At 39.9% G+C, this 144,179-nt stretch overlaps 1 protein-coding gene across 2 annotated transcripts; it reads left to right on the forward strand.

Annotated features, from left to right (window-relative positions):
* Positions 1-16,885: 16,885 nt before the first annotated feature.
* Positions 16,886-118,773, forward strand: RNF182 (ring finger protein 182). Of its 2 annotated transcripts, none has more exons than XM_066372246.1 (2): positions 16,886-16,951; positions 116,113-118,773. In XM_066372246.1, the coding sequence occupies exon 2, from the start codon at positions 116,322-116,324 to the stop codon at positions 117,060-117,062; it is 741 nt and encodes a 246-aa protein (XP_066228343.1). In that variant the 5' UTR covers positions 16,886-16,951; positions 116,113-116,321; the 3' UTR covers positions 117,063-118,773. The 2 variants fall into 2 exon arrangements, with proteins under 2 accessions (XP_066228343.1, XP_066228345.1); XM_066372248.1 differs by lacking the exon at positions 16,886-16,951 and adding an exon at positions 17,378-17,422.
* Positions 118,774-144,179: the final 25,406 nt, after the last annotated feature.

The raw sequence follows: 144,179 nt of genomic DNA on the forward strand, positions 1-144,179 counted from the left end.
TTTTTTGTTCAACTGGCAGTGTGCCCAGGTCCAGGGAATGACTTGACTGGCCTCTGCCCTCATGGTTTTTGAGTTTCCCTTTGACAAGGATTGGTCCAGAGATGAGACTCAATTCATTTCACTAAGACCTAAGCTGCTGAAGAATTCTAGGAAAAATGATCCTCTCTAATTAAAGAGAGTAGCTGGTGAGAAAAGCCTTTTGTTACATCTCATTTCTTCCTGTTTGGATGTAGTTATGTGAAGGCACAATATTTAGAGTCATGCCAGCCATTTTGTGATTATAAGAGGGACTGCTGCTGACTTTCTGGGAGAGGAAAAGAGAGCAGAGACGTAGCAGGAGCCCATCCCTGACTGATAGGAGCTGCAGAATGTCTTTTTTTTTATTTTTATTTTTATAGAGACAGAGAGAGAGTCAGAGAGAGGGATAGACAGGGACAGACAGACAGGAACAGAGAGATGAGAAGCATTAATCATTACATTAGTTTTGTGTTGCGCGTTGCAACACCTTAATTGTTCATTGATTGCTTTCTCATATGTGCCTTGACCGCGGGCCTTCAGCAGATCGAGTAACCCCTTGCTCAAGCCAATGACCATGGGCTCAAGCTGGTGAGCTTTTGCTCAAACAAGATGAGCCCTCGCTCAAGCTGGCGACCTCGGGATCTCAAACCTGGGTCTTCCACATCCCTGTCCGACGCTCTATCCACGGCGCCATTGCCCGGTTAGGCCAGAATGTCTTGTTTTGTGAAATAAACCCTTATTATTTGAAATACTTTTAGTCAGTTATTTCCTTTCTTGCAGTTGAAAGCATCCTACCTGATATATGTTGCTACAATCTGAGTGTTTGTAGTCCTCCCAAAATTCCTGTATTGAAATCGAAAGCTCAGTGTGATGGTATTAGGAGAAGGGGCTTTGGGGAAGTACTGAGGTCAGGAGGATAAAACTCTGATAAGTGGGAATAATGCCCTTATAAAAGAGACCCCAAAGGGATCACTTCCCCTTCTGCCATGTGCGGTTATAGAAAAAGATGAACTATGAACAGGGAACTGGGCCCTTGCCAATATGGATCTACAGCACCTTTATCTTGAACTTCCCACCCCCAGAGCTATGAGAAATCAATGCTTATTGTTTAAACCACCCAGTACATGGTGTGCATATATATATAATATATATATATAAATATATTATATATATATTATATATATATATATATATTATAGCAACCCGAATGGACTAAGACACAGGTACTTTAACAGCTTAACATTTTGCTGTTATAAACATGTAAACACTCAAGACACTCTGGGATGTATGCCATTAGTTTGTCCCCATGCCCCCGAGACTGAATTATCTTTCTTCTCTCTTGCATTTCATCCACTTTAATCATCTTATTTTGTGCACACACTCCAGTGTTACAAATAAAATCCCCAAATAGAAAATAAAACCAAAATAAAAGTTTGCTTAAGAAAATTGATCCTGTTAAACCCTTTCAGAGTAAAAGCTGATGAAACAAACATGTCTGTAGTGGTGGGGTTTTCAGGCTGTTAAGCAGGACGAAAGTCCCAAGCTGGAAAATCCTCCAACAAAAGAAGCCCCAATAAGCAATCAGGGACACAAGAAAGGGAGCTCAGATTGCAACTTCAGAGTGGTGCTTTTGTACCACTAAGAGCAAAGGGATGAGTTACTTTCCAGGCCACAATTTACAAACTGGCACCTCTTCAGCTTGCCTTCATGTAAAACCCCAAATGACCAACGACCAAAACAGAAAGACAAAACAAATCTTTGATGTGCACTCTCATTTGACAGCTAAACAAAATGCTACAGTAATGACCTTGATGGAAGTTACAGCAGGGCTACAAGTTCTATGTGGAACAAAATACTTAATGAATTAATTCAACAAAAGAAATGCCAATGGAGGGGAAAGCACCGTGTTAGGAGGAAAGATGCCATGCTAGGAATGATGTGGAATTCAAATATAGGATCTCAAACTTTTGGATTAGGAGTTTTTATTCCTGACATGTGCAATACCAATCAGCACAAAATGTAAGGTAGTAAATTCTACAAGAGAGATACAAGGTCACGTGTTGTGGGAGAGACCAGGTGGGAGAGATTCGATCTCACCAACGGGATGAGAGATCTTTTCATGGAAGTATGGGTGTTTAGAGTGAGTGGTGAAGGGGGAGGTAATATTTGAACATGAGGTTCTGAACATTAGAGAAAAGGGCATTGCAAGCAGAACAAACCCAGCACTATAGAAGGACACTATGTTTTAGTCTAGCTGTAGCATGAAGACAATGTAGTAGGCATTACAGTGGGAACAGTGAGTTAGTGCCAAATCATAGAGAGCAGAAGATTTGGGAACGGTTGTCATGCCAGAGGCAATAAAGAGTTACAGAATGCTCAGGAGCAGGGCATGGCATGTGCAAAGCTATGTTTTAGCAAGATGGGGTCAGCAACAATGAGTGAGATGACTACAAAGGTAGGGGGAGACTACATGACCAGTTTAAAAAGCTGTTATACCAGATAAAATATAGTAAAGCTATTTTATCAGATAAAATATAGTAATCCTTAGGAGGGTTATGTGAGCAGGAGGATGGGTTTAAAATTTAAATAGAAAGGTAGAGTTGTTAGAAAGTGGCAAATGGCCAGAACGCAGAGGGAAAGTTTCACCCAGGCTTTTGCCTAATGTGAATTTCTGAAAGGACAGAGTACCCTCCTAGCCTACAGGTTTAGTTTTCATTAAAATCAAATGGTTCTAATGAATGTCTTTCCTGTTAAATGAGTTAACTAAAGCCCCTTGTGATTCCATGATCTCAATCAGCCTACACAACAGGCAGCTTTGGAGGATTCCTGGCTCACTGCCTTTCTCCAGCAAGCTGCTGTCATTGATGAAGCTGACAATGGCACTGGTCTTGGCGACACTGGATATCCGTCCATGGGAACCTGGACTGGGACCAGCAGACCTCTTAACGTCCAATACTCTTTATTATTAATCCTTTTCAGCTTTAATATTTGCTAAGCTCTTTCGAAGGCAGTCTTATAGAGAATGTCAAAGAGCACTCAAGAAAGGATGTGTGAAGTCCCCACTACTCAGCTGCAAGGGACCCCTGAAGCTTTAGCATTGAGAGTTGCCAGTGGCTGGGAAAACCTAGGAGGGAACAGAGTCAGGCTCTGTGAGGTCTTGCTCATCAGGAAAGCACCTTTCCAGGGCTAGAGTTTACTATCCTGGGCTTTAAAGTAAATGCATTTCCTTACACTGGTTCATACAATTTGGTCCTTGCTACTGTACCAATACAATTTCCTGCCACTATCCAATAAAAACCCTGAATTCTGGCCACACCGAATGGAGCCCTCAGAACTTGATATGCTAGCTCAGCATCTCAGCATCTCAGCACCTCGCATCTCTTGTTTCCTCTACCTGGAATGACCTCCTTTCCTTTGTTGCCTCCAGAATCAGTGGGAAAATTACCTCCTCGGTGGCCATCAGGGCCCAAAGCATGAACTGCAGACTGCCACAGAGCTTACCACCTGTTCAGCCATCGAGTGTCACCCTCATGTCTTCTTTGCAGACAGCCTCCACTCATGGAGGCTGCCCCTTCTTCATCTCTACATCTCTGGCTTAACCCAGGGATTGCACAGAAAAGGAAGGCAATGCAAACAAATAAAATCTTGATATATCTGTTCTAATTTTTAAAAAGTTGTGGATCTTTCCCTTGTTAAGGGTTGATATATCCCCTAGCTATTGTCCAGACCTCTGTTGATTTATATTCCTATGAGTGTTCTGGGATGACCCTTTGCTGGTTAGGAAAAAGAGGCATTTGAAGGAGGTAAAAGAAAAGGAAAGGTTATTATAAGGGCATGACTATGTTATAGTAGTCAAAGGCAGAAAACAAGCTAGAGTCACTTCCTGTGAACTAGAACCTGAAACTGGGACACCATCCACAAGAAGCCCATTCACTAGGCGTTTACTGAACACCACTGCACCAGGTGCTGTTCTAGTGAAAGAGACAGGCAAATCCCTGCAATCTGGGAGCTCGCTTGCTAGAAGGTGGGGTGGTGGACTCGTAAACGAATGACAATTTTGGAAGATGGTGTTTTGAAAACAATAAAAGAGCATAATGTGATAATGAGAAACTGGGTGTTATTTTAGATTGGGTGATCAGAATGTTCTCTTTGAATCAATGACATTTAAGTGGGTAGCTGAAAGACACAAAGGAGGTAAAGTGGGAGGGGGCAGCGTTCCAAGTTAGGAAACAGAGGAGCAAGGAACTCAGAAACACACTCAATGGGGTCCAAGGACAGAAGGAAAGCCCATGAGGCCACCCTTTAGATCAGGGGTCAGGAACCTATGGCTCGTGAGCCAGATGTGGCTCTTTTGATGGCTGCAGACAAATCTTTAATAAAAAGAATAATAACGTTAAAAGTATAAAACATACTCATGTATTATAATCCATTCATTTCCTATCGCTCATGTTCATGGTTATGGGTGGCTGGAGCCAACACAGCTGTCCTCTGGGACAACACCAAATTCTTTTTTTTTTTTTTTTTTTTTTTTTTTTAGGGGTGGAGAAGCAGATGGGCGCTTCTCCTGTGTGCCCTGACGGGAATTGAACCTGGGATTCCTGCACGGCAGGCCGACACTCTACCACTGAGCCAACCGGCCAGGGCCACCAAATTCTTATTGGATTATGTGTAACGTACACGGTCGTTGTGAGGTCAGGAAGTAAACTTCCCTCCTGTTAATCAAGTAGTCAGCTAGCTAATTGCAGAAACCCTTTTGAAGAAGAAGATGGCTAAAAGAAAAAAAGATGAGGTGTATCATACTTTTCAGCAGGAATGGACAGAGGAATTCGCCTTTGTGGAGAGAGCAGGTTCTGCAGTGTGTCTAATATGCAATGATAAAATTGCATCAATGAAATGGTCAAATATAAAGCGGCACTTTGACACACACCATACTACATTTGCATCGAAATATCCAGCAGGGACAGCAGTAAGAAAGCATGTCAAGAGCTACTGTGCATTCTCCCAGGAAGAAATACAAATGGCCAACAGATATATGAAAAGATGCTCATCTTTGTTAGTTATTAGAGAAATGCAAATCAAAACTGCAATGAGATACCACCTCACACCTGTTAGATTAGCTATTATTAACAAGACAGGTAATAACAAATGTTGGAGAGGCTGTGGAGAAAAAGGAACCCTCATTCACTGTTGGTGGGAATGTAAAGTATTGATAGTACAACCATTATGGAAGAAAGTATGGTGGTTCCTCAAAAAAACTGAAAATAGAATTACCTTATGACCCAGCAATCCCTCTACTGGGTATATACCCCAAAAACTCAGAAACACTGATATGTAAAGACACATGCAGCCCCATGTTCATTGCAGCATTGTTCACAGTGGCCAGGACATGGAAACAACCAAAAAGCCCTTCAATAGATGACTGGATAAAGAAGATGTGGCACATATACACTATGGAATACTACTCAGCCATAAGAAATGATGACATCAGATCATTTACAGCAAAATGGGATCTTGATAACATTATACAAAGTGAAATAAGTAAATCAGAAAAAACCAGGAACTGCATTATTCCATACGTAGGTGGGACATAAAAGTGAAACTAAGAGACATTGATAAGAGTGTGGTGGTTACGGGGGGAGGGGGGAGAGGGAAAGGGAAAGGGGGGGAGGGGCACAAAGAAAACTAGATAGAAGGTGACAGAGGACAATCTGACTTTGGGTGATGGGTATGCAACATAAGTGAACGACAAGATAACCTGGAGTTGTTATCTTTGAAAATATGTATCCTGATTTATTGATGTCGCCCCATTAAAAATAAAATTATTAAAAAAAACCAAACAAAAAAAATCAATAAAGAAAAAAAAAAAGAGCTACTGTGCAGAGTGCAAGCTAGTCAGCAGCAACTTCGTATTTGGACCCAACAAGGTGACTGGAATTTGGCTAGCTTTGCTGGTGCTTTAGCAATTGTGAGAAACGGAAAGCCATTCACAGATGGAGAGTATGCCAAAACATTCGTGCCTGATGTTGCCAATGAACTCTTTGACGACTTTTCAGATAAAGACAAGATAATCAAATGAATAAAAGACATGACTCTGTCGGCAAGAACTGTTCACAATCGTACCATCATGGTGGCAAATCAGACTGAGGCAACACAAGTGAAGGACATAAATGCAGCACCATTCTTTTCTTTCATTATAGATGAGTCAACAGACATAAGCCATTTATCCCAGTTCAGCATGATTGCAATGTATGGTGTCGGTGACACACTATGTGAGGAAAGTCTTGCTGTTTTGCCTATGAAAGATACAACAAAAGGGGAGGATTTATTCAAGTCTTTCATTGAGTTCACTAAGGAAAAAATCTACTGATGGATAAACTTATTTCGGTGTGTACTGATGGTGCTCTATGCATGGTGGGGAAAAACAGAAGATTTGTAGAGCTTCTTCATGAACATGAAAAGAGACCCATCCTAAGTTTTTAATGCATCCTACATCAGGAGCACTTTGTGCTCAGATGTCTGGCGAGTGTTACATCCTAGGAGACAGGCTACAGCAGACACAAAGTGAATTTTATAAGTTTTATTGCAGACCTGCACAGGGACTGCAGGCAACCCATGCAAGGGAGCACTGCAGCCCCCCAAACCTGCACAGGGATGCAGGTAACCCACGCCTCCGAAGAGACTGGAGCACTGCAGCCAACCAAACCTGCGCAGCCAACAAACTGCGCAGGGACTGCAGCCCCCCAAACCTGCACAGGGACTGCAGCTCCGAGCTTCTAAAATGGCTCCTTTTTATAGGGTGGCTGTCTAGGATGAGCAAGCATCATACAGAAGCTGATGTGGCTGTTAGTCATTGGCTAGGGAGGTCATGCGCAGTTACGGGGGGGGGTATTACTCAGTGGAGAATTTCAAACATAAACTTCTGATAAGGGTCTCTGACTCAATGCAGGACGTTGCTGAACTCTTTGTTCTCAGTGTCACAGGGACCTTGTACACTCTTGGCAGCCCCAGCATGTCAGTACTCCCTGAATCTAACAGCGAGCAGCTTGGTGAGGTGATGTCGCTGGTCATTCGGGTGGTCAACTTTATAGTTACCCGAGCTTTAAATGATCACCAGTTTAAAACACTGCTGGATGAAGTTGGGAATAATTATCCTGGTCTGCTTCTGCATAGCAATGTGCGTTGGTTGTCAAGTGGGAAGGTGCTCAGCCATTTCACGGCTTGTCTGAGTGAAATCCAGACTTTTCTTGAAATGAAAAATGTTGAGCATCCTGAGTTAGCTAACACTGAGTGGCTCCTGAAGTTCTACTATGTCGTGAACATGACTGAACATCTGAACCTGCTCAATGTGAAAATGCAAGGCATTAGAAATACAGTCTTATCCCTTCAACAAGCAGTGTTTGCATTTGGAAACAAGCTGGAACTCTTCATCACTGACATTGAAACAGGTCATTTACTACACTTTGAAAAACTGGGAGAATTTAAAGATGCATGCACAGCAAGTGACCCTGCTCAACATCTTGATCTCCAGCAGCTAGCAGGCTTCACATCTAATCTCCTGCAGTCATTCAAAGCACGCTTTGGAGAATTTCATGAGTGCACTTATCTTTTTACGTTCATCACCCATCCACACGAGTGTGCAGTGGACAGCGCCGACATGAGTTACATCCCCAGTGTCTCCATCAGAATTTTGAGCTACAAGCTCTGACCTGAAGGCCTCAGACATGTGGGTGAATAAGTTCAAGTCACTGAATGAAGATTTGGAAAGACTTGCACGACAGCAAGCAGAGTTGGCGAGCAAACACAAGTGAGGAGAAATGAAAAACTTCAATCTGTGGACCAGCTGATTGTCAATACTTGGAACGCACTTCCCGTCACATACCACACACTGCAGCCTCTGAGCATTGCTGTACTGACAATGTTTGGCTTTATGTGTGCATGTGAGCAGTCTTTCTCACATCTAAAGAACGTTAAGACCAACCTACGATTACGTTTAATGGTTGGAAGTCTCAACGCCTGCATGAAGCTTAACCTCACTACCTATCAACCAGACTACAAAGCCATCAGCAAAACCATGCAACACCAGAAGTCGCATTAATGGTAAGAAGTACTTTATTCATCATTGGTTAGCAACAGCATAACAACGTTATTAAAAAGAATTCAGAGACTTATTGTACTTTAAAAATGTTGGTCTTACATAAAATGCACACATTTACTTGTATTTAGTGTTAAACATATTGTATGGCTCTCACAGAATTACATTTTAAAATATGTGGCATGCATGGCTCTCTCAGCCAAAAAGGTTCCCAACCCCTGCTTTAGGTCTTCTAGGGGCCACAATATTCTTCTCTCTGTTTTCTCTTTGCTGTTGATTATCTTCCTTCTGCCCTGAAATCTCCATGGTAGTGAGCTCTATCTGTGCATTATGACATCTCACTATATCCACTTCCACCATCTGGTCTTAGTTTCTTCTTTCAGGAGAGATAACCTAATTGGCTTAGCTCCTCTCCCCTGACAGAGTTCTTTATGGTTGCCCAGAAACCTAGGAGGCATTCTAGGCACTCTCCTCTCCCTTTTTGTCCTAGAGGAAAACCCTTACTAAGACTTCTTCATTCTTTCTCCAAAATATTTATCCTTTTTAACTTCTCTTCATCTCCACTGCCATCACCCACCCTGCTCAACACTAAATCATCTGTCACCTGATCTAATGAATTATCATACTCATGAATCGCTTTGTTTTCATCTTGCTCACCATTCTTTGTAAAAAATGAGCGATCTTCAAATATTGCCAATTGGGAGATAGACTCATTTGTGGTGGTAATACATATTAGAAACTTTGGGATGGATTTTTCAGACCCTATTTCCTTGTTGGAAAATTTGAAATGCCTCTGGGGGGAGTATGAAGTGAGGTATTACTGATTGGAAGGTTTGGTTTCATGAATGGTATGGAGGCAGAAACACTGAGAACCACCCCTCTATCCTGGTGTTTTGGGACTCAGCATCAGTTTACACTTGTTAGTGTGGCCTGGATCTTGTGACCAGTTCTAATTACTGTGCTCTTCTTCTCCTCAAGCTTCCCCACATCTACCCACACTCACTTTATTGACCATGTACCTGCACTACCATGATTAGCCATTGACTAAGATCATGATAACTACAGATATTGCTCTGTGCACTAGAACAGGTTCTTCCTCAGAACTACACCTGCACCTGTTGAGATCTTCCCTGTGCTCTCTGCCTAGGGTTGACTGAGTTAGCAAATAAATAGAGAGGATACCCAGTTAAATTTGAAGTCTAAATAAACAACAAAAAAAAGTTTGAATATCTGTAATTCCCAAATACTGCACATCCTATGTTTTATCTGACAATTTTACCTGCCTTTTACCCTGACCCACTGAGCAGACCTTGTTTCAGATCCCTATTCCTGCCTAAATCTGACACATCTGGCTACAGTTAACAAGCCAATCTCTGGGCATTTCCTGTGATCTGAGCCTATCTAGCAAAGCAAGGTATGCTCTTGAAGTGATGGTGAGGCATCAGTGAACATGCTGTCATGCATATTTCCTTTGACACATTGTGACCTCATCCATGAAGAGCCTGCGTGATCACAACACCCTTGGCTTGCCTTTGATGTTGTGGAATACTTCATGCATGATGTTCAAAAGATCTAGTCACAAAGAGGAACTTCAAAATAGTTTCACTATTATAATTAAGTGTGGAGCACAGTTTCCCTTGAATGCCTCTTCTAGTCTCTCAGTCCAGTAGTATTACAGCATTAGAGTCACATGGGACCTTTGCTCAATGAGCTTTATTGAACAATCTAATTAAAACTTATGAAATTCTCTCCTGGGGATAAGGGCAGGCTTCAATACCCTCATTTTAGAGATGAGAAAACTAGAAACAAATTATTTCCATTCTGCTAAGAGGTCATTTGCAGCTGTGTTAGGAATCAATAAGTAAATACACTATGAATTTAAAGCAGACAATAATGGAAATAGTTCATATTCTGACACATTTTTTTTTCTTTTTTTTTTGCCATTGAAATAAGCTAAGCTGTGAGTGTGGAGAAGGTCTGATGCCAGGGAGCTCTAGAAAAAGATGTGAACCTCTGATTAATGACCCCAGGAAAGGCAGCGACATCTTTACAGTCACTCTTTGAACACAACCAAAAGTTAGTTTATTTAAAATAAAACTTATTTAAACCAGATTAAAGCACATCAAAAGTTCAATGTGATCTGATCAATATCAAATTATGCTTTTGGCTGAGATATCATGTTGCTTTCTCCATAGGGAGCTTTTGCAAAGAACTGTGATGTGTTTGTTTCTTTAATTCTGTTTCCCTGCCACTTTCTTCATGGGCAAATAATATGTGTATATTTTAAAATAGGGTGAATGATAAATACAAGGAGATAAAAAATGATGAGTAAGACAGTCCTTCTCAATCCCATCTACTTTTGGCTGCATTCTCCACGAGTCATAGAAGATTCATTTCTCTAATTAACATAGCTTTTCTCACATTAATATTTACTGATATGTCAGGTAGCTAAATGATATGGCCACTATCAATTATTGACAACATTTTTCTCAATACTTGGTTAAGTAGCAAGGTAATTTCAACAGTAATCTTATCTTTGCAGAATGGATTGCAGTGAGAACTTCATTTCCTTCAGTTCTATAAACAATTATGGGACTGTTTGGCATTGATAAGAAAGATGGATTTCTTTTTGTTTTTTTACTGCTAAAGCTAATAGGGTGCTCCATAGTCTATTGTCAACCAACACATTATACACAGAGCTCATTTCAAGTTAGGTGACAAATAGCATCAGTGATCTTGAGAAAGAACAAAGTTGGAGGAACCATGCACCTGATATCAAATCATACAACAAAGCAATAGTAATCAAAACAGGATAGTACTGGCATAAAATCAGACATAATAGAGAGCCCATAAACAAAGCTATGACTTTATAATCAATTAATATTTCACAAAGGAGGCAAAAACATACAATGGGGTAAAGATAGCCTATTCAATAAATGGTGTTGGAAATATTGGACAGATGTGCAAAAAAAAAAAAATGAAACTAGACCACCTTTTTACACCATATACAAGAATAAACTCAAAATGGATTAAAGACTTGAAACCATAGAAATCCTAGAAGAAAACAATATCAGTAAAATCTCCAACATTTCTTATAGCAATATTTTTTCTGATATATCTCCTCGGACAAGGGAAACAAATGAAAAAATAAAGAAATGGGACTACCTCAAGTTAGGTGAAATTCTTGTCATTTGACTGGGTCTTTTATTTCTCTAAGAGATTATGATGAAGAAATTGATTATGTTAACTGGGCATCTCTTGGATATTTTGAAACAAATATGATTTTTTTCCTTAAAGCAAGAGACAGGGAGTCAGAGAGAGGGACAGATAGGGACAGACAGACAGGAAGGGAGAGAGATGAGAAGCATCAATTCTTTGTTGCAGCACCTTAGTTGTTCATTGATTGGTTTCTCATATGTACCTTGACCTGGGGCATGGGGGGCAGGGGCTACAGCAGAGCAAGTGATCTCTTGCTCAAACCAGTGACCTTGGGCTTCAAGCCAGCCATCATGTGGTCATGTCTATGATCCCATGCTCAAGCCAGCGACCCCATGGTCAAGCTGGTGAGCCCACGCTCAAGCTGGTGACCTTGGGGTTCTGAACCTAGGTCCTGTGAGTCCCAGTCTGATGCTTTATCTACTGTGTCACCGCCTGGTCAGGGGGAACAAATATGATTTAAATGCTCCTGTATGACCACAGGTTTTTGTAGTCCAAGGGACCAATATACTTTCTTGGTGCCAGGATAGCCATGCTGCTTTGAAGCAGCGTATAAAGAAGTGCATTTTTCTCTACTTGCAGGACTATGGTAGTCAATATTTGCCTTCGAGGGCAGCTTTGCTTAGTGTCCTAGGGAGCTTTTGGGAGGAGAGGAGTCTGTGAGTTCTGAATTTTCAGCTTCTATAGACTTAGCAGAGTCTTTGATTTTCTTTTTCAAGTGTTCTGAATGGCCAGAGCTCTGTTTTCCCAATCAAATTGTAAAACTATCCATAAAGAAAACTCTTTTAAGACATAGACAACAGAAGTATTTTTTTTCGTGTGTTTTGAGTCTGTTGATATCACCTCATTAAACAATGTCGGAACTTGACTAGAAGGCAAGAGTTGAAGGAATTGTTGTTTAATGAGGTTGTAATGAGAGAACATTGAAGTTTGCTTTTTTTCTTTGCCTGTTTCAAAACTCATGGCTTAATGTGATACAAAATATTTGAACTCAAGCTCTCAAATAAGATATTTCTTAGTGTGTAGTGGTTAAGAGTTTAGTAATTCTGCTACTAAATAACTGTGTGACCTTGGGCACAATGTGTAATAAGTATTAGTTATCATGATTTATAATCAAGTAAAAAATAAGGGTTTGGGTAGACAAATTCAAATTATAGAACAAGAACTTTTATTTTTAAGTGAGAGAGAAACAGAGAGTTAGGGAGAGAGATGAGAAGCATCAATTCTTTGTTGAGGCTCCTTAGTCTCCTTAGTTGTTCATTGATTGCTTTCTCATATATGTCTTGACTGGGATACTTGAGGAAAGCAAGAGACCCCTTGGTCAAATCAGCGACCTTGGACTCAAACCAGCGACCTTGGGCTTCAAGCCAGCAACTTTTGGGTTCAAGCAAGAGACCTCAGGGTTTCGAACTTGGGTCTTCAGCATCCCAGGCCCATGCTCTATCCACTGTGCCACCACCTAGTCAGGTAAGAACAAGAACATTTTTATACAAATACTTCAGTAGGGTAGGGATAACTTCTTTATTTTACAAATTAGGGATTTAATGATAATAAACAATGTAAACCACTTTAGACATTTGTTGTATTTTGTTAAACCTGGAAATTTTAATATTTATCAAAATGAAATTATTATGAAGGCAGATCCAGTGATTGGAATTTTCATTTATTTTGCTAACTTAAAATGGATCAAAATATCTCTTTGATTTTGATAGCTGTTTTATAATCAGTTTAAGGATGAGGAGAATGAAATTTTGATGGCTCAGTCACAGTTACAATAAGCTTATTTAAAGGAATATGAAAGAATTATTATAAATATAGACTAACCTAAATTGAAGGTTAATAGAATGTGACAGACCTGACAAAATGTAATAATAATAGTAGTGAATAATAATAGCTAAAATTGCCTGACCTGTGGTGGTGAAGTGGATGGAGGGTCGACCTGGAATGCTGAAGTCACTGGTCAAAACCCTGGGCTTTCCCTGTCAAGGCACATACGAGAGTTGGTCAAGGCATATACGAGAAGTAACTACCAGAAGTTGATGCTTCCCTCTCCTTGTCCCTTTTTTCTCTCTCTCTTCTCTCTAAAATAAAAAAATTAGCTAACATTTATTCAGCATTGAATATAATCAGGTATTGTAATTAGAGTTTTTTATGCATTCATTGATCTCATTCTCACAACTCAATGAGGTAAGCACCATTATGATCACCATTTTATAGATGAGGAAATTGAGTACCAGATGTAGTAAACTGCTTGCCTAGGTCATATAGCTGATAAGTAGTAGAGCTGGGACTCAGTATCAGGTAATATATCTTTAGAATCTGTAATAAAATTTTCCTAAAATATAATCAAATGTCTCTATATAGCATTTTTCTAAGTTTAAATTATTTAACATAAATTTACTATATTAGGGCACATCTATACATTGGGAAGTATTAGTGAAATAATTATTCTGTTTCAACTAAAAGTGAAGTAGAATAACTCACTTTCAATTTTTTTTTAATTTTTATTTTTTTTTATTTTTTATTTATTTATTTATTTATTTTTCTTCATTTTTCTGAAGCTGGAAACAGGGAGAGACAGTCAGACAGACTCCCGCATGTGCCCGACCGGGATCCACCCGGCACGCCCACCATGGGGCGACGCTCTGCCCACCAGGGGGCGATGCTCTGCCCATCCTGGGCGTCGCCATGTTGCGACCAGAGCCACTCTAGCGCCTGGGGCAGAGGCCACAGAGCCATCCCCAGCGCCCGGGCCATCCTCGCTCCAATGGAGCCTTGGCTGCGGGAGGGGAAGAGAGAGACAGAGAGGAAAGCGCGGCGGAGGGGTGGAGAAGCAAATGGGCGCTTCTCCTGTGTGCCCTGGCCGGGAATCGAACCCGGGTCCTCCGCACGCTAGGCCGACGCTCTACCGCTGAGCCAACCGGCCAGGGCTGCTTTTTTTTTTTTTTACAGAGACAGAGAGAGTCAGAGAGAGGGATAGATAGGGACAGACAGACAGGTACGGAGAAAGATGAGAAGCATCAATCATCAGTTTTTCGTGGCGACACCTTAGTTGTTCATTGATTGCTTTCTCATATGTGCCTTGACCGTGGGGCTACAGCAGACCGAGTAACCCCTTGCTCAAGCCAGCGACCTTGGGTCCAAGCTGGTGAGTTTTGCTCAAACCAGATAAACCTGCGCTCAAGCTGGCGACCTTGGGGTCTCAAACCTGGGTCCTCTGCATCCCAGTCTGATGTTCTATCCACTGCGCCACCGCCTGGTCAGGCCACTTTAAATTTCTTAATGATATTTTACCATAAATACCAATTCTAAATTAAAGCTGTCCAATATGCAATTTAGGAACCATGTTAAAATGAAACAAATGTAATAATTTTAATGATATATTTTATTTAACCCATTATATTAAAATATTATTTCAACATGTAATCAGTATAAATATTACTAATGAGATATTATCTTTTTTGGGAGCTATTGTTACAAGTCTTCAAAATCTGGCGTGTATTGTTCACATATGGAACATGTCACTTTGGCCCTGTTTTAAGTTCTCAATAGTCACATTGGCTAGTGGCACTGAATTGGATAGTGCAGCTATAGAGGATCTTTTTAGGAAAGTAAATTCATTAGTTTACATGTTTCAAAAATGGTGAGAATAAGAAAGGCCAGTGTGCATCCATACAATAATTTCTCAGCTCCAGCACCTTCATTTCCAAATTCACTAATTGGATTAATGCCTGCCACTTAACCTGTTTAAATGCTATATACCCTGGCAGGTAAGGTGACATGTTTTAGAAGTATGGTTTCCTTGCAATCTTGTAATTTTGTCTAAGAGCTAGGCTGGAGCTGACCTCAAGTTAAAACTAAATCTCCTTGGGAGAAGTGAATGTCTGCAAGAATATCTACCTCACAGAACAAGCAGAACCAGTTCACTAAGGAATTCACTAAGTGTGGACCCAATGTGGACTTTCTAGCCTTTAGCATCTGAGGGCTGGACTGGCCAATTCAATAGCTTTTCACTGTTCTGTATTCATTTCTCAACCAAGCAGTTGACAAACACTTGTTAAGAATCTTTGTTTCTGATTCTTCATTGAAAAAATTACTAATACATGCTCATTGAAAAGGAAAATCAAACAAACCAAATAATACTGGATTGTTTATAGTAACAAGTAATATTTCCTTCAATTCTCACTTTAGTTTCAGATATAACCACTGTGAATGACTAGGTATATATTCTCCCATACTTTTATCTATATGTCTATGTCTGTGTTTCTATCTTACCTAGAACATTTTTTTGGTATGATAATGGACATACCCCATAAATATTGTACTGCAGCCTCTCTTTTTTATTTAGATGAAATCAATCTCTTCCTATGTATTTTATACATTTTATTCTTATTAATGGTATTATATGGTACGAATGTACCAAATTTATATAGCCACCTCACTATAGATGAACAAACAAGTTGTTTTAAATTTTTGCTATTGCAAAACTGCTGCAATGCACATCCTTGTACATCTGTCACTGCACATTTGTGTATTTTTGCTTGAAAGATTTCTAGGAACTGAGATATCTGGGTGAAAAGCATGTCCATTTAAAATTTTAACGAATACTACCAAACTGCTTAGCAGCCTGTGGGAAAGGACCTTGTCTCTTGACTTCACCTGGAAATACCAATGCTCCCATTACAGGAAAGTGGCCAACCCTTCTGAGAAACCAACTGTTTCTATTCTCCACTCTAAACAGGATCTTATATAGTATTTTCATTAATTAATATGGGTGGCTTCAATTGGTAATAACAGTGTTCTGCTTTATAACTTCTCAGATAGATAGCAAACACAGAAAGAAATCAGCTACCCTGGAGTTTTATTATAAGTTTTAGACATTCCTTTGGTGATTTACAAATGCCAGAAAATAAATGCCATGTTCCCCGGGGTCTAAATGAAGACATTGTGGGTTTTGAATTCAGTAACTGAACTTTCAAGAAGACATAGTATGGGGTGATGACTCATTCACCTGATGGTATCTGTCCTCTAGCTCTGTCCTTTAGAGGTAGCATTATTGTGGATCTACTAGTACTTTTCCCTCCCTCTCCAAGAATTTCTTTAGGCGAGGATGACTAGCAGGTGCCAAGGTTAGCCCTGTCCCTCTCTTTTCCGGAGCGGAGCGCCGTGGCCTCCGTACACAGCCCCTCCTTGGCACACAGTCAGCCAGAGCTCATGATAGATGCTTAGCAGTCACAGCCAGTAGCTGAGCACTGGCAGCAGCGTAGACTCCCAATGCAGCTGGAAAGTTGTGTTTTAGCCTGTGAGGTTACAAGGTGTATCCTGTGTTTACAATAAAATAAGTAAATAAATAACAACAAAGCCCCCTCCCCACTCTGTCCTACTGGAGACCTCAACAAGGCAGATGCAGGATTTCGATGGAGAGAGACCAGACCCAGCTGAGGCAAGCTTGATGAGGGAGGGAGGCGGAGGAGGAGGTACGGTGTCCCTTGGCAGCTCAGTGCAGGCTGCGGCAGAGGCAACAGAAGCGCCAAGTACCAGTTGCTCAACACTTTATCAGTTTGCACTGCTTTCTTTTCTCATCAGTGAATTTCCATTTTGAGGGTTCAGATCCATAGAAGAAAGGTGTGTTGGGGCGTGGGGGGAGGTTTGGAATGTCCCGTGTGGGAAATCAAAGGGGGTGCCTGCTAGGATGGCAATAGGAATTGGTTCGGACTGCTCCTCCGTCTCCCCTTCCCGTCCCGCTGGGGCGAAACAGCGATTCGGCCAGGGAAACTGACAGGGGTGTGTTTGTGGTGGCGGCGGCTGGTTCCCCTCGGAGCACTCAGACTACTGAGGAGAGGAGCGGGGGCTCTGCCCGCTGCGGCCCGGAGGGTCCCGGACCCTGGACGTCCAAGGGTCCCCACTGGGTCCCGGCCCCCGGCAGTTGCCATGGTGACGTAGGGTCGGCAGCTCCACGCAGTGGAAACAAAGCCGCCCGCCGGCCCGCCTGCTCCTCGCCGGAGCTCCTCCTCCGCGGCCGCCTCCCTCACTCCCAGGCGCCGCGACCGCCGGAGTGGCTCCGGGCCCTTGCCCCAGGCGGCCGCCGTGGGCCAGGTAAGGCGGGCGTGCTCGCGGCAGGGGCGGGGGCGGGCGCCCTGGGCGTGCGGGTCCGCCCGCCTGAGGGCAAAGGCGCCGGGCCCGCTGCACCCGAGTCCCCGCCGGGCGCGTCCCCGCAGGGAGATGGCCTCCCTGCACCGGGGAGCCCTCCGCCCGGCCGCCGGCGCGCTGAGGCCGGGGGACCGCGGCGGCTGCCCCGCGGCAAACTTCGCGGCCAGCGGCGGGCGGGCGGGCTGAGCCTCTTCCCGGCTCGACGGTCCGCGCCGCACGGGGCTTGAGCCCAGGCCGGCTGCATGTTGGCTGTGATTTTGCAGAGAGGCGGCGGGTGGTACCTTACCTATATTCATTCTCAGCCTCTCTCTCTCCCTCTCTCGCTCTCGTTATGGAGGCCTTTAGAAAAAACACATGGAAATATTTACCTTTGGGCTTTTGTGTTTCATAGTTTCTTCTCTTTGAGAATTGGATGGGAGGGTTTTCAAGGGGAATATATCATACAAGACGTCTTTTACAATCTCTGGAAAGTGCGCTCATATTTCTATGCCGGGGACAGAAGCTTTTGGAAGTGCTTATGAAGTTCGTGTGGGTTTAGAACGTACCAACCCTATCTCTGAAAGTTGTAGTTGCACCTGTAACTAAATGGGAAAGGTAGCCTGGGTTTCCCATCCAGCAATACTAGAGCTCATAGCAAGACGGGTACTTTGTGGATTAACTGCATACTTGACACCTATGTCATTGGTATTGTTTCTGGAAGGTATTGTACTCCTGCTTTAAGAAACTGGAAAATGCCTGCGTTTTTATATGTAAGGAAGCAATGTTAAGTACCTCTGAAAGCAGGTAGCTGGGCGGTATTTGCATGTGTTAATGAGTGTGATGAGGGTTACCATGCCGTTGTCAAGGGCGTACGGGTATTGGATGATGAATTGCTCAAGTTATGGATGCCCCCTCCTTTCTTAACGGCCCAAGTTCTGCCTTTATTTCATTATATTTAGTTTGTTGCAGACACAAAGAATGTATTAAAAATATTGCGAAGACTGTTTTGTGGCTACTGACATATCTTACGTGCAATAATGTGAAAGACAGGAAACTATTCATATTCAGAAATATAGCTGATTAATTTGAAAGGAAGTAATATATTTGTTAATATTTGTTTTAGTGAGAGATGTCACATGGATAACAGGAAATTGAATCAACTAAATTGTAGATACAATTTAGTAAAATAATTTATAAGTTGGAATTGGTCAATTAGCACACTATATGGAATACAAGAGATTTTATCTTTGCTAAAAGGTAGTTAATGAAAAGAAACCAGTGGCATGGGTCATTTTGAATTGCATTTAAGTTGATTAGAATTATGAGTATTAAAGCTACATGAAGTGTCAGGCATAACGTGATTATCTAATATCCCTCTTCTCTCTTTCGAGATTCAACACCTGTTAGCCTGCTGATTACTAGGTTTCTAAATCTGTTCATATTTGCTAGCAATTTTAAGTAATGTCACTTTATTAGAAGATTGTATTGGAAACTAAATGAATAAATTGCAACAACAGTTTGCAGATTTTTTCACAATTGGGTTTTTAACTGAATTTTACTTGTAGAGTGATTCACAGATGCTCTGCTAAATACTCTTTGATGATGGTAATGAAATGGTACATTGATTAAAATGAAGTAGACCTTCAGAATATTGAAGTGTAGGCATATTACATAGACATTGAGTGTAGTTTCATATTTTGTACTAAAACATGTTTTATGTTCTTTCTGAGGTGCCAAGAGTACAGCTTTATTCAGATCTTTGTTAGCAAATCCAACATTCAGGTGAAAGAACTATGGACCTGCTTTTTAGCCAGACAGAACTCTCCCTATGAGTTTTAGCCTGCACATTTATATTGTGGCTAAAGAATGTATTTTGAAGAATGGAGATATCCAGTGTTAATTCAGCACAATAAAGACTTACATCTTGCCTTTTCTGTGAGCTCACACAAGCTGTATATTCAATATAGTTTGGCATTTTAAAGCTGTATTACTTTCTGCCAAAAGATAAAGTCAGTAAACATCAGAAACAAACAGTCATGTATTGCAAGCACTGTTTTGTTGTAGTGGCTTTTTTACCCGAGCTCTGAGGCATGAAATGAAGCTTTTGTCAGTGCAGCACAAAACAATCATCTGGCATGTTGATGTATGTTACTAACATTCTGAGGTATGTGTATAACCATTTAATGAAAGAAAAAAAAATTCTGTGATATCTAGAGTGTCTTCTTCAGAAGTACAAATGGAAAAGTGTGCTTTATGTCCATGGTTATTTTAGCCACCTGGCGGAGGTAGGGAACAGCACAGCACATCTTCAGGTATAAAACAATGTTTATCATTTTCTCCGATTCATGGCAGTATGAGACTTCTGCATGTCTATGCTTAAGAATCTTAATTTTATGAAGTAAAACTGGTCCCCACTTTTTGGTATAAGTTAAAAAATAAGGTCTATAATTGTAATCACAACCATTACTCTACCTGAAGAATTCTGTAACTTACCAAGTATGTCCAAAGATATAAAATGAGCCAAGAAATGTTCTTGTTTAAGTTAGGGTGAATATTATACTTCTTCCATTGAAAGTCAGTTGTTTGTAACTGTATGAGCCTGCATGGGCAGCATAAGGCCACTGAAACCTTTATTAGCTGTTTCTGGGTCAACATTCTCTTGCAATTTCTAGTTGCACTGTGATAGCATGGTGACTGGTTGGTAATTTATCAATAGTATCTAGTACAATGTGTTGTAGCATTTATAAGGGCACATTTGGGAAAGATGATAGCTTTTTTTTTTTTCCTGAAGTTGGAAACGGGGAGGCAGTCAGATAGACTCCCACATGCGCCCTACTGGGATCCACTGGGCACTCCCACCAGGGGGCTATGCTCTGCCCATCTGGGGTGTCACTCTGTTGCAACCAGAGCCATTGTAGCGCCTGAGGCAGAGGCCACAGAGCCATCCTCAGTGCCCGGGCCAACTTTGCTCCAATGGAGCCTTGGCCATGGGAGGGGAAGAGAGAGACAGAGAGGAAGGAGAGGGGGAGGGGTGGAGAAGCAGATGGGCGCTTCTTCTGTGTGCCCTGGCCGGGAATCAAACCCAGGACTCCTGCACGCCAGGCTGATGCTCTACCATTGAGCCAACCAGCCAGGGCCAAAGATGATAGCTTTTAATGATTTCTTTATTATCAGAACACTTAGGTTTGGATTTATGGCTGGGGAGAATAATGTAGCCCTGAGACCAGGCAGAAAATGTGTTATAAAGTATTGTTAACTGACCTGCTGTGCATGGTAGGTATTGACTATAATTACCATGTTGAGAAAAAGCATGGAAGACACATTGTGGTGGTGACAAGAAGTGTTGTTTTGTGATATGGACTTTTTTTTTTTTTTTTTTTTTTTACGTGGAGAAAGAGAGAGAAGGATAGATAGGGACAGACAGACAAAAACGGAGAGAGATGAGAAGCATCCATCATCAGTTTTTCATTGCGACACCTTAGTTGTTCATTGGTTGCTTTCTCATATATGCCTTGACCACAGGCCTTCAGCTGACCGAATAACCCCTTGCTCGGGCCAGTGACCTTGGGTCCAAGTTGGTGAGCTTTTTGCTCAAGCTAGATGAGCCTGCGCTCAAGCTGGCGACCTTGGAGTCTCGAACCTGGGTCCTTCCGCATTCCAGTCTGATGCTCTATCCACTGCGCCACTGCCTGGTCAGGCTGTGATATGGACTATTAATAAGTGATTAATGGAGGTTGAAAAACTTTTGTTGGCATGTGTTTCATTTTTTTTGTGTTCCCAATTAAAATAAAAATAAGATGTCATAAGTCATTTTGTAAACCACAAGTGCTTGGGGTAAATGCATACGTTTATGCTGTCTGGCACATAATTAGAGTGTTATAAATATAGTTTGAGATGAAAGATTGATTTCCTTATAAGCCAGTTATTTGTAGTGATTATATACTATAGTTTTGGACATCAATCAACAAATACTTACTTGATGTTTCCTTCTCTATAATACATATTGCTTGGTACAAGTTATCTGAGCTCTTATGGATGAGGAATTACTTGTTTTCCAACTATTATGATTATTTATCTTATTTTATGTATGACACCCAAATAGTCTCTTTTGGCCTAGTTTTCAGCCTCCTTTTCATATGGGGAAAAGTTACCAGTTAATTCCTTAGTACTTTTAAAATAATTTTATATTCCTAGGACTTTAAAAAATATGATTCGGTTAAGTTGTTATTCAACCAGCAGAATATTGGAAACTTAGTTTATAATGATGTGCATTAAAAACACACACATGAAAACACAATACATGTTATAAACCTTAATTTCACATTTTGGACATTTACAGAGTTTGTGTGGTGGACAGGAAAATGTGGGATCTTGTTAGGTGAGTGACTGTTCATTGCCCTGAGTGTCTTGAACTAGGTCCTTGCTTTTTTATCTTATAATCAGTAAAAGTGAATGCTAAAGGACCTCAAGGTGGAAGTTTTAGTAACTTAAAAAATGTTAGTTAGCCTGACCAGGTGGTGGCGCAGTGGATAGAGCGTCGGACTGGGATGCAGAAGGACCCAGGTTCGAGACCCCGAGGTCGCCAGCTTGAGCGCGGGCTCATCTGGCTTGAGCAAAGAGCTCACCAGCTTGGACCCAAGGTCGCTGGCTCCAGCAGGGGGGTTACTCGGTCTGCTGAAGGCCCACGGTCAAGGCACATGTGAGAAAGCAATCAATGAACAACTAAGAAGTCGCAACGCGGAACGAGAAACTGATGATTGATGCTTCTCATCTCTCTCCGTTCCTGTCTGTCTGTCCCTGTCTATCTCTGCCTCTGTAAAAAAAAAAAAAAAAATGTTAACGAAAAAGAAGAAAGATAAAAAAAAAGAAAAAAAAAAAAGAAAAAAAATGTTAGTTAAAAAGGAAGATTAATATATACTTAGAGCCTGCCGTACTTGGTGGTGAAGGGGAAGAGAGGAAAAAATACTCCGATGGCACTAATAATCTCTTCTACACCTTACGAAGAATCCTGAAGCTATTACCCAAGGGCTTTTATGTAGTTTTTAGAGGTTGGCCAGTTCTACAACAGATGCTGGTTCTGGTTGCTTACCCCTACCTTTTCTCCTCACTAATGAAAAAGTGACTCCCTTAAAAAAAAAGTGACTCCCTTGAGTTGTGGTGTAAATACTCTTTGAATATTATAAACTACAAATTAGGACATAAAAGCAAAGGTTTTCCATATGGGGATATTATGTAAACTAATCTGTGGGTGGAGCGCAGAGCGCATTCCTAGCAAAGCTGTAGCTGATACAATGCTGTGAGAATACTCCAGCTCCCAAAAGCCTCCTGGGCATACCCAGGAAGGAAGCTCGCATGCTATAAGGAAGTGACTTAGCGCCAACCATGCAGCTCCCTGATCTTTTCAGCCATTGGCTATGAAGGACGCGCTGTAACATTCTATTGTTGAACCCATGTATATAAACTAGCTTACTTCCTGAATAAATTGGATCTGCATCACTGAACCTGGTCCCCGGAGTCGGGTCTTTGCGTCTCCGTCATCCTCATCCCCGGCAGGACTTGTCCACAACTGGCGTCCAATGTCGGGCAGGGACCTAACTGGCATCCAGGGGACGGGTGAGTGACCCTCTGCAATGGGAAACCTTCTCCCCCACTCTCGAGCCCCATAGGCTTGAGCCCTGCACGCCCTATTGCAGAGTAGGCGAGTTGAAGTTTGTGAAAAGGATCTCTGTACTTACTGGGAGATTCTCTCTGGTCTCATTCCCTGGATTGAGGATGCGCCCCTCTGGGACCCATATACTTGGGCCCAGGCTTTCCGGCACATTTGTTTGGCTGAAGTACATGGGGGACAAACTTTCCCTCTCGGCCTCATTCCTACCCTGCTAGCGATACATGCCTGCCTGACCAGTGCTCCTGCTGAGGACCCTCCGCTGGTCCCGAAGGTCCTACAGCCTACTCCTCTTTTAGAGGAACCTCTACCTCCATATTTGCCTCCCCCTGTAGAGGAAGAAAAGAGTTGGGCCACCGAGTTTGATGGATTTGCAGCCGAGCGTGCAGAAATGCAACTAGATACATTAGAAACCATGCTATCAGCTCTGCCACCCGAAGAGGCGGAAGTCGCTACTTCCACATTCCCTGCCGGGGCTCGATGCCCCACCCCAGCCTCTCAGATGCCATTTTCTCCAACACATGTTCCTGCTGCAGAACCATGGGCCAGCCTATACGCCTCTATGTGTCTTTTTTCTTTCTGTCTGTCTATCTTGTCTATTTTTCTGTATCTCTTGCTCTCTCCCCCGCCTCTCTCTCTGAAATGATGCTGGAAGGACCCAGCCACGGCACAGTGGCAGGGATCACACCCTCTTCTAATGCAAGGGAGAGGTTATGCTTGTGTTTTTCAGCCAATTTGGATCCCAGGAACCCCCCAACCTGCTTGACAGGGTTTCTTGGGCACCCACTAGGTGGTTCAGTCTTCACCTGTCCAAAGCCACAGACCTGGCCTTCTCCACACCGACTACGCCTGAGGGGAAGAGATCCTCAACGCTCCAGAAGAAGACCTCATGGCCGGCATGCACGCCCCATCACCTGGGGGGATGTGGAGGTTTGGTGGGGCAGGCCCAGAGAATTGCTCCTGATGGACCCCCAGGCCCTAGTGCTCTGATCTTGCTTATGTGTGCTATAGTAACCGCTGACTCCCAGATGCAGGTGGTGGCAGCCCAGGGCTCAAACCTGGCAGCACAAGCTGCTGTATTCAGTTCATCCTTGGAGGATGAGAACTGGGCCGGAGTTGTGAGTCGCAGACTCCAGAAGGTAAACAGCGGCAGCTGCGGCAGGAGGATGAATGGAGGCCAGGCTTGCATCGTCGAGTGGCCGCTGGAACGGCAGGGAGTGCCTGCTAAGCCGCTGGTGGGTTTGCTGACATTTTGGGACATAGGGGCGGATGCCATTATGCTCTCTGGAGCAGAGATGAAAATGTTGACTGCCATTGCCACGTTTTCTTCCTTGGGACAGTGTAAGACCTGCCAGGACGGCAGGGATGAGGGAGTGGCTGAAGCCTCATGTGCATGGACTGATTCCCTAGACTATGACCGGAGTGAGCATTGGCTCATACTCACTAAACAAATTTTTATGACCCTGATGGGGGTGGGGTGCGGCTTTGCTAGAGGCCCTTCCCCTGCCCTGGGAAGCTTTTCCCATGGCTAGAAAGAAAGCCGAGGACATTTTGTGCTTTTGGCAAAGTACTCAGAGACTGGTGAAACATACCTTTGTAATTGTTGAAATTGCATGATTTGTCATGTTGTTGTAATTTGTGTAATGTACCTTGCCACCATATGTAGTACACAGCCCATGGCAAGCCATCCGTTACGTGTTTGGATGCTGGGACCTTTGTGGGAAGGGGGCATGCATGGACCTACGTCCATTTTTTACAATCAAAATGGAACTGTGTTTAATGGCACCTAGAAGGTCTCTGTAACACAATGGGAGGGAAATGACATCCTGACCCCTAGGAGGAATCCCCTGTTTAAGACCCCCGTTCTATTTCCTAACTAGTCAAACATTACAGAAGCTTGCCTCATTGTTTAATCCAGCTAATCTATTAGCATATAGTGTAATAGGTAAGATAGTTGTTTTAGTTCTACTAGGGTTCCATTGCATAATGTGTAGCATTCAGAAGCTACAAGAACAGCAAGCTGTCATTCATCAAGTCCAATTGGCCTTAATTAAAAGAGAAGGGGGAGATGTGGGTGGAGCACAGAGCGCATTCCTAGCAGCTGCGGCTGATGCAATGCTGTGAGAATACTCCAGCTCCCAGAACCCTCCTGGGCATACCCAGGAAGGAAGCTCGCCCACTATAAGGAAGTGACTTAGTGCCAACCACAGAGCTCCCTGATCTTTTCAGCCATTGGCTATGAAGGACACGCTGTAACACCCTATTGGCTGAACCCATGTATATAAGCTAGTTTACTTCCTGAATAAAGTGGATCTGCATCACTGAACCTGGTCCCCAGAGTCGGGTCTTTGCGTCTCCGTCATCCTCACTCCTGGCAGGACTTGTCCACACTAATCGGTCAGGTAGACCAGTTAGATAATTGATATAGTAATGGAACTGTAAAATAAAAATTATGTATTTGATGTATGTAAATGAAAAATTGTGTATCTGAGTATCAGTCCATTATAAATCATCTTCCCTGCTCTATAACCATAGTCATTCAAGGGAGACATGGCATTTTACATAGTTTTATCATGACAGGTATAGTTATAGAGGAGAACAGATGCTCACTCAATCTCTTGAATTGTAAATCTTTAATAAAAGGTTTTTGTGTGGTCTTATCTGCCATTTCTTCTTCGTATAAATGTTTTCCTCAGATCCTGTGTAGTTTGATTGCAACTCAATCTTTTTTCTACCAGTAAGTCGAACTCTTACTAATGCTTCCTATGGGCCAGGCATTTGTTCTGAGCACTTCACAAATATTAACTTATTTAACCCTCATAAGAACACTATGAATTAGGTACTGTTATGATCCCCGAATTTAAGAAGGAGGAAACAGATGTGATTGATCTCTCTCTGTTATATTAACCTAAAGGTACATATACTATACCAGGATTCTGTTTTTTTATGTCAAGGAATGCTGCAAGCTTTACTTTTCAATTTGCTGATATATTTTAAGTGTAGAAGTAAAGGCAGTAATTGTTATGGCAGTTGGGCTTTTTTTACTTATTTTAATAAAAAGAAGCAAAACCTAAAGTCATAAAGTAAGAAGCATTTCTTCATAGCATATTGTGACATGTACCAGTATTTTCCATACAGAGAAACAACAGGGGAGATGGTTCTCAGGAGGTAACAAGACAGAAATTTTTGTTGGCGCTTGTTGCTGCAGACTCCAGGTAGGATGTGGGGGTTGGAGGAGGGGGAGAACTCTCCCTTCAAATTTATTTTTAGAATTAAAAACAAAATCAAATGAAGTTATCTTCTCGCTCCAGAACTTATTTTAATTTTACACTCTTCCTGGATTGGGAGCTCACTCAGAAAAGGGCCACAGAGCTGACAGAGGATAAAAAGAAATGAAATGAAAAGTAATTCATCAAATGTCATAGACTCAGGCTGGACTTCTCTGAGGGTCTTTGTTACTGTAGGGGAGTCCCTGGTCTTAGGATGCTACACGTCCAGAGTATTGGGCCAGGATGAAGTTAGAAGCCTTGAAAATGGTTCTCTTTTGGGTCATTCCCTTGTACACCATAGTTTTTCTTGGAATTCTTAGTGCAAACATTTTTTTTTTTTTTTTTTTTAGTGCAAACATTTTTTAATAGCTACTGGGAAAAAAGAGGAAAAAGAAACTTTTAGTTAAAATCTTAACAGCATGTAAAAGCTCACTTTTATGAACTACTTACTATTTTTATCATAGTGAGCTCTTTTTCACATTCAAGGGCAATATGAAAGTCAGGAAAGCACTGTGGTTAAGGGCATGAATTTTGAAAGCCAGACAGCCTGCAGTTGAATCCTGGCTCTGTCACCTTCTGGCTGTATGACCTTGTGGCAGCTGCTTTCTCGTGCTGTGCCTTCATTTCATTACCTGTGAAATGGGGAGACTAGCAGTACATCTCTGCATTGTTGTGAAGATTAAACGAATTAGTATTTGTAAACTACTTAATTAGTAGTTATTAAGAGTAGTTTTATAAAAGACACAATCCAGAAGTCACAAGAAAAAAAATGGACATATTTGACTACATTAAAGAAATATAAACTTCTAAAAAAGCAAGACATTTTAAAAAGTTAAAAAGACATAGGACAGGGCCCTGGCTAGTTGGCTCACTGGTAGAGCGTTGGCCCGGCGTTTGGAAGTCCTGGGTTCAATTCCCGGCCAGGGCACACAGGAGAGGCACCCACCTGCTTCTCCACCCTTTCCCCTCTTCTTTCTATCTCTCTCTTCCCCTCCCACAGCCAAAACTCCATAGGAGCAAAGTTGGCCTGGGTGCTGAGGATTGCTCCATGGCCTCTGCCTCAGGTGCTAGAATGACTCCAATAGCAGCAGAGCAACACCCCAGAGGGGCTGAGCATCACCCCCCATGGGCATGCCAGGTGGATCCCGGTCTGCACATGCTGGAGTCTGTCTGTCTGCCTCTCCCCTGCTTCTCACTTAGGAAAAATACAAAAAAAAAAAAAAAAAAAAAAAGGAGTTTTGTGTACAGAAAGGACAATTAATTTATATTATATGTAAATTACAGGTGAAAATAAAAATCTAGATTTATATAGGCCTTTAAATTCAACTTATCTTATTCTGTTTATAAATCTGGCAAATGTGAGCAGTCACCTTTACTTTTTCTTTGATGAAACTTTAGTTCAATTGAACAGATTCAGTCCCTTTAACTATCAGCCTCATTTGCAAACTTAGCTAAATTTCAACCCTTAAATATTTTCAATTGCACATGTAAACAATGTATTTGATTTTCTATTTAAACAAATCAGATGCTTATTGGGCAAATTTATGACCCAAATGAGTAAAACCTTTCCAAATAATTAGCTCATGTTCTTTTGATTGTTCTATCACTTATAACATTTTATTTTAGAATTTATTTTATATCACATTTTACAGACATAGCCAAATCTTCTTAAACATTTCAAATCTAAATAAATCATGTCTAAATTTATCACATATTTAAAACTAGACTTATAAGGCTCATCTGTCAGTTTATGTCAGTTTCATTTAAACATTAAAAACATAATTATTCACAAACTTCCGATTGCTATAAAACATATTTTTAAGCTTTTCTAAAAGGTATTAATATGAGTCTGATTTTCTTCATCATCTCTGTGTTTAATCCTAAGCCTTCTCTAGATCAGGAAGTCACTAACCCACTAGAAGGAACTTTCTTGTCCCAGGTAAGCTGGCTGTACAATTCCAGATGAGGGTTAGTTATCACACCACACCATGTTGATTTCAGGTTACTGCTTGACTATTTTACATTAAAATATGGCTCCTTATTGATGACAGATTTAAGGCTTAAATACTGCACCTAGGCTGCATACATCCTGGATAATTCTTCTTGTAACATTGATGGATAAGTTTGGACTTCTTTTATAGTCACCATGACAATAGGTGACTCCAAACTGTACTTTTCAGATAGTATTGGTATTTTAATCCTTAGACCGGTGCTGTCCAGTATGTAATTTTGTTTTGGGTAGCCATATTAAAAAAGCAAAAAATTTTTAATTTTAATAGATTTTATTTAACCCAACATATCCAAAATATCACCATAGTTTCAACAGGTGGTAAGTAGAACAATTATTAACAAGATATTTTACATTTTTGAAAAAAATTTTGAAAAGTTTTTTTATTGAGAGGCGGAGAGGCAGGGAGGCAGAGAGACAGACTCCTGCATGCGTCCTGACTGGGATCCACCCAGCAAGCCCACTAAGGGGCGATGCTCTGCCCATCTGGGCTCCCTTGCTCTGAATCTGAATGGAGCTATTTCAGTGCCTGAGGCGAGGCCAGAGAGCCATCCTCAGCTCCTGGGGCCAAATTGCTTGAGCCATTCAAGCCCTGGCTGTGATAAGGGGAGAGAGAGAGAGAGAGAAGAGAGAGAAGGACTGGTGGATTGTGAAGCAGATGGTCGCTTCTCCCGTGTGCCTGACCGGGATTCGAACCCTGGACTTCCAGACACTGGGCTGATGCTCTACAGCTGAGTCAACCAGCCAGGGATGAAAAATTTTAAATGAAGCTTTTGAACCCTGGTATGTATTTTACATTGAAAGAATATCTCAATTTGGATGCTAACTTTTTAGCAGTTACAATGAAATGCAGCCCTGCCAAAATAGTCAAGTTGTATTTGATGGAAAAACACTTGACATTGCTTCAGTTTCTAAGTTAAAATTTTAGTTCCTTAGTTGCACTAGCCACATTTCAAGTGCTCAGTAGCCGAGCCTGGCTAGTGGCTCCCATACTGAAGAGCATAGCCCTAGCTCTGGGTTCAGACTTACTTCTCACTTAATTCTTTGATCAGCTTTAGGTTGTGTCCCCTACTGTTTCAGGGAGCTCCTGTCACTCAGTGGGGTTCTTCATTTCTGTAGATCACAGGAATTTAAATGATACCTGATTGGCTTGACAGGAATTTTAATATCTTATTAAATACAAATATTCCAACTTTTGTCTGTTTTTCTGAGTAGTTCTCAGACAACTTAAAAAAATTTGTTTGTTTAAAACAGCAGTAGTGGTTTCAAAGGAGGTACAGTGGGGTAAACTGATGCTGTCTCTGTTACATCATAAGCAGTTTGCCTTTCAGATGGTAATGTTAAGACAACGTACTCCTGCGGTGCACATAACCCACATGTGACTGGCAGCCCTCCCTTTCCTGCTTGTTATCCTGCTCTCCTAGACAGTCATTTCTTCTTTTCTCTCCTCAAACCTGTGTTCCTTTCTCTTTCCTTACCCTCTGCAGATGCCCTTGCTTCAAGGAAACTTCCACCATTGGGTCTTCGGCCTAACCTGCTTCTCAACCCCACTCACTACCATTTCCTGTGGGACCCAAAGCGACCGAACTCCTCCCTGCAGTCCTCCTTCCCTTAGCGTTCTTTCTCTCTTGCCCACTCATGGATGATGGTTTCTCTACCATCAGTTTCCTTGTTGTTGGATCATTTCCATCAGTTTATATATAGTAATTGTAAGGTATTTTTCCCCACCGAGAAGGAAGGAAGTGGGCCGGAGCCACAAAGTGTGGAATAAGTAAACGGCTTTATTGAGTACAGAGTGCACACCCTGCCCGGCAAGGTTCCCTGGCCCCGAGGAAAGAAAGAGAGATGGAGGTGCAAGATGGAGGCTAGGGAAGTTGCACAGATTAAACCGCATGGCAGATATTTAAAGGGTCCCTCTAGGGAAGTGTAGCTACTATGACGTGGTGAAATTTCACTGGCTGGCAGACGATCACTTCTTTCCAAATGGTTCCTGGGAAGCTTCCTTTGGTGGGCTTGATTGTGGGCGGTCCTAGCCAAAGTGGGCGGGTCTGAGTTCCTACATGACCATCCCTCCATCCACCGACCTTACATTCTGACCTTTTGTGTTAAATAGAAAAAGGGCGCCATTTATTCATCTGGCTACTTCCTGCTGAATAGGGGCGTCGTGGGGAGGGGGAGATCAGAAGGTGGTGGCTTTGAGGGGTGTTAAGAGGAACATCTGTGTGGCTGTGACTGGAGAAACTTCGCAGATGCGGTCCCGTAAGGATTTAAAAAAAAGAGAGGAGTAATAGGGGATTTTGCAGGGTCCAGCCTTTTGGTGAGCTGGAGATGGATGGAGTCCAGTGGTTCCGACTGCCAGAGGTCCTATAAGGAGGCAAGCTTGAGGCAAAACTGCATGTCAGGAGTGGCGTAAAAAGGGGAAAGGAAGAGGGTCCCATCCATTCCCATAACCGAAACCTGTGAGGGAACTAGAGGTTCAGAGTATGAAGGCAAAAACAGAGAAGGCAGCCCCCAGGTCCACAAGAAATGAGATGGACTGACTTACCCACTTGTTGCAGAACCCTGGGTTCTCTGAGTCCAGGCCGTGTCCTAGGAGTTTGAGCGATACACCCACCTGGCTGGATTGGCCTTCCATTTGGGCGGCTTGTCCTCCACATAGAGGCGCTGAGGAAAAAACCTGTTGCCCAAAGGGGTAATCACTCCGCCAGTGACTGGGCTGCTTGCAGTCAGGGCAGGGCTCAGTGGGCAGCCACCAGCAGGGGCCCTGCCGGGGCCAGTGGTCCTGCTTGCCACACTTAAAGCAAGCTGCTGGTGGCTCTGCTGGTCTCAGGGTTTCCACAAGAGTTGGGGTTTGGAGCGTTATCTTCTGCTGCATGGGGGCCTGGCGAACAGGCCTGTTTTTACTAGTTGGGACGGTTAAAAACTTTAAATGCCGTGTTCACAGGTTCCGAATAGGGGTTTGGGGGTTTGGGAATAAGAGGAGGGAGGGCTCGTGCAGAGCCCGGCACCCAGATCCTGCAGGAAAAATGCTGGAGCCAGAGGCAGGACAGGGCAGGAACTTCCTGTAAGAAAATTGGGGTTGGACATCCTGAAAACCGGTGTAAGAGCCAATGGCAGGCTGAGAAAGGCCTGACGGAGGCGGGACTAGAGAACACAGTGAAGGGCGGGGCCCCTGGCCAGCAGGGGAGGAGAAAGAGAAGGTAGTAGATGGCGAATAAGAAACAGGTTTTTGCGAAGGGAGGGGAGAGAGAGTTTGGAGTCCGCGGAGAAGGAAAGATTAGGAATAGAGGTTTCAGGTGAGGTTTCTCTGGCCAGAAAAAGGCCTATGCGGTGGAACAGGCAGCACAGAGATTAAGGACGGTTGCGCAAATAATTAGAGGCCGTGAATGTAAGAGATCTCCAATCAGTTCCCAACTTTTTTGGCGATAGTTAAATTGGTGAGGGTGTTAACACCGAAAGTCCCTTCAGGAGGCTAATTGAGTGGGTTCTGTGGCCTGGCCACAGCAGAGAAGAACAGTTTCTTCTTCCTTAGGGAGGGAAATTCCTGTGCCCTCACAGCTCCCCTCAGTTCTCAGAGTGGTCAGACCTGAGCATTAGCGTCCTAAAAACTCAAGTTCCAGCCACGGATGAAAGTGGATGTGCTTGGGGAGGTCTCCACAAGCACATGCTCACTCGGACGAATGGAAAAGAGTTCCCTGACGTAGGTACGGTTTCGGACAGGGCGTCTCGGAGGAAAGAACTGAGAGGAAAGCTGGAGGCAGGGGACTTACTGCACCGTGCGCCGAAGTGGGTTGGAGATTGGAGATCCTGGTTCTTTCTCCTGGTTCTTTCTCGGAGGGGAGGAGAAAGGAGTGGTCCTTGCAGACTTCTAACTCCTTCTGGGTTTTCAGCACCAAAAATGTAAGGTATTTTTCCCCGCCGAGAAGGAAGGAAGAGGGCCGGAGCCGCAAAGTGTGGAATAAGTAAACGGCTTTATTGAGTACAGAGCGCACACCCCGCCCGGCAAGGTTCCCTGGCCCCGAGGAAAAATGGAGGCCAGAGAAGTTGCATGGATTAAACCGCGTGGGAGATATTTAAAGGGTCCCTCTAGGGAAGTGGAGCTACTATGACGTGGTGAAATTTCACTGACTGGCAGACAATCACTTCTTTCCAAATGGTTCCTGGGAAGCTTCCTTTGGTGGGCTTGATTGTGGGTGGTCCTAGCCAAAGTGGGCGGGTCTGAATTCCTACATGACCATCCCTCCATCCACCGACCTTACAGTAATATTACAAACTGTTCATTTAAACTAATCTTAAATAAACAAACACAATACTTCCTTAATGCCTAAGATTTGGACGTTGCCAAATCCAGAATCAGGTGATCTCCCTCTTACCAACCTATCAATAATATTTGATAGTTAACCATGCCTTCTTGAGAGACTCTGCTCACTTGGTGTAGACATTAGCTGTTGCTTTAGTAACATTGCATTTCAGAGCACACTAAAATTCAGTGGCTCACATGTAGTCTTTTGTTCCTGGGTTTCCTAGGTTGACTGTGATCTAGGATGGGCTGAGTTGAGTGGCCCTGCTCCAGGTTGTGGATTGATTTAGATCTGCTTCTCATGTATTTTCTCTGGGAGTTAGGCTGAAGGGACTCCTAAGGTATGCTCTTATTGTGGCAGATTTTTGGGGTCCAAGAGTAAAGTCAAGCCATATAAGCACATGAAGGCTTTTTATTTCATCTTGCCCACTATCATTCCCATTGGCCAAAAAAATTCACGTAGCCAGCATCCATGGGTAGAGAGTATCATCCATCCATGATTGTGAAGGGAATGGGAGTGAATATTTGCTGAACTCTAATCCAGCTCATCAATCACATGTGGCCTCTAGCACACCTTTCTTTGTTGATTCTCTGCCCATCTCACTGGTTTTCCTGCTCAGTGTCCTTTGATGGTTTCTGCAGATCTCTAAACATTGCAGCACCTGCAAATTCAGATTCTGGATTCTTTCCTTTTCTTTCTTTCTTTTTTTTTTTGCCCATCCCCATTTCCTAGGTAGCTCATCTTGTCTCATGGCTTAAATAGCATTTACCTGCTGATGAGTCTCAAATTCAAATCTTCAGTAGAAAATTCTTCCCTTAATCCCCTACCCATTTATCCACTTGACATTTCTACTTGGATGTCTAAATAGGCACCTCAAACTCAACATATCCAAAAAAGGAACTCTGATTCCCTGTACCAGTACCTTCCTGACCTGCTGCCTCAGGTTTTCCAAATTTACTAGATGTCATCGTCATTCTTTTACGTTCCTTGTTCATTACTTTGGACTTGACTTCTTCGTAACTTGATTTTTCCCTTCATACTCTAAATTGAGCCCATTAGCTGATTTGTTGACTCTGCCTTCAAGTTCGGTAATTTCTCCCACTGTAGTAAAATCAACCGCCAATTCCCTTTTGTTTTATTGCAGGTACCTTCCAGCTGGTCTCCCAGCTCTTTCTTTATAGGGCAGAACACAGCCTGTTTCCCTAGGCAGCAGTGAGGACAATCCTTTTGAACTTAAAAGCAGATCCTGGCCGAGGCCGGTTGGCTCAGTGGTAGAGCGTCGGCCTGGCGTGCAGGAGTCCCGGGTTCAATTCCCGGCCAGGGCACACAGGAGAAGCGCCCATCTGCTTCTCCACTCCTCCCCCTCTCCTTCCTCTCTGTCTCTCTCTTCCCCTCCCGCAGCCAAGGCTCCACCGGAGCAAAGTTTGCCCAGGCGCTGGGGATGGCTCTGTGGCCTCTGCCTCAGGTGCTGGAGTGGCTCTGGATGCAACAGAGTGATGCCCCAGAGGGGCACAGCATCGCCCCCTGGTGGGCGTGCCGGTTGGATCCTGGTCGGGTGCATGCGGGAGTCTGTCTGACTGCCTCCCCCTTTCCAGCTTAGGAAAAATGCAAAAAAAAAAAAAAAAAAAAAAAAAGGCAGATCCTATCACTTCCCTGGTTCAAAAGACTCTGATGCCTGAAGAAAACAAAATAACCCAGCTGCCCTGGTTCCCCCCTCACTCAGTGTAAATGGCAGAGCCAGTTCAGGGGCCATGAGGCTTGCCTGCTCTTGCACTCCAGCCTTACTGTTCTCTGAACACACCAAGACTGCTCTGGCCTCCAGACTTTCGCACTGCTGTCCCCTTTGCTGGGACTGCTCTTTCTTGAAATATTTGCAAGCTCACTTCCTCGTTTATTTTAGGGTTAGTACTTTAATGTTATCAGACAGAGTGGCCTTCTATAAAAAAGCACCCTATAAAATCTTGTAATCTTTGTCTCCTGTACTCTCTGTCCTCTTGCCTGTTCTTTTTGTAGCACTATTACCACCTGGCACAACAAGTAAATAAACAAAAGGTATACATCGGTTTGTCTTCCTTTTCTATTGTGTAAAGTCTATGAATACAGTGACTGTTTTGTATTCTTAGCTTCTAGAACAATGCCAGAAATATAGTAAGTGCTCAATAAATATTTCTTGAATGAATAGAAGAATTTTAGATGTTGCCTGTTTATAGCACAGGGTGATTAGTCTTAAGAAAACTCCAGAATATTATAGAAAAGTTTTAGACTTTTGTAATGAAGCCTCTGTGCTTGGTGTTGTGAAGTGTTTTTTTCTATAGCTTTTTCAATGGCTCCAGAAAATAACTCAGAAAATGCCATCCTCTGTTCTGGTAAACAGATCAGAATTATTTATTTGGTGAAATTGGAGACATCTGTAATCACTGTGACACAAGCATTACCATGGCAGAAACTTTATATTTTAACTGTTTTCTTGAAGTCTTAAAAAAGAAATGATAGTTTCCCTCTCTTCTCAAGGCTTTGTAAAAATGGACATGAACATTTTTGGGCCCTTGCTAATGTTGATATGAATTAGAATTGCTTGTGTGCAGTGTTAGGACTAAGAAAAACACCTAACACCCACTTCTCTGTAAGCTTGAATTAGCAGTTTGCTTGCAGATATTCAAGTACTAATGGTCATAACAAGCACTTTAAAGAAACATGGTGTCTTTGGGTCAAGGAAGGTAAGAGAGGGCATGGGGGGGGGGGCAAATGCTGAGGGAAGAAGACCTGACCGGGGGTGGTGAACACACCGTGCAGTGTACAGGTGATGCATTATAGAATTGTGCAGCTGAAACCTGTATGATTTTATTAACCAGTGTCAACCCCCAAATTCAGTAAGTTAAAAAAAAAAGGTGTCTCAAGAGCTAGAGGCTGAAAAATCAAGTAAGTCTCATAGTTATTTGATTCAGTTCTTGAAACTGAACAAAAATGTGTCTGGGGCGGGGGTTGAAAAGTGCTTTAGCAAAGCTTTTCTTAGTCATTGAATATGAACAGACTATAGAAAATACAAAATAGATCCTCACTCTCAGCCTGTGAATTAAAAAGAAAATCTATTTGTTGTTATCTGATGTGTATGTATCATTTCTGAACTTTCTCTTTTTGAGCTTATGCCCATGTTTCCTGAGAAGTGAAGGTTATTAAATCAGTTCTTAGGTACTGAAAGATGGGAATGAATCAGCTGGTATTCATTGGCGCCTGGTCTGCCTTGCTGATTCACTCTGCCCACATTGCATGGATGGGAGGAGTGTGGACTTCCTAGTCGTCAGATCTGAGTTGGAGCCCTGCCTTTGGTGTTTATTTAGTAAATTGTGTGACCAGCACGTTCCCTAACTTCCCTTGCAAGCTTCCCATACCTCAGTACAAAGTGGAGTACTAATGGTGCCTACCATGGCGAAAGGTCTAGACCAGTGGTCCCCAACCTTTTTTGGGCCACGGACCGGTTTAATGTCAGAAAATATTTTCATGGACTGGCCTTTAGGGTGGGATGGATAAATGTATCATGTGACCGGGACAAGCGTCAAGAGTGAGTCTTGGACGGATGTAACAGAGGGAATCTGGTCATTAAAAAAAAAATAAAACATCATTCAGACTTAAATATAAATAAAACGGAACTAATATGTTATTTATTCTTTCACTGTGGACTGGTACCAAATGGCCCATGGACCGGTTCCAGTCCATGGCCTGGGGGTTGGGGACCACTGGTCTAGAGGGTTAAAGGGTTCAGTGAGGTAATACGTATTATTATTTATTATCAGCTGATTTCTCGTTTGTTATGAGGTATATGATATTAGCTTGGAGAGATTATGATAGAAGTGGATAGTAGTACTGTACTGCATTTTTATAGGAAAGGATGGTATAACCACCTTAGACATAAACATTTCTAGTAGTGGGAATTGATTTGTGTTGATTTAAAGGTGTTTTTGTCATTTAGCTCCCTCTGACAGCAGATGCACCTGAATTAGAGTACATGTTCTTGCAACTGATATCAATCTGTATGTGGGTGGGAGGTAATTAGATTTAGCTCAACCTCTGAGCAGAGGGTTGAGATAGAAAATTTTGGAGACTGTTGGGAAGAAATAAATTTGTTAGGATAAAGTAGGAAGTTCTTCCTACTAACAAATGATGGTAGTATGAAGTTTTAAAGAGCAGGGTTAACAACTTTCCTGTTAAAACTCTTATATGGGTAGTTCTGAAGGTGTCAGTCCTGTACTTAGCTCATCATTTCTGGTTTTATGAGAATATATTCATTTACAGAGTACATTTATGCAGGAAAAACAAATGGCACATGGATAGGCAGAGACCAGGAGTCAATGGATACTGAACTGTAACAATGCCACCTGGTAGGGTTGCCGTGAGGATGAATGGTGGATGGATGCATGTATAGTGTTCAACACATGTGATGGATAAAATGCACTTAATAGAAGGTAGCTCTCTGCTATTTGGCATCTTTTTCCTTCATTGCATGACTTCTCAGTTATGCCTTTTCCCCTAGGAGATGAAGATGCACTTAAAGATCATTTTTAATCATTACTTAAAAAAATAATTCTGGCATTTTACTTTTTTTTTTTCAAGGTCTCTGTTTATTTTTAGTCACAAAGTTCTTTACACATTTTTTTCAAATGCAGAATCCTATATAATTTAAAAACTGTATTGTGAGTCTATTTAAAAAAAAATTAAGTGTGGTATATTAAAATGTCAGACATAATTAGTATAGCATTAATAATATCTCAATGAATAAAAACAGGGTTTCGCCTGACCAGGCGGTGGTGCTGTGGATAGAGCATCAGACTGGGATGCAGAGGACCCAGGTTCGAGACCCCGAGGTTGCCAGCTTGAGCACGGACTCATCTGGCTTGAGCAAAAAGCTCACCAGCTTGGACCCAAGGTCACAGGCTCGAGCGGGAGTTGCTTGGTCTGCTGAAAGCCCGTGGTCAAGGCACATGTGAGAGAGCAATCAATGAATAACTAAGGTATCGCAACGAAAAACTGATGATTGATGCTTCTCATCTCTCTCTGTTCCTGTTTGTCCCTATCTATCCCTCTCTCTGACTCTCTCTTGGTCCCTGTAAAAAAAAAAGACAAAAAAAAAAAAAAAACAACAACCAGGGTTTCTTAGTAGACCAAATCTACAAATAAATTTCCATTAATTAACATTTCCATTGATTGAAAGAGAGAGGGAGAGAGAGAGAGGAAGGGGGAAAGAGTGAGAGAGAAGGGAAGGGTGAGAGAAAAAGAGGAGTGTTAACTTATTGTTCCACTTAGTTGTTCCATTTAGTTGTGCACTCATTGATTGCTTCTCCTATGTGCCCTGACTGGGGATCCAACCTGTGACCTTGGTGCACCAGGATGATGTGTTGTTATTCACTGTGCCACTTGGCTAGGGCTGTGTTTTATAAAACATTTTCCATGTAGCCCTATTTTTTTTAAGAGAGTAATCTATTGAAATCAGGCCAGAAAAATAAGAATAGATATGATTAAATTGTAGAATTTAGGTTAAATATGTTGTAGTAGCTCCTTTTCTAAAAGCATAACTAATTCAATTCATTTTTATCTTGTTATTTATGCCTGCTTTGGTTTTATTATGGTTTTATTTTTAGAAATCACTTTTGTAGTGATTTCTAAAGCGTATTTGCTCAGAACTGACAAGTGTATTAATTTCATTGAATAATACTTGCCTTTGTAGCCTTCAAACAGCTAACAGATCTCTCCTAACATTTTTCTCAGCTTTACATGTTTGTTTGTATTCTGAATTCTTCTCGTGGATCTTATTCCAATTCCTTGTTTGTGCAATGCTTCTTCCTGCCCCTGGGCCTTTGAACTAGCTATTCCTTCTGTGTGATGTTCTTCCCTTCTCTTTTCACTCAATAACTCCTGCTTGTTTTTTTTGGATCACAACTTAAGTTATTTCCTTAGGAAAATCTTCCCTTCCATTCCTAATCAGGTCAAACACCCCTATTCATTCGACAGATTTTGAGTGGCTACCCTAGGCCAGGCAGAGTTCTGAGTTCTGAGAATATAAACAGATAAGATTCCTTTTTGTGGTGCTTGCATTCTATTGAGGAGATACTTGCACTCATGCATACACACACGCACGCACACACATAATCCAAATAAAAAAGAAAATTAACAGAGAAAAATAACATGTAGATAATTAAACTAAGCTGAGTTTTGGATGCTACCTTAGATTAGGAGAGGGAAGGTAACATTTAAGCTGAGATCTGAGTGACAAGTGGAGTCCTTGATCAGGAGCAGAGCATTTAAGGTAGAATAAATGCAAAGACCCTGAGGCAGTGAAAAGGCAGGAGAGTGATATTAAATGAGGTTAGAGAGGGAAGGAATGACCAGATTACTCAAGGCTTTACAATTCGGGGTAAGGGCTTGTGTTTTACTCTATGTGCAATAGGAAACCATTGGAGGGGCTTTTGCAGAGGTGGAGTTTGGGAGAAATGGGAATAATTTGGTTTACATTTTAGAAATACTCTTCCCTGTAGAGACCGGATCATGAAGGAGCAGGAGTATAGCAGGGAGAACTGTTAGGAGCCTATTGCAGTAGTCCAGGTGGAAGATGGCATACTTGTTACAATTATAATTTTGCATTTATTTATATGATTATTTGATTGGTATTGTCCTCATTGTACTGTGAGCTCTCTGAGGGCAGAGACAGTATCTTTTTTTGCTTAAAGTTGAATTCCCAGTCCAGAGCCTGGCACGATGTGGACACTCCTTGTCTACTATTTACTTGAGTGACTAGATAAGGATTTTGAGCAACAATGAATAAGATATAGTTCATCTATGTTGGTATAACTATCAATTCAGTGTGTTTTTCTTTTATCACACATAAAAAGACGTATGTATCATGCCCAAAGAAATTATTATAGCTAGCATGAAAAAATTTATAAAGTCATAATATCAAGGTCCTTATTCACTTATCAGATTAGATTGCAAGTCCGTCATGGCTATTCTGACAGTGGAACTGCTACAAGCCAGTTATTAATTTTGAGGGAAATCTGTGAGAATGTTTGATAGTCAGAAAGGGATAGCATGTCAGTTTATAACCCTATGATGTCACTGAAACTGTTGAGATTGTTAGGATATTTTAATCATGTAATATATGGGAAGTAAAGTTAGTCAGTGTATCTTACATTGACTATATATAAAATGTGTTTTAAAACATTTAATTTTTTAAAATAAGACATCTGACTGTGATTCTTTTAGACCTCACTATAGTAGGGCATTTGAAATTGACCGTGATACTGATTTATACTGTTTGATACGGAACTAGCAACAGAAACTTAAATGTTTTTCCTTTCCTATCTTTATATACAATGATGGAAGAGTTTGAAACCTTTAAACAATTTACTCCATTAGTGGGACACATAATTTGGAGGAGCTTAAAGCATTTTACAACTCAAAATTATGTCTAGACTGAGATTCAATTATTCTTTGGTCTGAAGTAAATTTAAGTGACTTGATTATTAACCTTTTGGTCATGGTTGATTGGTCTATAAAAGATAGATGTTTTTGCCAGAGAAAGTCAGCATAAAAAAAAAAAAAGGAAATTTAGACAGCCCATGTAAAAATCTTACATTGTAGAAAGGAGGACATTTTTTAGGTAAACGTGTTTAAGGATTATGCTTTCTCTATTACCTCATTTATTCAGAAAGTATTTATTGAATACTCACTGTGTTCAAGGCACTGATGACCCAAAGATGAACACCCTCTTGGGGCCAACAGTAGTGACTGGTCACATCACTGGAGAGTGATGTGAGGATTTGTGATGTCTGCGGAAGCATGTAGAAGAAATGTTCAAACCAGATTTGAGTGTGATTAATGTCTGTGCTGAATGAAGGTTGTCCCAGGCAAAGGGGCAAGTATGGGATTGGTTAGAGTGGTGAGAGTAAATAAAAAATCTGGGGAGAGGGAATTTTGCACACTAAAAGCCCAGAATCTGTTCTGGAGATAATGTAGCTTCTTTTGGAGAGTTACTAGACTTGAGGAGGGGGTGCAATGAAGTGGGGGAGGAGGAGGGAGGGCTAAGAGATGTGGCTGGTGAGGAAGGCAGAAGCCAGATGATGAGGAAGATACTGGGTTCTAAAAAAATCTCTGGGTGCTCTGTGTAGACTTTAAAAAAATCACAACAGTCTTCTATCTGTTTTGTGTTCTGTGTCTCATGTATAGACATATGGAGGCATTATTTTTATATTTGTTAACTTTTTTATTGAAGGTTAAATTGCACAGAGAAAAGTACACATTTTCATAAAGTAAGCCACCTGTGAAACTACTATCCACATCAAAAAATAAAATATGATCACCCCAGAATCCGTCTATTGCTTTTGTTTAGTCATGTCCTGTGCTAGAAATGTGACCACCAGTTGGAATATATCATGATTGATTAGCTTTGTCAATTTAAAAATTTTAAACAAATGAAACCATACATTATGTACATTTTGGGTCACTATTATTCCTTTGTGATATTCATCCATGCTGCTGGGTGTAGTAATTGTTTTTTCTTCCTTCACATCTTGATATTTCATTGTTGTGTATACTACATTAAAAAAAATTCATTTACAGTTATAAGCATTTGGGTCATTTCCAGTTTTTCTCTATTACAAATAGTGCTGCCATGAACATTCTTATACGTGTTTATGGGGGCAATTTTGTTTAGTGCAGGGGTCTCAAACTCGCGGCCCGCCCACCAATTTTGTGCGGCCCGCAGACTAATCCACGAAGTTTGATTAGTCTGCGGTCCGCACAAAATTGGTGGGCGGGCCGCATGCGGCCCGGGGGCCGCTAGTTTGAGATCCCTGGTTTAGTGTATACCTCAGAATGGGAGGGGTTGGAGGTCATGTGCATGATTTACCTTTGGCATTGCCAAACAGTTGCCCAAAGTGGTTGTACCAGTTTAGTTAACATTCCCAGCATCAGTGTATGAAAGTTCTAGTTGCTTCTCATTCTTGTTCATATTTGGTATTGGTAGTCATAGTGGTGGATGAAATGTGATATCTCATTGTGGTTCTTATTTATACTATCCTAAAAATATACTGTTGAGCACTTTTGATGTTTTATTAGCTGTTTGAATAGCCTCTTCTGTGAGATGCTTGTTCAAGTTTTTTGCTCATTAAAAAAAAGATTGTCTTTTTCTTATTGATATTTATGGAGTTCTTTATATTTTTTAGATACATGTCTTTTGTGAGATAAATGTGCTCCAGATATCTTCTTCTACACTATTGTTGGCTTTTTAATTTTATAATGTTGTTTCTTTGATGAACAGAATTCTTTTTTCTTTTTTTCTTTTTGTGAGAGGAAGGGAGATAGACTCCCGCATGAGCCTGACTGGGATCCACCCTTCAACCCCCATCTGTGGCTGATGCTCAAATCAGCTGAGCTATCCTTAGCACCTGGAGCCTGTGCTCCAACCAATCGAGCCACTGGCTGCAGGAGGGGATGAGAGAGAAAAGGGAGAGAGGGAGGGGGAGAGAAGCATATGGTCACTTCTCCTGTGTGGCCTCCCTGGGAATCAAACCTTGGATGTCCATATGCCAGGCTAACACTCTGTCCACTGAGCCACCAGCCAGGGCCAGATACTACGTTTTGTGGTCCAGTCTCTCCTTTTCTCCCGAAGGAACAATTTTACATATTTGTTAGACCTTTTCACTATGTCCTATTTGACTCTTAAACTCTTTTCTGTGTTTTCCATTGTCTTTTTTTTTCTTTGCTTTACTTTAAAAATTTTCTAATGATCTATCTTCCGGTGCACTAATACTCTCTTCTTAGTGTTTAATCTGCTTTTAAAAGCATGTATTGAGTTTTTATTTTGTTACAGCTTTATTGAGGTATAATTTACATGCCATAAGATTCATCCATTAAAGTATACAATCCAATGATGTTAAATTTATAGAGTTCTGTAACCATTACTACAATCCAGTTTTAGAACATTTATCCACCCTCAAAATTCTCTTGAGCCCATTTGCAATCTCTGCATCCATCCCTAATGTCAGACAACCACTGTTTATATATTTGTCTTTTCTATTTATTTAATATAAATTGAATTGTACAATATTTAGTCTTACATATCTCTCTTCTTTAACCGAGCATAATGTTTTTAAAAAAGTTTAAAAGGCTTGTCCATATCACAGCATACATTAGTATTTTATTCCTTCTTAGTGCTGAATAGTATTATGTTGTATGGATATACTATAGTCTGTTTTATCTGTTCATCAGTTAAAGGAAATTTGTGTTCTTTCTAGTTATTGAAGATTATGAATAATGCCGCCATGGCAATTCATGTAAGTCTTGGTGTAAACATGTATTTTCATTTCTTTTAGGTAGTGGAGTAGAATCTTTGGCTCATGTTGTATATGTATGTTTAAGAAATTACCAAACTTTTCTCAAGTGGCTATAACATTTTTTATTCCTACCAGCAATGTATGAAGATTTTAGTTTCTTCATTTCCTGCTCAACAGTTATTGATTACAGCCATTCTAGTGGGTGTGTAGAGGTTACTTTGAGATTTAGTTTGTATTTTCCTAATGCTTAATGATGTTGAGCACCTTTTTATAGGCTTATTAGTCACTAGTATGTTTTGCTTGGTGAGAAATCTATTTGGTTCTCTTGCCCTTTTTTTAAATTGGATTGTCGTCTTACTAATTTGTAAGAGTATTTTATTTATTGTGGATACAGACTCTTTGACAGATATATGATATACAATATTTTTCCCAAACCTGTGACTAGTGTTTTCATTTTTAATACTACCTTCTTTTGACATACAAAAGTTTTAAATTTTTTTTTCTTTTCTTTCTTTTTTTTTTTTTTTTTTAACAGAGGCAGAGATAGACAGAGACAGACAGACAGGAACGAAGAGAGATGAGAAGCATTAATCATCAGTTTCTCCTTGCGCGTTGCGACTTCTTAGTTGTTCATTGATTGCTTTCTCACATGTGCCTTGACCGTGGGCCTTCAGCAGACCGAGTAACCCCCTGCTGGAGCCAGCGACCTTGGGTCCAAGCTGGTGAGCTCTTTGCTCAAGCCAGATGAGCCCGCGCTCAAGCTGGCAACCTCGGGGTCTCGAACCTGGGTCCTTCCGCATCCCAGTCCGATGCTCTATCCACTGCGCCACCACCTGGTCAGGCAAAAGTTTTAAATTTTGATGAAGTCCAACTTATTAATGTTGTCTTATATGACATACTTTTGTTATTGTACCTAAGAACTTCTCTAATCTGAGCTTTCCTATATTTACATGAAAATAGTGCCTGACCTGTGGTGGCACAGTGGATAAAGCGTCGACCTGGAAATGCTGAGGTCGCTGGTTCGAAACCCTGGGCTTGCCTGGTCAAGGCACATATGGGAGTTGATGCTTCCAGCTCCTCCCCCCCCCCCTTCTCTCTCTCTGTCTCTCCCTCTCCTCTCTAAAATGAATAAATAAAAAAAAATGTTTAAAAAATGTTCTGCACTTCATATTTAAAAAAAAAAAAAAAAAAAGACCTGTGGTGGCGCAGTGGATAAAGCGTCAACCTGGAAACGCTGAGGTTGCCGGTTCAAAACCCTGGGCTTGCCTGGTCAAAGGCACATTTGGGAGTTGATGCTTTCTCCTCCTTCCCCCTTCTCTCTCTCTCCTCTTTATAATGAATAAATAATATCTTAAAAAAAAAAAGAAAATAGTAATTTTTTTTTTTTTTTTGTGACAGAGACAAAGAGAGAGAGACAGAGAGAGAGGGACAGTTAGGACAGACAGGAGGGGAGAGAGATGAGAAGCATCAATTCTTGGTTGCGGCTCCTTTGTCTCCTTAGTTGTTTAATGATTGCTTTTTCATATGTGTCTTGACTGGGGAGCTCTAGCAGAGTGAGTGATCCCTTGGGCTCAAGCCAGCGACCATGGGGTCGTGTCTATAATCCCATACTCAAGCTGTTGAGTCTGCAATCAAGCCAGATGAGCCTGCTAAAGCTGGCAACCTCAGAGTTTTGAACCTGGGTCCTCTCCTTCCCTGTCCAATGCTCTATCCATTGTGCCAGCACCTGGACAGGCAAAATAGTGATTTTCTATATTTTGTTCTAGACGATTTATAATTTTCACTATTACAATTAGATCCATGATCGATTTTGAATTAATTTTTACATATGATGTGATGTAAAGATCTATTTGTTAATTTACCTATCTGTTTATTTGCATATGGATACCCAATCACTTACCAGCACCATTTGCTGGTAAGATTATGACTTTCTCACTAAGTTAGCATCTTTGTCAAAAATCAATCAATAAATGTAAGACTTTATATCTGAACTTTCAAATCTGTTTGATCTGTCTGTCCATCCATTCATCCATCCATCCTTCCATTATGTGGTAGCCTTTTATTAAATCTTGAAATCAAATAGTATAAATCTTCCAGCTTTGATCTGGTTTTACAAAATTATTTTGGTTATTCTTTTTTTTTTTGTGTGACAGAGACAGAAAGAAGGACAGATAGGGACAGACAGGTAGGGAGAGAGATGAGAAGCATCAATTCTTTGTTGTGCTCCTTAGTCTCTTTAGTTGTTCATTGATTGCTCTCTCATATGTGCTGTAACCTGGGGTGCAGGAGGGCCTGCAGCAGAGCGAGTGACCCCTTGCTCAAACCAGCGACCTTGGGCTCCAAGCCAGCAACCATGAGGTCATGTTTATGATACCATGCTCAGCCAGTGACCCCGCGTTCAAGCTGGTGATCCTGTGCTTAAGCCAGATGAGCCCACACTCAAGCCAGCGATCTTGGGGTTTCGAACCTGGGTCCTCTGCATCCCAGTCTGATGTTCTATCTACTGTGTCACTGCCTGGTCAGGCTGTTTTGGTTATTCTTAAGTCCTACACATCCCCATATAAATTTTAATATAATTTTGCCAATTTGTCTGAAGAAAACCCAAACCAAATTAAAATGGAAAAACAACTACTGGGATTTTGATAGAGACTGTGTTGAATCTATAGGTTTGTTTGGGGAGAATTACCATTTTAGTAACATTGAGTCTTCTAATTCATGAATATGGTGGAATGTCTCCATTTATTTAAATCTTTAACTTCCTTTAGTAATATTTTGTGGGTTTTGGTATGTAAATTTTCAATTTCTTAAAATTTTTTTTTTTTTAATTTATTGATTTTATGGAGAGGAGAGAGAGAATAAAGGGTGACAGGAGAGGGAAGTATCAACTTGTAGTAGTTGCTTCTCATATGTGCCTTGACCTGGCAAGCCTGGGATTTTGAACCAGCAACCTCAGCATTCTAGATCAGTGCTTTATCCACTGTGCCACCACAGGTCAGGCTTGAATTTCTTCTGTTAAACTTATTTTTAAGTATTTTTTAAATTGAGGTATAGTTGACATACAACATTATTTTAATTTCAGGTGTACATAATGATTTGATATTTGTATACATTCTGAAATGATTTGTCATCATATAAAGTTACAGAAAATATTTTCTTGTGATAAGAACTTTTAAGCTCTACTCTTTTTTTTTTAATCTCAGGTTTTTTTAAATGAGTTAAATGTGAGATGTGTAATAAAAGAGGTAAATCCATTGGCCCTCCCCCTCCAAAATTCTTTTTTCTTCATCCCCACTTCTGCTCACCAGCTCCCCTCCCTGCGAGCCCTTCTCTCAGGGCCCCTCCCGCTCCTCAGGGTTTCTCTGCTTTCTTCCCCTCGTGCTCCTTTCCCCAGTTACTATCACTCTCCCCGTCAAGGTCCTGTCCGCCCCCACCCCCCACGTGGCTTGTCTCTTTATGGCCTCTCTCTGACCTCTCCTACCCGTCCTGTGTCCCACTCTGTCCCCTGACCCCTCCCAGCCCCTCTCTGCATGTCCCCAGGGCCCCTTCACTGTCGCCGCTCCCACACAGCCCTCCCCACGAGGGCCGGGGGCTCTTCTGGGGACCCTGTGTTCTCCCCCAGTCCCCACCCCGTGGAGAGTGTGCTCTTCCTGGATCGGGCCCTCTTATTAAATGGGGTGTCTCAGGAGTGGGGTCCGCAGATCCCCAAGCTGGGGGTGGGGGTTGGGGGAGGCTGGAGGAGTGGGGGGTGGGGGAGGCTGCCCCCTCGGGACCGAGGCAGGAAACCCCTCACTCAACGCTGGGGGCTCGGGAGCAGGGCTCTCGGTGTCTGCAGGAACCCTCAGGCTCCCCACGTGCAGGAATGAGGGCGGGGAGGGTCAGGTTTAAACCGGGGAAGTAAGCTCTACTCTTTTAGTGACTTTCAAATATGTAACACAGTCAACTGTAGTGGCCATGCTGTACATCATAGCCCCATGACATTTATTTTATAACTGGAAGTTTGTACCTTTGACTCTCTTTATCTATTTTTTTCCCCATCCTCCATTATTCTTTTGATGCTATTGTGAATGGACTTTCTTTGTTCATTTCATTTTAAGATTGTTGCTGGTAGGTAGAATATTACCTAGTTGTTACAAAGCTAGCTGATAAGAAGGAATACAGTTGATTCTTAGGTTCATTTCTGTGTCTTGCGACCTTCTTAAAATGTTTAATAGTCTAGGAATTGCTTATGGATTCCATATTCTACATATAGTATGCAATAATCTGCCATTAGAAAGTTGTTTCTTCCTTCAAATCTGAATACCTTTCTTTTCTCTTTCTCTTCTTCCTACCTCTTCTTTATTTTTCCCTCCCTCCCTCCTTCCCTCCCTCCTCCCCTTCCTTCTTTCTCTTCTTTTTTCTTTTTATAGTAGCCAGAATTTTCACTATAATATTGAATAAAAGTGGCAAAAGCAGACATCCTTGCTTTGTTCTTAAACTTAGGTGTAAAAGCATTCAGTCTTTAAACATTATATATAAGGTCTACCGGAAAGTTCTGTCCATTTTGGGAATAAAACAAAATACAAATTTTTTTTTTACCGTAAATAAACTTTATTAAATGATATAATTGCCATGATTAATGATTTCTTGCCAGTGTGAGGGTAATTTGTATATCCCATTTTTGAAAAATGTTTTATCTTTCGATGCGAAAAATTGAACCAGTGCTTGTTTGATATCTTCTTCATTTTTGAATTTTTTGCCCTTCAAAAAATTTTGTAAGTACAAAAACAAGTGGTAGTCGGAGGGTGCTAAGTCTAGGGAATATGGTGGGTGCAACAGACATGCTTCTGTAGCATTTCTTCCTTGTTGAAATTTGTAACAATTACAGTGGTGTAAATGAACTTTATCAGTAGCCATGGGTACACTATCGCAGTGTTTTTCAACCAGTGCGCCTTGGCACAATAGTGTGCCGTGAGACATGGTCAGGTGTGCGGTGGGGAAATTAAACATGGGTTCCCCAAACTACAGCCTGCATGCCGGATACAGCCCGCCACCAGCCGCCTCCATCCGAACATAAACATTCCCCTCACAATCCCTCCAGCTATCAGCGACAGGAAGAGTGGAGGCACAGGGAACGCTCACTGACCAATCACCTTCTAGGATTCATCCCGACCACTAGCGATGAACCAATAGTAGGCCGCCTCTCATCCACACCCAGGAAGGTTCCCTGCTCGGACTGCCGTGCACTTGTCATTGTGTGGCCACGGTGAATAGTTGAAGCTGCTACTCCTCTCCATGGTCCCGATTTCTAATCCTGGTCAGGACTGGAAGTAAATGTTGCCACCCCTAGATGAAGCCTCAGCCTCAGCTGGTTTTGTCTATCCTGATGGTGTATATAGATATTTGACCTTTTTCTTTTTAAAAGACGCCCCCACAGAGGATGATATACAATGCATCACAATGTTATCTATATTGTATATGGCCTCCTGAAGGGTCATCTTCTTAAAGAGCTCAAATCTCTATATACACCATCAAAACAGACAGAACCAAGGCCCCTGCACCCAGCTGACCATGGGATTTGAACCCACAACCTCAGGGAGAACTCTAGTATTTATCAGAATCCTTACCTAGAAAGCAAACTTCTTTTTTTTTTTTTTTGTATTTTTCTGAAGCTGGAAATGGGGAGAGACAGTCAGACAGACTCCCACATGTGCCCGACCGGGATCCACATGGCACGCCCACCAGGGGGCGACGCTCTGCCCACAAGGGAGTGATGCTCTGCCCCTCCAGGGTGTCGTTTTGCTGCGACCAGAGCCACTCTAGCACCTGGGGCAGAGGTCAAGGAGCCATCCCCAGCGCCCCGGCCATCTTTGCTCCAATGGAGCCTCGCTGCGGGAGGGGAAGAGAGAGACAGAGAGGAAGGAGAGGGGGAGGGGTGGAGAAGCAGATGGGTGCTTTTCCTGTGTGCCCTGGCCGGGAATCGAACCCCGGACCTCTGCACGCCAGGCCAACGCTCTACCACTGAGCCAACCGGCCAGGGCGAAAGCAAACTTCTTAATCTGACAGTAGAGATGCTCTGAGGACTTATGATGTTACACAAGTACCCAACATTTTCTAAAATTGATTTTGTCCAGTCTCTATATAGAGAGAGTATTTGCCAAATTGATTTGAACCCACAACCTTGATGAAAGCTCCAGTATCTATTAGCACAGTGGTTTTCAACCTTTCTAATGCCGTGACCCTGCAATACAGTTCCTCATGTTGCAGTGACCCCCAAACCAAAAAATAATTTTGGTGGCTATTTCATAACTGTAATTTTGCTATAGTTATGATTCGGAATGTAAATACCTGATATGAATTATGTATTTTCTGATGGCTTTAGGCGACTCTGCTGGGGTTGTGACCCACAGGTTGAGAACCGCTGTATTAGCAGGACTGTATATATGAGGGGTTACATGGGACTGTATATATGAGGTTACATGGGACTGTATATAAGGGGATGTTACGTAGGACTGTATTTATAAGGGGATGTTACGTGGGACTGTATATATGAGGGGGTTATTCTTTTTTATTTAACTTTTTTTAAATAAATGTAATTTATTTAAACTTTAAATAAATTCTAACAGTTAGAGTGTCATTTTCTGTCATTTTGGTAGGTGGTGTGCCCCAGGATTTTGTAAAAGTAAAAAATTGCCACGGCTCAAAAAAGGTTGAAAGTCACTGCACTATCGCTTCACACATAAAACTAATGTGAATCAACTTTGTTTTAGTTAATTTGGTACGTCAGTATGTATACATTAAGTGATAAAAATAGAGAGGCACACATGTGCCAAATAAACATGTGCTTATGTGTCGAAACTTGTTGTGATAGAAACGGACAGAACTTTCCGGTAGACCTTATATAATGTTAGCTGTAGTTTTTTTTGTAGATGTACTTTTCTTAGATTAGAAAAGACACTTTCTATACATAGTTTGTGAGTTTTTAAAAATAATCACTGGAACCTGACCAGGCAGTAGTGGAGTGGATAGAGTGTCGGCCTGGGGTGCTGAGGACCCAGGTTTGAAATCCTGAGGTCACCAGCTAAAGTGTAGTGTCTCTGGCTTGAGCATGGGATCATAGACATGACCCCATGGTCACTGTCTTGAAGCCCAAGGTTACTGGCTTGAGCAAGGGGTCACTGGCTCAGCTGGAGCCTTCCTCCATCCCCTGTCAAGGCACATATGAGAAGCAATCAATGAATGACTAAAGTACTGCAACTACAAGTTGATACTTCTCATCTCTTTCCCTTATTTTTTTATTTTTTATTTTTCTTGTGATGGTCAAAAATTTTTATTTATTTATTTTTTTAATTAATTTATTTTTTTAATGGGGTGACATCAATAAATCAGGATACATATATTCAAAGATAACAAGTCCAGGTTATCTTGTGGTTCAATTATCTTGCATACCCATCACCCAAAGTCAGATTGTCCTCTGTCACCTTCTATCTTGTTTTCTTTGTGCCCCTCCCCACCCCCTTTTCCTCTCCCATTCCCCCCTCCCCCCCGTAACCACCACACTCTTATCAATGTCTCTTAGTTTCACTTTTATGTCCCACCTACGTATGGAATAATGCAGTTCCTGTTTTTTTCTGATTTACTTATTTCGCTTCGTATCATGTTATCAAGATCCCACCATTTTGCTGTAAATGTTCCGATGTCATCATTTCTTATGGCTGAGTAGTATTCCATAGTGTATATGTGCCACATCTTCTTTATCCAGTCATCTATTGACGGGCTTTTTGGTTGTTTCCATGTCCTGGCCACTGTGAACAATGCTGCAATAAACATGGGGCTGCATGTGTCTTTACTTATCAATGTTTCTGAGTTTTTGGGATATATACCCAGTAGAGGGATTGCTGGGTCATAAGGTAGTTCCATTTTCAGTTTTTTGAGGAACCACCATACTTTCTTCCATAATGGTTGTACTACTTTACATTCCCACCAACAGTGTATGAGGGTTCCTTTTTCTCCACAGCATCTCCAACATTTGCTATTACCTACCTGTCTTGCTAATAATAGCTAATCGAACAGGTGTGAGGTGGTATCTCATTGCCGTTTTGATTTGCATTTCTCTAATAGCTAAAGAAGATGAGCATCTTTTCATATATCTGTTGGCCATTTGTATTTCTTCCTGGGAGAAGTGTCTGTTCATATCCTCTTCCCATTTTTTTATTGGATTGTTTGTTTGTTTGTTGTTGAGTTTTATGAGTTCTTTGTATATTTTGGATATTAGGCCCTTATCTGAGCTGTTGTTTGAAAATATCATTTCCCATTTAGTTGGCTTTCTGTTTATTTTGTTATTAGTTTCTCTTGCTGAGCAAAAACTTAATAGTCTGATGTAGTCCCATTCATTAATTTTTGCCTTCACTTCTCTTGCCTGTGGAGTCAAATTCATAAAATGCTCTTTAAAACCCAGGTCCATGAGTTGAGTACCTATGTCTTCTTCTATGTACTTAATTGTTTCAGGTCTTATGTTTAGATCTTTGATCCATTTTGAGTTAATTTTTGTACAGGGGGAGAGACTGTAGTCCAGTTTCATTCTTTTGCATGTGGATTTCCAGTTTTCCCAGCACCATTTATTGAAGAGGGTTTCTTTTCTCCATTGTGTGTTGTTGACCCCTTTATCAAAAATTATTTGACTATATATATGTGGTTTTATTTTTGGACTTTCTATTCTGTTCCATTGGTCTGAGTGTCTATTTTTCTGCCAATACCATGCTGTTTTGATTGTCGTGGCCCTATAATATAGTTTGAAGTCAGGTATTGTAATGCCCCCAGCTTCATTCTTTTTCTTTAGGATTGCTTTGGCTATTCGGGGTTTTTTATAGTTCCATATAAATCTGATGATTTTTTGCTCTATTTTTTTTAAAAAACGTCATTGGAAGTTTGATGGGAATTGCATTAAATTTGTATATTGCTTTGGGTAATATAGCCATCTTGATTATATTTATTCTTTCTAGCCAAGAACAAGGTATATTCTTCCATCTCATTATATCTTTTTTGATTTCCCTTAACAATGGTTTATAGTTTTCATTATATAAGTCCTTTACATTCTTTGTTATGTTTATTCCTAAGTATTTTATTTTTTTTGTTGCAATCGTGAAGGGGATTATTCTTATTATTCTTTTGAGTTCATTCTCAATTGTTTCATTGTTGGCATATAGAAAGGCTATTGACTTCTGTATGTTAATTTTGTATCCTGCGACCTTACTGTATTGGCTTATTGTTTCTAGTAGTCTTTTTGTGGATTCTTTGGGGTTTTCGATATATAGGATCATATCATCTGCAAAAAGTGATACCTTTACTTCTTCTTTTCTGATATGGATGCCTTTTATTTCTTTGTCTTGTCTGATTGCTCTGGCTAGAACCTCTAGTACCACATTAAATAAGAGTGGAGAGAGTGGACAACCTTGTCTTGTTCCTGATTTAAGGGGGAAAGCCTTCAGTTTTGTGCCATTTAATATGATGTTAGCTGATGGTTTATCATATATGGCCTTTATCATGTTGAGATATTTTCCTTCTATACCCATTTTGTTGAGAGTCTTAAACATAAAATTGTGTTGTATTTTATCGAAAGCCTTTTCTGCATCTATTGATAAGATCATGTGGTTTTTGTTCTTTGTTTTGTTGATATGGTGTATTACGTTAACCGTTTTACGTATGTTGAACCATCCTTGAGATTCTGGGATGAATCCCACTTGATCATGATGTATTATTTTTTTAATATGTTGTTGTATTCGATTTGCTAGTATTTTGTTTAGTATTTTAGCATCTGTATTCATTAGAGATATTGGTCTGTAGTTTTCTTTTTTTGTGCCATCCTTGCCTGGTTTTGGTGTGAGGGTCATGTTGACCTCATAAAATGTGTTTGGAAGTATTGCTTCTTCTTCAATTTTTTGGAAGACTTTGAGTAGAATAGGAACCAAGTCTTCTTTGAATGTTTGATAAAATTCGCTGGTATAGCCATCAGGGCCTGGACTTTTATTTTTGGGGTGGTTTTTAATGGTTTTTTCTATTTCTTCTCTACTGATAGGTCTGTTTAGGCTTTCTGCTTCTTCTTGACTCAGTCTAGGAAGGTTGTATTGTTTTAGGAATTTATCCATTTCTTCTAGGTTGTTGAATTTAGTGGCATAAAGGTTTTCATAGTATTCTACAATAATTCTTTGTATATCTACGGTGTCCGTGGTGATTTCTCCTCTTTCATTTTGGATTTTGTTTATATGAGTTCTTTCTCTTTTTTCCTTGGTAAGTCTTGCCAAGGGTTTGTCAATTTTGTTGATCTTTTCAAAGAACCAGCTCCTTGTTCTATTAATTTTTTCTATAGTTTTTCTGTTCTCTAATTCATTTATTTCTGCTCTGATTTTTATTATCTCCTTTCTTCGGCTGGTTTTGGGTTGTTTTTGTTCTTCTTTTTCTAGTTCCTTAAGGTGGGAAGTTAAGTGGTTCACTTGGGCTCTCTCTTGTTGGTTCATATATGCCTGAAGTGATATGAACTTGCCTCTTATCACTGCTTTTGCTGCATCCCATAGATTCTGATATGTCGTGTTGTCATTTTCATTAGTCTGTATATATCTTTTGATCTCTGCACTTATTTCTTCTTTGACCCATTCATTTTTTAAAAGTATGTTGTTTAGTTTCCACATTTTTGTGGGATTGTTTTCCTCTTTTTTGGATTTGAATTCTAGTTTCAAGGCTTTATGATCAGAAAATATGCTTGGTACAACTTCAGTTTTTCTGAATTTGCTGATGTTTTTGTGGCCCAACATATATATGGTCAATTCTTGAGAATGATCCATGTACACTGGAGAAAAATGTATACTCAGTCACTTTGGGATGAAATGTCCTGTAGATGTCTATCATATCCAGGTGCTCTAGTGTTTTGTTTAAGGCCACTATGTCTTTGTTGATTCTCTGTTTGGATGACCGATCTAGAGCCGTCCGCGGTGTATTGAGGTCTCCAAGTATAATTGTATTTTTGTCAGTTTTTGTTTTAAGATCAATAAGTAGCTCTCTTATATATTTTGGTGCTCCTTGGTTTGGTGCATATATATTAAGAATTGTTATGTCTTCTTGATTCAGTGTCCCCTTAGCCATTATGAAATGGCCATTTTTGTCTCTGAGTACTTTTCCTGTCTTGTAGTCAGCATTATCCGATATGAGTATTGCTACACCTGCTTTTTTTTGGATGTTATTTGCTTGGAGTATTGTTTTCCAGCCTTTCACTTTGAATTTGTTTTTATCCTTGTTGCTTAGATGAGTTTCCTGTAGGCAGCATACAGTTGGACTTTCTTTTTTAATCCATTCTGCTACCCTGTGCCTTTTTATTGGTGAGTTTAATCCGTTTACATTTAGTGTAATTATTGATACTTGTGAGTTCCCTATTGCCATTTTATATCTTGCTTTCTGTTAGTTTTGTGTCTTGTTTGATCCTTCTCTTTCGTTTTTCTATCTTTTGTTTTTATATGGTTGTATTCCATACATCTTTCCTCTGTTGCTACCTTTTTTATCTCATGTGCTTCTGTGGTGGTTTTTTCAATGGTGGTTACCTTTGAGTAATGAAAAGGGTCCCTACCCTGTTCATTGTAGCGAACTATTTTGTGAGTACTTTTGCACTCCATCGTCCTTTGCTACTGTTAATCTTCATCTTCTCCCCCTCTTTCTTTTTGTTGTTGTCACAGTTTAAATTTGGTTTTATTGTGTTCTTCTTGGAGCTTTTATTAGTGGCTTTGTTTTCTTTTTGTTCTTCATATCTGTTTAGTAATTCCTGGAGTGGGGGTTTTCTGATGATAAATTCCCTCATGTTTTCTGTATCTGTGAATGTTTTTATTTCTCCTTCATATTTAAAGGATAGCTTTGATGGGTATAGTATTTGTGGCTGAAAGTTCCTCTCTTTCAGGACTTTAAATATTGGGGTCCACTCTCTTCTAGCTTGTAGAGTTTCTGCTGAGAAATCTGATGATAATCTAATGGGCCTTCCTTTATATGTTGTATTCTTCTTTTCCCTGCCTGCCTTGAGAATTTTTTCTTTGCTGTTGGTTTGTGTCAATTTCATTATGATATGCCTTGGAGTAGGTTTGTTGGGGTTAAGAAAACTCGGAGTTCTGTTTGCTTCTTGAACTTGAGGCTTTAGTTCTTTCCACAGGCTTGGGAAGTTCTCATCTATTATTTGTTTGAGTATGTTCTCCATTCCATTTTCTCTCTCTTCTCCCTCTGATATACCTATTATTCTTATGTTATTCTTTTTGATGGAGTCAGACAATTCCTGTAGGGCTTTCTCATTTTTTAAAAAATTTTTGAGTCTCTCTCTTCTTCTCTCTGTTGTGCCTCAAATTGCTTGTCTTCTATTTCACTAATCCTCTCTTCTATCTGACCTGTTCTATTAGCTAAGCTTGTTACTTCGTTTTTCAGCTCATGAATTGAGTTTTTCATCTCTGTTTGATTTGTTTTTATAGTTTCAATTTCCTTGGACATATATTCTTTGTGTTCATTGAGTTGTTTTCTGAGCTCCCTAAATTGCCTTTCTGTGTTTTCTTGTATATCTCGGAGGATTTTTAGGATTTCTATCTTGAATTCTCTGTCATTTAGCTCCAAGGTGTCCAATATATTAAATTTTTTCTCCATAGATTTTTCCTCATCTATCTGTGTTACCTCTCTTTCTTTTGTATCCATGATATTCGATTTTCTCTTCCTTAATGGCATCTGAGGGTGGTTTTGTTGATAGTATTAATGAGATTTAATAAAGAATAAAAAGTTAAAAATAAAATAAAAAATCGAAAAGAGTTGTTTTTTTTAAAAAAATTAATGATGAAATAAAGAAAAATAAAATAAAATAAAAATTTAAAAAAAGGAAATTATTGCCCCCCTCCTTTTTTCCTCTCCTCTCCTGTCCCCTCTTTCTTGAGAAAATCTTGTGGTGAACTGTGAATTATAACAAACAATGACTGTGATGGAGGGCCTGAATTGGGGAAAAGTAATAAAGGGGCAAAAAATAAAATAAAAAAAAATAAAAGAGCGTATGGAACCACAAAAAGCAAATAAGGAAAAAATTTGGGTCAAGAATAAAATGATTTGCTTTTAGGTGTTGGTTGTCTAAGAGTTATGATGAGAGGTATAAGAGGAAAACAGAAAAATGGGGGGACAAATTAAAAAATTACTATTGTATTTAGTGGAACAAGAACTAGATAAAATGGAGAACCAGGGATGGGAGCACTGCTAGTGAGTTTAAAAGGTGAAGTAAAAAACCCCCAAAATGCCACAAACATAAGTTTGAGTCCCAGATAAGATACTTTGTTTGTTATTGAGGTTTGAATGAGAGGAGATGTAAAAGAGAAAGGAAGAAACTAATATAGAGGGAGAAAAGAAAGCGAGAGAGAGAAAAAAAGAGGGAACCACTAAAAGAAGAAAAAAGAAAGGAGAGAGAGAGGGAGAGAGTTAAGGGTTTTGGAGTGCAACCCTCATAGAGAGAAAGGAAGAGGAGAGAAAAGATAATGGGAGATGTAACACTTATGGGTAGTGTAGTTCAAGGAGAGGAGAGAGTAAGACCGGCAGAGTTAATCGGCCTAATTGGAGGAGGAAAAAAAGTATCAAGAATGAAGATAAGAGAAACAAATGAACAAATATAATAAAATGGGATAGGTTATAAAGTCTGCAGATTATTCTTGATTTTGAGAGGTTATCTTCTTGCTTTTTTTTTTCTCTCCCTCTTCCTTGTCGGTGACTCTGTACCCCGGGTTCTGCCCCTTTGGCACGCTCAGGTAGAGGTTTTCAGTTGATAAGTCTCTACGGCAATGTCATGTATTGTGCTTTAGTCTCGTTGGCAGTCGAGGCTCATTAGCATTTATAGGCTCCGACAGTGAGAGAGTCCGTGTTCCTGGAGCCTTTCTCCCAGTCTTTCCTTCCTCAATTAGTAGCCTGATAATCCAGCTATGGGGTTGCTGCTGCCTCTGCCTGGATAGTAAGAGGCTCAAAGAGCTGGCAACTCCCCACTCTATTTCCACGCAGCACAGGGCTCTGGGTAAGGCTCAGTCAGTCAGAGCTGCTAGCATAATCAGGCGGGCTTTCCGCCCACTCAAAGACCACTGGCTCTGCCACTCTGTCTGGTAACACAGGCGGGCGCCCACTTCCGGGGCGCTTGGAGGAAACTCTCCTCACTATTTGCGTGCGCAGACCAGGATATCTGGCCAGCAGTCTCACGCTCTGAGTGAAACCCCCAACCGCATGGAAAAGTTGCAGCGTTGGAATTGGCTCTCACTCCGTCCCCGTGCGTGGCTTTTGCAAGGCGCTGGGGTGGCCCAAGATTCCCCTTTGGCCCACACAAAGGCCCCTGACTCTGCCCCTCTGTGCGATAACACGGGCGCGCACTGCCGAGGCACTCGGAGGAATCTCTCACTATCTGCGCGCGCAGACCAGGATATGAGGCCGGCTGCGTTTCCCTCTGAGTGAAACCCCCACCAACACGGAAAATTTCCACCGTTGGAATTAGTTCTCGCTCCCTCCCGTGCGCGGCTTTCCCAGGGCGCTGGGGCTGCCCAGAGATTCTGCTTTCGGCCCACAGAAAGGCCTCTGACTCTGCCTCTCTGTGGGGTAACACGGGCACCCACTCCCGGGGCTTAGGAAGAAATCTCTCGCCCACTAACTGCTCACCGACCAGGAGATCGGGTAAAATGGCTGCCCCGCTTGTCTTTCTTTGTTTGGGTTTGGCGCGAGTGTTAGCTTGTATTGCCCGGGTTGCCACAGGATCAGTTTTTCCTCAGCTTGGATCTCCGTGCCACAGCCTGGTTTGGCCGTTCGTGCCGCAGCCTGGATCTATTCACCCCCTTTGCCTGCCTCAGTTTCTATATTCACAGTTACCAGAGAAAGCCGCCCTGTTTAGGTTAGTGAGGAAGGCGGAGCATTTCTTACTCCCTATTTCTTTCGGGGTTTGGTTATATATTTAGCCAATTTTTCACTCGACCATACCTTTGAGTGTATTGCGAAGCATCTGGAGGCTCCAAGTATAGGTTTTTCTGTTTCTGGTTGAAGATCTTGTTGAGTTTTGGGGGAGATTTATCGGTATCGCTTCCTACCCCGCCATTACTCTGACGTCATCTCTCCTCTTTCCCTTATTGTCTGTCTGTTTCTCTCTCTCTTAAAAAGAAATTATCACTGGATGTTGGATTTTGTTATATATTGTTTGGCTCTGGCTGGTTGGCTCAGTGGATAGAGCATTAACCCAGTGTGTGGACATCCTAGGTTCTATCCCCAGTCACATGAGAAGCAACAATCTACTTCTCTTCTCCTCCCTTTCCCCCTTCTCTCCCTCTTCCCTGCTCACAGCCAGTGCCTCAAATGCTCTGAGTGTTGGCTTAGGGTGCTGAGGATAGCTTGGTTGATTTCAGCATTGGCTTCAGATGAGGGTTGCTGGGTGGATCCTGGTCAGGGTGCATGTAGGAGTCTATCTTCCTGCCTCTCACTTAAAAAGAAAAAAAAGTAAAGTTAGTAAATTTTAAGGGAAATGGCTGGTAACTGTAATTTACTAAAGCTCACTAATACCACAGAAATCCATTATTTCAGAAAAGTATAAATATTATTTTTTAAAGCTATCTGAACTACCTATTTGAGTACTTTGTAATTTTAAAAATTATAGTATTATGTTATCAATAAAATGAAGTATCCATTTTCTTACATACTAATGTCCTAGTATCATGAAAATTACTAATACATTATGCCAGCCTCCTCTACCATTCCAGTAACAAGGTAATTGACCAAGACCATTTTTTTTAAGTGAGGGGGGACAGAGAGGGAAAAGGAGAGGGACAGACAGACAGGAAGGGAGAGAGATGAGAAGCATCAACTCATAGTTGTGGCACCTTAGTTATTAATTGCTTTCTTATATATACCTTGATGGAGTGGGGGGTTCCAGCCAAGCCAGTGCCAAGCCAGTGACCTTGGGCTCAAGCCAATGACCATGGGGCCATGTCTGTGATTCCATGCTCAAGCCATTGGCCTTATACTCAAGCTGGTGAGCCTGTGTTTAAGCTGGATCAAACTGGTGACCTTGGAGTTTCGAACCTGGGTCTTCAGCGTCCCAGACTGACACTCCATCCACTGTGGCACTGCCTGGTCAGGAAAGACCATTTTTTTTTTTTTTTTTTTTTTTTTTTTTTTTTTTTTTTTTTTTTACCATTTATAGGTTATGGAAAAAAGAAAAAGCAATCCAAATGAAACTATGTAAGCGTTTTAATATTTTGCTAGGGAAATATAGATGTACCTTGTAATTCTAATTCATTTGAAATTATGTTAAACAAATTAATTACTTTCTCTAACTCATATTTCATATTTTTACCTTAATATACAGTTTACAATGGCATAACAGATTTAAGGTATGTACAGTAAGTTTCTTTCAAAATACATAATGTTATTTTGGAAACAACTAAAAACAATCTGTACATATACACACAAAAAATAAGGGAATCACAATGCCCCCCACCACCACAACAAATTAAACACAAAGAAAGAACAAAGTTGGAGGATTTACACTTCTTGATTCAAAACTTAATACACTGTTACAGTAATCAAAAAGTATGGTAATAGCATAAGGCTAGACATAGAACAATGAAACAGAATTTAGAATCCAGAAATTAACCCATTTATCTATGTCCAGCTATCCTTTGACACGGGTGCCAAGACAGTCTCATCAACAAATGATATTGAAACAACTGATCTCCATGTGCAAAAGAATGAAGCCAGATCCTTACCTCACACCATTACATTAACTCAGAATGAATCAATGACCTGAATATAAAAACCTCTTAGAAAAAAGCATCAGAGTAAATCTTCATGACCTCAGATTTGGTAGTGGACACTCTGATGTGACACTCAAATTTAAAGCACTGAGAGTTACACTGAGGGTTGAGGGACTTGAGATGCACATCTGTTTTAAAGATGGTAATGCCACATTTTACATACACAAAGGCATCAGTCAGGTCACTAGTTCAGTCCAACACTGGCAAATGGTACCCGGCAGTGATTTTCACCTTCAGCTTTGCAGGCATGGTCTAGGCTTCGGCTCTCCTTAGGCTTCTGCAGAAACAAACAAGTGAGTTGGCACTGAGCGCAAAGCCTGGCAGGGGGGTGGGAAAGTGTGGGAAAACTCCAGTTCAAGATATTTTTATTAAAAAAAATTTAAAGCTATTTATTATTCATTTCTTGGTAGGATAAGTGTTGGAGAGTATAATACAATTCAAATAAAGTAGCTACTTGGCTTGACAAAAAAAAAATACTTGTAAAGTTAGAAAATTATTATAAACATTGAAAACAAATGGGCACAACATCTTGTAAGTTTTATAGATTTTGCAATTTAAAATTATATTTCATCAGAAACTGCTTTTTTTCTACATTGATACAAAAGTAATTGTATTTTGGCTTAAATTGCAATTGGTAATAATTTATCCCTTTGTATATAAACATAATATTCTTTCTATGTTTTACATGAAAAATTGTACAATATTTATAAAGCTTATAAAGTAAATTGCCAACAATAATGTAAAGTCATATATACATTTCTGACATTAGGGAGTTATTGCAATTACTATGCTATAAAATGTCAAACATAGGCATTGTATCCAAGTTATAGCATAGTTATGAAATAATAAAAGAAAGTATATTTTCAAATTAATAATTTAGTAAATTTGTTTATTTGAATAAAATTAACTATTATGAGAATGGGGTTCTGACTATGTGGATCTAGCTGCTTGCTGTGCTATTTTTTTGAAATAGGTGACCAATCCAAACCCCCCTATGTTTCTGGATACATTACAGTGAGATAAAATTTTAGGGAGTAAAACATTTTTATTGAAAGAGAAGCTCTGTGAACATATTCTTAATAGAAAAATGTGAGTATTGGCCATTATGAAATTTGTTCTGTTGCAATGCTAGACTTTTCTAGAGTAAGTTTTACACATGTGCGAATATGTTAAGGCTAGGAAAAAGATTTGCTTAGGTAGGGTGCTGGATTCAGCATAGGCTAAACAGATTATACCTTGTTTCAGTTACTCCTTTTCAGCATGCCTTGTGTCATACATTTGAACTACAGTATGTATTAGACATACGCAGTAGAGAGGTTTTGGCAGATTGGAAACCTCCCAGAATCTCTTGATGGTGGCTGGGAGCTGGTAATTTTGAGGTAACTGATTTCCTGAATGTGCTGCTATTGTAGGGTTCTCCAAGTCTCAGTGATGCCAAGAAGGAGCCCACCAGGCTAGTTTAGCTGTGCTTTATTTCTCTTTTCATACACTCATCTAATAAGCAATATGTCAATCTGATTCTATCAGAAAAATCAACAGGTTGCCTGAAAAAATATCTTACTTGCTGATCACTTTACTTGGTTAGAGTTTTAGGCATTAAAGGCTAGAAAGTACTGAAAAAAACCAACAATGACTTGTCTGTATTAGGATCTTGTGATATTAGGTGCTTCAAAAAGAAATTGATATATAAATGGGTATTTGCCAGAATTACAAACTAAGTAACTTCTGCTATCTAAATGAACCAAAGGAGAAGAAATAAGCTAAAACCTGTAATACTTACTTATTATTGTGCATAATATCACTTTAAGTTGGTGAGACAAGATCAAATACAGGCAGAGTATTTATTTGCAGTATACCTGTATTCCTGAAAACCCGTCAGTTAGTCACTAGTCACACGGGTTCTGCCACATCTAAACTATGATCTTTGCAACAACATATCTGACTGGATGAGGTGATTTATATACCCCTCAGTGACCTCTCTGCACTGGCCAGCTTTATCCCTTTTAAATTCTGTAATTGAGGGATGTTTACACTAAGTGTTTATCTTTAGTAATACTGTAGTTGCTAATAAATGGCTATAGATTGATAGAAAACTCCTTAATTAAACTACCATTAAACAGGAGATAGGCTGGCAAAGAAGAATTTGGATAACTTGTTACCTTACTTACAAAGTGAAATGTCCATATATCAAAAATGAATAATTCCAAAATGTTAAATAAAGCAAATTATCTTCTTAAGTCCATTTAGTCTTGAAAAATTTATATAGTCATTAAATAAAATGTCTTATCTTTTTCCAAAGGGGGATACTGCTATGTACCTTTACCTAAATATTATGATGACTAATGGAAACTGCTGTCATGAATGCATTTGTCTGAATGTGAAAAGTCTGCATTCTTATTTTTTTCTTAAGTGAAAAGTGGGAGGCAGAGAGACAGACTCTTGTATGTGCTCCAACCTGGATCCACCTGGTAAGCCCCCTATGGGGCGGTGCTCTGTCCATCTGGGACTGTTGCTCTGTTGCTCAGCAGCTGAACTATTTTAATAGTACGTGAGGCAGGCCGTGGAGCCATCCTCAGCACCCAGGGTCAACTTGCTCCAACTGAGCCATGGTTGTGGGAAGAGATGAGAGAGAGAGAAAAGGTAGAGAGAGAAAGGAGGGTGAGAAGCAGATGGGCGCTTCTCCTGTGTGCCCTGACTAGGAATTGAACCCAGGACATCCACACACCAGGCCGACACTCTATCACTGAGCCAACCCATCAGGGCCGAAAAGTCTGCATTCTTAATGTTTACCACAAATCCAGTGCAGCTGATGATCAGTCTGAAGGTCTGTCTGTTCTTCAGTAATTGTCCAGCTACACTGGCAGGTCTCCTTTTTTCTTTACCAACTTTGTTTTTAACTGTGGAATCCTGACATGTTGTTAAGCTGTAAAGTAGCTGCTCTAGTACTGCACGGAGCAGCTTTTACCAAAGCCTTGAATGAAAATTTGGACAGATGTATCACCTGAAGATTTAGATTTTAATAAAAAAAATATTTTAAAATCAATATTGGGTTCTTTAAATATTTCATTAATAAGACTGTTTATTGAGGTTCTCTATTTGTTGGGTCATTGTTATCATCCTTTCCTTTAAGTCTTTCAACTTATTTTCCCTGCAAATGTATTTGTAATAGCAGCATGAAGTATTTGCTGAATCTAACATATGGGGTCACTCAAAGACACTTTTTTTTGAATTGTTTTTTAAAGTAAATGCTTCAAGAAAAAAGAACGTCAGTGGCTTATAGTCAGGTTTTGGTTGGAACAAACAGTAAATTCTTTGGGCAGCATTGAGCTTTCTCAGGCAGGCCTTTTAGGGAACTGAGCCATCTTTCTAGGAACATGACCTTGAACTAATAGAAACTATGCTAGTGTTTAAGTCTCTTAGTGTGGGAGGTGGATGAAATAGATTGTGCTGAAAGATGCGGTTCTTTTAGGCCAATGTTGAGGCCTAGTTAAGTAGACGACTCAGAGGAGCCTGACTAAAGTTTGGTCAAAGAGAGAGTCTTTGTCAATAACACAGGGCAAGTAAGAGTGTTTAATGAATGGAAACCCAGATGAAACGAGAAATGGGCTGTCAGGGATACCTTGAAGAATGTAATGTCCAGACTGTTGAGGGGAGAAGGAATTAATATTTGTTTAATCAGGCACATTTTATCTGTTATTTTTACTTAATCCTTCTAAACACCTTGTGAGGTCAGTACTAACTCTATTAAATCAGGAGACAGAGGCTCAGATATCTGTCTGTCTATCATCTATCTATCTATCTATCTAGATATCTATATCTATATATATCTTTTTTTTATTTAAATTTTTTTTTATTTTTCCAAAGTGAGAGCAGGGGGGAGACAGACAGACAGACTCCTACATGCGCCTGATTGGGATCCACCCTGCATGCCCACCAGGGGGTGATGCTCAGCCCCTCTGGGGCATTGCTCCGCTGCAATTGGAGCCATTCTAATGCCTGAGGCAGAGGCCATGGAGCCATCCTCAGCGCCTGGCTCAACTTTGCTCTAATAGAGCCTTGGCTGTGGGAAGGGAAGAGAGAGATAGAGAGAAAGAAGAGGGAGAAGGGTGAAGAAGCAGATGGGCGCTTCTCCTGTGTACCCTGGCATGGAATCGAACCTGGGACTTCCACACGCCGGGGCCGATGCTCTACTGCTGAGTCAACTGGCCAGGGTGGCTCAGATATTTTAAATAACACAATCAAAGTCATGCAGTTAGTGATGGGTGGAATTGGGATTCAAACCTATGTTTTTTTTTTACTTCAAAGTGCCATCCTCTGATGATCAGCAATTTGTGTTAATATTGTTATAGAGCAATTTTTTTCTTGGAAGTAATTACATTTATAACAATTAATGCAGATAAGTTGCTTACTCTGTGTCAGATCCAAAGAAGAAAATTAACAAGGCTTTATCTACATGGAGCAATGAGAAAGCGAGTGTTACTAGTATTTGCTTTGTCAGAATATAAATGCTCTCAGTTGTCATTTGTATTATGGCTAACAACATTCCAGTGCATATGGAAAGCCTGCTCCTAATCACAGGTCCTTGTAATGTTGAAACAGGAAGGTGTTTAGCCATCAAGCCTAGAATCCTAATTTCTTAGATGAAAAAGCCATGACCAAGAAAGGCTGTGATTTCCCCAAGTGTTCTTTACTCAATATCCTAGAGCCTGCTCATCAGAGAAAGCTGGGATTTGTTTTACCAAGAATGATGTGGTCCAGTTTGGGCATTTACCCTCAGCTGTTGTGACTACAGTATATATTCACCAAAGGTCAAACTGCCACTGTGTTGCCATTGTCTATTTTTAGAAAATCTCATTAAAAGGTGAAATTGCCCAGAGGCAGCATTGACAGTGATTCAACGGTGTCCCCAATGGCCCCATCAGGTAATTTAGCAGAACTCTGTTGTCAGACACTTCTGTCTGAATCTGCCAAATCTCTTTTGAGTTACTTTCACACTGTAGTTTAAGCAAAAATAAACAGTAATATGACTACAATAACAAAGTAGCCAACACAGATCTAAAAAATAAGTAAACTTTAAAAATTTTTTGAATCACTGTGACCACTACACTGTTTTAAAAATTACAGATATTGAAGTATACCACTCTTTTCCTTATGTCAGAGCCTATTTACTTGTGATGTTTTGAGTATTAGTAAGTTGGGCTTTGTTCCCCTTGTTGTTTTCTATTATTGTTGTGCCTGGATTTCGTGTTGACAGTTTTTCTCTGCTTTTTTTTGTAATAAAATCACCCATTAAAAAATTGTAGTAAGAACACTTAATATGAGAGTTATCCTCTTGTTTTACATGTGTTGACTGTATTGTTGACTATAGGTTCAATCTTGTTAAGCATATCTCTAGAACTTCTTCATCTTGCTTAACTGAAACTTGATGCCTATTGAGTAGTCACTCCTCTTTCCCCCTCCAGTCTCCCCCTGGCAACCACCATTCCACCCTGATTCTATGAATTTGACTACTTCAGATACTTCGTGTGAATGGAATTATGCAGTATGTATTTTTCTGTGACTGGATTATTTCACTTAGCATTATGTCCTCAGGGTTTATCCATATTGTTGAAAATGACAGGGTTTCCTTTTTATGGCTGAATAATGTCCCATTGTATATATATACCATGTTTTCTTTATCCATTCATCCACTGAAGGATATTTAGGTAGTTTCCACATCTTGGCTATTGTGAATGGTGCTGTAGTGAACACAGGGGTGCTAATATCACTTTGAGATCTTGATTTCAATTCTTTTGGATAAATATCCAGAAGTAGGATTGCTGGGTCAAATGGTAATTCTATTCATAATTCTCTGAGGAACCTATTCCATAGTGCTGCACCATTTTGCACTCCTACCATTAGTGTGTAGCGGTTCCAGTTTCTCCATATCCTCGCCAAAACTTGATATTTTCTGATATTTTTGCTAATAGCCATTCTGACAGGTATAAAGTGATACCTCATTGTGATTTTGATTTGCATATTTAGGGCCTTAGGCTAGTTTTAATGAAATTATTAATTTTCTGCTCTTGAGTCGTAGATTGAGGCAGTCAGTGAGTCACAGAAGTGAAGGACCATGAAGAGTGGAGTAAAGGCAGAATCCAATGTTGTACTTTCATCAAGTCATGGATAAGCAGTAGGAAACCTCTGGGTTGTAAGATGGGGTAAGTTAGAGCCACTTAGATAAGAGAGAGCTATTGTTTAGGAGAGAAAAAGCAGAATATCAGGATAGAGCAGTGGTAGTCAACCTGGTCCCTACCGCCCACTAGTGGGCGTTCCAGCTTTCATGGTGGGCGGTAGCGGAGCAACCAAAGTATAAATAAAAAGATAGATTTAACTATACTAAGTTGTTTTATAAAGATTTATTCTGCCAAACTTAGCGAAAATCCGACATAAAGTACTTGGTAAGTAATTATTGTTATATACTTTAATTTGCTGTAACTCTGCTTTATAAATTTTATAAAGTAAAGTTACTTCCCTACTTTATAAATCACCATTACTGTGGAACCAGTGGGTGGTTAGAAAATTTTACTACTAACTGAGATACAAAAGTGGGCGGTAGGTATAAAAAGGTTGACTACCCCTGGGATAGATCAATATACTATAAAAATATTAAGGGGTAGGAATGAGGAACACAGGACAGGGTAGCCCCCCTTCTCTGCACTCCCTTAGCATACTTGTCCTACAGCATTTATCTTCAAGTACTGTAATAGCTGAGTTACTGGGCTCTCCCTCTAGACCAGGGGTCCCCAAACTTTTTACACAGGGGGCCAGTTCACTGTCCCTCAGACCATTGGAGGGCTGCCACATACAGTGCTCCTCTCACTGACCACCAATGAAAAAGGTGCCACTTCCAGAAGTGCGGTGGGGGGCCGGATAAATGGTCTCAGGGGGCCGCATGCGGCCTGCAGGCGATAGTTTGGGACGCCTGCTCTAGACTGTACATTCCTTGAAGGTAAGATTATTGCCAGCACCTAGCAATTTTCAATAAATACTCAATTTAGCTAATGAACAGATAAACATGGTGGATGGGCAGGGGAAGAAACGAAACATTCATGAACACAATTGTTGGAAAGTAGAGACAGAAAGCTTTGCTAATGGTTTTTATTTTTATATTTTTATTGTGGAAAAACTTTAAACATATTCAAAAGTAGAGAAAATGGTAGACTGAATCCCTTTTTACTAATCACTCAGCCTTAACAATGGTCCACATATGTCTAATTTTGCTCCATTTATCTGCCCACTTCCCCATTGGTTTGTTTTAAACAAAACCCAGATGTTGCATTCTTTCATCTGTGAATACATCAGTATGTATGTTTAAAACAATACATACTTAAAAAAAATATAACCACACACTATTAGCACACCAGAAAACTGCGCAGTAATTCCTCACTGTCATTCAGTATCTGATTAGTATTCAAATTTCCATGATTGTTTTGTAATTCTTTTGTCTACTTAATGTGCCTGAATCAGAATCCAAACAAGGACTACACATACATTTAGTTGATAAATTTCTTAGGCCTCTTTTACTCTATAGGTTTACCTTTTCCCCCGTTGCAATTTATTTGTTGAAGAAACCAGATTCCTTGCCTGTAGAATTTCCCAGTGTGATTTTTTTACCAATTGTGTCCTCTTGGTGTAATTTTTTTTTTTTTCTGTCCCCTATATTTCCTGGAAACTGTAATTAGAGTCAGAACTTTGATCAGATTTTCATTTTTTGGCAAGAAGACTTTAGAGCAGGGGTCCCCAAACTATGGCCCGCGGGCCACATGCGGCCCCCTGAGGCCATTTATCCGGCCCCCGCCGCACTTCTGGAAGGGGTACCTCTTTCATTGGTGGTCAGTGAGAGACGCAAAGCATGGCATCACTCACATACAGTACTACTTCCAGTGACGTGGAATGCACGCCTCACGGCTCCGGAAGCACGTCACATCACTTGTTACATCTAGCAGTGACAAATATGGAACCGGACATTGACCATCTCATTAGCCAAAAGGAGGCCCGTAGTTCCCATTGAAATACTGGTCAGTTTATTGATTTAAATTTACTTGTTCTTTACTTTAAATATTGTATTTGTTCCTGTTTTGTTTTTTTACTTTAAAATAAGATATGTTCAGTGTGCATAGGGATTTGTTCATAGTTTTTTTTATAGTCTGGCCCTCCAATGGTCTGAGGGACAGTGAACTGGCCCCCTGTGTAAAAAGTTTGGGGACCCCTGTTTTAGAGGTATGTACTTCCTATATTGCAGGGCATAAGGGGACACGTAATACCTGCTCCTCTCCGTATGAGGTTGTTTGACCAGAAAGCACAGGTGTTGTCATCCTGGTTCATCCATTATAAACTTCCCCATTTGCTTTTTGCTTAATGGTTTTAGCAACCATTGATAACTATTGTCTCGACCAGGGGTTGGCAGATGTTTTCTGTAAAAGGCCAGATAGGCCCTGGCCGGTTGGCTCAGCGGTAGAGCGTCGGCCTAGCGTGCGGAGGACCCGGGTTCGATTCCCGGCCAGGGCACATAGGAGAAGTGCCCATTTGCTTCTCCACCCCTCCGCCGCGCCTTCCTCTCTGTCTCTCTCTTCCCCTCCCGCAGCCGAGGCTCCATTGGAGCAAAGATGGCCCGGGCGCTGGGGATGGCTCTGTGGCCTCTGCCTCAGGCGCTAGAGTGGCTCTGGTCGCAATATGGCGACGCCCAGGATGGGCAGAGCATCGCCCCCTGGTGGGCAGAGCGTCGCCCCATGGTGGGCGTGCCGGGTGGATCCCGGTCGGGCGCATGCGGGAGTCTGTCTGACTGTCTCTCCCTGTTTCCAGCTTCAGAAAAATGAAAAAAAAAAAAAAAAAAAAAAGGCCAGATAGTGAATATGTTTCAGTTTTGCAGACCATATTGTTTCTGTTATTGTAGTGCAGGACTTGGGAACCTATGACTCGTGAGCCAGATGTGGCTCTTTTGATGGCTGCATCTGGCTTGCAGACAAATCTTTAATAAAAAAAAATAATGTTAAAAATATAAAACATTCTCATGTATTACAATCCATTCATTTCTTACCACTCATGTTCATGGTTGTGGGTGGCTGGAGCCAATCACAGCTGTCCTCCGGGACAACACCAAATTTTTACTGGATAATGTGTAATGTACACGGGTCGTTATATGGCTCTCACAGAATTACATTTTAAAATACGTGACGTTCATGGCTCTCTCAGCCAAAAAGGTTCCCGACCCCTGCTGTAGTGTGACAGCAGCGGTAGGTAGTGTGTAATGAATAGGCAATATGTAAATAAATAGGCATGGCTATGTTCCTATAAAACTTTATTTACCAGATCAGATTTGACCCGCTAGCCATTATTTGCCAACTCCTGACTACATCAATTATTTCATTAGGATATGTAAAATAAAAATAATATAATTCCATCATCCCTTTTTTGTCTATTAATTGAAATGTGTCTATAAAGCCTTATTTGGTTACTCTAAGGAACTTTTTGTAAAGGAAAGACAGGATAAATGTTTCAGCCTTCCCTTTATTTATTATAATCCATTTTCAGAATGAGTTGGTTTCCTAGCATCTTCCAAAGGTGTAAGTTTGTTTTTAAAGAATCATCACAACATTATGGATTTTTAGCATATTTGATGTTTCAGTGTCCCTAGACTTAGGCCCCATACCTGTGCTGATGTCTGTCAGCAGTTACCCTGAAGCCATGTGGCAGAGACATTGTTAGCTCCATGGCAGATACCTCGGTTGTAGTTATAAAATAAATCGGGGGTCTCTGTCTAGCTCTAAAATCCATGATGCTACAGTTTTCATTTTATTAGGTAAGAAAAACACTTAATGTTTTTCAAATTGAGAAATCAGATTCTTTCTTGGAATTTTAAATAATTTTTTATCTATGTTAACATCTTTTTATTATGACTAGATTGCTGTTGTTTAGCAAAATTGACAGTAAATGTTCATAGTGCAGTATTAATTTTTGTTAGCCTACAACCTGAAATTTGATTTAATACCCTTTGATTTTTCATTAGTGCCAAGTTGGAAAAATAAATGGACATATTTAAAGAGCTCAAACTTATTAACATATCAAAATATTCTCTTCTGATTTATCACCCATGTTTGATTTAACCAGTTGACTATTCTAATTTTCCTCCTTGCTTCTTTTTCTATCATCTTAACTGATCAAATTCATCATCTGCATTTTCTCTCTGACATGGCCAAACTTGCACCATAAACCCACTGTGATCTGCCTTCCCCTTAGAAATTTGTGGTTACATGTGTTCTCCTCTAAGCGTTTCTTCCTTTTTTTTTCTTTTTTTATTTTTCTGAAGTGAGAAGCGGGGTGGCAGAGAGACAGACTCCCGTATGCGCCTGACTGGGATCCACCCAGCATGCCCACCAGGGGGTGATGCTCTGCCCACCTGGGGCATTGCTGCGTTGCAATGGAGCCATTCTAGCGCCTGAGGCAGAGGCCATGGAGCCATCCTCAGTACCCGGGCCAACTTTGCTCCAATGGAGTCTTGGCTGTGGGAGAAGAAGAGAGAGATAGAGAAGAAGGAGAGGGAGAAGGATGGAGAAGCAGACAGGCCCTGGCTGGGAATCAAACCCAGGACTTCCACACGCTGGACTGCCACTCTACCACTGAGCGAACTGGCCAGAGCCATGTTTCTTCCTTTTTTTAAAAAAAAATGACATTTATTGGAGTGACATTGGTTAATAGGATTATATAGATTTCAAGTATACATTTCTGTGATACATGATCTGTATGTTGCATTGTGTGCCTATCACCCAAAGTCAAGTCATCTTTCATTGCCAGGTATTTGTCCCCTTTGCCCTTTATTACCCTACCCTACCCCCTTTTCCTCTGGAAACCACAGTACTGCTGTCTGTGTCTTTGAGTTTCAGTCTTCTAATCCCACATATGAGTGAAATCATATAGTTGTTAGCTTTTTCTGACTGATTTACTTTGCTTAGCCTGAAAGTTTCAAGGTTCATCTATGTTATCACAAATGGCATTATTTCATCTTTTCTTATGGCTGAGTAGTATTCCATTGAATATATATACCACATCCTCTTTATCCAATCATCTATCGAAGGACAATTCGGTTGTTCCATATATTGGCCACCATGAATAATGTTGCAATGAACACAGGGGTTCATACATCTTTGTGAATAAATGCTTTCAAATTTTTGGGGTAGTACCCAAAAGAGTGGTTGTTGGTGGAAATGGAGCTCTTACAAGGAGTCGCAGAAAAGCATTTTAGGGAGGATGAGGTGTGTGGTAAGATATATTGGAGTTGGAGCAAACACAAAGGACTGTCCCTAGGTGTCGGTGTCTCATTGATAACCAGATAGCTTAGCTCCATTCCATTGTGGAATAAGTCCAGCCTTATCTTTAGCAAGCCCAGAAGTAGGGCTGGGGTTCAGAGATTCTGTGCTATTGGTCTGGCAGCAGCAGGGCATTTGAAGCTTTCGTAGTTCATTTTAGTCCATGCCAAAGTTTAGTCCAGCTTAGTCTCTGCCCTGTCTGACTAGCGTAGTCTTTGTTCCTGGCCGTGCACCAGCTAGTGCTGGGCTGCTATACCCAAGCCCACACTTGGGCCTGTGCTTTTAGCTCATGCTTGGGCCTTCCAGGCCCATATGGATGCAGTGGAGAGAGAATGTGTGAATAAATGGGCGAGAATATGGACGAACACATGATACCAAGAGGGACCTTTGTTAAGTTTTGATTATATTATCTTGGGGGTGGGAAAGGCTAACTTTCTTTCAAACTAACCAATCTCTTTTCCAGTCCTTCATGGGCTTGGGCTGGGTCCTCCTTCTATCCAATTTCTTTCCTAGATCTTCCAGGGTTGCCTGCCCTCATCCAGTCTGATCCTTTTCCCAGGCTAGATACTCCCCTTTATGGTCACTTTTTGGTTTCTATGTACATATGCCCAGCAGAGGAATAGGGGAATTTCCCCTTCACTGGTTCTTTCTCCGCTTACCACCCTAATCTCTGGGAAACAGGCCAATTGTTCCCTCAGGAGACTGGAAAGCTGCTCTTTCCTCTCTGTGGGGTGGGGGTGGGGGTACAGAGTTATAATTTCCAGACTCAACAGGCCCAGCTAATCTAGCTCCCTTCTCTTTTGTTAACTCCTAGTTGTCTATACTAACATTGTGGTAACTTGATTCTTAATTTTTTGAGGAACCTTCATATTGTTCTTCATAGTGGCTGTACGAGTTTACCTTCTCACCAGCAGTGCAGGAGTGTTCCTTTTTCTCTACAACCTCTCCAATACTTGTTAGTACTTCTCTTGTTGATAATAGAAGAAGACATAGGTACTAAACTTATGGAACTTAGTCTTAGGAGAAGATTTTATGATTTGATCCCAAAGGCAACAGAATTAAAGGCAAAAGAAATGAATGAGACTGTATCAAACTAAAAAGCTTCTGCAAAGCAAAAGAAAATGCCAGCAAAACAAAAAGGCAACCAACCGAATGGGAGATGATATTTGCAAACAATAGCTCTGACAAGGGGTTAATATCCAAAATATATAAAACACTCATACAACTCAAAACCAAACAAACAATTCAATTAAAAAGTGGGCGGAGGACCTGAACAGACACCTCTCCCAACAGGTATGTGAAAAGATGCTCAACCTTAGGGAAATACAATCAAAACTACAATGAGATACCATCTCACACCTGTTAGAATGGCTGTTATCCTCTAAGTATTTCTGTCATTGACCTACTTGTTGCTTTAGACCTCCTTGTCACCTCTTTCTTTCCGTGGATTTAGGGATAATTTTTCTTCTTATCCTGATTCCTTTTCTCTTTTCCCAACTCATGAATGATGTTCCTGGTTTTGTTTTATATATCCTCAGCATTTTGCACTTTCTTTCTAAGTTTCTCTAACTTCCTTGGGAAACTCATAGTTTGCCAGTCTTATTTTCATGATTTCAGTTAGAACTCTGTCTCTAATTCTGAGCTATGGTGTTTCTATATTTTGAAGTATAAGATGTTTAAACTTTGACTTCTTTTCTAACAACTGAAAATAAAAACCTAAGAGAAGAGAGTACATCATGTTCTCGAGGTACCTTTTAAATGTATTCATGTCATTCATTGAGCCCTTGGTTGCTGGCTGAATATGAAAAGATTTTAAGAGGGGTTTAAAGCCTTTGAAAAGTTGTCTTCTATTTTTATCTTTTGCTGCACCCTGTCTATGCTTTAGCCCAGTATCTGCTGACTGTCCTTTCTGTTCTGTGACATTCTTTGTCTATTTAATATATCTTGTCCCACTGCAAGTTTCTCTTCTTCACAGGCAGATTTTTTTCCAGATTAATTTTGACCGTCTTCTGGAGTATTGGCAGTAGAGCTCTTTTTCTCTCAACCATAAAATGAGGAGGATTTTTTTCTTGACTTGAAAGCTTCCCAACCCCATTATTTTCTGGGCTGATAAGAAAGGAAGTGGTGCTCCTCAGGCTTTGCCTCCAGAGTGTGGGATTGTTTAGTATGTCTGCCATACAACCGTCACTTAACCTTCATGTGTAACAAATGTAAAGTTACCTTTCTTAACATCTGTATCTTTTCTTATACAGATATCATTTTTATCTCATTGGAAATATATTGTGGCTTTTTACTTTCCCTTGGTCTTCAGAGTTGAGTATATATCAATCAGTAGTGCCACAATATGTGGCTGTGTTGCAAAGTGACATGTTAAGATGGAGTCTGACAGGCCTTTTGAGAAAAGCTATTCAGGGCAAATAAATTCAATGAAATTTAATTTATATTTCTGTTTCTCCTTGCCATGCTTGGATTAGGGCAGTGGTAGTCAACCTGCTCCCTACCGCCCACTAGTGGGCATTTCAGCTTTCATGGTGGGCTATAGCGGAGCAACCAAAGTATAAATAAAAAGATAGATTTAACTATAGTAAGTTGTTTTATAAAGACTTATTCTGCCAAACTTAGTGAAAATCTGACATAAAGTACTTTGCAAGTAATTATTATTATATGCTTTAACTTGCTGTAACTCTGCTTTATAAATTTTATAAAGGTACTTCCCTACTTTATAAATCACCATTACTGTGGAACCAGTGGGTGGTTAGAAAATTTTACTACTAACAGAGATACAAAGTGGGCGGTAGGTATAAAAAGGTTGACTACCCCTGGATTAGGGCATATAGTAAATGAGGTAGAGGATAGAAAGTTTTTTCTTTTTTCCTTTTGCCCATTGTTAATTGAAATAGTTCATTAACTGGAGTGGTAATGTTTTGCTGAGTCAAAGTACAGTTGGTGGTGAATATAAAGACACTGCATTTCAGGAGGTGTTATAGCCATTTTTATTAATGTGTGAGAACAGATGATATGTTTTTTTTAAATCTTATTTTTATTAATTTTAATGCAGTGACATTGATAAATCAGGGTACATATGTTCCAAGAAAACATCTCCAGATTATTTTGACCTTTGATTATGCTGCATACCCCTCACTCAAAGTCAAATCGTCCTCCGTCACCTTCTATCTGAGCTTTCTTTGTGCCCCTCCCCTCTCCCCACCCCCTCCCACTCCTTCCTTGCCCTCTCCCCACCCCTCCACCCCACTCCCTGTTACCATCACATTCTTGTCATGTCTCTCATTTTTATGTCCCATCTATGCATGGGTTCATATAGTTCTTAGTTTTTTCTGACTTACTTATTTCACTTTGTATAATTTATCAAGGTCCATCCATGTTATTGTAAATGATCCGATGTCATCATTTCTTATGGCTGAGTAGTATTCCATAGTATATATGTACCAAAGCTTTTTAATCCACTCGTCCTCTGACAGACACTTGGGCTGTTTCCAGATGTTCGCTATTGTGAACAATGCTGCTATAAACATGGGGGTGCATTTCTCCTTCTGGAACCGTTCTATGGTGTCCTTGGGGTATATTCCTAAAAGTGGGATGGCTGGGTCAAAAGGCAGTTTGATTTTCAGTTTTTTGAGGAATCTCCATACTGTTTTCCACAGTGGCTGCACCAGTCTGAATTCCCACCAGCAGTGTAGGAGGGTTCTCTTTTCTCCACATCCTTGCCAGCACTTATTCTGTGTTGTTTTGTTGATGAGCGCCATTCTGACCAGTGTGAGGTGATATCGCATTGTGGTTTTAATTTGCATTTCTCTAATGATTAGTGATGTTGAGCATTTTTTCATATGCCTATTGGCCATCTGTATATCCTCTTTGGAGAAGTGTCTATTCATTTCTTTTGCCCATTTTTGGATTGGATTGTTTGTTTTCCTGGTGTTGAGATTTACAAGTTCTTTATAAATTTTGGTTATTAACCCCTTATCAGACATACTGTCAAATATGTTTTCCCATTGTGTAGTTTGTCTTTTTATTCTGTTATTATTGTCTTTGGCTGTGCAAAAGCTTTTTAGTTTGATATAGTCCCATTTGTTTATTCTTTTATTTCCCTTGCCCGTGGAGATAAATCAGCAACTATATCGCTGCGAGCGATGTCAGAGAGTTACTGCCTATGTTTTCTTCTAAGATGCTTATGGTTTTACGGCTTACATTTAAGTCTTTTATTCATTTTGAGTTTATTTTTGTGAATGGTGTAAATTGGTGGTCTAGTTTCATTTTTTTGCAGGTTGCTGTCCAATTTTCCCAACACCATTTGTCAAAGAGGCTGTCTTTACTCCATTGTATGCCCTTACCTCCTTTGTCAAATATCAGTTGTCCATAGAGCTATGGGTTTATTTCTGGGTTCTCTGTTCTGTTCCATTGATCTATATGCCTGTTGTTATGCCAGTACCAGGCTGTTTTGAGTACAATGGCCTTGTAGTATAGCTTGATATCAGGAAGTGTGATACCTCCTCCTTTATTCTTCTTTTTTAAGATTGCTGAGGCTATTCGTGTTCTCTTTTGGTTCCATATAAATTTTTGTAATATGTGATCTATATCTTTAAAGTATGTCATTGGTATTTTAATTGGTGTTACATTCAATTTATAAATTTCTTTGGGTAATATAGACATTTTAATGATGTTTATTCTTCCTAACAATGAGCATGGTATATGATTCCACTTGTTTGTATCTTCCTTGATTTCTTTTATCAATGTTTTATCATTTCCCAAGTACAAGTCTTTAGTCTCCTTGGTTAAATGTACTCCTAGGTACTTTATTTTTTTGGTTGTAATAGTGAAGGGGATTGTTTCCTTAATTTCTTTTTCTGACTGTTCATTGTTGGTGTATAAAAATGCCTCTGATTTCTGAGTATTAATTTTATATCCGCGGAGCCAACCGGCCAGGGCCATAGGATTTTCTATATACAATATCATATCATCTGCAAATAATGATAGCTTTACTTCTTTTTTTCCAACTTGAATGCCTTTTATTTCTTCTTCTTGTCTGATTGCTGTGGCTAGGACTTCCAGGACTATGTTGAATAAGAGTGGTGAAAGGGGGCACCCCTGCCTTGTTCCTGATCTTAAGGGGATTGCTTTTAATTTTTGCCCATTGAGTATGATGTTGGCTGTGGGTTTGTCATAGATTGCTTTTATCATGTTGAGGTATGTTCCCTGTATTCCCACTTTGCTGAGAGTTTTGATCATGAATGGGTGCTGGATTTTATCAAATGCTTTTTCTGCATCTATTGAAATTACCATGTGGTTTTTCTCCTTCCTTTTGTTTATGTGATGAATAACTGATAGATTTGAGAATATTGTACCAGCCTTGCCTCCTCAGAATAAATCCCACTTGATCATGGTGTATGATTTTTTCCATATATTGTTGGATCCGGTTTGCTAATATTTTGTTGAGGATTTTAGCATCTATATTCATCAGGGATATTGGCCTATAATTTTCTGTCTTTGTGTTGTCTTTGCCTGGTTTTGGAATCAGAATTATGCTCACCTCATAAAAGGAGCTTGGAAGTCTTCCTTCCTCTTGAATTTTTTGAAATAGCTTGAGAATGATAGGAGTTAGATCTTCTTTGAATATTTGGTAGAATTCACTTGTGAAGTCATCTGGCCCTGGACTTTTCATTGTTGGGAGTTTTTTGATAACTGTTTTGATCTCAGTTGGTGTAGTCGGTCTGTTTAGGTTTTCTGATTCTTCCAGATTGATTTTTGGAAGATTGTATGTTTCAAAGAATTTGTCCATTTCATCTAGGTTGTCTCGTTTTTTGGCATACAGTTCTTCAGAGTATTTTCTTACAATCCTTTGTATTTCTGTTGTGTCAGTTGTTATTTCTCCCCTCTCATTTCTAATTTTATTTATTTGAGTCCTCTCTCTCTTTTTCTTGGTGAGTCTAGTTAAAGGTTCATCAATCTTGTTTACCTTTTCAAAAAACCAGCTCCTAGTTTCATTGATCCTCTGTATTGTTTCTTTAGTCTCTATGTCATTTATTTCTGCTCTGATCTTTATTATTTTCTTCCTTCTACTACATTTAGGCTTTACTTGCTGTTCTTTTTCTAGTTCTTTTAAATGCAGGGTTAAGTTGTTTATTTGAGCTTTTCCTAGCTTCTGAAAGTGTGCCTGTAGTGCTATGAACTTCCCTCTCAGTACTGCTTTTGCTGTGTCTCATAAATTTTGAATTGTTGTATGCTCATTATCATTCGTTTCTAGGAATTTTTTTATTTCTTCTTTGATCTCATTCTTAATCCATTCGTTATTTAACAACCTGCTATTTAGTTTCCATGTGTTTGAGAATTTTTGAGCTTTTCTGTTGTGATTGATTTCTAGTTTCATGCCATTATGATCAGAGAAATTGCTTGATATGATTTCAATCTTCTTAAATTTGTTGAGACCACTTTTGTGCCCTAACATGTGGTCTATTCTAGAGAATGTACTATGAGCACTTGAAAAGAATGTATATTCTGCTGCTTTAGGGTGAAAGGTTCTGTAGATATCTATTAAATCAAGTTGTTCTAGTGTCTCCTTTAAGTCTGCTGTTTCTTTGTTAATTTTCTTTCTTGAGGATCTATCTAGTGATGTTAGTGGGGTATTAAAATCCCCTACTATTATAATGTTGCTGTTGATTTCGCTCTTTATATTCATCAAAGTCTGATTTATATATTAAGGTGCTCCTATATTAGGTGCATAGATATTTATAATAGTTATATCTTCCTGTTGGATTGCTCCCTTTATCATTATGTAGTGGCCTTCTTTATCACTTACTATATTCTGTGTTTTAAAGTCCATTTTGTCTGATGTAAGTATTGCTACCCCAGCTTTTTTTCATTTCCATTTGCATGAAATGTTTTTTTCCATCCTTTTACCTTCAACCTATGTGCATCTTTTGTTTTAAGGTGTGTCTCTTGTAGACAGCATATGTACGGGTCCTGCTTTTTTATCCAGGCAGCTACGCTATGTCTATTAATTGGATCATTTAATCCATTTACATTTAAGGTTATTATTGATATGTAATTGTTTATTGCCATTTTATTTTTTAAAGCTGTATTCCTCTTTTGCTATATTCTTTTCCCACTTTGATCTGTTTGAAACAGGCCCCTTAACATTTCCTGCAGCATTGGTTTGGTTGTAATGAATTTCTTGAGGTTTTTTTTTTTTTTTTGTCTGTGAAGCTTTTTATTTCTCTTTCAATTTTATATAGCCTTGCTGGATAAAGTAGTCTTGGTTGTAGGTTCTTGTTCTGCATTACTTTGAATATTTCTTGCCATTCCCTTCTGGCTTCAAGTGTTTCTGTTGAGAAGTCTGATGTCATCCTTATGGGGGCTCCTTTGTAGGTGATAGCCTTTTTTTCTCTCACAGGTTTTAATATTTTCTCTTTATCACTTAGCTTTGGTATTTCAATTATGATGTGTCTTGGTGTAGGTTTATTTGGGTTTCTTTTTAGAGGTGTTCTCTTTGCTTCTTGAATTTGTGAGGGTTTCTCCTGTGTTAATTTTGGGAAGTTTTCAGCTCTGATATGATTGAACAAAGCCTCTATCCCTTGTTCTTTCTCTTCTTCTTCAGGAACCCCTATGATGCGGATGTTATTTCTTTTTATGTTGTCACAGAGCTCTCTTAGAGTTTCCTCAGACTTTTTGAGTCTCTTTTCTTTTTTCTTCTCTGCTTTCATGCCTTCATTCCAGTTGTCCTCCAACTCACTGATTCAATTGTCAGCTCCATCCATCCTGTTTTTAATTCCTTGCATTGTGGTCTTCATTTCTGATATTGTATTTGTCATATCTGACTGATTCTTTTTTTAATATTTCAATATCCTTTTTTATACTTGCTATTTCTTTATTTAGGTGTTCATGATGACCATCCATTGTTGTTCTAAGATCCCTAAGCATCCTTTCAATCATTATTTAAACTCCGCATCCAGAAGTTTGATTATTTCCATATCACTCAGTTCATCTCCTGAAGGTTTCTCTTGGGGTTTCATTTGGATTGCACTTCTTTGTCTTCTCATTGTGTCTGGGTGTTTGGGTATTTTCTTTGTAGAGCTGGTTGAGTCTAGGCTTGGTATTGTCTGCCTCCAGTTTTTACTTGTGTTGTTTCTAGGTTCTTAGGTTGGCATCAGCTATTATTTGTAATCCACCTTAGGTTTGGGCCACTTTGAAGTCTTGATTTGTTTGTTTTCTTAACAGGTGATTGTCTTGTTTGCTGATCTCAGCAGGGGGCTTATTTGAAACTGTATCCAGGAATGCGGTAGGTGTGACCTGAGGCTCTGAAGTCCTCTTCTGGCAGTTAATCTCTCTGGAGGCGGGTTGCTTTCTCAGCTTTAGTAAGGGGAGGTGTATCTCAGATCTCCATGGAGACCTGAGTTACTGCCCCTCCTCCCCACTTCTTGTTTTCAGCTGTGTCTTGTTGCGCTGATTGGAGCTGGAGAGATGTCTGTATCTCTGTGACCTGGAAGTACTTTTGTATTTTGCTTTGTGGAAGGAAGGATCAGACCCTCCCCCAGTTATGGCCGCCTCTAGCAATGAATACGTCACCTTTCATGTCATCACCAATATTCCTCTCCCCCTCACTATCCGTCTCTCTCTCTCTCCTTTCTTTTTGGAAGACAAGCGGGCCCTTTCAATACACCTCATTCCGTGGTTTCCACGCAAGTGGCTGTGAGCAATATTTACTGCTCTTTTCCTTGGAGTGAGAGCCCAGCCTCCCCTCTCCCCCCCCCCCCCCGTCTGTTCCTGTAAGCAGGGGAGATTCAGGCTCTCCCTCCCAGGTTTGTTGGGGCTTCTTCTTTGCTCCTTGATTTTTCAAAGCTGTTCTTGTAGTCCAGATTTGGTATTTCATGCTGATTGTTCATAAATTAGTTTATAATCCAGTTTGGTGGTGTGAGCTGGGAGTCTCTGCCTCACTTTTTTGGCCCATGCGATCTTAACCCCAGCGCAAAAGTGATATTTATCCAGATGATATGTTTTTTAGAATTATGGGATGTGAGCAAAACACTTTGGGAGAGATGAAAAGGAAAAATATTTTTGTAATTTTGTTTTTATTTTAGCATAATATTGGAAAAATAACATCTTTGTAGCTCTTGCTACATTTATAATTTTTCAAAAGCTGTGAATGTTAAGATATAGTAGTGGTGGGGAGGGGGAGGGGCACAAAGAAAACTAGGTAGAAGGTGACAGAGGACAATCTGACTTTGGGTGATGGGTATGCAACATAATTGAACGACAAGATAACCTGGACTTGTTATCTTTGAATATATGTATCCTGATTTATTGATGTTGCCCCATTAAAAAAATAAAATTATTAAATAAAAGAAAAGATATAGTAGTGGTGACTATTTTGCTTAGTATATAAGGGAATACTCACTCAGAGAAAATTTAAAAGCCTTACATACAAAACACACCTCCTCAGATTGCTATCTAGACATTTACAGAGAAACTGTTGTTAGGTGCCAAAAGCTACAGAATTAATATTAATATTTTAGGAAGTTTAAATAACATTTTATTAATTTGGGCTAGGTGTGCAGAAAGATTTTGTGTGATTTCTATGCTTGTGTAATTAGCAGCAAAACTAAGATGGCCGATGGCATTGTGTTGTAAATGCAGAAAAGGAAGGAGACTTGGATTCTGGATTCTCTGACCTTCCCCCATACCTATGGGGAAAGGGGTAAATAGCTAGCCAGGTACAGGAAGAAAAAGATTAAATTAAAATCTTTTCTTATACTGATGAACCATTTACAGGCATTTTTCCCTATGGAAACTACCCCTCCCTTCCTGAAAGCATGTAGTTAATGTATGTATCTCTAAACAAAAGGTATAAACTTATATTGTGATGTCAGATTTTCTCTCCTTCCATGTAAAATTGGGAGTATATAAACAGCCCCTGAACTATTTTTGGGGTCTGCACAATTTGGGTCTGATGCCCTGTGTCAGCCATATGTGGCCAGCATATTTAATAAATTTCCTCCTTTAATAAAACTTTTCAAAAACTTATTTGGACTACGTGCCTCTACGAACACCCATGGAATTGTGGATTGGGTACTTTACAACATTTCACGCCCACTCGGGGCCTACGGTGTTTTGCGTCACTGGATAGAGGCACCCCAAATTGGACGGAGTCTCTGGGGAGCTGCCCGGGGCCCGTCTGAAAGCTGAGGAGAGACACCACCTGAGACTTCCAGGGCTCCTGGTCTTCCTGCGGGTTCTGGACAGTTCCCTGGTAGACACGTCTCGGTTCCAAAATTTGACAATTTGCATAATTCAGCAGAGAAATCAAGGAGGTAAGCAAGGCAACTTTTTGCTTTATATTCTAGCTTTCCTCTGAACACTTGCTTTCGCTTTTCTGTTTAGAACTGGTACTGGTCTGGGACTAGGTGTAGGTAAAGTAGACTTGTGACTTACTAATTTGTAACTCCAGTGAGTAGATAAGGCAGATCTCCTGTTTTGCTGATTTGAAACACTGGTAACTTGTAGATCTAGATCTGTAGCCAATCTAGTTTTTTTGGTTTCACTAATTCATAACTCCAACGTGTAGGTGAAGTAAATATTCTGTTTTTCTGATTTGAAACTCTGGCAGCCTGTAGGTAAAACTAACCCTTTGTTTTTACTAATTTGAAACTCCAGAGGCATAAGTGGAACAGATCTTTTATTTTACTGATTTGAAACTTCAGTGTGTAGGTAGAACCAGCTGCTTTACTGATTCAAAATTTGTCTCTACGTTTGGTGATGTTCTCGGGAGGAAACCTGAGTCGGGACTGAGTCGATGCTGAGCTAATCAGTCCCGTCTCAGGACTTTTTCAGGGACACTTTTGTATTTATTGAGATCTCATTCTTCTTTGTTCTCCTTACTTTTAAAGTCTAAAATACCTGGGTTTAAAGTCTAAAGTCCTTGCAGGGATGCGGCCTGCGTACACCTGAGAGGCCACGAGGGAAGCCCTTCCCTCGGCTATGAAAGTGCACTCATGTGTATATGTGTGTTTTTGTATAAGTCCTTTGCTTAATGTCTAAATGTGTGTTTTAAAGCCTGGCTTTGGTCTTTTGTGTTAAAACTGGAGCTACTGACTAAAAAGCAATCTCAAATGGTGACTTGTATATACTGCAGACTCTCTGTTTCTTCAAGAGACCTCTCATGACATTTCATGGTTTGGACCCCTCTACCCTGCTCCACTGCATATCTTCTCTTGGATTCAGAATCTCTGGCTTCCAGGGGACTTAATAGACTTCTCCCCTGAAGAGATCATTCTCTTCAATTGGCTTCTTCCCCTTGTCTTGTGTAATAATTAATATCTCTATAGTGAAGCACCTTTGTTTCAGGTGCTAGTTAATTATTTGTCTTTTTGTTTTTATTGGTGCACTAATTTCTGGATTTTTCTGAAGTAGTTTTAATTTTGTAATTAGTAACCTTGGCTATTAAATATGGGAGGAGGGGCCAGTTCACAGAAGACCCCATTAGGTTGTCTTTTAAAGCACTTCCAAGAAGCTTATGGAGACAATCGTGGGTATGGCATTAAATGGTCTAAGAGAAGGCTTTGCACTCTCTGTGAATCAGAATGGCTATCTTTCTGGGTTAAATGGCTGAAAGTTGGGACTTTTAATCCCCAGATAGTAAAAGCAGTCTGGAATATCGTAACTGAGGATCCAGGCTAGCCTGATCAGTTTCCATACATTGATCAATGGCTAAATTTAACATTAAATCCGCCACAATGGCTAAAAGCTTGCTCGATACAGAAAGGGCGATACGTCTTCCTAGTCTGGCCAGACTTATATCTGAGACAGAAATGAGATTCAAAAGAAAAAATTAGAACTCAGGAAGAAATCAGTTTGCTTACTGCAATAGGGAATATGGCTGGGAAAGTATATATTTCTCCAGCCTCTAGGAGAAAAGGCTGGCCAGTGAGCGATTTAGGTGAGAAAAGAGAAAAAAGCCGAGTGGCAACGTGCAGTGTGCGGAACGATAGAGTGGGGGTGCGGTCTAGAGTGGGGGTGCGGCCACGGAGAGGCGACGTGGACATGCCTCCTCCCCCTCCTAGCTACGTTCCTGCCCTCATCACCACAGTGCACCCAAGCAGAAGGTAAACATCAGGCAGAAGGCAGAGCACCAAAAGGCAAGCCCCAGCGCCACCTCTAGATGCATGGCTAGACTAGGGTCAGCTTGCTGTGTGTATGGCAGGGGAAAAAGAGCAATAGAGAAAGGATGAAATAACTAAAATATAAAATAGAAATTGATTTCAAATGTCCACCTCCAGACCAAAGGAGGTTTTGCCCATTTGGAAAATGCAGGGTAGGAATAGTATTAAAAAATTACAACTTTATTTTTAAAGAAAATCTTAAAGGAGGAAAAAAGAATTTAGAAATTAACAAACCATAGGTGTGGACCTTGCTAGTTAATTGGTGGTTTCTTAAATTAAAATGCAACCCCAGAAGAAGTGATAAAGGCATGAGTAATAGAATTATAGGGAATAAAATTTAAAAATTAAGCTCTCCATGGGTTGGGGATGATGGCTTGTTGCCTCCACTGGTGTAAAAATGAGGGAAAAGGTTCCAACACTCTCTCGCGTGCTGAGGGGGTGGTAGAATCTCCTCCAAGTCTCTCAGTTATGTAGAAGGCATGGAGTTCATAAGGAAGACCCACAGCATTTACCATAATGGTAAAAACTGTAAGAAGAATTTTCAGGAAATTGCAGGGAAGATTAGAAACCTCATATAGGCCAAACCAACTCACTGTTAAGAAGGTAAATTTGTAAAATTTATATTTTAATTTGCTGCCTTTGTTGTAAGAAGTAAAGCTAAACAGCTGCTGGGGGTGGGTGTGAAAGTCAGCTTAGTTCTTGGAAATACCGGGTTGTGCAAGAAGAGACAGGCCCGCTGGATGCCTCTGCCTCTCCCCCCTTCCCTAAGAACCCTGGTCAGCAAACTGCCATTTGCAAACAGCTTGCGGGCCACCAAAGGCCTTTTTGCCCTCTTAGGTATAGCTCGCCAACAAAGTGCTAAGTGTGGGCGCTGCCTCAGTAGGAAAGGTGCCTACATCTATGGTTTAAATTTAAAATTTGGCTCTTAAAAGAAAATTTAGTTATTGTACTGTTAGTAATTGGCTCTATTAACTAATAGGTTTTCCAATCACTGGGTTAGGAGTGGTTATTTATTGTCTCTCCTCATTATTGTGTAAAAAATGTATTTTTCACTTTAAAATGTATGTGTTATTTTAAAGACCTTTTGTTAATTCTTGATATGCCATTTTATAGCCCTATAATATTAGAATCTTAGTTTAAATATTAGGAATTTTTAATAATGTCTTTTTATGTAATGTTTAGTTTATTGTCATTTTAAAACAATATTAGATAATATAAAAGAAAGAAGTCATATCCTGGAACTTTGCAAATCTATTTTATCATGCTTTTGTTGAAATTTATTTTGAATACTAATGTACTGAATTATTCAGCAGCAAAGAGACTCTGGAATTCTAAAGGAGGCACCAAAAACCTGTTTTTCTTAATTTGATCCGTCTGCTAATGCTGTTTTGTCCTTTTCCAAGAGTTTATATAGACAGAAAAGGGCTCGCTCTCAAGCCCCTCAGCAAGATCTTCTGAGCATGGCTTTTAAGGTCTATAATGACCAAAATAGTAACAGAAAAGGCAAATGAGGCCCAAAAGAGATCAGGAAAATACCAGCTTTTGGCATATACTCTTAAAGGCTCCAATGTCCCAAAGGGCTTTATAGGATTCCATCAGGGCCCTGCTTCAAGAGTGGAAAGAAAGGTCATTGAGCTGAGGCCTGCCAGACTTTCCAGCCCCACCGGGGGACATGTCTTTGCTGTAGAAAAGGGACACGAGAAGGTAAGCTGCCCCCTTGCTCCATGGAGGGAGGGTTCAGTCTCTTCTAGCCCTTTCCAGTTACCTGTGATCTGACCTTGCCCAGCCTGTTGGGACCTGTCACTGAAGGCCACTTATGAGCCTAAGGGAATTTCTTCCAAGAAGCAGGTAGAACTGATCTCATTTCTTGTAAATACGAGAGACATTTACTATGGCTTGCCTGAATATTTAAGTTTTATTTATCCCTCAAAGATCTTTACTGGGGGTAATGACAGTCTGATTTTTGTTGCTTTATTTAATGTATAGTGTCTCCTTTATTCCTCTTGTCTCAATGCCCCATGCCTATTGTAGGCTGGGACCTGATCCTAATTCCAATTAAAAGCAATAATCATGAGGGCTTTAAATTCTAGCTGCAAAATGTAGAAATATGACCATGGTTCCAGTGCCTTGTAGACTTTTCCTAAATGTGTATAACTCCTGCTCTTTAGGTCATTTCTCAAACTGAAATATAAATCAGGTTACATTTGTGAATAAAAAGCTGCAATAGTGTCAACATAAATTTAGTGAAATTATGTTAATATGTTAAGGACATTTGTGACTGTAAGAATTTTATTTTGAATCCTGTTATATTGGTTAGAACTTCATTTAATAATCTAGTAGGCTTTAGTCACTTTATTGTATTAAGATGCTTGTTATAGTATTTGTTAACATTAGCTATTTGAATTTTATTGTTAATTGTATATTCTTCCAGTCTGCCTCAATATTGGAACATAGTAATTCAAATGAATAGATGCTACGCAGAATCAGTGGGATTTTGGGACCCTTATTGCCAAAGATTTATTCAAAACCAATTAGAAAAGATTAAAAAACAAGGAAGAAAGGAATTTTCTCAGGTAAACATTTAGAAATAGACTTTAATAAATTAATTGACAGTTGTTAGGAAATTGCTATATGTGGTTCTTTCCAGGTTTAGCTTGCCCATTCTAGTATTGGACCTTCATTCGTGTCCACAGTCTCAAAGCTAGTAGAAAAGGAACTCAATATTAGAAGCTAATTTAAAGTTACATTGTACCCACAGGTACCCAAAGGATCAGGGCAAGTAAATTATATGAATCAAATAATAAAAGAAACATAACCACTGTTTCCTAAGTACTTGCAGGACTTACAGGCTATTCAGCAAACTGTTCAAAAGACTGTCCAAAGGCGCTTCCAGCAGATCCAGTACATCACCCAAGGACTGACTCCCACTACTGCCAAAATAGAAGGCATCAACCACAAACAGGAAGCTGGTTGGTCTACATATGGCGAATATATGAAGAAACTAAGGACTCTTTTTAATCAGACTTTGGGGAAAAGGGAAACTAGGGTAAAACAAAAGCCAACTTAATTGTCACTAAAAGTTAAAAATTTTAAATTAGGAAGACAAGATGGCGCTGGAGTAGGCGGACGTACCAACAACCACCTCCCAGAACCAAAGTGAATTACAAACTAATTTTAAGAACTATCATTTGGAAAAACCAACTTTGGACTAAACTAAGAGGACTCTTCAACCAAGGAACACTGAAGAAGCCACACTGAGACTGGTAGGAAAAGCAGAAACGTAGAGAGGGCTGCCCAGCTCCCCAGAGCGAACGGCAGCTGAGAGAGACTCACGTGGTGGGAAGTGAGTTTAGCAGAGAGGGGAGGGTCCTGAGTCCCAGGAACAAAGCCCCAGCCTGCAGCCCCAGAGCCTAGAAGAGGTGTATGGACAGTATTTAGCTGGAAACAAGTCAGGATACTGTTTGTGAGAAAGAGTCTCATTTCTCAGACCCAAGATTCTTCTTAAAGGGACCATGCAGAACATCTCTCTCTCACAACCATTCACTTGGGGCTCCAGGGGACAGGGAGAGAGGAGAGGACCGGAGTGGCAGGAAGACAGTATAATCTAGGAGGCACAGGGAGAATCATTTTGGGAGACAGCCACCCTAACCCCTGGGACGAGTCACTCCCCAAATCTGAAGTGAATATTTTCCCTGGAAACAGCAATACCAGCAAAGGGAAGCAGGACACCAGCCAAACAAGCTCTCCCGTGGCACTCAGAGCAGAGTTGCTTAGAAAGAAGGAGCTTTCGGGACTCCAGTAGTGAGTGTTAGGGTCTGAGCTGCAGCACCCGCACCCTACACGGTTGAGGGCTCGCCCAAGGGCGGGCAGCAGGGACGGAAGCTGGCTGGCTGCCACTGGGCTCAGGTGTGAGCTCAGTCTTGCCTGGCTGGGGAGGAGTAGTGGTGCAAAAGCAGTCAAGCCCAGCTGCCTGCAGCGTGCAATCCACCCTGCGGGAGAAGGGCGGGAACCCCGGAAGGGGTGGAGACTGGCCCTTGAGCAAGGACGCAGGAGCACAGCCTTGCCCTGCCCGTGGAACTGAGGCTTGTGGCCTGACATGGGAGCCGGCTCCTCCCGGGGGGGCGGGGTGGAGCCAAAACCCAGAACAGGCAGAGTCCCACTACTGAGTGTGGGCACGCAGTCCCACCTGGCCTGTGGAGCCAAGGCTAGCAGTCATTCCATGAGCGGGCTCCTCCTGCAAGGGTGGGGTGAAAGCCCGGAAACAGGCGGAGACCCGCAGCTGAGCAAAGGTGCTTGCCACTGTCCTCAGGGCCGAGCATAACGCCACCCATGGGGGCGGGGCAAAGGCCAAGGCCACCAAGGCTTGTGCATCCCAGCACATGATCACAGCCACTCCCCGTGAAGGAGAGGTGGAAACCACAGCAAAAACCCCAGTAGGCAGGCACCAGCAATCCCCAAACCCAAAAGTCCTAGGCAGCAACAGAAGAGGGGGTGGCGAGCCTGCAGACAGACCATACCTAGGGAACAGAGGCCATACCCAGTGGACTCCAGAGGCCAAAACCTTCCTTTACACAGAGAAAATACGAAGGCAGAGAAATGCAACACAAATGAACCAAGAGAAATCCCCAGAAAAGGACCTGAATAAATCAGATATAACCAAATTACCAGATGCAGAGTTTAAAATAACGATTGTTAGGATGCTCAAAGATATTAGAACAACAATAGATGGTCATTACGAACACCTAAATAAAGAAATAGCAAATATAAAAAAGGACATTGAAATAATAAAAAAGAATCAGAAATGACAAATACAATATCTGAAATAAAGAACACAATGGAAAGAATTAAAAGCAGAATGGATGAAGCAGAGAATCGAATCAGCGAGTTAGAGGACATGATAAATAAAGGCACGGAAGCAGAGCAGAAAAAAGAAGAGACTCAAAAAGTCTGAGGAAACTCTAAGAGAGCTCTGTGACAACATAAAGAGAAATAACATTCGCATCATAGGGGTTCCTGAAGAAGAAGAGAAAGAACAAGGGATAGAGACTTTGTTCAAGCATATCATAGCTGAAAACTTCCCTCAATTAAGGCAGGAAAACATCTCACATGTTCAAGAAGCACAGAGAACTCCATTAAAGAGAAACCCAAAAAACCAACACCAAGACACATCATAATTAAAATACCAAAGCTCAATGATAAAGAGAAAATATTAAAAGCTGCTAGAGAAAAAAAGTATCACCTACAAAGGAGCCCCCATAAGGATGACTTCAGACTTCTCAACAGAAATACTTGAGGCCAGAAGGGAATGGCAAGAAATATTCAAAGTAATGCAGAACAAGAGCCTACAACCAAGACTACTTTATCCAGCAAGGCTATCATTTAAAATTGAAGGAGAAATAAAAAGCTTTCCAGACAAAAAAAAAAAAAAACTCAAGGAATTCACTACAACCAAACCAAGGCTGCAAGAAATACTAAGGGACCTGTTGTAAACAGATCAAAGGAGAAAAAGAATATAGCAAAAGAGGAATACAATTTTAAAGAATAAAATGGCAATAAACAATTACATATTAATAATAACCTTGAATGTAAATGGATTAAATGATCTGATCAAAAGACATAGGGTAGCTGCGTAGATAAGAAAATAGGACCCATACATATGCTGTCTACAAGAGACACACCTTAAATCAAATGATGCACATAGACTGAAGATAAAAGGATGGAAAAAAAATATTTCATGCAAATGGAAATGAAAAAAAAGCTGGGATAGCAATACTTATATCAGACAAAATGGACTTCAAAACAAAGACTATAGTTAGAGATAAAGTAGGTCACTACATAATGGTAAAGGAAGCAATCCAACAGGAAGATATAACCATTATAAATATCTACGCACCTAATATAGGAGCACCTAAATATATAAAGCAGACTTTGATGGATTTAAAGGACGAGATCAACAGCAATACTATAATAGTAGGGGATTTCAATACCCCACTAACATCACTAGATAGATCCTCAAGAAAGAAAATTAACAAAGAAACAGCAGACTTAAAGGACATACTAGATCAACCCGATTTAATAGATAACTTCAGAACCTTTCACCCTAAAGCAGCAGAATATACATTATTTTCAAGCACTCACGGTACATTCTCTAGAATAGACCACATGTTAGGGCACAAAAGTGGTCTCAACAAATTTAAGAAGATTGAAATCATATCGAGCACTTTCTCTGATCACAATGGCATTGAACTAGAAATCAACCACAACAAAAAACTGAAAAATACTCAAACAGTTGGGAACTAAATAGCATGTTATTAAATAACTAATGGATAAACAATGAAATCAAAGAAGAAATAAAAAAATTCCTAGAAACGAACGATAATGAGCATACATCAACTGAAAATTTATGGGACATAGCAAAAGCAGTTCTGAGAGGGAAGTTCATAGCATTACAGGCACACTTCAAGAAGCTAGAAAAAGCTAAAATAAACAATTTGACCCTACATCTAAAAGAACTAGAAAAAGAACAGCAAGTAAAGCCCAGAGCTAGTAGAAGGAAGGACATAATAAAGATCAGAGTAGAAATAAATGACATAGAGGCTAAAGAAACAATACAGAGGATCAATGAAACTAGGAGCTGGTTCTTTGAAAAGGTAAAAAAGATCCATGAACCTTTAAGCAGACTCACCAAGAAAAAAAGAGAGAGGACTCAAATAAATAAAATTAGAAATGAGAGTAGAGAAGTAACAACTGACACAGCAGAAATACAAAGGATTGTAAGAAAATACTATGAAGAACTGTATGCCAAAAAACTAGACAACCTAGATGAAATGAAGAAATTCCTTGAAACATATAATTTTCCAAAAATTAATCTGGAAGAACCAGAAAACCTAAACAGACCAATTACAACAAATGAGACTGAAACAGTCATCAAAAAACTCCCAATAAAGAAAAGTCCTGGGGCCCTGGCAGGTTGGCTGAGTGGTAGAGCATTGGCCTGGCATGCAGGACTCCTGGGTTTGATTCCTGGCCAGGGCATACAGGAGAAGTGCCCATCTGTTTCTCCACTCCTCCCCCTCTCCTTCCTCTCTGTCTCTCTCTTCCCTTCCCACAGCTGAGGCTCCATTGGAGCAAAGATGGCCCGGGCACCGAGGATGGCTCTGTGGCCTCTGCCTCAGGCACTAGAGTAGCTCTGGATGCAGCAGAGCGATGCCCCAGAGGGGCAGAGCAATTCCCCTTGGTGGGCGCATGCGGGAGTCTGACTGCCTCCCCGTTTCTAGCTTTGGAAAAATGCAAGAAAAAAAAGAAAGAAAAAAGTCCCGGGCCTGATGGCTTCACAAGTGAATTCTACCAAATATTCAAAGAAGAACTAACTCCTATTCTTCTCAAGCTATTTCAAAAAATTCAAGAGGAAGGAAGACTTCCAAGTTCCTTTTATGAGGCGAGAATAATTCTGATTCCAAAACCAGGCAAAGACAACACAAAAAAAGAAAACTATAGGCCAATATCCCTGATGGATATAGATGCTAAAATCCTCAACAAAATATTAGCAAACCAGATCCAACAATATATGAAAAAAAATCATACACCATGATCAAGTGGGATTTATTCTTTGGAGGCAAGGCTGGTACAATATTCATAAATCAATCAATGTGATTCATCACATAAAAAAAAAGGAAGGAGAAAAACCACATGATAATTTCAATAGATGCAGAAAAAGCATTTGATAAAATCCAGCACCCATTCATGATCAAAACTCTCAGCAAAGTGGGAATACAGGGGACATACCTCAACATGATAAAGGCCATCTATGACAAACCCACAGCCAACATCATTCTCAATGGACAAAAATTAAAAGCAATCCCCTTAAGATCAGGAACAAGGCAGGGGTGCCCCCTTTCACCACTCTTATTCAACATAGTCCTGGATGTCCTAGCCACAGCAGTCAGACAAGAAAAAGAAATAAAAACATCCAAATTGGAAAAGAAGAAGTAAAACTATCATTATTTGCAGGTGATATGATATTGTATATAGAAAACCCTAAATTCTCAGTCAGAAAACTATTAGACCTGATAAATAAATTCAGCAAGGTGGCAGGATATAAAATCAATACGCAGAAATCAGAGGCATTTTTATATACCAACAATGAACTGTCAGAAAGAGAAATTAAGGAATCAATCTCCTTTACCTTTGCAACTAAAAAAATAAAGTACTTAGGAATAAATTTAACCAGGGAGGTTAAAGACTTGTTCTCGGAAAATTATAAAACATTGATAAATGAAATCAGGGAAGATACAAACAAGTGGAGGCATATACCATGCTCATGGTTAGGAAGAATAAACATCATTAAAATGTCTATATTACCCAAAGAAATTTATAAATTCAATGCAATACCGATTAAAATACCGATGACTTACTTCAAAGATATAGAACACATATTCCAAAACTTTATATGGAACCAAAAGAGAACATGAATAGCCTCAGCAATCTTGAAAAGGAAGAATAAAATGGGAGTATCACACTATATTATAAGCCCATTGTACTCAAAACATCCTGTTACTGGCATTAGAACAGGCATATAGATCAATGGAACAGAACTGAGAACCGAGAAATAAACCCACACTTTTATGGACAACTGATATTTGACAAAGGAGGTAAAAGCATACATTGGAGTAAAGACAGCCTCTTTAACAAATGGTGTTGGGAAATTTGGACAGCTACCTGCAAAAAAATGAAGGTAGACCACCAACTTACACCATTCACAAAAATAAACTCAAAATGGAATAAAGACTTAAATGTAAGCCATAAAACCATAAGCATCTTAGAAGAAAACATAGGCAGTAAGCTCTCTGACATCTTTTGCAGCAATATATTTGCCGATTTGTCTCCACAAGCAAGTGAAATAAAAGACAGGATAAACAAGTGGGACTTTATCAAAACTAGAAAGCTTCTGCACAGCTAAAGACAGTAAGAACAGAATGAAAAGATAAACTACACAATGGGAGAATATATTTGACAATGCGTCTGATAAGGGGTTAATAACCAAAATTTATAAAGAACTTGTAAAACTTAATACCAGGAAGATAAACAATCCAATCCAAAAATGGGCAAAAGAAATGAATAGACACTTCTCCAAAGAAGACATACAGATGGCCAATAGGCCTATTAAAAAATGCTCAATATCACTAATCATTAGAGAAATGCAAATTAAAACCACAATGAGGTATCAACTTACACCAGTTAGAACGGCGCTCATCAACAAAACAACACAGAATAAGTGCTGGCGAGGATGTGGAGAAAAGGGGACCCTCCTGCACTGCTGGTGGGAATGCAGACTGATGCAACCACTGTGGAGAACAGTATGGAGATTCCTCAAAAAATTAAAAATCGAACTGCCTTTTGACCCAGCTATACCACTGTTAGGAATATACCCCAAGAACACCATAGCACTGTTTGAAAAGAAGAAATTCACCCCCGTGTTTATGGCAGCATTGTTCACAATAAGAAAGATCTGGAAACAGCCCAAGTGTCCATCAGAGGACGAGTGGACTAAAAAGCTTTGGTACATATATACTATGGAATACTACTCAGCCATAAGAAATGATGACATCGGATCTTTTACAACAACATGTATGGACCTTAATAACATTATACTGAGCGAAATAAGTAAATCATAAAAAACTAAGAGCTATATAATTCCATACATAGGTGGGACAAAAAAATGAGACTCAGAGACATGGACAACAGTGTTGGGGTTACAGGGTGGGGGGAGGAGAGGGAAGGGGTTCGTCGAGTGGAGGGGCACAAAGAAAACCAGTTAGAAGGTGACAATTTTATCAATGTCACCCCATTAGAATAAATAATAAAAAAAAGAACATACAAAAAAATTTTAAATTAAGAATTCTGACTAAAAGTAAATTGTTATAAATGCCAGTTAGTTTTATGTAAGTTGCAAAAGGTTTGTGCAGTGTATAAGAAATTAATCAATATCATTTGTTTCTTTAGTGAACTGTATTGCATGTTATAAGTTAATATTTCTACACAACAGTCTTATACTCATCAGTAAATTAAGTCAAAGATTTGACTTAGGAAATAGAATTAGTAGGGAATGTTGTAAGGTGCCAAAAACTACAGAATTAATAATATTTTAGGAAGTATAAATAACATTTTATTAATTTGGGCTAGGCATGCAGAAAGATTTTGTAAGTGTGATTTCTATGCTTGTGTAATTAGCAGCAAAACTAAGATGGCCGATGGCATTGTGTTGTAAATGCAGAAAAGGAAGGAGACTTGGATTCTCTGACTTTCCCCCATACCTATGGGGAAAGGGGTGAATAGCTAGCCAGGTACAGGAAGAAAAAGATTAAATTAAAATCTTTTCTTATACTGACAAACCATTTACAGGCATTTTTTCCTATGGAAACTACCCCTCCCCTGCTGAAAGCATGTAGTTAATGTATGTATCTCTAAACAAAAGGTATAAACTTATGTCGTGATGTCAGGTTTTTTCCCCTCCCATGTATAATTAGGCATATATAAATAGCCCCTGAACTGTTTTTGGGGTCCGCACAATTTGGGGTTGTTGCCCTGTGTCAGCCATATGTGGCCGGCATATTTAATAAATTTCCTCCTTTAATAAAACTTTTCAAAAACTTATTTGGACTACGTGCCTCTACGAACACCTGTGGATTTGTGGATTGGGTACTTTACAACAAAACAATTCCACAAGAATTGTTATCTGTGAATTTTGTTAATGGATATATTCGATGAGCCTAAACCTGAAGCTGATATGGACAAATATTTATGAAATTTGGGAATTTTCAATGGTAAAGATAAAGAAATTAATTCATTTGTCCAATATTTATTGAGAACTTCTTAGATGCTGTGGTTTATGTGTTGTTTGATAGATTTTATTTTATAGTTAAAGATTTCTTGGGAAATTTAGCTGATCTGAGTTAATATTTCTTTATGGAAATGATTGGGTGTTAGATGTATAATTTTAAAAATCTAGATTAAGAATTGATAATATTCAAGAATATTTATCAAGACAATGTGCTGACTTGAACACACGTAGACAGGAAGGTTGTGGTATACTATCGTAGATCATTAGAGATAGGAGGAATCTTGGAGACACTCAGTGTATTTATTTATTTATATAACAAGTAATCAATGAGTATTTACTCTATGCTGACATGATAGGTGCTTGTGCAACCATGGAAAACAACATATCAATGGCTCTTGTAGTCTTATAATTTACATTCTAGTTGTAGAAATTGAGAGCAAACGAATTAATTAGTTAAACTGTGCTGGTGAAAGGTTGTTGAAGGAAGTAGTAGGAAATACATGGTAAGGGATTTAAAAAATAAGGAAGTTAGGGAGAACCTCCTTGAGGCCTTTTATATTGAAATTGAGATCTATGAGAAAGAATGAGCTTAGTAAGGACATTTTACATGAAGCAAACAGCCTAAAGCAGGAAAGAGTTTGCAATGTTTATGGAAATTAACAAAGGCCTCTGTGACAGGAAGGCCATATGGACAATTCAAGATTAGGACTAGAAGGCTGGTAGGGGCCAGATTGTACAGAAACTTGTTGTATGGAGTTTGGATATTAATTTCTATGTGATGAAAAACTACTGAACAGATAATCGTATCATCTAATTTATATTTTTAGAAGCTCACTTTTAGCTGTTGCAAAGAAAATAGTTTGTAGTGGGACAAGACTAGAAGCAGGAAGATCAGTTAGGAGGCATTTTTGTGATGACGAGGTTAAAGACTGGATGAAGTTGGAAGATTGGAAACACACTTTGAGGTGGAAATGCCTTGACTTGCCAGTGGGTCAGGGTGGGAGGTGGGGAGTGAGATATGGTGTAGAATCAAAGACAACTCCTAGTGTTTGACCTGAGGGAATAGTGGTGCCTTTTGTTATGATGGGGAAACTAGGTTGAGTGGGGTTAGAGATGAGGACTATGACTTGCCTTAGACTTAACTTAAATTTGAAATGTTTGGAGTGACGTCAGAGAAATGGTGCCGTAAGGAGTGATACCGAAAAATCTCCCCCAAAATTCAACAAGATCTTCAACCAGAGACAGAAAAATCTATCCTTGGAGCCTCCAGCAGTTCCACACTAAACGCAAAGGTATGATTGAGCGAAAAATTGATTAAACATATAATCAACCCCGAAGGAAATAAGACGGTGGAAGAAACACTCCGCCTTCCTCACTAATCTAAATAAGGGCTGCTTTCACTGGGAACTGAGAGTATAGGAACTAAGGCAGGCATAGGGTGTGAATAGTACTAGCCTGCGGCACGGACATCCAGGCCGAGGAAAAACTGTGCTTGTGGCAACCCAGTCAACACAAGCTAACGCTCGTGCCAAATCCAGTTAAAGAAAAACAAGTGGGGCAGCCATCTTCCCCATCTCCTGGTCGGCGCGTGCAGATAGTGTGCGAAAGACTCTTCCTAGAGTCCTGGAAGTTGGCGTTCGTGTTACCAGTTAGAGGGGCAGAGTCAGAGGCCTTTGTGTGGGCTGAATCTGGACTCTTGGGGTCGCCCCTGCACCCTGAAAAAAACGGCGCGTGGGAAGGGAGCAGGAGCGAAACTCCCTACGCTCAAACTTTTCCGTGTGGCGCCTCTCCTGGAGTGAGAGTGGCCCGCCTGATATCCTGGTTGGCGAGTGCGGATAGTGGGCGAGAGATTCCCCCGGGAGTGGGTGCCTGTGTTACCGGACAGAAGGACAGAGTCAGAGGCCTTTGTGTGGGCCGAAACCGGAGTCTGGGGGTCGCCCCTGCACCCTGAAAAAGCAGTACGCAGGGAGTGAGCGGGAGCTAAATTCCCTATGCTTGAACTTTTCCATGTGGGCGGGACGCCTCACTCGGAGTGAGAGGCGGCCGGCCTGATATCCTGATTGGTGAGCACAGATAGTGGGCGAGAGATTCCCCCAGGAGTGGGCGCCCGTGTTCCCAGAGAGAGGGGCAGAGTCAGAGGCATTTGCGTGGGCTGTGACCAGAGTCTCAGTGTCACTGACCTTGTGTCCTGAAAAGTGGCACGCGAAAGCGAGATTCCCTATGCTTGAACTTCTCCAGGCGGGTGGGGCGCCTCACCCAGCCATACAAGCTAACAGACCCGTGAAGGATTAGCTTGACCCACATTCTGCTCGCCTCCCAACTGACCTATGCGACCCTAACTGACAAGATCTCTCTCAGGTCAGCGATCTAAGACAAGAGGGGAGATATTTTTTAGTACCTCTTGTTATGCTATACACATAGGGGTGGAGGCAACCTCTGATTGGCAGAGCTTGCATACTCAGGGCTATAGGTTAAAAAAAGGGATTTGGCAGCTTGTAAGTCCTCCTGCTTTGCAAACAGTGATTAGGGCATCTTCTACCCAGCCAAAACAGGTTACAAAGTGCCAAAAGCCTGGGTAAAGGGGTCCCACAGAGTGCTGAGGCATTCGGGACATGCCTAGAGGAGCATAGAAAGGCACCTTGAAAACAATTGACTCCCAGCCCTGCCTGATTATGCTAGCGGCTTTGACTGATTGAGCTTTACCCAGAGCCCTGTGCTGAGTGGGAATAGAGTGGGATTTGCCAGTTCTTTGAGCCTCTTACTCTCCAGGCATAGGCAGCAGCAACCCCATAGCTGGATCATCAGGCTGCTAATTCAGGAAGGAAAGACTAGGAGAGAGGCTCTGGGAAAACGGACTCTCATTGTCGGAGCCTGCAAATGCTAATGAGCCTCGACTGCCAATGAGACTGAAGCCCAATATATGACATCGCCATAGAGACTTATCAACTGCAAACCTCTACCTGAGCATGCCACAGGGACAGAACCCGGGGTACAGAGTCACTGACCAGGAAGAGGGAGAGAAAAGAAAGAACAAGAAGACAACCTCTCAAAATCAAGAATAATCCAGACTTTAAAACCTATCCCATTTTATTATATTTGTTCATTTGTTTCTCTTATCTTCTTCCCTTTCCAATTTGGTCATTTAATTATCTGCCGGTCTTACTCTCTCCTCTCCTTGAACTACACTACCCATAAGTGTTACATTTCTTATTATCTTTCCTTTCCTCTTCCTTTCTCTCTATGAGGGTTGCACTCCAAAACCCTTAACTCTCTCTCTCCTTTTGTTGTTTTTTCTTTTTGTTTTCCTTCTTTTTTCTTTTTGTGTTTTCCTCTTTCTTTTTTTCTCCCTCAATATCAGGTACTTCTTTTCTCCTTTACTTTTCCTCTCATTCAATCCTCAATCACGAACGAATTATTTTATCTGGGACACAAATTTTTCTTTGTGGCATTCTGGCTTTATTTTACTTCATTTTTTTTTTTTTAACTCACTAGCAGTGCTTCCAACCCTGGCTCTCCATTTTATCTAGTTTTTGCTCCACTGAATACAATAGTAATTTAAATTTTTTTCCCATTTTCCATGTTTCCCTCTTATTCCTGTCATTATATCTTTTAGTTAACCATCACAAGAAAGCAAATCATTTTATTCTTGACCCAAATTTTTTCCTTCTTTTGCATTTTGTAGGTCCATACCCTCCTTTTTTTTTTTGCCCCTTTATCACTTCTCCCCAACTCAGGCCCTCCATTATAGGTAGTTTTTGTTCTATTTAGCACAGTAGAATTCACAGCTCAGCACAAGATTTCCTCAGGAAGGAGGGAAGAGGAGAGGAGTGAAAAAAGGGGGGGGGGAGGAAATAATAATTTTTTAAATTTTTTAATTTTTTAAAAACTTTTTATTCTTTATTAATTCTCATTAGTACTATCAACAAAACCACCCTCAGATGCCATTAAGGAAAAGGAAATTGAATATCATGGATACAAAAGACAGAGAGGTAGCACAGATAGATGAGGAAAAATCTAAGGAGAAAAAATTTAATATATTGGAAACCTTGGAGCTAAATGACAGAGAATTTAAAATAGAAATCCTAAAAATACTCAGAGATATACAAGAAAACACAGAAAGGCAATTTAGGGAGCTCAGAAAACAGCTCAACGAACACGAAGAATATATTTCCAAAGAAATTGAAACTATAAAAACAAATCAAACAGAGATGAAAAACTCAATTTACGAGCTGAAAAACGAGGCAACAAGCTTAGCTAATAGAACAGGCCAGATAGAAGGTAGGATTGGTGACCTAGATGACAAGCACCTTGAGGCACAACAGAGAGAAGAAGAGACTCAAAAATTTAAAAAAATGAGAAAGCCCTGCAGGAATTGTCTGACTCCATCAAAAAGAATAACATAAGAATCATAGGTATATCAGAGGGAGAAGAGAGAGAAAATCGAATGGAGAACATATTCAAACAAATAATAGATGAGAACTTCCCAAGCCTGTGGAAAGAACTAAAGCCTCAAATTCAACAAGCAAACAGAACACCGAGTTTTCTTAACCCCAACAACCAACTCCAAGGCACATCATAATGAAATTGGCACAAACCAATTACAAAGAAAAAATTCTTAAGGCAGCCAGGGAAAAGAAGAATACAACACATAAAGGAAGGCCCATTAGATTATCATCAGATTTCTCAACACAAACTCTACAAGCTAGAAGAAAGTGGACCCCAATATTTAAAGTCCTGAAAGAGAGGAACTTTCAACCAAGAATACTATACCCATCAAAGCTATCCTTCAAATACGAAGGAGAAATAAAAACATTCACAGATACAGAAAACATGAGGGAATTTATCATCAGAAAACCCCCACTCCAGGAATTACTAAAGGGGGTTTTCCAACCAGATACAAAGAACAAAACAAAACAAAACCACAAGTAAAATCTCCACCAAGAAAAAAATAAAACCAAATCAAACTGTGACAACAAAAACAAACAAAAAAAGGGGGGAGAGGATAGAAATTAATAGTAGCAAAGGACAATGGAGTACAGAAGTACTCACAAGATAGTGCATTACAATGAAGAGGGTAGGAACCCTTTTCATTAGTTAATGGTAACCACCCTTGAAAAAACCACCACAGAAGTGCATGATTTAGAAAAGATAGCAACAGAGGAAAGAAGTATGGAATACAACCAAACAAAAACAAAGGATAGAAAAACAAAAGAGAAGAATCAAACAAGACACAAAACAGACACAAAGCAATGTATAAAATGGCAATAGGGAGCCCACAACAGTCAATAATTACACTAAATGTAAACAGATTAACCTCACCAATAAAAAGGCACAGAGTAGCAGAATGGATTAAAAAAGAAAATCCAACTGTATGCTGCCTACAAGAAACTTATCTAAGCAACAAGCATAAAAACAAATTCAAAGTGAAAGGCTGGAAAACAATACTCCAAGCAAATAACGTCCAAAAAAAAAGCAGGCATAGCAATACTCATATCTGATAATGCTGACTACAAGACAGCAAAAGTACTCAGAGACAAATATGGTCATTTCATAATAATTTAGGGGACGCTGAATCAAGAAGACATAACAATTCTTAATATATATGTACCAAACCTAGGAGCACCAAAATATATAAGACAGCCACTTACTGACCGAAAAACAAAAACTGACAAAAATACAATCATACTTGGAGACCTCAATACAACCCTGATGGCTCTAGATCGGCATTCAAACAGGGAATCAATAAAGATATATTGGCCTTAAACAAAACACTAGAGCACCTGGATATGATATTTTTCTACAGGACATTTCACCCCAAAGTGACAGAGTATACATTTTTCTCCAATGTACATGGATCATTCTCAAGAATTGACCATATGTTGGGCCACAAAAATAACATCAGCAAATTCAGAAAAATCGAAGTTGTACCAAGCATATTTTCTGATCATAAAGCTTTGAAACTAGAATTCAACTGCAAAAAAGAGGAAAAAAACCCCACAAAAATGTGGAAACTAAACAACATACTTTAAAAAAATGAATGGGTCAAAGAAGAAATAAGTGCAGAGATCAAAAGATATATACAGACAAATGAAAATGACAATATGGCATATCAGAATCTATGGGATGCAGCAAAAGCAGTGATAAGAGGGTAATTCATATCACTTCAGGCCTTTATGAACAAACAAGAGAGCCCAAGTGAACCACTTAACTTCACATCTTAAGGAACTGCCAAAAGAAGAACAAAGACAACCCAAAACCAGCCGAAGAAAGGAGATAATAAAAATCAGAGCAGAAATAAATGAAATAGAGAACAGAAAAACTATAGAAAAAATTAATAGAACAAGGAACTGGTTCTTTGAAAAGATCAACAAAATTGACAAACCCTTGGCAAGACTTACCAAGGAAAAAAGAGAAAAAACTCATACAAACAAAATTTAAAATGAAAGAGAAGAAATCACCACGGACATTATAGATATACAAAGAATTATTGTAGAATATTATGAAAAACTTTATGCCTCTAAATTCAACAATCTAGAAAAAATGGATAAATTCCTAGAACCTTCGTAGACTGAGTCAAGAAGAAGCAGAAAGTCTAAACAGACCAATTAGTAGGGAAGAAATAGAAAAAACTATTAAAAAGCTCCCCAAAAATAAAAGTCCAGGCCCAGACTGTTATACTTGCGAATTTTATCAAACATTCAAAGACTTGGTTTTTATTCTACTGAAAGTCTTCCAAAAAATTGAAGAAGAAGCAATACTTCCAAACCCATTTTATGAGGCCAACATAACCCTCATACCGAAACCGGGCAAGGGCAGCACAAAAAAAGAAAACTACAGACCAATATCTCTAATGAATACAGATGCTAAAATACTAAACAAAATACTAGCAAATTGAATACAACAACATATTAAAAAGTAATACTTCATGATCAAGTGGGATTCATCCCAGAACCTCAAGGATGGTTCAACATACGTAAAACGGTTAACGTAATACACCATATCAACAAAACAAAGAACAAAAACCACATAATCTTATCAATAGATGCAGAAAATGCATTTGATAAAATACAACACAATTTTATGTTTAAGACTCTCAACAAAATGGGTGTAGAACAGCGGTTCTCAACCTGTGGCTCGCGACCCCAGTGGGGTCGCCTTAAGCCATCAGAAAATACATAATGCATATGAGGTATTTACATTCCAAATCATAACTGTAGCAAAATTACAGTTATGAAGTAGCCACCAAAATTATTTTTTGGTTTGGTGTCACCGCAACATGAGGAACTGTATTGCGGTGTCACGGCATTAGAAAGGTTGAGAACCACTGGTATAGAAGGAAAATATCTCAACGTGATAAAGACCATATATGATAAACCATCAGCTAACATCATATTAAATGGCATAAAACTGAAGGCTTTCCTCCTTAAATCAGGAACAAGACAAGGTTATCCACTTTCTCCACTCATATTTAATGTGGTGCTAGAGGTTATAACCAGAGCAATAAGACAAGACAAACAAATAAGAGGCATCCGTATTGGAAAAGAAGAAGTAAAGGTATCACTTTTTGCAGATGACATGATCCTATACATCAAAAACCACAAAGAATCTACAAAAAGACTACTAGAAACAATAAGCCAATACAGTAAGGTCTCAGGATACAAAATTAACATACAAAAGTCCATAGCCTTTCTATATGCCAACAGTGAAACATTTGAGAACGAACTAAAAAAAATAATCCCCTTCACGATTGCAACAAAAAAATAAAATACCTAGGAATAAACATAACAAAGAATGTAAAGGACTTATATAAAGAAAACTACAAAGCATTGTTAAGGGAAATCGAAAAAGATACAATGAAATGGAAGAATATTCCTTGTTCTTGGTTAGGAAGAATAAATATAATCAAGATGGCCATATTACCCAAAGTAATATACAAATTTAATGCAATTCCCATCAAAATTCCAATGACATTTTTTAAAGAAATGGAACAAAAAATCACCAGATTTATATGGAAGTATAAAAAACCCCAAATAGCCAAAGTAATCCCAAAGAAAAAGAATGAAGTTGGGGGCATTACAATACCTGACTTCAAACTATATTATAGAGCCACGACAATCAAAACAGCATGGTATTGTTAGAAAAATAGACACTCAGGCCAATGGAACAGAATAGAAAGTCCAGAAATAAAACCACATATATATGGTCAAATAATTTTTGATAAAGGGGCCAACAACACACAATGGAGAAAAGGAAGTCTCTTCAACAAATGGTGCTGGGAAAACTGGAAAGCCACATGCAAAAGAATGAAACTGGACTACAGTTTGTCCCCTTGTACTAAAATTAATTTAAAATGGATCAAAGATCTAAATATAAGCCCTGAAACAATAAAGTACATAGAATAAGACATAGGTTCTAAACTCATGGACCTTGGTTTTAAAGAGCATTTTATGAAATTGACTCCAAAGGCAAGAGAAATGAAAACAAATATAAATGAATGGGACTACATCAGACTAAGAAGTTTTTGCTCAGCAAGTGAAACTGACAACAAAATAGACAGCCAACTAAATGGGAAATGATATTTTCAAACAACTGCTCAGATAAGGGCCAAATATCCAAAATATACAAAGAACTCATAAAAGTCAACAACAAACAAACAATCCAATAAAAAAACGGGAAGAGAACGTGAACAGACACTTCTCCCAGGAAGAAATACAAATGGCCAACAGATATATGAAAAAAATGCTCATCTTCATTAGTTATTAGAGAAATGCAATAAAAACTGCAATGACATACCATCTCACACGTGTTTGATTAACTATTATCAACAAGACAGATAATAGCAAATGTTGGAGATGCTGTGGAGAAAAAGGAACCCTCATTCACTGTTGGTGGGAATGTAAAGTAGTACAACCATTATGGAAGAAAATATGGTGGTTCCTCAAAAAACTGAAAATAGTACTACTTTTTGACCCAGCAACCCCTCTACTGGGTATGTACCCCCAAAACTCAGAAACACTGATACGTAAAGACACATGCAGCCCCACATTCATTGCAGCATTGTTCACAGTGGCCAAGACATGGAAACAACCAAATAGCCCTTCAATAGAAGACTGAATAAAGAAGATGTGGCACATATACACTATGGAATACTACTCAGTCATAAGAAATGATGACATTGGATCATTTACAACAAAATGGTGGGATCTTGATAACATTATACGGAGTGAAATAAGTAAATCAGAAAAAACCAAGAACTGCATTATTCCATTCATAGGTGGGACATAAAAACGAGACTAAGAGACATTGACAAGAGTGTGGTGGTTACAGGGGTGGGGTGGGGAGAAAGGAAGGGGAGGGGGAGGGGCAGAAAGAAAACTAGATAGATGATGATGGAGGACAATCTGACTTTGGGTGATGGATATGCAACATAATTGATCGACAAGATAACCTGGACATGTTTTCTTTGATTATATGTACCCTGATTTATTGATGTCACCCCATGAAAATTAATAAAAGTTTATTAAAAAAAGAGAAGTGTTTGTAAGAATACAAGTGGAGGTGTCCAGTAGACAGTTGGAACTCAGAAGAAAGGTATAAGCTGCAGACATAAAGTTGAGGGAGCTGTCAGGTGGTATTTAAAGCTGTTGGAGTGAGATAATACAAGGGAAAGAATACAAATAGAGAAGAAGCAATGGCTCAAGACCAAGTGCTATGGTGTGCCAACATTTAGAGATTTGATAGAGGAGGAGCTGGCAGAAAACACCCAGAAAGAGGGGTCAGGAAGGGAACTGGGAAAGTGGGACATCACGTAAGTGATAAGAAGAGAGGGTTTCAGGAGGAAGGGTGCTGCCATTGGATAGGAAGCTCTTGAAAGGTGAGAAGAGAAGGTGAAGGCAGAAAAAGATTCACTTACCTTTATTATCAGCTTCTACTTTCAGAAATCTCATCTCATTTATCTTTGCATCCTGGTATCCAGCACATAGCTTGACACATAACAGTAAAGGCATTAAGTAAACACTTGTTGAATGGTTAAGTGAAAGAGATAGTATCAAAGAAGCTACATCCTGAGTCCATCAAGAATTAAAATACAGTTGTTGCTCTTTTATGTGACTATCTATAGTAGTTGAACATGATTTTCTTATCAATTACTAATATATTGATAAAAATAATATTGAAAGTTTGTGATCTTCAGTCATGTCTTCAGGTGTATAATCATGTACTTTTTGATCAGTAGGTACATTACCTCTTTTTCCCCCCAAAAGCAGTTACATTGGTTTGGAAGATGAGAGAACATTTGAGTGTGTGCGTGTGCATGTGCATGTGCGTGTGCGTGTGTGTGTGTGTGTGTGTGTGTGTGAGTGTGTGTGTGAGTGTGTGAGTATGCATGTGTAGTGTTAGTTTTATTTAGTGAAATAAGCATCAAAATAATTAACCTACCTCTACCTAAGTTTGAAATTATAGAAATGGTGCAAAGAACCTATGTTAGTTTAGTTTCTTTAGACATTTTATTGCTTTTTGATACGGATAGAGTTCTATTGAACTTTGGCCAAGGAAAGTTATGGAGGAAGAAATTAATAGGAAAAAGATTTGTCTAATGAGGAAGGACTCAGTCACTTTTAATAATGTAATTTGCAGCTTGTATTTCTATTAACCCTTGATCTCCTTTAATTACATCCTTGTTTGCCTCTTTCAAGTAAAGAGTGAGCTACCAAGCAAACACTGTAAATTTATAGACTTATACATTAGCTGTTAGTGCCCCATAGAGGTAGAATAAGCAAGAAAAAAATAAAATAAAATTTCTCTTTTAATTCATCTGGCAGTAGAGATTATTATGTTTTGCAAAACTGGTAGCTTATGGTTATTTTGGTCTGGGCTTTATTTATGGACAGAAAACCTGTGTACCTTTTGATATTGTGTTCAGTGCATATTATATCCATTGCCAGTTTTGAATGCTGAAATACTTTAAAAGTATCAATTGATACGTTATTTCTGAATTTCTAATAGCATCCATATAGTGCTTACTTATGCAAAATATAAATAACTGTATTATTTTATTGAATTCTCACAACAATCTTGTGAGGCAGGTGTTATTTCTGAGTCCAAGGTAAGATTATTCATGTCAGAGCCAGGGCCCAGATCTAGGTCCCCTGACTGCAGATCCTCTGTGCTTCCATTTCAGACTGCCTGCAGGCAGAGGCCATGCTCCTGGCTGGATATGAGGGTCCTGAGTGATATGGAAAACTATACACAGAGTCAGGAGTATATGTTTTTTCTCCTTTCTTGCTAGATATTCATTGGTTTAAAATAGCTGGTAAAGATGCACAATAAATCCCTCCTCCACATGTATACATGGAGGCCTTTCATCCCAAATAGAGGCCTAGAATTCTAGATCAATAACTTGGCTGTATTCTGATAAATAGTTATAATTACCCATTAAATCAAATTGCTTGGTCATGAAAGAGTGGTAAAGTTAGAGTTTTCATCTTCGAGGGAAGTTTTCTAGAAGGTGCTCAATGTATTATTAAGCAACCACTAAGGGTTATTAGTATTGTAGGTTAAATTCATTTTGAGTCAGCTGTTGATACTAAAGAATGAGTGCTTGGCAACTGCTGAACCTGTTGTTTTAGGGTTTTCTTTTTTTCTTTTTTCTAATTAAAAAATTTTTTTGTTACAGAGAGAGGGACACATAGGGACAGTCAGACAGGAAGGAGAGAGAGATGAGAAGTATCAATTCTTCGTTGTGGTTCCTTAGTCTCCTTAGTTGTTCATTGATTGCTTTCTCATATATGTCTTGACCCGGGGCGGTGGGAGGGCCTGCAGCAGAGCGGGTGATCCCTTGCTCAGGCCAGTGACCTTGGGCTCAAGCCAGCAACCTTGGGTTTCAAGCCAGTGTCTTTTGGGCTCAAGTCAGCGACCATGGGTCATGTCTGTGATCCCATGTTCAAGCTGGTGAGCCCGTGCTCAAGCCGGCAATCTTGGGGTTTCAAACCTGTGTCCTCTGTATCCCAGTCTGATGTTCTATTCACTATGCCACTCCCTGGTCAGGCTCTTTTTTATTTTTTGAAGATTTTATTTATTGATTTTAGAGAGAGATGGGATATAGGGAGGAGTGGGAAGCATCAGCTTGTAGTAGTTGCTTCTCATATGTGCCTTAACCGGGCAAGCCCAGGGTTTTGCACTGGGACCTCAACATTCCAGGTCTAAGCTTTATCCACTGCACCACCACAGGTCAGGTAGGGTTTTCTAAATTAGAACCTTTTATTACACTAAGAAGATTGTTTTCAGTGAAAAGGCATAGCAGAAACCTCAGTTCTGAGTCTATTGCACTATACAAAAGTTCAAATATTGTTAATGTTTCCTAAGGGGAGAACTCTGGTGATTGTAAATGTAACCAGAATATTGTTGGTGATTAGTAACTATTAACAGTAATGTGAGTCTTTCACACTCTAACTGGAAGCCAACATATAAATCTCTACATGGAAAAATGACTTTCTTGAGGGTATATGCCACATGTATGGTTTAAGCCTAATTTAAGACTCAAGTGTCATAAAGACTAAGATTTGGGGCATAGGGTTTTGTGAACGAGAGACTTGGCATTAGAGAGATGGCAAGTGTATGTCATCTGTGCCTAAAACCAATGTTCTGCCTTGATTATTCACAAAGATGAATGATATTACAAGTGCCAGAATTTCTCATATATTTTGGGAGATAGTGTTATTAGTCAGAGAATTTAAGACATCATAAAAACTGATGGTAAAGAAATGGAAATGTTTGAATAGTGATGTTCCATTTTGCACAAAAAGACATTAAAAGTAGAATCAAGTCTTAACACCATCTCTAAGCAATGCCTTAATTTGTATCCATTTTTTGTTAGGGATCCCTTTAATATATATTGTCCCATCATGTAGAGAGCTATCCTGATAATGTTTACTTTTCAGAATGGGAAGAGGGTCCAGGAAATAGGACTTGAAACTTGGCAGTTGTTGCTGTTTCATAAGGGGAAAATATAATCAGTCCTGTTAATGTCAAATTGAGATGGTTTATGGGCTCGGTGAACACTATTCAGGCAAATGAAAACTGTGAGAAATACTTGAAGAAGCTACACTCATCCAGCAATGTAAAAATTAATTTGTATTGACAGGAGAGTGACACACAGGATAGAGCCCTGGACAGAAAAAATAGGATTAGTGACAGCCTAGTGTTTGAATTCCTTTTGTCTCTTCTATGTAATCTTGAAGAAAATGCTTACCTACTGTGGGCATTTACACGTCTATAAAATGGGAATGATATTGAATTTATATTACCCTTCACCATTGTGAAGGTATATGCAGTGTTTCTAAAAATTTTGAGCACCTTAGAGAAACTGTCTTAATTAACAGACAATATGTAGTGGAAATGATAAAAGTTTATATATAGAAGAATATACAGAAACTGTATTTTGACCAAAAATGTTCTAACACAAAAATTACAAGAACTACAGGTTTAGGCAGCTTCAAAGTATGTAAGAAAGTCTTCCAGGTAGAAATGATAGCCATTGATAAATGAGCAAAGTAATTTCTTTGGACAGAGCTGAACTTTGGGTTAGTTTGGAAAGGGATGGTTTAACTGATATGTTGGTTATCTACTGTTACAAACCAAACCACCTCAAAACTTAGTGGCTTAAAACAACAGCCATTTACTTTTTCTTTCTTTTTTTTTTTTTTTTTTACAGAGACAGAGAGAGAGAGAGAAGAATAGACAGGGACAAGAACAGAGAGATGAGAAGCATCAATCATTAGTTTTTCGTTGTGCATTGCGACACATTAGTTGTTCATTGATTGCTTTCTCATATGTGCCTTGACCGTGGGCCTTCAGCAGACCGAGTGACCTCTTGCTCAAGCAGCGCCCCCTGGCTCAAGCTGGTGAGCTTTGCTCAAACCAGATGAGCCCGCGCTCAAGCTGGCGACCTCGGGGTCTTGAACCTGGGTCCTCGGCATCCCAGTCCGATGCTCTATCCACTGTGCCACCACCTGCTCAGGCTATTATTTTGAAATTTTAAAGTACCCTTTATAATTTTTGTATCAAAGCTGAAAACAAAAGTCAAATTACAAAGTATCTAGAAATCAACAAAAGGAGCACAATTGATTCCAAAAACTATGGGATAGAGTTAAAGCTGTAGTTGGTGGAAATATTGCAGCCTTTGGATGTTTGCATTATTAAAAATAAAGACAAAGTATACTCATTATGAAGTGAGAAAAAAGGATGACAAATAAAATACATTAGAAAGAGGAAATAATAAAGATAAAAGCTGAAGATGAAACAGATTGCAGAAAAGATAAATACATATAATAGCTATTTTTTTGAAACAATAAAACTAAGCTTTATGTATCTGATTAGAAAATTCAAAAAGGTAAAAACTTTACAAGGCTAGAAATGAGAAAAAGGAGATAATCAGAGATGTAGGAGTGATTCAAAGAAGATTACAAAAATAACTGCATTCAACTCTACGGCAAAGAATTTGGAAAACCAGAAGAAATGGATTATTTCCTTGCCAAATACAAATGTCCAAATTTGATTAAGGAAGAAGGGAAAACTTGAATAGATTGGAAAAGTGATTAAAGGTCTATTTTGAAAGGCAGTGGGATCATATGGAGTTATAGCCAAGTTTTAAGTAACCTTTAAACAACAAATAATTGTACCATTACTCAGACTGTTCCAGAAGATTATGAAAAACTCCTAATTCATTTGTAAATTAAACATACATTTAGCTACAAAAATCAATAGAGCAAAAAAAGTGGGGAGCCCAATTTAATGTTAACTATAGAGGCAAGAATTCTAAATAGAATATTAGTGGATAGAATATTATTCCAAGAATACAAGAGTGGGCCCTGGCCGGTTGGCTCAGTGGTAGAGCGTCGGCCTGGCGTGCAGGAGTCCCATGTTTAATTCCCGGCCAGGGCACACAGGAGAAGAGCCCATCTACTTCTCCACCCCTTCCCCTCTCCTTCCTCTCTGTCTCTCTCTTCCCCTCCTACAGCCAAGGCTCCATTGGAGCAAAGTTGCCACGGGTACTGAGGATGGCTCCATGGCCTCTGCCTCAAGCACTAGAATGGCTCTGGTTGCGGCAGAGCAATGCCCCTGATGGGCAGAGCATTGCCCCCTGGTGGGCATGCCAGGTGGATCCCGGTCGGGCACATGCGGGAGTCTGTCTGACTGCCTTCCCGGTTCCAACTTCAGAAAAATCCAAAAAAAAAAAAAAAAAAAAAAAAAAAAGAAGTATAAATTAAGAACAAAAAGAATAGAAACTAAATATAATAGACCATTTACCCAAATCCACAATGAGTATCATTTTAAGTAATAAAACAATAAAATTACAATTGGTATCAAGAACTAAACAGCCTTGCTACCAGTGTGGACTTATTCATTTAACAAATACATGTTCAGCAACTATTTTGGGCCAGGGTATTGTTCTGTGTTCAGAGGAATGAAGAAGGAAGGCAGAAAGCTGTAACTTGTGGAGCTTAAATTCTTGTGGGAATTATTATTTAACATCTTTCAGTTTCTGGTGAATTCAGGAAGATAAGAAAAGTGAAATAAGTGGGATAAATATTGGAAAGGACTAAGTTAAATTATCTCCTCAGTGGTAGAGCATCGGCCCGGAGGGTATATGTCCCGAGATTGATTCCTGGCCAGGGTATAAGGAGAAGTGCCTATCTGCTTCTCCACCCCGACCCCCTCTTACTTCTTTCTCTCTCTCTTCTTCTCCCCCCACCCCCAGCAACCATGGCTCCATTGGAGTAAGTTGGCCCCAGGCACTGAGGATGGCTCCATGGCCTTCACCTCAGGTACTAAAAAAAAAAAAAAAAAAAAAAAAAAAAAAAATGGCTCTAGTTGCAACGGAGCAATGGCCCCAGATGGGCAGAGCATCACCCCCTAGTAGGCTTGCTGGGTGGATTCTGGTCAGGATGCATGCAGGAGTCAGTCTCTGCCTCCCCTACTCTCACTAAAGAAAAAGGAAAAAAAAGTTAAATTGTCTCTTTTTCCTGATTCCATGATTGCATATCTTGCAAATCCAAGAGACTCCCAGTAAAAACTGTTAGAATGAAGAAGAGAATTTGGTAAGTTGTTTGATTCAAAATAAACAAAATAATCCTCCCACCCTATAATAGCATAAGGTCTTTAGGAATGAAAAGCAGGAAAAAATTACAATAGTGAAAAAACATAAAATACTAACATAAAAACATAAAATACTTGTAAAGAATAAATTTACAAGAAAGGTGTGAAACATGGAGAAAATGAAAATGGCTTATTGAAGAACATAAAGCAAGATTTGAACAAGTAAGACACCATGTTCTTAGATTGAAGTCTTAATTTTGAAGTTTACATTTGATCCAATTCAAATTCTAATCCCAACAGTTATTTTTTTTTTCAATTTGATAAAATGATTTGGAAGTGTGTAACAGAAGGTTAAGTGACATCCACGGTGAATTTCCCACTGCCTCCCTCCAAAACCACTGGAATATGAACTCCGTGAGGGAAGGGGTTTGCTCACTGTCGCCTCACACCCTTAAGTGTGTCTGGAACATAGGAGACACTTAATAAATAGTTGAATGAATTAACCACAAAGACTACTAAGAAGAGACTTACCAGATATCAGAATATACTACAATGCCATGGTATTCAAATTATTATGGTCAAATCAGATGGCTAGACAAATCAGTGTCATACAAAAGAAAACGGAAATAGATCTCAGAATAAATGAGACTTTAATATATGGCAACGATTATATCTTAATCAGAAAATAATGGATTATTTAACAAATGGGATGGACACATGGCTGTTTGCCTAGAAGGAAATAAAATTAGAAGCCTGCCTTACACCACATATAAAAATAAGAAGTAAAGTTAAAAAATAAAGCAAGACCAATTTTATAAGAAAATAACTATTTGTATAATATTAAGAGCAGTATTAACTAAGATTAAAGGCTCAGAAGTTAAACATGACTACAAAAATAAAATATTTTGTATTTCACAGGATATTAAGCAAAGCCAATAAGTAGTAAATTTGGGGGAAATGGTTGCAACACAGAGGACAGAGCTTAATATCTGGAATGACAAAGAGCATGTACAATTTTTTTTTTTAGATTTTATTTATTCATTTTTAGAGAGAAAGAGAGAGAAGGGGGGAGGAGCAGGAAGCATCAACTCCCATATGTGCCTTGACCAAGCAAGCCCAGGTATTCGAACTGGCGACCTCAGCACTGTAGGTCAATGCTTTATCCACTGCACCACCACAGGTCAGGCTGAGCATTTACAAGTTGACTAGAAGTCCCAACAATCCAATAGAAAACTATGCAAAAAATATGAAGACGCAGTTCAGATAGAGCAAATAGAGAAGGCCAATAAATAAAACACTCAAACTCAAAATGATGACATATCTACTGTCAGGGGAAATGGTATCATATCACTGGTTGTGGTACGTGTTATAGTCTGTTGGAAAGCAAACCAGCAACATATGTTAGAAGTAATACCTGTATGACCCAGGAATTCCATTCTTTGTTCTCTTAAAGAAATAAAAACACCCATATGTAAGGACATGTATCACAAGGTTGTGTTCTGGAGTAATGTGTAGGGGGGAAATGGAGATAAAGGAATGTTTACCACAAAAGGAATAGTAGGCTATTATAACATATCCAAATGGTAAACTATCATGTAGCCATTTAGAAAGGAATTTAGGGCTCTATCAGTTGAATTGAAAGATTTTCACGAGCGATTTTTGAATGGGAAAAGTGAGATGCAGAAAACTGGGTATGGTACAGTAGACAAGAGCAATGGAAAAGAGTGTGCTTATGTGTGTCTTTACAATTATGTGTACATGGATAAATGTATGTATGTGGAAATATATAGGCATAGCAAAAATAGGCTTACAGTTACAATATAAATAAATAATATGGTAATTAATAAATAATACAAGAATAAACTCTGTTTTACATATTCATAACCATAAGCCTACTTTTGTCTGTGCCTGTATATGGAACAAAATATACCAGGTATATGTTAATATAGGCTACTGGGGGAAAGGGCATGGTATTCAGGCTGATCAGGGTGGAAGAAAGTAAAGAGGAGAAATTAACCAAATAAAAAAAGAACCTACACACACGGAGACCATTGAAACAATATGTATGACGACTTCTGTATATTTATGTACATACAATTGTGTGTATATGTGTGGGCATGTGCACCCGTACTCATGCAAATAAAAATTTAAAAGTAAAGAATTCTTATTGGGCCTGACTGGGCGGTGGCGCAGTGGATAGAGCATCAGACTGGGATGCGGAAGACCCAGGTTCGAGACCCCCGAGGTTGCCAGCTTGAGTGAGGGCTCATCTGGTTTGAGCAAAAGCTCACCAGCTTGAGCCCAAGGTCGCTGGCTCCAGCAAGGGGTTACTCGGTCTGCTGAAGGCCCGCGGTCAAGACACATATGAGAAAGCAATCAATGAACAACTAAGGTGTTGCAATGAAAAACTAATGATTGATGCTTCTCATCTCTCTGTTCCTGTCTGTCTGTCCCTGTCTATCCCTCTCTCTGACACTCTCTCTGTCCCTGTAAAAAAAAAAAAAAAAAAAAGAATTCCTATTGGCTCTGGGTTGTTTTGTTCAATTCTGTTTACTACTACTAACTTGAAACTTTGATCTAAAAAACACAGTAAATTCTCAAAATGCTAATTGTATCATGGCTCTTTGTGTTGTAAATAGCAGATATCCAACCATAAGCAGAAAAGGAGAAGTATGGGCTATGCCTTCACGGGCAGTTAGATCCAGAAACCCAGCCCAGCTCTCATTAGGCATCTGTCTTTTGCCACTGTCTGTATCTCTGCCTCCTGCTTTCCTTTACTTCTGTTTTTATTTTTTGGCTTTATTTTCTCTTATTCTCCCTCTGGATGGCATGGAAGTTTCTTGGTACATCGATTTTTTTCTGTTTCTGTACTCCCTCTGTTTGGTAACTAGAAATCTAATCTTTAGATGACTTTTTCTATTTTTTTTATGTACCACATATGAGATCAAACTTATGCCTGACTTATTTCACCTTAGCATAATGCCTTAAAAGTTTATCCATGTGCTGAAAATCAAAGGATTTCCTTTTTTTTTTTTTCGTATTTTTCTGAAGCTGGAAACGGGGAGGCAGTCAGACAGACTCCCGCATGCCCTGACCGGGATCCACCCGGCACGCCCACCAGGGGGCGATGCTCTGCCCATCCGGGGCGTCCCTCTGTTGCGACCAGAGCCACTCTAGTGCCTGGGGCAGAGGCCAAGGAGCCATCCCCAGCGCCCGGGCCATCTTTTGCTCCAATGGAGCCTTGGCTGCGGGAGGGGAAGAGAGAGTGTTGGGCAGATAAAATGTATTATGCTCACTTTGTTAAAGTGGCGCTGCCCAAGTGGAGACCGTTGCCCAGGTGATATTAATGTGTGTCTCTGTGGGCAGGCAGAATCCCTGTAGCCTGGGGCTTGGTTTTGGGATTAAGCCTTTCCCACCCGTTTTGATGTGGGGTGGTACAATCCAATCATGCCTCAGAGAAGTGACTTTGTATTAGAGACTTCCCTATTTTGTATATTGGATTAAGGGTTTGGATTTCTACACTATAAAATGGGGATGGAGCGGGAGCTTGCTCTTGGTTCCTGGGATGATTAGCATGAGAGAGCAGAGGGAGCAGAGCAGAAAGCAGCGGAAAGAGGCCATGTGGCCAGGAGAAGCAGCCAAGATGGTGGAGTGCTGAGTGAGATGCCAGTTTGTGTAGAGTTTGTGTAGAGAGAAGGAAGGAGATGGGGAACTGAGGAGAATAAGGCTGGTGAGCTAGAAACCTTTGATTCTAGGAAACTCGGATAAGTCAGTAGCTTTGTGAGCACTGAATGTGAGTGGGTTTTGGAGCCCAGTGTGTGTTTTTTGCTTGCCCGCCAAGTGCAAGCTAGGATTAAAGACTATGGCCCGTCAGCTTTTGGCTCCGTTGTTTCTTTACCGACTGTCCGAATCCAATGCAAACCTGCATGAGCCAGGCTGCTGTGATAGTGGCCCTGGCCGTGCCTGCTGGCTTTACAGAGAGACAGAGAGGAAGGAGAGGGGGAGGGGTGGAGAAGCAGATGGGTGCCTCTCCTGTGTGCCCTGGCCGGGAATCAAACCCGGGACTTCCGCACGCCAGGCCGACGCTCTAACACTGAGCCAACCGGCCAGGGCCAGGATTTCCTTTCTATGGCTGCATACTATTCCATTGAGTCGTATGAGTTCTTTATATATTTTGGATAATTAACCCCTGATCAGCTATATGATTTGCAGATATTTTTTCCCAGCCCATAAGTGATATTTTTATTTTGTTGCTCATTTCTTTCACTGTCAGAAGCCTTTTAGTTTGATGGAGTGCCACCTGTTTACTTTTGGTTTTGTTGCTCGTGCTCTAGGTGTCATATCCAGTACATCACTGCCAAGACCAATGTCAAGGAGCTTTAGTCCTGTGTTTTCTTTTAGGAGCCTTACATTTAAGTCTTTAATCCATTTTGAGTGAATTTTTGTGAGTGGTGTAAGGTAGGTGTCTATTTTATTACATAAAAGCCTTTTGTTGGTGTTTTTATATGTATACTAGGGCCTTCTGTGCTTTTAGATGTAATCTTGCTCATTTATCCTCATTGAATGTTTCTCTCTTTTCCTGATGTTATTATGTATATGTTTGCATACTTTATTTTCTTTTTCACACATCAGTTTTTTTGGTGGCAATAAGGGCAATCACTAGTGTGAATTCTATTTCTCATCCACTTCAGTGTGCCTGTGACTTAGACGACATGAGGCTGAGTGGGAAGGCAGCTGCAGGGAGAATGTAACATGTTCAGTTTGGAAGGGCCTTTGTCTCTGTGTGGCTACCAGGGGAACTGCAGGAATGGGAGCTGTCCTGTAAGAAGATCACCAGTGATTAGCGACCATTCTATGAAGGCAGCTGGGACAGGATGTGGTGGTAGTATTAGCACACCTTCTTGTCCATGACTGTCATCCGGAGATGTTCATCCTACAACAGAATAAAAAGCCAGCTTTGTAGAATTGTGGGCAAAATAAAGTCACCTTTTGCAGTGATATGGACAGATGTCTTCTGAACAGGATCAGGATTGGGAAGGAAGAAAATATTTAGGGCACACAGAAGGAAAAGAGATGGAAAAATTGATGCTTGTGTCTGTGTATCTTTTTTGTGTGAGGGTGGATACATAGCAGTTGGCCGGTACCAATTTTGTAATACATGCATTCATATATAGTACAACTATGATTTCAGACTAGTATCAAAACAAAAAGTTTGAAATCGAATAATCAGATGGTAAAGGCATATAGAACAGATTTCTTTACACTGGGAAGGTGAGAACAGTCTACTGTATTTAAATATGCTGTCATCTCTATCAAAGTGCTTTCTGAAAACAGTTTAAGCACTTTTTCATTTTATTTATTTATTTATTTTTTCAGCACTTATCCTTAAGGTTTCTCTTCTTTTGTGTGTTCCTAAGCACTCTTGGGGGTATTTAGACAACTGGTATTTACACCAAGGACATTACATTGGTCTATATTGAATTGAATTTGATGATAAAGGTATCTGTTTCTGATAAATGACTTATTTTATTTTCAAAGAGGTAAGAATTTATTACAAGTTTCAGTGAGAAAATCACTATATCTAGCTATACTTAGAATGCTCTGAGTGTATTTTACACCACAAAGAGTCTTAATTCCTTCTTTACTGTCATATTCATGAACTGAAAAAGTTGAGTGTGGAGATAATAACAGATTTCTGTCCTGGGGGCAGAAATGTGTGAAAAAAGTGAAGGGGATGTAATCTTTTAAATTTACTGCTTCTAATTGTTGAAGCTCAGAAAATCCCATAAAGCACTTTTCAGTAGAACTCTTCACTATATTAGATTCTCTTTTTTCCTTTGCAGACCCCTATTTGGCCTTTTCAAATATGTGTTTGAGACAGAGTTATATGTAGAAGCTGAAAATGCCTGGAAGATTTTTTGTTTTTGTCACTATTTTTCCTGCCTTTTCGCACCTCTGCATGATTTGGATGATGTGATATTCAGAGGGACACCTTAATTGAATCCGTTCTTCTACAGACGTATCTGGCCAAAGATTGTATATATAATTCAAGATGGCTAGTCAAGCACCAGAAGATGCTGCAGAATCTCAGGTCTCTGACGAGCTCGAGTGCAAGATATGCTATAGTCGATACAACCTGAAACAGAGGAAACCCAAAGTGCTGGAGTGTTGTCACAGGGTTTGTGCCAAATGCCTCTATAAGATTATAGACTTTGGGGACTCCCCCCAAGGTGTTATCGTCTGTCCTTTCTGCAGGTTTGAGACATGCCTGCCGGATGATGAAGTTAGTAGCCTACCCGATGACAACAACATCCTTGTGAACTTGACTTGTGGAGGCAAAGGCAAGAAGTGCCTGCCGGAAAACCCCACTGAGCTGCTGCTGACCCCCAAGAGGCTGGCCTCCCTCATCAGTCCTTCTCACACTTCTTCCAACTGCCTGGTTATCACCATTATGGAGGTGCAGAGGGAGAGCTCCCCGTCTCTGAGCTCTACTCCTGTGGTGGAATTTTATAGGCCTACAAGTTTCGACTCTGTTACCACTGTGTCACACAACTGGACTGTGTGGAACTGTACCTCCCTGCTGTTTCAGACATCCATCCGGGTGTTGTTTTGGTTGCTAGGTTTAGTTTACTTCAGCTCCTTACCCTTAGGAATCTACTTGTTGGTCTCTAAGAAGGTCACTCTTGGGGTCATCTTCGTTAGCCTCGTCCCTTCAAGCCTTATTATTCTGATGGTATATGGTTTTTGCCAGTGTGTGTGTCATGAATTTCTAGACTGTATGGCACCTTCTTAATCAATATGCAAACTAAGAAATTTGACATACATTGCCATGTTTCAAAGTTAGGTAATTTATCATATATTTTCTTCTACATTCTCTATGGTTAGCATTCATGACATTAACAAAGCCATTGGCCATATGTCTGTGGTCTGTTTTTCATTAAATGTCAACAAAGTTGTTTTTCTTGTGTGCTGGAAGTACAAACATTCACTTCTATTTAGGTGTTAGCAAAGAAGCAAAAATGTGTAAGCTAAGCCTTCATGGAGCTCTTTGCATGCGTCTTCTGGAGAAAGGGCAGGATTTCTCTTAGCCCTATGAGACAGACACTGATCTGGGGGATGGGGGTGTATGGCTGCAGTTGAGGTCTTTGTGGAAGGTTAGGAGTGAACATTCCTCTTCTCATTTCACTGATAATCTGTGATGGAGGGTGGACACTAGAGGAGAGCTGTTCCAAGACACATCCATTTGAAAAGTGTGTATACCCCCGCTCTGTTGTTAGGACTCCAAAATTCTGCTTTGGCTCTCTCCATATAAGTTAATTCTGCTCTATGTGGGCTGCCACTACAGTTGAGGTGCTTGCTCCCTTTGCACATGCTCCTTTGTCAAAAGGAAACTCAGCTTCATTCCTTTGTGTGGTTTTAATTAAATATCTGTTTTCCACAATACTAAAGAGAATTAAAAACATTAAGCCATTTGCATCAAAGTAAACTTCATGATAATATGGCTACCTGTCTGTGAGACCTACCCTTTCCCCATATTTACTATCTCCTCTTCCCTATCTTTGAAATTCTTACACAGCAGTTTTGTTCATGGAACTCTTCATTTGTATCTTCCCTTAAGAATTTAGTTTAGTTTTTTCTTATAACCATGTTGTTTAATTAGCCCCACCCCTTATCCTGAATGAGGTTTCATTTAAATTAGTTGCTACAAGTTTATGAGGATTTTGATTTTTTTTCCCCTGTTGTATTTTAAATTCCTATTGTGGATTTATTTAACTTAATCCTATAACAATTTGGGGGTAAATTGTAATAATAGAAACCCAGAAACAATGAATGAGATGTTCTGGTTCATAGTTTGACATGCTGAGAGCTGAAATATTTTGTTGTACTTTACTGAGTTAACCAAAATGTAAAGGTTAAGGGTTACGTGCGAGATTGTGTTGCTGTGGGCATGCAAAAGATGGGCAAGAAGCACACAGCACGGATGTTCTGCTTGGAAGGACCTATCAAGGAAGTAAAATGAAGGTGGCAGAGTCCATTTTAGAATGTATTCAAGTCCTTATACAATTGATTTCAAATGAAATGTAAGCTGTGTGACGTGAAGTAATGAACTTCTTTTCATGATGTAGGGAAGTTGAACGTATATATTTATGAAAGCATATTTTAGGTTTGAGGGAATAGAATGTCCATAGAAACTAGACAACAAAAGTTTTCTAGTCTCTGAAACCCATGAGTGATGATTAACATTAAAGTATTTATAATTCTTAGAAAGGGGCATTACGAAGACAACTTTAGCTTGTTTGTGATGAAACACTTGTGAGATATAATTACAGTGGACTCCTTCCAATCTTTTACAGAAAAATTGACACTTATTTCTAGAATAGTAGTTTGATTTTAACTATCTGTTAACTTTGAGAATAGGTATGCCCAAGGTGAGTAAGACAGAAAAGTATATATAGGATGTGTTCCATTGAATTTAAGTCCCCAAATACAGCTAAATACACATATGATTCCCAAAAATCTACTTTAGATAACATTGTGAATGCAATTTCCAAAAGTCCATTTGTACTTAGAGTAAAAACATGGTTAGAAGATATTTTGTGGTTTGGATTTATATATTTATAAGGTTTTAAAAAATATGTTCATTTTGTCTGAACAAAAATGATGTTAAATTTGATATTAAAAATGTAACATCAAAAAAATTGGTGAGTTTTATGATGAGGTTTCTAGAAAGTTCTGGACATGAGTACTGTGCACTTTGCTTATTTGTATAATGTCTGCGGTTTTAAACTTGTATTTTTCTCTGTATTGTGATGTCCTTTCCTTTTTTTAGTTCCTGGTAAATTGATTTAGTTGTAAAATCTGTATGACAACTAAAAACTATGCTGTTCAATGGAAAAAAAGGATAATGCTTTAATATTTTATTCACTGTGATGTTTTGTTTGTTCATTAAATTGTTATTATTTCCAAACTAGAAGTTTGATTTCTCTGACTCATGGTTGAAATTTACTGATTATTTTGGACCTCTGTTTACATTAGGTAGCTGCAAACATGAACTTCTGGAATCAGCTAATCCCTTTATCATATGCATGAAGGTTTCAGAATCTTCTGATAAAGCTGATCTAAGCCATCCCACTTGTAAAAGGCCTTCATACTTTTTTTTTAAGTTCCGGAGGAAAATTAGGGAAAATGAAACAAAAAAATACTGTCTTTACTTTTCAATACATTTTTCAGTTTTGTTTTTCAGATTTTGCCTAGGTGCTCAACAAAATAGAATCCATTTTGGTTGGGGAATCACTCACCTCATGTGTTCTGGGTGAATTCTAAAAGTGACCTGATATCTAAATATGACCACTTTTAGTCAAAATAGAAATAATTTAGAATATGTAACAGTTATATGCTTATGATAATTAGTGATTGGTACCATATATTAATAAAGAGTTATGGTTTTATTCACTTCCAAAATCTTTACATAAACCAGCACAGAATCAGGTTAAGCAAAGCAGTTACCTGAGCTAGTTGTAACGTGAGTGTACCTTATGCTCACCTGCTGGAAGACCCTCACATGATGAGCATTTGCCTGATAGTTCACAGATACTATTAGGCCTCAAAGATACCCTTGAAGAAATTTCCTTATACTGTATTTCCCCATGTATAGATGCTCCCATGTATAAGATGCACCTTAATTTTGGGGCCGGAAATTTGAAAAAAAAAAGTATTACATAAAGGAACTCAATTATTGAACTCAAGTTTTATTTATCATAAAATTCATACAACTCCTTCTCACTGTCAAAACTCCCATCCATTAGCTTGTCCTCATCTGTGTCTGATGACGAATCACTGTCTTCAACAATGAGCACAAAAACAAGTGCAGAAAGGTGGGAAATGCAAGTAAAAAAACCCGTATAAGACGCACCCAGTTTTTAGATCCCAAATTTTTCGGAACAAAGTGCGTCTTATACATGGAGAAATACGGTATGTCAACCAGGTCTAGGTGGTAGCTAGAGGGCCCCTGTATTGCTAGGCAAGCTGATTTAGCAATTTTAAGTGTGAGCTCTGTGACCATGGGGTTCAGACAAGGTGATGCAGGTAAATATAATTCCACGTGTTTCTGCATTTTTTGAAACTTGTTCTTTTTGCATACCCTAGTTGTGACCCTTCCACAGAGTTTCTGAGGCAGTTTTTCTGCGTGGTGAATATGGATGCTGTGTGCCATTCTGACCTCCTTACATCCAGGGACACCTCCTCTAAGGCCTGGCACCCCAGCGCCTGCCTGGACTTCTGCTCACGTGACGGGCCCTCCCACGCCCTGCCCACTTCCACATTCTCACCCTCATTCATGCTCCCGAAACCGCTCACGTCTGGCTTTTACTACAACTCTAACGAAACTGCTTTCTCAAAGGGACTAACTTTTTCAAAAGTAATTTCTATTTTTCTCAGAGTTATGCGTGTTCATTGTGTCAGAAGCTAAATGTCGGAGGACATTCACTGAGAAACAGTTGCTCCTGATGGGTGCTTCTAAGATTTTTCTACTCTAAAAATCCTTTTTTTCTTCTTGAATTTCAGAAAACAGTATTCATATGACCATTTCTTAAACTTTTTTTTAGTTTTATTCATTAGCTTTGATCTTCTTTTGTGGAAACTAAGGACTGTGTTCTCACTACCTGCTCTCCACCACGCTCACACACACACACATGCACACACACGCACCTGCACACACATTTCTAGGCTCTACATGTTCTTAGTAGAGTTCGATTACAGTGTTTGGTAAAATCAATATTTAATGCTTAGATTGTTAGGACTGTATAATACTGTTCATAGCTGAGGTCACAGTGTGTGGTGAATACATTTTCTTTTTTAAAAAAACAGCTTTATTGAGGTATAATTGATATACAAACGATATACTTAATGTATAAAATTTGATGAGTTTGGAGATATATGTACACACCTGTGAAACCATCACCACAAGCATAGTAATAAATATATCCATCATCCCCAAAGTTTTCTTCTGTTCCCTGTCTTTTGGTTTTTTTGGTGGTAGAACACTTACCATGAGTTGTACCTTCACAAATTATTAAGTGTACAATACTGAATGAATTCTTAACCTTTTGAGTAGTGAGTTGTTTTCATGCTCACTGACCCCTGGGAGTGAGGTTTTTTTTTCAAAAAAATGAAATTAATTTCAGTTCCAGTTTTATTAACTTAAAATCATGTTTGTTTGATAACCAATTTATGGAAACAAGAAGAACATACATTTGCCTCTTTTAAATGTTGCCTTACACATTTTTAAAATAAAAATTTTTGTACATCATACTCTGGATGGTCAGGAAGCACGAGGACATTCATGAACGTTGGTACTACTGGAAGGTTAACTGTGGGCACTATACTATACAGCAGAGCTCTAGAACTTCCTCATCTTAAATAACCGAACTTGATGCCCCATGAGCAACAACTCTCTATTCTCCCTCACCCCCAGCCCTTGTAACCACCATTTTCTTTCTTATACAATTTTTACTTTTCCCTGGAATTAACTGCCTCATTTAAAAATGTACTTCGATGTCTCTGTACGTATAACTGAGTCACCCCCAGAGTCTTCAACTACTTAGAAGCCTCTCCTTCCTGTCAGACACATGTAAGTCGTAGGCCAGTCTCCCCTTCTGGAGCCTGCTTGTCCTGACCTGGTCTAGGTGAGCTGAATTCTGCACAGCTATCATCGGAGAATTCTCTGTTCTCGAATGGCTTGCCATCTTTTTCTTGGTTTATTCATTTTTTGGCGAAGCACATTCTTCAGCAGCTTGCAGGGGGAATAAAAAGAGGCATAAGAGGTAAAAAAATATATATATAAGGCCCTGAATGTCTGAAATAATTTTTATTCTAGTCTTAGGCTTGAATGACAGCTTGGTTAGAAATTCTTTAAAAAAATAAAAACACAAATTCTTTTTCCTCATTGCTCCTTTTACTGGCAACCCTTAGTTTCTAAGTGATATACATTTTTTTTAAATTTTATAAACTGCTAAGAGTCTTCATTTTGTTCAGATTGAAATTTCACAATGAAAACCTGTTATGGGTCTGTTCTCTAGTTATTGGGCTAGGTGTTCAGTAGGCCCGTTCCGTGTGGTAGTGCATGTTCCTCAGCTCTGGCCATGCTCTCGTCTCTCTTGCTCCGTCTGCCTTCTTCCAGTCGCTGGGACCCCCGTGGCAGCTTCTGAAGCTTCCTGACTGGCCTGCTCTCCTGTTCCTTCTCTCCTGTGGCTCAGCTCTTTTATTTTTTTTTTTATCTAATTCCTGAGAATTTTCAACTTGATCTATTAATCCTCCTCTTTAATTTATTATTTGTCATCATTTTTAGTTTCTTAAAGTGTTTTCATGTTCTCTGAATGTTCCTTTTTCTTTTCTTAACATGGTATTCTCTTCTCATTTCGTGAGCACAGTATCTTCTCTTCCCTTAGTGAAGAGATTCATTCTAGAGTTTTTATGTCTTTTGCTCCCTGCACTGTCCGTTTCATTGGAGTTCATTTTGTCTGTTTATTTTGTTCTTTATATTTCATGGAGAACCATCCCTCAACTCTCTGATCCTTGGCTGTCTTTTCAGTTTAGTGAGGAGCTAAGCAAGTGGTTGGAATCCCTGCGTGGCAGGGGCTTATCAGCTGGTGGGCCTCCGGGGAAGGCTATACTGTCCTATTGACACACGCTCAGTTCTCCCTCTCTCCAGGCCTTTCTTTTAAATCGATGAAGTTTCTCCACAGGGGGAGTCCTGGCTGCCAGCTCTGGAAGTCGAGCCAGGGAGGCTATCAGACTCCCTTTTCAATGTAGAGTTGGTCACTTAATGCCTCTGTTTTCAGAAGGACGCCTCACCTCCACCCGCAGATGCTTCTGCTGTTTCTGGGGAGGGACCTTTTCTGATGCAGCCTCTCTGGGAAGAGAGCCACCGTCTTCCGTGGGCCAGGGGCGAGGCAAGAGGACCGGGGAGGCTACTTTCCCTGTGCCAACTTGCAACCACTGAGCATCTTCAGAGGTAGCCAGGGCTTCTAATTCTCGAGCTTTTCCAAGGTTCTAGTGCAGGAATTGGCTTGTGTTTTTTTGTTGTTTTTTTAATTAACTAATTTTAGAGAGAGGGAATGTGAGAGAAAAAGAGAGATAGAGAAAGAAACATCAATTTGTTGTACCACTAATTTATGCATTCATTGGTTGATTCTTGTATGTGCCCTGACTGGGAATTGAAACTGCAACCTTGACATATCAGTACGACGCTCAACCCAACCAAGCTACCCTGCCAGGGCCAGCTTGTTTCTTTTTGACATCCCTTCCTCTCCTGGCTGCCGCTGCTACTTGCTCCTAGTGCAGGCTCAGGGACAGCTTTCTGTAAAATGTGTACTCACAATGTTTATTAGCGTGATGATTCCAAATGAGCTCCTATGGATTCCAGAAATGTAGACCTTTTTCTTATACTGTGGTTGAAGTATTTATACAGTATGATGAAGGTTAAAATGTTCAGAAACCAAGTCCACCTGGAACATGGGTGGGCTCACTTGGAGTTCAGAGTGGCAGGAGCAACCCCATCCTTAGTAGCAATCTCTCTGCAGAAGGATTCCTTATCCCCAGCTGTTAGTATCATCTCACAACATCAGGCTGTGAAAAATGTGTAGGGCAGCGTGGAAGATTTTTTTTAAAGCCTACTCTCTTCTATATTTAATGAAGATATGAAAAAAAATGATAGCTGGTTTAGAAATTACTTTTAATAGAATTTGAATAGCCATGAGCAGGAATCATATTCTGTTTTAAGTTGTCTAATAAACATACCACAGCCCTAAGGGTATAGAATAACTCTCTAGCACAAATGAGACATAACAGTTGCAATGATTAATGATCTCATAATGTTAAAATCTCAGAACATCAAAGCCAATATTTTTCTTGGAAAACTTATTCATCAGCATCTATTTTGTAAGATGCTAACATTGTTCTGATGTGAAATTCAGAAATAATTAAACATTTGTCAGGCATCATTTGTTTTCAATTATGCAGGTACATGTGCATGTGCACTGGAACCTGTTGTCTGTAAAAGTAACTGATGTTGGTACATCAGCCAATTACTGTTTAACATTGAGTTACAAAATTATAACAGGCTATACATTAAGTAGTACTAAAATTAAAGTTACACTCTGTTGAGCAATAAAGTCATTTCCTGTACTCTTTTCTTTTTAAGTGAGAGGAGGGGAGATAGGGAGACAGAATTCCACATGCACCCTGACCAGGATCCACCCGGCAATCCCTGTCTGGGGCCAATATGCTCAAATCAACTGAGCTATCCTCAGCACCTGAGGCCTATGCTTGGATCAACTGAGCTATCCTCAGTGCCCAGGGCTGATGCTCGAACCAATCAAGGCACTGGCTGAGGGAAGGGAACAGGGAGAGAAGGAGGAGAGAGGAGGGAGAAGAGAAATAGATAATTGCTTCTCTTATGTGCCCTGACCTGGAATCAAATCAGGGCCGACATTCTATCCACTGAGCCAACAACCACCCAGTGCCTAGATGTATTCCCTTTTAACTATTAAAAACATTTTTTTTAATGTCTCTACTTTACATAGTACTTGTGGATTCCCTTCTCTAAAAGGGGAAGTACTGAATTCACCTGACCTCCCCTTTATTCTTCTCCCCAGTTTTGTTAGTTCTGCTATGTAATTTTTGTGTTGACTCTGTTTATAACTTAAATAATATGCTTTGCCCCCACCACCAGTTTTATTTCTTCATGACTGACTGTCTCTCCCTGTTCCCTAAACTCTGATCCTTGGATGCCAGCTTTCTGTTGATGCGGAATAGAGACTCTGAGAAGGGCTGAGTGCCATGCTTCCCAGCATCATTAAATAAATATTTCTTACACTTAATTTATGTATGTATATTTATTTATTTATATTTTTCTGAAGTGAGAAGCAGGGAGGCAGAGAGACAGATTCCCACATGTGCCCAACTGGGATCCACCCAGCATGCCCACCAGGGAGCGATGCTCTGCTCATCTGGGGCATTGCTCCATTGCAACCAGAGCCATTCTAGTGCCTGAGGTGGAGGCCATGAAGCTATCCTCATTCCCCGAGTCAACTTTGCTCCAATGGAGCCTTGGCTGCAGGAGGGGAAGAGAGAAATAGAGAGAAAGGAGAGGGGGAAGGGTGAAGAAGCAGATGGGCACTTCCCCTGTGTGCCCTGGCCTGGAATCGAACCCAGGACATCCACATGCTGGGCCGACGCTCTACCGCTGAGCCAACCAGTCAGGGCCAAAATTTTTATTTAGAAAAGGTTTAGATTTACAAGAGAAATTTAGATTGACAGTAGAGAGCATTTTCATATACTCTATAACTGGTTTCCTCTCCTATTAATATCTAATATTGACATGGTACACTTGTGACAGTTAATGAACCAACACAGATATATTGTTAACTAAAGTGTATACTTCATTGGGATTTTTTTAGTTTTGCCCTAATTTTCTTTTCTGTCTCAGGAGCTTATCCAGGACATCACATTTACTTAGTTGCCATATTATCCTGTCTCCTTAGGTGTCTGTTGGCTGAGACAGTTTCTCAGTCTTATTTTTTATGATCTTGACAGTTTTAGGGAGACTGGCAAGTCACTTTAAGGAGAACTTGACAGTTTTAAGAGTTTGAGGTATTCTGTGCAATGCCCCTCATCGGGATCTGTCTGATGCTTTTCTCATGATCAGACTGGGGCTCTGGGTTGTGAGAGGGAAGACCACAAGATAAAGCGCTGTTTTCAGCACATCATACAGTAGGTACTCTCAGCATGGCATTTCTTGGCTGATTTTGGCCTTGAGCACATGGCTGAGGTGGTGTTGGTTAGATTTCCCTGCTGGACAGTTACTCCTTCCCCCCCTTTTCCATGTCCTCTCTGGAAGGAAGGAAGCCGCTGTGAGCAGCACACGGTAAAGGTGTGCAGTGTTGGGTTCCACCTCTTGGAGAACAGAGTATCTGCCTCAATGATTTGGAATGTTTCCTTATGAGAGAGTTGTCTCTTCTCCCTCATTTATTTATTCAGTACTAAAGTAATTAATTTTAAAGTAAGTAAATAAAGTTACTTCAGCATGGACTCATGGGTATGTATTTTACACTTCAGGTTATAACCCAGTGCTCCTTTATTTATTTTGTTACTCCAATTGCTCTGTCTTCGGCCACTGGAAATTGTCAGTTGGCTCCTGTTTCCCTTTGAATTGCCCCCTTCATGGTGGATTTTTGTTTTGTTTTGGTTTTTGAGCATGTGCCTATTTTCTGGCACTCCAAGGTGTTCCAGGCTCATCTGGTGTATTTCCTGTCCCTTGTCCTGAGTCAGCTGCTTTCCAGAGGAGCATGGTTCTTGTTACTGGAGACTGGTCTTACAGACCAAGCGGCAGGCAGCGTGTATATTGTGACTGGGGCCTTGTCGTTTCCAGACCTCCTTGGCTGGCAGAGCAAGGATGGATATGTGGGTATACTAACTTTTGTATATACACAAACCTATAAATATTTCTGTATAGAACCCTCTGTGTATTAAATGAAACCCAAGTTGATATTATTGTCTCCAAATGTCATTACCACGTGGATCATTCTAGCCTCTTTTCTCATCCGTAAAATCCTACTCTCACAGTGAGAAATCTGGCTGCCACTACCCACCATCCATGTACTTAATGGTTCAGTACCTACATCCGTGTACATGTGTATCAGTATTGTTGACTTATATCTTCATGGAATACAACTTTATCAATAAAGTGCAGTGTTTTTGTACAGTTCCTTTTGCCTTTATTCTCATAGGCTCCATTCACTTCCTAAGTTAGTTCATGTAAGTCACCTTTCCCCCACCTTCTTCAGTGAGCTTGTTTCAGACATTTATAATAACAATTACATTATTAAGTCAAATTTTGCATTCCAAGTTGGTATCCCACAATGCTCTAGATGATTTTTTGATTTGCATACATTAAGGTTCACTCTTTGTGCTGTGAAGTTGTATGAGTTTTGACAAATACATGATGTCATGTATTCACCATTGCAGTATCACACAGAGAGTAGTTTTCTATTCTAACATGTCCTTGTCACTTCACCTATTTTATCCTCCCTCTGCCCCGCAAACTCCTATAACCATTGAACTTTTTTACCATCTCTGTAATTTTGCATTTTCCAGATTGTCATAGAATTACAATAAAATAGTATGTACTCTTTTCAGACTGGTTTCTCTCACTCAACATTGGGCATTTAAAATTTATCTGTCTTGATAGATCATTTCTTTTCCTTTTGGAATAGTGTACCATTGCATGAACATAGTGGTACATTTTGTTTATCCGTTCACTGATTGAGGGACATGCTGATTGCTTCCAATTCTTGACGATTATTAAAAAAGTTGCCATAAAGAGTCACATACAAGTTTTTGTGTAGGCATAAGTTTTCAAATCATTTGAGTAAATATCTAGGAGTGTAATTGCTGGTTGTGATAAGTTTATGTTTGGCTTTGTAAAAAACTGTCAAAATGTCTTTCAAAGTGGCTGTACCACCTTCATTCCCACCAGCAATGAATTAGAGTTTCTGTTTCTCTGCATCCTCACTAACAATTAATAGGTATTATGAGGTTTTTTTGGTCATGCTAATTAGTGGGTAGTGGTATCTCACCTTTTTGTTATAATTATCTAATGGCAAGCGATGTTGGACATCTTTTCATATGCTTACTTACATTTCTACATCTCTTTTGGTGAGGTATCTGTTCAGATCTTTTGCCCATTTTAAAATTAGATTGTTCCCTTATTGTTGAGTATCAAGTGTTCTGTGTATATTTTAGATACATGCACTCTGTCAGATGTGTTTTGCAAATATTTTTCTCTCAGACTGAGACTTGTCTTTTCATTTTCTTACCAGTGCCTTTTTCAGAGCAGAAGTTTTTAATTTTAATATAGTTCAATTTATTGATTTCATGGGTTGTGATTTTGAAGTTGTAGCTAAATATTCATTTCCAAACCCTAGATCACCTAGATTTTCTCCGTTGTTTTATTATGGAAGTTTTATGGTTTTGTGTTTTACATTTAGATCTATGATCCATTTTAAGTTAATGTTAGTGAAAAGTATAATGTCTACACATAGTACATTTTTTGTATATGGATGTCCAATTATCCCAGAACCATTTGTTGAAGACTGTCCTTTCCCCATAGAAAGAATTGTCTTTGTCAAAGATCAGTTGACTCTATTTGTGATTCTCCATTTTTGAGAGAAAGCACTCAGTCTTTCAACATTATGTACATAGCGTTTTGTAGATCCTCTCTACCAACTTGAGATAATGTCCCTCTTTCCTAGTTTGCTGAGAGTTTTTATCATGAGTGGGAGGGTGCTGTATTTTATTAAATACTTTTTTTCTGAATCAATTATTATGATCATATGATTTTTCTTCCTCAGCTCTTGCTTGGTAGATTACAATGATTGATTTTTCAAATGTTAAACCAGTCTGGCATACTTGTAGTAAATCCTACTTGGTCTTGGTGTATAATTTTTTAAGGTTCTTTTTTTTAATTATTAATTTTAATGTATTGTGTTAACATGGATTCAAGTGTCCCACTCAATATAACACCCTCACCCTCCAACCATGTGCCCCCTATTGCACCCTCTTTGTCCCCCTTCCCCTAATTCTCTCCCCCCCTTCCCTCTGGGATTTGCTCTCTTGTTATCTGTATCTATGTGTTATGTATATATAATTTCATTAGTCCCTTCATGTTCTCTGATCCCATCCCCTCATCCCCTTCCCTCTGACAGCTGTCCCTCTGCTCCCTGTGACCCTGCACCTGCCTTGAATCTGTTCCTCACTTCACCTTGTTCATTAGATTCCATAAATAAATAAGATCATATGGTATTTTTCCTTTTCTGCCTGGCTTATTTCACTTAGTATAATAATCTCCAGGTCCATCCACGCCATCACAAAAGGTAAGATATCCTTCTTTCTCATAGCCATGTAGTATTCCATTGTGTATATGTACCACAGCTTTTTAATCCACTTGTTCACTGATGAACACTTGGGCTGTTTCCAGATCTTGGCTATCATAAACAATGCTGCAATAAACATGGGGATGCATATCTTCCTTTGAATCAGTGTTTTGGTATTCTTAGGGTATATTCTTAAAAGTGGGATAGCTGGGTCAAAAGGCAGTTCCATTTTTAATTTTTTGAGGAATCTCCATACTGTTCTCCACAGTGGCTGCACCAGTCTGCATTCCCACCAGCAGTGCAAGAGGGTTCCCTTTTCTCCACACCCTTGCCAGTACTTTTTGTGTGTTGATTTGTTAATGAGTGCCATTCTGACAGATATGAGGTTATATATCATTGTGGTTTTAATTTGCATTTCTCTGATGATTAGTGATGTTGCATATTTTTTTAATATGCCTATTGGCCGTCTATATGTCCTCTTTGGAGAAGTGTCTGTTCACTTCTTTTGCACATTTTTAAATTGGATTGTTTACCTTCCTGGTGATGAGTTTTAGAAGTTCTTTATAAATTTTGGTTATTAACCCCTTATCAGATGTACTGGCAAATATATTCTCCCATTGTATGGATTGTCTTTTTATTTTGTTAATGGTATCTTTTGCTGTGCAAAAGCTTTTTAGTCTGACATAGTCTCATTTGTTTATTTTGTCTTATATTTCACTTGCCCGTAAAGATATATTGGCAAAGATATTGCTACGAGTGATATCAGAGAGTTTCCTGCCTATATTTTCTTCCAAGATGTTTATGGTTTTGCAACTTACCATTTGAGTTTATTTTTGTGAATGGTGTAAGTTGGGGGTCTAGTTTCATTTTTTTGCATGTACCTGTCCAATTTTCCCAACACCATTTATTAAAAAGACTATCTTTACTCTATTGTATGCTTTTATCTCCTTTGCCAAATATCAACTGTCCATATAGGTGTGGGTTTATTTCTGGATTCTCTGTTCTGTCCCATTGATCTATATGCCTGTCTTTATACCAGTCCCAAGCTGTTTTGATTACAATGGCCTTGTAGTATAACTTGATATCAGGAAGTGTGGTACTTCCCACTTTATTTTTAATTTTCAAGATTGCTGAGGCTATTTGGATTCTTTTTTGATTCCATATAAAATTTTGGAATATTTTTTCTATATCTTTGAAGTATGTTATTGGTATTTTAATAGGAATTGCATTGAATCTATAGAGTGCTTTGGGTAGTATAGACATTTTAATGATGTTTATTCTTCCTATCCATGAACATGGTATATACTTCCACTTGTTTGAATCTTCCTTGATTTCCTTTTTTAATATCTTATAATTTTCTGAGTACAAGTCTTTTACCACCTTGGTTAAATTAATTCTGAGGTACTTTATTTTTTTGTTGGAATAGTAAAGGGGATTGTTTCCTTAATTTCTATTTCTGACAGTTTATTGTTGGTGTATGTAAATGCCACTAATTTCTAAATATTAATTTTATATCCTGCCACCTTGCTGAATTAATTTATCAGGTTCAGTAGTTTTTTGACTGAGACTTTAGGGTTTTCTATATACAGTGTCATATCATCAGCAAATAATAATAGTTTTACTTCTTCTTTTTCCAATTTGGATGCCTTTTATTTGTTCTTCTTGTCTGATTGCTGTGGCTAGGACTTCCAGAACTATGTTGAATAAGAGTGGTGAAAGGGGGCACTTCTACTTTTTCCCTGATCTTAAGGGGAGTGCTTTTAATTTTTGCCCATTGAATATAATGTTGGTTGTGGGTTTGTCATAGATGGCCTTTATTATGTTGAGGTATGTTCCCTGTATTCCCACTTTGCTGAGAGTTTGGATCATAAATGGGTGCTAGATTTTATCAAATGCTTTTCCTGCATCTATTGATATAATCATGTGATTTTTATTCTTCCTTTTGTTTATGTGATGAATCACATTGTTTGATTCACGAATATTGTACCAACCTTGCCTCTCCAGAATAAAATCCTACTTGATAATGATGTATGATCTTTTTGTTGTATTGCTGGATTTGGTTTGCTAATATTTTATTGAGAATTTTAGCATCTATGTTTATCAGGGATATTGACCTATAGTTTTTTTTCTTTGTGTTGTCTTTACCTGGTTTTGGAATGATAGAATGCTTGCCTCATAAAAGGAGCTTGGAAGTCTTCTCTCCTTTTGAATTTTTTGAAATAGTTTGAGAAGGATAGGTGTTAGTTCTTCTTTGAATGTTTGGTAACAAAATGGTTGGCTCCTGATATTATATGGAATGAAATAAGTAAATCAGAAAAAACTAAGAACTGCATGATTCCATACATAGGTGGGACATAAAAATGAGACTAAGGGACATGGACAAGAGTGTGGTGGTTCTGGAGGGTGGGGAGGAGAGGGAGGAAGAGGGGAAAGGGGAGGAGGAGAGGCACAAAGAAAACCAGATAGAAAGTGAAGAAGGAGAATCTGACTTTGGGTAATGGGTATGCAACATAATTGAATGACAAGATAACCTGGAGATGTTTTCTTTGAACATATGTACCCTGATTTATTGATGTCACCCCATGAAAATTAATAAAAATTTATTTAAAAAATCTCCTGTGAAGCCATCTGGTCCAGGACTTTTGTTTGCTTGGAGTTTTTTGATAACTGTTTTAATTTCATTTGTTGTAATAGGTCTGTTTAGGTTTTCTAATTCTTTCTGATTGAGTTTTGGTGGATTATATGTTTCTAAGAATTTATCTATTTTGCCTAGGTTGTCCAATGTTTTGGCATATAGATCTTCATAGTAGTTTCTTACAAGCCTTTGTATTTCTGTGGTGTCAGTTGTTACTTCTCCACTTTTATTTCTAATTTTATTTATTTGAGTCCTCTCTTTTTTTCTTGATGAGTCTGGTTAAAGGTTCATCAATCTTGTTCACCTTTTCAAAGAAGCAGCTCTTGGTTTTATTGATCTTTGGTGTTTTTTTTTTAAGTCTCTATGTCATTTATTTATTTATTTCCATTCTTATATTTGTTATTTCCTTCCTTCTACTTCCTCTGGGCTTTATTTGTTGTTTTATTTTCTTTTGTTCTTTTAGGTACAAGTTTAAGTTGTTTATTTGAGCTTTTTATTGCTTCTTAAGGTATACTTGTAATGCTGTAAACTTTCCTCTCAGGACAGCTTTTGCTGTGTCCCATAGATTTTGAGTTATATGTCCATTTTCATTTGTTTCAAGGAAATATTCAATTTCTTCCTTGATCTCATTGCTAATCCATTCATTATTTAATAACATGCTATTTAGCCTCCAAGTGTTTGAATGTTTTTCAGTTTTCTATTGTAGTTGATTTCTAGTTTCATGCCATTGTATTCAGAGAAGAGGCTTGATATGATTTCAATCTTCTTAAATTTGTTGGGACTCATTTTGTGTGTCCTAACATGTGGTCTATCCTAGAGAATGTACAATGAGCACTTGAAAAGAATGTATATTCTGCTGCTTTATGGTGAAATGTTCTGAAGATATATATTAAGTCCAGTTGATCTAGTGTGTCCTTTAAGTCTGCTGTTTCTTTGTGAATTTTCTTTCTTGAGGATCTATCTAGTGTTGTTAGTGGGGTATTGAAATCCCCTACTATTATAGTATTGCTGTTGATCTCACCCTTTATATCCATCAAAGTCTGCTTTATATATTTAGGTGCTCCTTTATTAGGTGCATAGATATTTATAATGGTTATATCTTCCTGTTGGATTGCCCCCTTTATCATTATGTAGTGACCTTCTTTATTTCTTTCTATAGCCTTTGTTTTAAAGTCCATTTTGTCTGATATAAGTATTACTACCCCAGCTCTTTTTTCATTTTCATTTGCATGAAATATTTTTTTTTCCATCCTTTTAACTTCAACCTATGTGTATCTTTTGTTTTGAGGAGTATCTCTTGTAGACAGCATATGTATGGGTCCTGTTTTCTTATTCATGCAGCTACCCTATGTCTTTTGATTGGATCATTTAATCTATTTACATTTAAGGTTATTATTGATATGTAGTTGTTTATTGCCATTTTATTCTTTAAAGCTGTATTCCTCTTTTACTATATTCTTTTCCCTTTTTGTTCTGTTTACAGCAGGCCCCTTAACATTTTTTGCAGCATTGGTTTGGTTGTAATGAATTCCTTGAGTTTTTTTTTTTGTCTGGGAAGCTTTTTATTTCTTTTTCAATTTTAAATGATAGCCTTGCTGGATTAAGAAGTCTTGGTTGTAAACACTTGTTCTGCATTACTTTGAATATTTCTTGCTATTCTTTTCTGGCCTCAAGTATTTCTGTTGAGAAGTTGGATGTCATTTTTGTGGGGGCTCCTTTGTAGGTGATAACCTTTCTTCTCTAGCAGCTTTTAATATTTTTTCTTTATCTCTTCGCTTTGGTATTTTAATTATGATGTGTCTTGGTGTGGATTTTTTTGGGTTTCTCTTTAATGGAGTTCTCTGTGCTTCTTGAACTTGTGTGACTTTTTCCTGCATCAATTTTGGGAAGTTTTCAGCTATGATTTCATTGAACAAGGTCTCTATTCCTTGTTCTTTCTCTTCTTCTTCAGGAACCCTATGATGTGGATGTTGTTTCTCTTTAGGTCAGTGGTTCTCAACCTTTCTAATGCCGTGACCCTGCAATACAGTTTCTCATGTTGCGGTGACCCCAAACCAAAAAATAATTTTGGTGGCTACTTCATAACTGTAATTTTGCTACAGTTATGATTCGGAATGTAAATACCTGGTATACATTATGTATTTTCCGATGGCTTTAGGCGACCCCACCGGGGTCGCAACCCACAGGTTGAGAACCGCTGCTTTAGGTTGTCACAGAGCTCTCTTAGGGTTTCCTCAGATTATTTCAGCCTCTTTTCTTTTTGCTGCTCTGCTTTTGTGTTTTCGTTTATCTTGTCTTCTAAATCACTGATTCAATCCTCTGCTTCTTCCAGCCTGCTTTTTTTTTCTTTTTTTCTTTTTTACAGAGACAGAGTCAGAGGGAGGATAGATAGGGACAGATTGACAGGAATGGAGAGAGATGAGAAGCATCAATCATTATTTTTTCATTGTGACACCTTAGTTGTTCATTGATTGCTTTCTTATATGTGCCTTGACCATGGGGCTATAGCAGACCGAATAACCCCTTGCTTGAGCCAGCAACCTTGGGTCCAAGCTGGTGAGCTTTGCTCATGCAAGATGAGCATGCACTCAAGCTGGAGACCTCGGGGTCTTGAACCTTGGTCCTCCGCATCCCAGTTCGATGCTCTATCCACTGCACCACCGCCTGGTCAGGCCATCAGCCTGCTTTTAATTGCTTTTAGTGTAGTCTTCATTTATGCTATTGTATTTGTAATTTCTGGCTGATTCTTTTTTATTATTTTAATGTCCTTTTTGATGCTTGTAATCTCTTTATTTATGTGCTCATTGTGTCCATCCATTGTTGTTCTAAGATCTTTCAGCATTCTAATAATCTTTATTTTAAATTCTGCATCCAGTAGTTTGGTAATTTCCATATCACTCAGTTCATTTTCTGAAGGTTTCTCTTGTTGATTCATTTGTATTGTACTTCTCTGTCTTCCCATTATGTCTGTGTGTATGGGTGTGTTGTTTGTAGAGCTGGTTGAGTCTAGGGTTGGTGTTGTCTGTCTCCAATTTTCAGTTGTGTTATTTCTAGGTCTTCTTGGGTTGGCATTAACTATTGTTTGTAATCCACTGTTGGATTTGGCTTTTCTAGTAGAGCCGCTTTGAAGTCTTGATTTGTTTGTTTTCTTCTCAGTTTTCTTAACTTGGTAGTAATCTTGTTTACTGATCTCAGCAGGGGGCTTATGTGAAACTGAATCCAGGAATGCTGAGGGTGTTACCTGAAACTCTGAAGTCCTGATCTACCAGCTTCTCTCTGGGGGCAGGGTGCATTCTCTGCTTCAGTAGCCTCTTTTTTTTTTTGGAATTTTTCTGAAGTTAGAATTGGGGAGGCAGTCAGACAGACTCCTGCATAAACCCAACCGGGATCCACCCGGCATGCCCACCAGGATGCAATGCTCTGCCCACATGCTACGTTGCTCTGTTGTGGCCAGAGCCATTCTAGCACCTGAGGTGGAGGCCATGGAGCTGTCTTCAGTGCCTGGACCAACTTTGCTCTAGTGGAGCCTTTGGCTGTGGAAGGTGAAGAGAGAGATAGAGAGGAAGGAGAGGGGGAAGGGTAGAGAAGCAGACGGACACTTCTCCTGTGTGCCTTGATTGGGAATCAAACCCAGGACTTTCACACACCAGGCTGACGCTCTACCGCTGAGCCATCTGGCCAGGGCCTCTTTTGCTCTCTTTATAGCAGGCCCCTTAACACTTCTTGGAGTACTGTTTTGGTTGTAATGAATTCCTTGAGTCCTTTTTTGTCTGGGAAGCTTTTTATTTCTCCTTTAATTTTAAATGATAGCCTCACTGGATAAAGTAGTCTTGGTTGTAGGTTCTTGTTTTGCATTACTTTGAATATTTCTTGCCAATCCCTTTTGGCCTCAAGTGTTTCTGTTGAGAAGTCAGATGTCATCCTTATGGGGGCTCCTCTGTAGGTAATTAACTGCTTTCCTCTTACAGCCTTTAGTATTCTTTTTTTGTCTCTTAACTTAGACATTTTAATTGTGATGTGTCTTGGTGTAGGCCTACTTGGGTTCCTCTTTAGTGGGTCTCTCTCTGCTTCTTGAATTTGTGTGACTGTTTCCTTCATCAATTTAGGTAAATTTTCAGCTACCGTTTCTTCACACAGGTTCTCTATCCTTTGTTCATTCTTTTCTTCTTCAGGAACTCCTATGATGCAGATATTGTTTCTCTTTATGTTTTCACAGAGGTCTCTTAGAGTTTCCTCATTCTTTTTTGAGCCTCTTTTCATTTTGCTGCTCTCTTTCTGTGTTTTCATTTATCTTGTCTCTAAATTGCTGATTTGATTCTCTGCTTTATCCAGCCTGTTGATTCCTTCTAATGCAGTCTTCATTTCTGCTATTGTATTTGTCATTTCTGACTAGTTCTTTTTTATATTTCAATGTCCTTTTTGGTCCTTGATATCTCTTTATTTATGTACTCATTATGACCATTTATTGTTTCTCTAACATCCTTGAGCATACTAAAAATCATTATTTTAACCTCTACGTCTGGTAGTTTGGTTACTTCCATTTCATTTTGTTCTTTCTCTGGGGATTTCTCTTGTTGATTCATTTGGGTCATATTTCTTTGTCTGCCCATTTTATCTGTTTATTACATAATGCTTTCTAATTTTACAATTTGTTGTGGTGACTTTATGCGGAATATAAGCTCGGTGGTACTGACCTCCAGGCCACCTGATTTCCTTGCTCTAGGAATGCTTCTTGAGGGTAGTATTTTCCCTCCTGTTGCATACTAGTATTGAATGCAGCTTTTCCTTTCATGGGTGCAGTTATCTGTTAAGGCTGGCTGGCTCTAAGCATCAACCTTGATCATATGTATTAGATACTGTGCAGTGTCTGCCCTTTTGGGTGTATTTATTATCCATAGTGTCTGGTACCTGCTAGACTCCTCCTTTGGGCGTGCTGCTTGTGTATGTAGCTGAGTCTAGTGTTGATGCTGTCTTCCACCCACTACTGGTTGTGTTGATTCTAGATTTTCTTGGGTTGGCATCAGCTGTTGTTCGTAACCTACTGTGGGTTAACTGTCTAGAGTTACTTCTCTGTTCACTGTTTGTATCTGCATTTCCTCTCCCTGGGTAGTATGGGAGGGGCCAATCTTTGTATAAGGATCAGCTGTCTCCTGCTTAGAGATGAAAGCAGCTCCATACAAGCCCCAAGCTCTGTAAGATTTGCCTTCACTTTTCAGCTGCTCCACCTCCTCTTGCAGCTGCCTGGTCTTCCCACAGAGTTTTCTGTAGAAAGACTGTAGTGTGAGCTCAGACTGGCCTCACCCAACCAACCCCTCTTCAGGTTTCAAGTTTGGTGGGTTAGGGAAGCTGAGGTTGGCAATACAATGCTAGTGGGACCCCTTCATTCAGGGGTCTCTTGGTCAAGAGCTCAGTACAGGGAAAGTGGCCCCCCACTCCAGAGCCTAATCCCTCAGCCACACTGGATACTCAAATTTTTTTCTCCCCAGTAAGGTGAGCAGCAGGTTCAGATGGAGTGGGGCTTACATTCCCCTCTGCAGAAGTTCTTACAGCTGGTGAGACTCTGGTCTCAGGGAGGAAGACTGAGAGAGTCCTCTCCTGGGGCTGACCGTACTTCTCCTGAAAGTGGCTAAGGCCCTCAACCAGACCCAATAATAGGCTTGCAAGTACCCACACATTAAATGTCCATGCTCCAAGCTTCTCTCCCTTCCCCCCTGTAGAATCTAGCCCAGCAGGGCAGGATATATAGTACTCGGGTTGGCTGACTACAAAGTTCCCCCCTATCCAATGCATATGATCCGCTGTGCCAGTGCTGATCACAGAGAGTGGAACTCGCCTCAGCTGGGCCAGGTCTGAGGAGCCCTTCCTTAGGACACACCACTAGCAAGGGTTGTTAGGTCCTAAACCGATGCTCTCCACAGCTGGCCACTGGATGTGCCAGCTTGGCCCTCCCTGGAGGGAACCCAGTGAAGACCAATGGGAGACGCTGCCTGTGACTTTTCCTCAGCAACCTTCTTGGATCTACAAGCAATTCAAAACTTGTGGCTGCTTCTGCTGGGCCCAAGTGCACACGGAAATACGAAGCTTCACACCTAGGCTGGCTTTTACCCACACTGGGCCTGGGGTAAGGTCCACAAAAGCCAAGGTTCCCTGAGTCCTACCTTTTGCAGCCTCTGTCTGCTGGCTGCTTGTTGGGCTCTGCCACTGAAAAAAAAAAAACCTCTGCTAGAGTCTAGAGCTGTGGCAATTCAGGGATTAGAAAGGGTGGTGGGTGTGACTCTGCCCTTCAGCCCCAGGTATTAGTCTGTCCAGACTTTTTCCACAGACCTCAGTAGGATGTGGCCTCTGAGACCCAGAGATATGGTCTGCTCACGGTCCAGACAATTTCTACTGAGTCTCATGTGAGGCAGAAGCACCAGTCTTAGACTTGGGAGTGTTTGGGGGAAAAGGTCCAGCCTCAGCACCAGAAAACTGAGTCACTGATGCGCCTCCTGCTTCCTAGCTTCTTGGAACAACTTGGTCTCCATGACTGGGGCAGAAGAGACTCCCAAGGGTGGGGAAGTTGTTTTCCCTCAGGCTGATGCTGCTCAGAGGGGACTGCTCCACTTAAGAAAGATGGCAACCACAGTTTGGAGAATGACTCAGCACAGGGGTTATGGTGGCTATTGCCCACAGTGTCTCTCCCAGGACCGCTAACTTCACACTTTCCTCATGCAGCTCCATTCCTCTCAGCTCTCTCTCACCGGAGCACTGGGTAAGTGTCTGTGAATAAGATTTTCTGTGCTGGCCCTTTAAGATAGAGCGGGGTCTCGGAGAGCTTGAAACCTTGGCTGTTTTCACCACCAAGTACTGTGTGGGTGCCTCTTCTAAGCTCTGGGGCTCTTGGCTGTGTGCCCAGCCTGGGGCTGAGGAATCTCCCCTCTCAGTGTGAACCTCCCTGCAGTGAGAGTCCCTTTGGACCCTCAGCCCTGCTTGCTCCTGGGAACAGGGCAGCCCTTTCTGCATCTCCGCCCTTCCTACCAGTCTCGGTGTGGCTTCTGTGATCCTGGGTTATAGACTCTTTTTGTTTAGTCCAAGGTTGGTGTTTCAAGATGATTGTTCTTAAATTAAGTTGTAATCCAATTTGGTCTTGAGAGGTGGTAGTTGGAACATCCACCTACTCCATCGTCATCTTGGACTTAAACTTGGTGTATAATTTTTATATGTTGTTGGATTTGACCTGCTAATATTTGTTGAAAATTTTTGCTTCTGTGTTCGTGAGAGAGATTGGTCTGTAGTTTCTCTTTCTTGTATGGTCTTTATCCACTTTTGGTATTAATGTTGGCCTCATAGAATGCATTAGAAGGTATTCTTTCTGCTTTTATTTTCTGGATAGGATTGTGGAGAATTCATATAATTTCTCCTTTAAATGTGGTAGAATTAATCAGGAAACTATCTGAACCTAGTGCTTTCTTTCTTTTTTTTTTAGAAAGTTATTTTAAGAGGGGAGAAACCAGAAGAATGCAGGAGAAGGGGCCTGCAGGAATGACTGGTTCAGCCAGTTAAAGATTATCCACATCCTATAGATCTCTAACTGACCTCCTGGAGACTCTTACAATACTCACAAGACAAGCAAGATCTGTAAGTAGATAGGGCCAGGGGTCTGTAAACCCCTTCCCCCTTGCTGCCCCAGTGAAACTCCCCAGCCCTACCTTGAGCCATGATTTGCAGGTAGGACCTCAGACAAAGGAATCTTGTGCCCTTTGCATAAACCCTGTAAAAGATATATATATATATATATATATATATATATATATATATATATATATATATATATATGATGTAAGAAATCTAACTGGGGAGCTCGTGCTTTAGTGCTACTAGCCCCACATGCTCTGCCAGCTGCTAATACATTTTTCTCCCTCCATTAAGTTGTCTGGATGCCTATTATTAATTCAATCTTCTTAATAGATATAGAGCTATTCAGGTTATCTATTTCTCCTCCTGTGAGTTTTGGCAGTTCTGTTGAAAGCTAGACAGTTTGTATTGCATAATAGGAAGTAGGGTAAATACAGCTTTAGTGTGAGGACATATGTTAATCTGGTTAACAATAATTAAAAGGAGTATATATGTAATATATATGTAATTAAAAACTTCAGGCCCTGGCCGGTTGGCTCAGTGGTAGAGTGTTGGCCTGGCGTGGGGAAGTCCCGGGTTCGATTCCCGGCCAGGGCACATAGGAGAAGCGCCCATCTGCTTTTCCACCCCTCCCCCTCTCCTTCCTCTCTGTCTCTCTCTTCCCCTCCTGCAGCCGAGGCTCCATTGGAGCAAAAGATGGCCCGGGCGCTGGGGATGGCTCCTTGGCCTCTTCCCCAGGTGCTAGAGTGGCTCTGGTCGTGGCAGAGCGACGCCTCGGATGGGCAGAGCATCGCCCCCTGGTGGGCGTGCCGGGTTGATTCCGGTCGGGTGCATGTGGGAGTCTGTCTGACTGCCTCCCCGTTTCCAGCTTCAGAGAAATACAAAAAAACAAACAAACAAAAAACCCCCAAAAAACTTCAAAATGACCTGGGGTGAAACCACAACCTCTGCACTTTGGGACAACACTCTAACCAGCTGAGCTATCCAGCCAGTGTACATATAAGAACAGATTGATGTTCCTGTCTCTCTTTCTCTCTTTCTTTTAACTCAATAAAAACAAAACAAAACAAAAATACAGAGTAGCCTGACCTGGCAGAGGCACAGTGGATGGAGTGTTGATCTGGGATGCTGAGGACCCAGGTTTGAGACCCCGAGGTCGCTGGTTTGAGTAAGGGCTCACCAGCTTAAGCATGGGGTTGCTGGCTTGAGCGTGGGATCATAGATATGACCCCTTGGTCGCTAGCTTGAGCCCAAAGGTTGCTGGCTTAAAGCCCAAGGTCTCTGGCTTGAGTCCCAAGGTCACTGGCTTGAACAAGGGGTCACTTACTCTGTTGGAGTTCCCCCCACCCCCTCCATCAAGGCACATATGAGAAAGCAACTAATGAACAACTGAGATGCTACAACAAAGAATTGATTCTTCTCATCTCTCTCCCTTCCTGTCTGTCCCTCTCTCTCTCTCTTGCTAAAAATAAAATAAAATAAAAACACAGTGTACACCTCTTTTAAAAAAAGCTTCAAAATGAAAACCTTCAAGGACTTCCTGTTAAGTTCAAATTCTTTAGCCTGGCAAACGCCTCCACAGTTTGGCTCTAATCTATCTTCTCAGCCTTCTTTTCAAAAAATAATGCTATCATTTATTGAGCACCTACTGTTTATAATTGTGCATAATAACACTGCAAGTTATATGTAAGCATCTCCATTTTGCAGATGTGAACTCTAGATGCAGAAAAGTGAAACAGCTTGCATGGTCACGTAGACAGTAAATGACTTGGCTGGGATTGGATCCCAGATCTGTCTTGTTCTGATTCCCATGCTTCTCATGAGACCTGAAAGTTTATTCTCTTTATCAACTCCTCCAGTACAACTCAGTTAAATCTGTCTGTCCCTCACTCACTTCCCAAACATGCTAATAGCTCTAGTTGTCCTCCTCCACCTGTATCCATCAGTATCAGAAATAGAATCATAAACCAAAGTACTTTAAATAATAAAGGCATAGTTATGTTACAGAATGGAAAATGGAGGTGAGCAGTCCAGGGTTGACAGAATGGCTCTGCAATGTTACCACTGACCCAGACCTGTCCGTCTTGGTACTGTGCCATCTTTATTGTTTGGTGATGTCTCTAGATGTCATGTTGACTAGAAAGGCGACTGAGCTTTTATTTATTTATTTTTATTTTTTGTGTTTGACAGAGATAGACAAAGGGATGGACAGACAGACAGGAATGGAGAGAGATGAGAAGCATCAATTCTTTGTTGTAGCACCTTAGTTGTTCATTGATTGCTTTCTCATATGTGCCTTGACCAGGCAGCAATAGCAGAGTGAGCAACCCCTTGTTCAAGCCAACGATCTCAGGGTTCTGAACCCGAGTCCTCCGCATCCCCATCCAATGCTCTATCCACTACGCCACTGCCTGGTCAGGCTGATTGAGCTTTTAGAATCTTATCTTTATAGGTCAGGAATCCAAGAAAGAAAAGGAGTAAGACAAAAGGCAAGAAAATATTTTGCAGAATTTGAGTGGGCAGATCCATCAATTGCAAAGACAGCAGAATTGCTATAGACCGTGATTTACTTCCTAGAAATGGACAAATTGCTGTCCAAACAAAATTAGGAATCTGGAAGCAATGAGGAAGCGGATAATGACTTTGGAGGCAAACTTTGGGGTTGGCCAGATCATCCGTTCTTTAATGCCCAGATCAAGCATGGCTCCTGCCTCAAGGACCTCACCACAGGCAAGTGACATGGCTTTTCTTTTCACAGAATTCTCATAGGCATTGTTTCTACATGTGATTAGCTTTAAATTCTTGTATTATAGGTTATCTTGGGTCTTTTCAAGACTATACATTCTTTTTAAAAATATCTTACTAGTGTCATGTGCATAGAGGTTATGTCTTTACATTGCTTTATCTACCACACATCTAGAACATGGTGGACACACTAAATGTCCCCTTGAGGCACAGTATGTGGTCTGGTCAGCACAGCACCTGACAGGCTACATACACATGGATTTTTATCTTTTGGCAATATAGACTCTTAGTCTCTCCTTTTGTTACATGCATTAAAGAAGAATTTGAGAAAATAAGTAGTTTTTTAAATGATGAATACATAAACTTTTTAAATACATGATTTGCAGAATGAGTAACAGTAGACTTTGAAAATCAAGTCCAATCTTTTGAAGTCAAGAGAAGTCTCATTAGTGAACAAAGTAGTTTAAAAACCTGTGGCTTTGTAATATGGCATCTTTCCCTCTATTATAAACAAATTTTTGAAAAGCATTTACATTAATCATTTTGATGGTTTTATTTGACACAATGAGATAATGATACCAATTAATGCGCAGGTGATGGCGCAGTGTATAGAGCATCAGACTGGGATGCAGAGGACCCAGGTTCAAAATCTCGAGGTCGCCAGCTTGAGCATGGGCTCCTCTGGTTTGAGTAAGGCTCACCAGCTTGAGCCCAAGGTCGCTGGTTTGAGCAAGGGGTCATTCGTCTGCTGTAGCCTCCCCCCCCCCCCCCCCCGCAAGGCACGCATGAGAAAGCAATCAATGAACAACTAAGGTGTCGCAACAAAGAATTGATGTTTCTCATCTGTCTCCCCTCCTGCCTGTCCCTATCTGTCCCTCTCTCTGTCCCTATCATAAATAAATAAATAAAATAAGGAAATATTGAGACTCCAACAGACCAAGTTGTTGGCTGGAAAGACTCTATTTGGGGTGCAAGCATGGAATTGTGACTTTTCAAAATTTCAAGCATGCATTTAGATAAGCTAGGCTGAGAGAGCAGCAGGCTTATAGGCGGTTTCACTGTAGTCTGAGGGAGGGAGGTGAAGAGAGAAGGAACACAGGGGCAGAAGGAGGGGGGATTGTGTTAGGATGTTCAGCCCACTCCCAGGACCTGAGCAATCTGCTTGGTGTTCATTTCCTGTAAGATTGTCTAGGACAGTAACTAATTTTTACTTCCATAAAGTAAGATACTATACTGGGTAATAGAAACATATTCTTATTTAATTTGTCTGGCAGTCCAACACAATAGATATTATTATCCTGATTGTGCTGAGGGAGAACTTGATAGTGCAATTGCCCAAGGTTACAAAGCAGTGACAGACTTGCTGTTCTTCCTCGCAGCTCAAAGATTCTAAAAACTGAGAGTTTTCCTCACATTTCACCTAGATCTGTGGTTTTCCACGTTGGCTGCACAGTAGAATCACTTGGAAGCTCTCGCCTGGGCCACATTCCAGAACAATTTAAATAAAATCTCTGGGGTTGAGTGGGGCCCAGGGAACCCACTGATTCTACTGTGTAGCCAGATTTGAGAACCAATGTCTTCAGATGTTGGCTTTTGCAAAAGAGGTGTAGAAATGTTAGAATGTATTAATTTTAAATATATTAATGTAAGTATGGAGTGATGAATAAAGCATTGATCCGGGTTCATCTTGACATTTGCTCAATTTGAGGCCTTGGGAAGTTGTAAATGAAAAAAACAATTTCATCATTGGAAAATATCAGGAACAGTGTGATGATCAGCTATACTCAGTCTCACTCCATCTAAATTGTGCTATATTAGTTTCAGTTTTTCTTAATAATGAAAATGATACAAATGCATTAGAAATCTGTGTTTCTGATCCCATTACCTTCTTTACAATTGTGTTTGTCATTTCTGTGCATGCTTTTTTATATGCTTACTGTGTTATAGTCATGAATTGCATAATGACATTTTAGTCAACAATGGA

This window comes from Saccopteryx leptura, chromosome 3 (assembly GCF_036850995.1).
Source record: "Saccopteryx leptura isolate mSacLep1 chromosome 3, mSacLep1_pri_phased_curated, whole genome shotgun sequence".
Lineage (NCBI taxonomy): Eukaryota > Metazoa > Chordata > Mammalia > Chiroptera > Emballonuridae > Saccopteryx > Saccopteryx leptura.

What these genes read in the sequence shown, in the direction of transcription:
- RNF182 (XM_066372246.1), top strand. Translation starts at nt 116,322, where the DNA reads ATGGCTAGTCAAGCACCAGAAGATGCTGCAGAATCTCAGGTCTCTGAC.